The sequence below is a fragment of the Haliotis rubra genome, unplaced genomic scaffold (assembly GCF_003918875.1).
Source record: "Haliotis rubra isolate DU_JTF1 unplaced genomic scaffold, ASM391887v1 Scf404, whole genome shotgun sequence".
In the NCBI taxonomy this organism is placed as follows: domain Eukaryota; kingdom Metazoa; phylum Mollusca; class Gastropoda; order Lepetellida; family Haliotidae; genus Haliotis; species Haliotis rubra.
The window spans coordinates 234,923-349,390 of NW_025767085.1; the positions used below are offsets into that span (position 1 = coordinate 234,923).

A 114,468-nucleotide genomic window follows, 5' to 3' on the forward strand; every position below is an offset into this window, starting at 1 on the left:
TACTAGGATCTTCTTTTTGCTGGTCATCTATAACAACCCATAGATTATGATAAGATCTTTTTCATAAATGAGTTGCAACCCCTTTACGTTCAGGTAAGATCTTAACCGTACAGAGTCTTAATCACTCATGCTAGCCTAGTCTAGCTTAGACTGTGCGCATGGACTTTCAAATTAGAACCTTTTCCATAGTAAAAGTTATCAACAAGTCAACGTGATAAAGGGTGAAATTTCAACTCAGCACCTTTGAGGAACTGTTAGTTGTTGTGCTACAAGAGGCCCAAACTGGTGAATGCCGGAGACGTCTTCGGTGGCGATGTCTCTGAGGTAGTGGTTGGCAAACACCGTATCTGACTTCCAGAAGCAGCCCTCCATAATTGATGATATAGAGCAATTTCCATGCAGAGCAAGTGTTGACGCCAGTGCTCTGACTTCGTGTGGGTTGGAAGCTCTTTGTGGTTCTAATCCTGCTGCTTTGTAGGCTCTTAGTATAACGGCTCTCACCCAAAACGCTATTGTCGTTCTTGAGACCTCCACTGATGTCTCCGTCAACAAGGTGATGAATAGGCGCATGAATTTTCTTCTCCTTGTTTTAAATCCCCACATGGGCACAATGTGTGAAGCCCATTTCTGGTGTCCCCTGCCGCGATGTTGCTGGAATATTGCTAAAAGCGGCGTAAAACCAAACTCAGTCAGTCAGTCAGTCTCCTTGTTTCAGTCTTTTGAAGATATATCTTCAAGGCTCTGACAGGACACAGGGATAAGTTCTGGGTGTCCTCTGGTCCGAGGATCGTAGATAGCGCTGGCACATGGAACTGTCTATCTGGTTGACCAAGTAGTTGATTCTTTGCAATAAAGTCCCATCTAAGTCCTAGATGTACTGCAGCACGGTGCCCCGTGTCGAATCTAGTTTGGCCAAAGTCCAGCGCATGTATCTCAGACATACGAACTGCCACGGCTAGGGCAAGTAGGAACAGAGTATTCTGTGTGAGTAGCTCGAAGGTAGTCTGTTCTAGAGGTTCGTAGGCATTGCTCATGAGATGACGTAGGATTACATTCAGATCCCAGGCTGGTGCTCTGAATTTTTTTTGCTGGTCCTCCAGTTTAAAAGATCGCAGCAGAGCCAGTAATTCTGGTACTTTCGTCAATTTGATGCCTGACTTCATAGTGACGACTGTGCTGATGGCTGCCAGATATGTGGATAATGTCGAACCTTTCAGATGTCTTGTATATCTAAGGTGACATAGATATTCCGCCACTTGAGGATGAGACGCTTTCATAGCTGTGAAGCCCTTCCGCCTTGCATATTGTTCAAATTTCTGCCAGTTGTCGTCTTACAAATTGCGAGTAGATCCGTGTAACGCTAAGATTACTGCTTTTGATGCTGTGGCGGAGTATCCTCTTTTCTTCAGACAAGTTTTGATACGGTCCACACGTGTAGCTGGAACAATGTTGGGTTCCTGTGGATGTCTGAGTAGGTTCGGCCATTCTGGTAGTTTGAGGGTTGGACTTCCGAGATCTTCTATTAGGTCTAGGAACCAGACCCTCGCTGGCCAATAGGGCACGACCAAAGTCAGTTGTACCGCTTGTGTCTGTTTGATCTTCAACAGTACTTTCAGTAGTAAGATCGGAGGTGGAAATGTGTAAGCGTTTACTCCTTCTATTGATATGCTCAGTGCATCTGTTGCCCAGGCTTGGGGGTCTGGTACTGATGAAACCAACGTCTGTAGTTGTTTGTTGAACCTCGTGGCGAACAGGTCTATGCATGGGGATCCTATTTACCTTATAATGAGCCGGAACGCTTCTGGGTGGAGCATCCATTCCATGGGTGACGGATGAAGTGGTCGGGAAAGAGCGTCTGCTAGTACGTTCTTGGCTCCCGGTATGTGACACGCCTTTATCCACATGTTTGCCTCCTCTGTGATGTTGAACAACTGGAATGTGAGCTGCAGTAGGCTAGGGCGATCTTGTTGATCCTTGCCAATTTATGGAGAAAGCCACTGTAGAGTTGTCCGTGTGGATCATCAGCATTCTGTTGCTCAGCGAATTCGACCATAGTTGTACGGCGTTGATCACAGCTTTCATTTCCAGCAGATTGATGTGAAGATGCTGTTCTGCTTTTGACCACTTCCCTGATGCAACTTGGTCGTTGAGATGAGCACCCCATCCCTGTAGCGATTCATCTGCGTAAAGATGTGTGTCGAAGGCCGGCCTTGGAAATAGGTCCCTCCACAGACATTCGACCTGTGAGTCCACCAAAGTAGGCACACTTTGAGATTTTCTGGTAGCGAGATAGGGTCGACGCTGTCCAGATGTTTTGCCAGGAATCGTTGCAATGGACGTAGTTGTAACCTACCTGTGCGAGTCAAGTCTTGCGCTGAGGTGAGTAGACCGAGTAGACATTGCCATGTCCGTAGTGTTAACAGAGAGATGACTGCTTGAGGAATCATGGCTTGTATCTTGACCCAACGATCTTCTGGGGTCACAATACGATTCTGTGTTGTGATGAATCTTATCCCCAGGAATTGCAGATCTTGTTTTGGTTCCAACTCCAACTTCATCAGGTTCACTAGCCATTCCAGTTGCATGAGCAATTTCATTGTGAAGTTCAGCTGATGTCCGAGTTGGTTGGCACTTTGATGAACCTGTATGCTGTCGTCCAGGTAAAAGGCATTGCGTAGACCTCGATGATGTAGGTAGGCGACTATGGGCTTGGTTTTTCGTGTGAATAACCATGGAGCCGACAATATTCCAAACGGTAGGACGTTCCATTGGAAGTGCTGACCTCTAAATAAAAATCTTAGATATTTTCTTGATTCCGGATGTATGGGGATGTAAAGATATGCATCCTGGAGGTCTATGCTGGCCATATAATCTGCTGGACGAATTAGTAGTCTGAGTTGAGGTAGGTGGATCATTCTGAACCTTTCCGGTTTGAGTAGATAGTCTTGGTTGAATTTCTGCATGTTGTAAATCAACCTGAATTTCTCTTTGGAATTCTTCTTGGGTACTAGGAAAATTGGGGAGTAGAAGCCTGGCGTGAGATGATGTTGATCTATTCTCACTACCGCATTCTTGGTTTGAAGCGAGTTGATGGCTTCTTGTAGCTTGTCTGCTTGCTCGTCTGCATAGTTGAAGACCATCGGTCTGAGGGTTAACGGTGGTGTGGCCTTGAGCTGCACTCTGCACCCTTCTCGCAGTACTTGTGAGACGTAGTCGTCCTCCAGTATTCCCCAATTTTCCCAGTACCTTTGTAGACGTCCACCCACTCGATGGTTGTACAGAAACGGCTGGGGCTTGAAGCATCCAGTCGTTGCGAACCCCAATTTCAACGTCTAGCCCCTCTGAAACCTCTGGGAGTACGTTCTCTCCCTGAGTTTCCTCTGTAGTTTCCGGATGGGCAACGAAAAGAGCTTTTCGCCTCGGAAGCTGGAGTATTTCTTCTCCTTAGCCTTCTGGATACTGGAATATTTCGACTTGCTGTTGTACTTCTGTGAAGTATGACGAATGACGTCGGCTAGAGTATCTATAGACTTGATCATCATGACTTCCCATGAGTCGTGAGTAGCTTCCTTAGCTGCTTCATCTACCTCACCTCCGAAGATGGTAGGCGCCGCCCAAGGACCTCTAAGTAGCGGTTGGGTAAATCTGTCACTCCAGGAACACAATGCCGGTAGACCCTGTCTCCGTAACAAGGTGAGACCCGCTGACGTTGAGGCCAAATGATCCGATATGAAGTATTGGTCCTTCTTCTGAGTGAGCAGAGCAGATAATATCATCCTATCTTCTTCCGAACTGGGGTTCTGGAACTTGTTAACCAATGCCTCATTGATTGCTCTGGATCTCGCTAATCCGAAGAAGGATCTCCTCGTCGCGGTATCAAGTAGGGCCAACTTTTTATCCTCCACCTTGTAAACCTTGTTCCGAGAGTCGTTGACCAGTTTTATATTCTCATCTAAGTCCGGCGCTCATATAAAGGGGTCCATGTGATGTAAGGGGAATTTCCACGCTTTAAATGCTGGCAGATGTTGATTCTGGAATCTAGTAGCTTTGTCAAAAGATATGCATAGCTTCGAAGGCACCTTGGATATTGGCTCAATAGGAGGAATAGTCACCGTGTCGAAGTCGTCCTTGCACATCTTATATGTGTAAGCTTCATCCAATTCCTTGGAGGGAGACTCAATCCATTAGGTATCCAAGCTGTAACCTCCGTATCTGAGAAGACGTAGTCGGTATGGTCATCAGATAGTTCTTGTTTTGTAGAACTATGCCTTTCACGAATCCTCTGTGTGCGAACCTTCCTTTTGCGAATGTCGTTATTAATCCCTTCGCGAACTTCCTTCTCGTGAACCTTGCCTTCGTGAACCTTCTCTTCACGTGTGAGAGATGTGGGATCTAGATGTGGAACGGCTGGCTCTTGGGGATGGATTCATAGGCGTTCTCGAAAGTTGAGGGTTCGCAGACGAAGTTCTCGTAGAGTTAGTAGCCTTCGCGAACCTTCCATCTTGTTCTATGATGACAGTGTCGTCCGATTGTGATGACCTTCTCGAACGTACACGTTCACCAACGTTGTCTGCAGATGTAGATCTGTGAGGCGTATTAGGTTCGCGTAGGTCTGAGGGTTTGCGAACGTTGTCAGTTGATGAGAGGTTCTGTCATGCCTTGGCTTCCTCATCAAAACGTCGTTCCATCATGGCCATCATTTGTGTAGTAAATTGCCTCATGAAGTCTCCTGGATCAAAGTTCTGTTTGACTGGAACTGATTCGGCGTTGATGAAGCGTTCACGAATGCTGATGTGTTGTGTGTGCTTCAACTTCACTGCGTTGAGAAGTTGGTGGTTGGTCGTCAAAGGGCTGGCCCGCTGTTGTAGTTGCAGGAGACGATCTAGTAGTCGTGGAGGTCGACTGAGTCGCTGATCTAGTAGGTACTTCAGGCAGAAGTAACGCTGGTTCGTCAAACACGTCTGCCTCGTGCGGTAGGATGATCTCCTCTTTAAACGACATCTGATGAGGTGACTTGCTAGGTCGTGTTAATTTCAATGTTGACCTAGTTATAGATGCCCTTTACTGCGTTGTGGATGAAGCAGTAGTCTTTTTCTTACTCTGAGAGGGCATCAACTCCATCGTAGCAGACCTCTTTTTCGACCCCGTAACAGACGACTGCCCCTGCAGCGTACTCATTATGTATTTCTGCAGTAGCAAACAACCTACGGTTACCGGCTTGATCTCCAGGTTTATCAGCCGTGACTTGTGATGACTTCCTCACCCGATCCGGCACGTCTATAGCTATAAGACAAATATTGATTAAATTGCAAATTTGATAAACCATGGCAATATATACAACGTGAGGTGGAAGAACATGGCTTAATGCACGATGGGCATTGGGGGTGAGGATCAGCCGCTAATAGCCGGTGCCTGCAACAAGTTACATTACGATGAAAATGTGTCACAAATAACAATAATTTCTTCAAATTTTATACAATTAATACATGATAGTTATAGCCGAATACCACACACAGCGTAATTTTGATAAATAGGATCTAAATATAAAAGATATCTGCCATATACGGGACTCCAGTGCTCGCCCAACCATCCGCTTGGGCGAAAAGGGAGAGAGTGACAAGTAAGGCTGGTCACATGACTGTTTGCGCGGAAAAAGGGAGGTAACTCGTTGGTGAGTGTATTTTCACGTCCGCTTCAGGGAACTACAAAGGATTCAAGTGTTCCACTACCATTCGCAAGGGAAAGGGAGATAAGCAAAGATGATGAGTCAGGATAAGGAAAAATATGTATATCAATTCGCAATGTCGCGTTACATTACGCCTTTATGAGAGAGCAGTGAGTGAGTATGGCTTAACGCCGTTTTTAGCAATATTCCAGCAATATCACGGCGGGGGAGACCAGAAATGGGCTTCACACATTGAACCCATGTGGGGAATCGAACCCAGGTCTTCGGAGTGACAAGCCAACGCTTTGTGAGAGAGCAGAATGCTCACAAGTGATAACCTTCTGTGTTCGTTTACTCTATTGATCAGATCATCATAAAAAGATAGATGATGCTGGGAAAGTCAGTGACTGAGGATGGTTTTAAGCCGTTTCACCAATATCCAATCAACATTCCAATTTCAAGGCAGGTGGCAGGACAAATGGGCTTCACACATTTTAGCCATGCTGTGACTCAAACCCGAGGCTTCGGTATGACGAGTAAGCGCTTTAACCACCAGGGTAGCCCTCCGGCCCCTGCTGGTTTGACAACCAAGAGAAAAAAAACAAGTGCAAGAGCAGAAGCGTACATAAAAGGAAAAAAGAAGTCATGGAATATTATGGACTCACTTGTGTAAATATAGCCACTTACTTCAGTCAACTGATCTAAACTAGATTTTGCAAAATATTCTAATCTGTTTACACATGAACTGATGTATTGTAAAACAAATTCGTAATGTTGAAAAGATTATTGTCATGAGTTCAATAAATGATGAAACTCAGTGAAAATTGGGGAATTCTTAACACCAAAACGCAGCTGTTCATATGCACGATATTTGCACATGCTTTTCAGCTTTTTCATGCATGATCCTCGTGCAATTCATCTGCATAAGGTTTGCAGTTGGTTCCCCCAAGTTAGGGGAGAAATTCATCTTCGACGTAACCATACATATATACACATAACATATAGCGAGTGCTTTAAGTGAGTCTAAACTTTTGATGGGTAGTATATATACGGTGGTATTAACACTGACAGTACACTTACATCTACACACCGGTTTAAACAATGCATCAGAATGTATTACAAATTTATGTACACAATCAGGCACGAAAATATTACAGCCTTTCGTCGTCGGTTTTATTTCTATCACAGGAATCAAACGGCAGATAGTATAACCCAGTTGCAAAAGACGCGGAGACATGATTGACAAAACACCTCGGCTTCGTCTGGAATCACGCCATTTTTCAGGATTCTTATCTGGCTTTATGCACCTTGTCAGACGAACGGAAACTGGCAATAACGTCGGCAGTTACTGACAGTAGTAACCAGCCTCGATGAGTTAAGGTGCAAATATGCAGAGAAAGATACATTTCAATTGGTGTAACTTTGTAGTTACAATAGTGAGCAGATGTATTCTGACTGTTTGTGTTCAATAATATTCCTTGGCTTCTTTGTTTCTTCTTACATTGTTACAACCGCCTTGAAATTTGAATATTGCTAAAACGGCATTAGCAATCTTCACTCACTCACTCATCCATCAGCACTATCTCGTTCACATACCTGGGCTGTGACCTGGATACTTTCATCTGTTTATGACAGACGAGAAGAAACTTCTTGCTCATCGCGGATAACTGAAGCCATCTATATCTTTGACAAGAGTACCTTATTTTTCATATGGATATGAAAAACATTGCTCCTGTGACATATACAGTGAGCCCTGTTTACTCAAATTCCAAGGAATGGTTTGGTTTGGTTATTCAAACCTGACCTGACATCAGAGGAGGCATGTACCTCGTTCAATGAGAATTTCATCAATATTTAGAGTCAGCATTACCAGAAACCTGTTCAGTGATGAACCCATGACATCTGATCTTCTCAAGACACGTGGGAATAAACAATTCCCCAAGGACTTTTGCAAGAAGTCCACCGAAGAATAATTTGTAATGTCAAGAAGTTTTGTGTAGAAGTCAGAAAAATTAATTAAACTGAGGCCAGTTTCAGGAGCCTGATAATAAGCAGAGGTGTAAGCTTACGGTGAAGCTGTGATACAATACTTATCCTCATAATAACATACAGGGACAGATACAGCTTTTTGAGAAGGGGGGGGCACACTCTTGAAAAAGTGGGAATGCACAATTCATTTTCACACACACACACCCCACCACCCCCTCTGGATCAGCCTATGATTTGTGTGCAATATGATTAATACCCAGAACAGTACTTTCATTTCACAAGTTGATATTCTCTCACTTCTTGTGAGATTCATTTTCTTGAATCATTTGTTTTTAAAATTCAGATAGTAAAGACAGGGTATTGTAGGAGAGAAACATATAGGCTTGGGACACTGTGCAGATTCCGCTATTTATAAGCAACAAGACAATACAAGAAAATCTGCACAAACTGGTTTTTGAACAATTTCCATTTATTATTCATATATGTTTATGTCAAAATGTGTGAGTATGTTTTTATGCTGCTTTTCAGCAATATCATGTCAGGGGACACCCCAATGTACCCATGTATGGTATAGAACGCGGGTCCTTGGCGTGACGAGCGAACGCTTTAACCACCCCAATATAAAGTGTAATGGAATGAATCATATTTACTGCAATATGCATGATACAGGAGTTGTAATTCAATTTATTGAATCGCGAACCTCGTATTAGGATGCAGTACTGTACTGTAGTGGTGGTCCGATTAATTGAAATAATCGAAGATTGGTCGCAATGACTAAATGACCAAGCAATAAATCATGTTTTCTCATAATGGAAAACAAACAATTTTGGAACACTTGTTTGCATTAACAATATTTTTCACAATGTTGGTTTTGTCTGTTACATTTCATTAGCACTACAAGCTCGTTCCAAGTCATAACTGAATTTATCTTAAAGACTCCAGGAAATTTATGCTCATAACATACTAGTCATCCTTTAGATATGTGAAATTTGAAAAGAGCCCGAAAGTGCTACATGTTTTTCTTCATTTTTTTGTGCATTAACAAACATAACCAGGAAAATTTGATAAATGAGGCTAACAAATTATTTTCGATGATTGATCAGTTGTAATGAACCAATCATCAGATTTTAACTAATTCCCAACACTACTGTACTGCCATACCGTTACTCCACTAATATTCAGTCATCACATGACGAGAATGTCATTCCAAATAAATAAGTTCCATGGATCTACAAATATATCTATTAAAATCTGAAACACCACTATGTGTGTCTGTTCTTGTTTAATTCAGGTTACAATTGTCAAAATATATACTGAGGGAAAAAAATAAGGGATCACATGAAAGCACAAGTGTTCCTTATTTTTTTCCAGGTTTATCACAAGCTTTGTATCGGATAGCTTGTGAAGAAACCTGGAAAATATTAAAGGAACACTTGTGCTTTCATGTGATCCCTTATTGTTTTTCCCTCAGTATATTTTGTAGAACACCCATGACTACACACATCATGAAATACAAGCCCATTACAACACACACACTCTAAATTGCCCCGTATAAAATCCACAATGTTGACCTAATTTCACCAATTCAGTTCTCTAATGAAACTGTTCCACAAGAGAGTCAGTGTAGTCTGCATGGACATCTGATATTTATTCACATGGTCATTTTTAATCATATCTCAAACACAAATAGTTCAAGAACATCTCACTCCTGAAAGTCTCTATTCAAAGTACATAGCACACAAAGAAAGGGTGTCATCCCTGAAGACTTGTTGTCTCTATTCAGTAGGTGATTCCCCTTCCACACTTCCTGTTCTGATGCTGGGTTATCAGATGTTCTATAAATATAATCACTCTTCCTGCACTGTTTCCACCTAAGACAACATTCATAGCACCAGCTCTCTGTCTGGAGGAAGAGGTGAGAAGTACCAGTCCACTTTCTCCTGACTCACTTCCTGGATGCTGGCAGGGTTCCACACCGGACTGTTGTCCTTGTCAACCAAAACTGAGCAAGGAAGAGAAAAAAAGAGGATCATGAGGAAAGGGACATTGGGACTGCATTAGAGCGAGTGATTTTGGTTTCACACTACTTTCAACGTACAGTCGAGCACCGTTGTCTCGATATTCATGAGACAAGAAAAATATCGAGTTATCCAAACTTCGAGACATCTGACCAGGGCATATCATCACATATCACTATGAAAGAAAACAAAACGCTTCTCAGTATGTTTTGATTCGAACTATAATCCGTTATCAGTAGTGTTTAGTCGTAACAGTGAGAACTTCCTAATTAATTCCTTCTTAATTAATCCTAGTTAAATAACAAACAAGTGACACCTTCAACTCAATTAGCCCTAATTAGTTTACACTACCGCATCCCTTTGATTCATGCCGCACCTCGTGCAAACGTTGAGGAAACAACCTCACTTCAGAGGGATACGTGCCCATGAAAGGTAGGTGAATATTGAGTTTCTTTGCAAATATCGAGTTAAAAGTGTAATTTTGCTTGTTGGGACGATGAAATTGTATCGAGATATCGGAAATATCGAGACATTCGTATCGAGTTAAAAGAGCTTGAATAATGATAAATTGTGAAGGATTTTGCCTGGACCGAGTCGTTATATTGAAACAACTGAGATATCGAGTTATCAGAGTTCGACACAACGGTGCTCGACTGTACTTCAGTCATATCTGGGTGTCGTCTTCATGTGAGAGTGAATGAATGAGTATGATTATACACCGCTTTAAGCAACGCTCCATCAATATCACGTCTGAGTATACCAGAAATGGGCGTCACACATGGTACCCATATGGGGAATCGAACCCAGTTCTTCAACATGACAAGAGAACACATTAACCACAAGGCCCGTAGAAGTCTGTGTTCTTTATACAAAAGGAGTTCTTAACAACATGTATGCAAGACAAGTAATGTGAACAACACTACCTGCTTAGATTCAATCGTAGAAGTCTGTACCATCAAGACAATACCAGTTCTTAACCATGTCTGCATGACATGTAAGACTATGAGCAACAGGTACTCTACCTGCTCGGACTCCCTCGTAGAAGTCCTTGTCCTCCAGACAGCGCTGTGACAACCTATATTCCATGTTCAGCACCTGCTGCAGCGTCATCGCCGCCCCTTCCCGCAGCTGACGTAAAGTTATCTTCATCGACGTTGGAGACTGAAAACAGGTAGAAGCATCATCCAGTTTAATCAGTAGCTGCGAACTACTTGCAGACTGGTTGGTGCTACGCCACACTCCGGCACAGCGATGACTAACATAACATCACTGCCACAGGCTAATTTGCAAGAGACTTTTCTCTTGTTTGTAAACATACGCGCATATTCATAATAAGAAGAGACTGGACTCACGAAAGCTTTTCGGTGCTCTCTTCATATTGTTTTACATTGTTACATATATATTCTTCCACAACTGCGACAGTAAGGTATGACAGTACATATTTAGATATCAAACTGGCTGTATCGTTTGCTCTTCATCAGAATCGCTATGCAAATCGAAATAGTGTTACATGTTTTGGGATATTTTCTCAGTGAAACTAAACCATTCTATTAAAGATGTTTAGTTAGATGTGTAGACTCGTCAAAAATAAAAGAGTAACAGAAATCTGTACATTATATTGAATGGACATTGCAAGATGTGACGAATCGTCACATTTTTCTGGCCTGTGGCAGAGGTACTATGCTGGCTTGCCGCATGGAACTCTGGGAAGGAGAGTGGGTGCTACGCCAGATTAATTCATTTCTTCATCTTCCTTATCCAACATGCTGAATGATGTGACTAATAGTTACAGTGGGGTTGTGAGATACTTTGGTCAAACTGTCTCAACGTCTGATCACCTTGACGGCTTGCCTCACACTTATTATTTTATGCTACACTGATCCCCACAATAAAAGTGAGAGAGTGAGTTTAGTTTTACGCCGCACTCAGCAATATTCCAGCTATATGGCGGCTGTCTGTAAATAATCAAGTCTGGACCAGACAATCCAGGGATCAACAGCATGAACATCGATCTACGCAATTGGGATACGAAGACATGTGTCAGCCCAGTCAGCGCGCCTGACCAACTGATCCCGTTTGTCGCCTCTTACAACAAGCATGCGTTACTGAAGATCAATTCTAAGCCGGACCTTCACGGGTACAATAAAAGTGAGCCCATATTCGTTGCCAGGACAGGTACCTAGCAGCCTTGGACTGTTGGGATATCTGGTCAAAATAGGTACCTAGCAGCCTTGGACTGTTGGGATATCTGGTCAGAATAGGTACCTAGCAGCCTTGGACTGTTGGGATATCTGGTCAGAATACGTACCTAGCAACCTTGGACTGTTGGGATATCTGGTCAGAATAGGTACCTAGCAACCTTGGACTGTTGGGATATCTGGTCAGAATACGTACCTAGCAACCTTGGACTGTTGGGATATCTGGTCAGAATAGGTACCTAGCAACCTTGGACTGTTGGGATATCTGGTCAGAATACGTACCTAGCAACCTTGGACTGTTGGGATATCTGGTCAGAATACGTACGTCTAGCAACCTTGGACTGTTGGGATATCTGGTCAGAATAGGTACCTAGCAGCCTTGGACTGTTGGGATATCTGGTCAGAATAGGTACCTAGCAGCCTTGGACTGTTAGGATATCTGGTCAGAATACGTACCTAGCAACCTTGGACTGTTGGGATATCTGGTCAGAATACGTACCTAGCAACCTTGGACTGTTGGGATATCTGGTCAGAATACTTACCTAGCAACCTTGGACTGTTGGGATATCTGGTCAGAACAGGTACCTAGCAGCCTTGGACTGTTGGGATATCTCGTCAGAATAGGCACTTAGAAAGCTTGGACTGTTGGGATATCTGGTCAGAACAGGTACCTAGCAGCCGTGGACTGTTGGGATATCTGGTCAGAACAGGTACCTAGAAGCCTTGGACTGATGGGATATCTGATCAGAACAGGTACCTAGCAACCTTGGACTGTTGATAGATCTGGTCAGAACAGGAAGCCAGCCTCAAGGGGCAGATGCTAGAGGCAATATACTAGATAGAGTGGTTTGGCTTAGATTTGGTTGATAAGTCTATCATCATAAGGTGATAGTGTGGATTATCACTCACAATACCAGTCACTGGATTGTCTGCTCTAGACATGACTATTGACATGCTGTCCTTGTACAGCTTGAAGTCTTCTCTAGTGCTGAACAACTAACACAGACATCATCATACCATCTTCTTGAGAAGACTGAGCTGCTTCACAGCCCATTCAGATCCATCCTTCTCAAGGTTAAGGAACATGTTTTCTAAGGTGTTGGCTCCAAACAGTGTGTCGATGCTGTTCAGGTGGGGCTTCAATACAAAGGACCTCTGTGGATCAGAGCTCTGCAAGGAGACAAATGTGACAATTTGATGATGTACGCAAAATATCGGAACTTCTGACATAAAGCATGATCAAAAAGATGCATCACACAAACAATTAATTCAGCATTGCAGGAATCGAACCTGACATGTCAGTTAAAACTTGAGTCACTTGACTATGCAACTATAACTTGCCAGTATTTGTATAAGAGTGAGTGAGTGAGTTTAGTTTTACGCAGCTTTTAGCACTATTCCAGCAATATCACGGCGGGGACACCAAAAATGGGCTTCACACATTGTACCCGTGTGGGGAATCGAACCCGGGTCTTCGGCGTGACGAGCAAACGCTTTAACCACTAGGCTACCCCACCGTCCTATTTGTATTAGAGTATGCATCAACCAATCTCAGGAAGTCATATTAGTACCAACCTGTTTATGAAACTGGTCAAGAACCTGTGCAATGTCTGATTTCTGGGGTTTCTGCAGTTCCATCAGGGCATTTTCTAAATCAGGGAGCTGAACACAAAAGTACACATTATATTGACAGAGTCAAAGTCATGGTCACAATACATATCTATAGCTCAACTCATATGTCCTCACTAAATACACTGCAACTGATTCCATGGTATTTGATTGGTTAACAGAGCAATTAATTTTCATTCATGTTTCCATTTGAGCATTCTCTTTAGGACATGTATATCGTGAGTGAGTGAGTTTAGTTTTACGCCCCACTCAGCAATATTCCAGCTATGTTGCGGCAGTCTGTAAATAATCGAGTCTGGACCAGACAATCCAGTGATCAACAGCATGAACATCGATCTGCGCAATTGGGAAATGAAGACATGTGTCAAGCAAGACAGCGAGCCTGACCACCCGATCCCGAACACGTCTATCAATGAACTACTATATTGTGATTGGCTTATCATAAACCAGGACAAAAGTGGAAAACGTCACTTATTTTTGTCCACAGATCGTATTGAATCTATGATTTAAATAAGCAGTCTGTGAAGTTGTTATTGTGATGTAGAGTCCGATGTGTACAACTTCCACTGTTGTTTTGGTGTCTCTCACGTTTACTTAAGTCTTAATTAAGTGAGTGAGAGAGTGAGTGAGTTTAGTTTTACCTTGCTATTAGCAATATTCCAGCAATATCATGGCGGGGGACACTAAAATGGACTTCATACATTGTACCCATGTGGGGAATCAGACCCGGGTCTTCGGCGTGACGAGCAAACGGTTTAAGCTCTTGACTACCCTACTGCCCCCTCTTGATTAAGTACCAGAATCCATCATTCCTATGATACTGCATTACATGTGTTCGGTTTGAAGATCAAAGGCTTTTCACATATCTTACCAATCCCAAAATGAAACAGATACTAGATCTAACAATGCAGCTCAAGTGTCTTGTTGGTGTTGCTATTGGATTTTCTGTGAGCAACTTACCAGATCTGTGTACAACACATGTTTCACTACGGAAGCTTAGTGCAGACTGGTTACAATCACAGCCGGATACAATGTATCACACACATCATTGATTCACAACACTCACTCCGACTGGGATTTAAATTTCATTAGTGTATTTGACACTTCTTGGGATTATCGCATATTTCTTCAAAATGTCTTAATGGAATTTCAAAAGCAAAGGGTTACCCCACACTGTACCTGAGACAGCTGTACACCATGTAGCGTAGTTTCAAGGACTCACTGTATTCATGTTACCTGACTTGAGTATCGGGCTAAATGCCTTCAAACTGGTATACACACTTTGAGTGCTTCCCAAAATATACATGGCAATGCTTATACATGTACCTCCATAAACAATTACTGAAATCAATTCTTACATAAACATCATCTTGAGTATATGACTTCAACAAAAGAGAGTAAGAGAGTTTGTCAGCCCAGAATACCTGCTGTGAGTTGACGAAGTGTGTGGCTATTCCAGCAGCCTCGACATCCTGGCCCTTTAGCCGGAAACCTGTCAGTGCCAGAAATGTACCAATCTCTCCTCGGAGACGCGGCAGGAAGTGGCCTCCACCCACGTCAGGGAATAATCCTGGAGGCAGAAGAAAGAAGTCAGATGACATCACAGAACATCACAGAACTTCACAGACAGTAAGAGCAAGATAGTGAGCGAAATGTCTGTCATCGCTTCAGTCTTGATATTGCATTAACTTCGTCTGAAAAGATTTGGTGAAACCGCATTCACGGTTTTGGTGTTGACAAGTCAAACATCACAATCAGATTAGATCGGGGGTCCGAACCACAGTTGGCTTTAAGACTGCAAGGCGGAGGAACACTAACTATGGTATGTCCAAATTTACACTAGAAACTGATTTTTTACATGTATGAATGGGTTCCATGGATATCAATGGGTTTCTTTAGAACATGGTTTAATGTGAGGTTCGTATTCTGCAGCTAATCTCACCTATAGCAGTCTCTGGCATGGCAAACAATGTCCTCTCAGTGGCCACTCGGAACATCCCATGGACAGACAGACCAACGCCCTGCAACAGGGCACACAAGTCATGACACCAACAGCAGGGTTTCCAACTCATTTTATCAATCTTAACTGAAATAATTTACATAAGTAACACTTATACCGTGATTTACATCATGTTGGAATTAAAAAAACTCACTCCCTCTAGCTCCCTCCCTCCCACCTGCCGCCTGCCCACGTGCATGGACGCAGAGTATATGGGCAGGCAGCATACCAACACATACCATTCTCTGAAGATATGCTCTGTACACTAAGCCACAGATATCACTATTAAATCACATGATAAAAACCATAAAATGATTGAACAACCTTACCCCAAAGTCCGCAAATTCCAATCCATCTAAGTAAGTGCACCCTGTTGATCCTAGGTCAAACAAACTAATGGTTGACGGAAAGAGCAACTATCTATCGTATTAGAAAAAGCTAAATCAGACGTGTTATCATACCCCAACTGCGTAGATTAATGCTCATGATGTGAATCACTGTATTGTCTGGTCCAGACTATTATTTACAGACCGTCATCCTATAATACTGGAATATTGCTGAATGCGACTTTACTAACAAACAAACAAGCGAACAAACACTAAATCAGACCCACTACTCAGACTATACAAGCATGTGCTGTTGGGATATTTGGCCCTGGTTTCAGCTCAAGAGGAAGATTCAATTGTACACTTGCTATATCACAATTGTACAGCTCACACATGGAACTACATAGCTAATGAAGGGTACTCACCCCTCCCATAGTGATACCATCAATCATTGCGATGTATGGCAGCTTGTAGTTACCTGAAAAGACATAATGTCAGCATCTCAGTATGTTCACTGAGATGTCTCATGGCATCTAGCACAGGCCTGAGACGGCCCACTGCACCTGACTTAGACCTGAGACATCTCATTGCACCTGACACAGACATGAGACGTCTCACTGCACCTGACACAGACCTGAGACATTTCACTGCACCTGGTACAAGACTGAGATGTCTCACTGTACCTGACACAGACATGAGACGTCTCACTGCACCTGACACAGACATGAGACATATCACTGTACCGGACATACCATGGAGACGTCTCACTGCACCTGACACAGACATGAGACGTCTCACTGCACCTTGCACACATCGTAGCTGCCACATTGACACAAAAACAGATACTGAACAAGACATACATAGTCTTGTCCTGATGCCCTATTCTAGATATACTAGAGCCTGCTGCTTAATGTTAGCAGACAAGCCCCCAGTGATACAGGTCTCAGTCTACACCCACTATGATGAGCTCTGGACACCAAGAATCAGTAATCAATATGATGTGCAGATTTCAAAGTAATCATAAAAGTAGTTTCTTACGGATCTACCAAACAGACAATAACAAAAAGCAAATATTCCATACCCAGATTAAATTATCTGTAACTAAACCAAGGCACATACTGATTGCAAACAACACTTGCCAATTTTATTGTTCAATATGTATTCTTCAAAGAAGAACTCCCTCGAGAGAAGATCGCCACTCCTCCCTGCTTCAGTGACAGCTGAAATCAGAAACACATGTACATGAGACGTGGTCAGCACCTGGTCAGGAAATCACTTGCTAACCTGCCAGGGATGAATTGTTAACCAAAAACGATTACTAGTCTGATTAATGGTGACCAATATATAGCTGACACAATTCACATTAGACAACTTTGATTCAGATCTAAACAAGAGTTATCAGAAGATGACATATTCCCCCGGCCCCACATATGTGAAAGAACAAATCATCTGACAGTTACATCCGGGAAAATTAAAAATGCCAAAAATCTGCAATTAGCAAAAGGCAACACTTCAAGATCTGCCTCATATATCAGTCAAGTTTTGCTGAAAGATATTGAACGGTTTTCAAGTTGTGCTCCGGAAACGAAGCCCACCCTTCCCTTTTGAGACTAAGTCTGAATTGTTTCCATGGAAACCGAGAAATGATAAATGCCAAACATCTGTAAATAGCAAAAGGCACCTTTTTAGGTTCTGCTTTTGCTCCGGAAATGAAGCCCACCCCTCCCTTTAAGACTAAGTCCAAAACGTTTCCATGGAAACCGAGAAAAATAAAAATGACAAAAATCTGTAAATAGCAAAAGGCACCACCTTAGGTTCTGTTTGATATATCTTCCACTTTCTGTTGAAATATTAAACGGTTTTTAAGTTATGCTCCGGAATCAAAATGTTTACGGACAGACGGACAGACGGAAGAGGCATTGACTACATCCCCCAACCCCCATTACATGCAGGGGGGGAGGAGGAGAGGGAGAGAGAGAGAGAGTAAAATTGCTTATGCATAGCATCCCCTGACTGTATGTAGGCATCCCTCACTATTTTCATTCCTCACACACTAGACCTCCACAAACCAACTCACCTACCCAGCGCACCATCCCTGAACAGAAGGTTGTCTCCTGTTCCTTTCATGATCTCCATAAAGAGAGCAAGATATGATCCCCAGATGAATGTAGACACCCCTCACTGTATCCCCCTGCACCCAGCTAGTATGTCATCCTGTTTGTATGTAGACATTCCATCTCCCCTACTCCTCACGTCACCCCCTGAACGTATATAGAACCCCTTACTCTCCCCATGCACACCTTGATCCTCCACACTCCATCGCACCTACTCCTCATGTCACCCCCTGCATGTATGTAGGAACCCCTTACTCTCCCAACACGCTGATCCTCCACAATCCATCTCACCTACCCCTCACGTCACCCCCTGCATGTAAGTAGGAACCCCTTACTCTCACCATACACACCTTGATCCTCCACACTCCATCTCCCCTACTCCTCACGTTATCCCCTGCATGTATGTATAAACCCCTTACTCTCCCAACACTCAACTTGATCCTTCACACTCCATCTCCCCTACTCCTCATGTCACCCTCTGCATGTATGTAGGAACCCCTTACTCTCCCTACCCACACCTTGATCCTCCACCTCACCTACCCCTCATGTCACCCCCTGCATGTATGTAGGAACCCCTTACTCTCCACACGAACAACTCGATCCTCCACGCTCCATTTCACCTACCCCTCACGTCACCACCTGCATGTATGTAGGAACCCCTTACGCTCCCCAAGCACACCTTGATCCTCCACGCTCCATCTCCCCTACTCCTCAGGACACCCCCTGCATGTATGTAGGAACCCCTTATTCTCCCCACGCACACCTTGATCCGCCACCTCACCTACCCCTCATGTCACCCTCTGCATGTATGTAGGAACCCCTAACTCTCCCCACGCACAACTCGATCCTCCACGCTCCATCTCACCTACCCCTCACGTCACCCCCTGCATGTATGTAGGAGCCCCTTACCCTCCCCAAGCACACCTCGATCCTCCACGCTCCATCTCCCCTACTCCTCACGTCACCCCCTGCATGTATGTAGGAACCCTTACTCTCCCCACGCACACCTTGATCCTCCACACTCCATCTCCCCTACTTCCCTCACGTCACCCCCTGCATGTATGTAGGAACCCCTTACTCTCCCCACGCACACCTTGATCCTCCACACTCCATCTCTTACTCCTCATGTCAACCTCTGCATGTATGTAGGAGCCCCTTACTCTCCCCACGCACACCTTAATCCTCCACACTCCATCTCCCCTACTCCTCACGTCACCCTCTGCATGTATGTAGGAACCACTTACTCTCCCCACGCACACCTTGATCCTCCACACTCCATCTCCCCTACTCCTCAGGACACCCCCTGCATGTATGTATAAACCCCTTACTTTCCCAACGCACACCTTGATCCTCCACACTCCATCTCCCCTACTCCTCAGGACACCCCCTGCATGTATGTAGGAACCCCTTACATTCTCCCCACGCACACCTTGATCCTCCACACTCCATCTCCCCCTACTCCTCACGCCACCCCTCTGCATGTATGTAGGAACCCCCTTACTCTCCCCACGTACACCTTGATCCTCCACGCTCCATCTCCCTACTCCTCATCTCACCCCCTGCATGTATGTAGGACCCCTTTACTCTCCCCACACACACCTTGATCCTCCACACTCCATCTCCCCTACTCCTCATGTCACCCCCTGCATGTATGTAGGAACCCCTTACTCTCCCCACGCACACCTTGATCCTCCACACTCCATCTCCCCTACTCCTCAGGACACCCCCAGCATGTATGTATAAAGCCCTTACTCTCCCCACGCACACCTTGATCCTCCACAATCCATCTTCCCAACTCCTCAGGACACCCCCTGCATGTATGTAGGAACCCCTCATTCTCCCCACGAACACCTTGATCCTCCACACTCCATCTCCCCTAACCCTCACGTCACTCTCTGCATGTATGTAGGAACCCCTTACGCACCCCACGCACACCTTTATCCTCCACACTCCATCGCACCTACCCCTCACGTCACCCTTTGCATGTAATGTAGGGAACCCCTTTACTCTCCCCCCACGCACACCTTTGATCCTCCACAATCCATCTCCCCTAACTCCTCAGGATACCTTTGCATGTAATGTAGGGAACCCCTTACTCTCCCCACGCACACCTTTGATCCTCCACACTCCATCTCCCCTACTCCTCACGCCACCCTCTGCATGTATGTAGGAACCCCTTACTCTCCCCTTAACGCACACCTTTGATCCTCCACGCCTCCATCTCCCTACTCCTCATTCACTCCCCTGCATGTATGTAGGACCCCTTTACTCTCCCCACACACACCTTTGATCCTCCACACTCCATCTCCCCCTACTCCTCATGTCACCCCTGCATGTATGTAGGAACCCCTTACTCTCCCCACGCACACCTTGATCCTCCACACTCCATCTCCCCTACTCCTCAGGACACCCCCAGCATGTATGTATAAAGCCCTTACTCTCCCCACACCTTTGATCCTCCACAATCCATCTTCCCAACTCCTCAGGACACCCCTGCATGTATGTAGGAACCCCTCATTCTCCCTATTTAACACCTTTGATCCTCCACACTCCATCTCCCCTAACCTCACTGCCACACTCTCTGCATGTATGTAGGAACCCCTTTACGCACTTCTACTCCACACCTTTTATCCTCCACACTCCATCGCAGACCTACCTCTCACTGCCACTTTTGCATGTAATGTAGGAACCCCTTTACTCTCCCCACACACCTTGATCCTCCACAATCCATCTCCCCAACTCCTCAGGACACCCCCTGCATGTATGTAGGAACCCCATACTCTCCCCACGAACACCTTGATCCTCCACACTCCATCTGCCCTACTCCTCACGTCACCCTCTGCATGTATGTAGGAACCCCTTACTCTCCCCACGCACACCTTGATCCTCCACACTCCATCTCCCCAACTCCTCAGGACACCCCCAACATGTATGTATAAACCCCTTACTCTCCCCACGCACACCTTGATCCTCCACACTTCATCTCACCTACTCCTCACGTAACTCCCTGCATGTATGTAGGAACCCTTTACTCTCCCCACGCACACCTTGACTCTCCACACTCCATCTCCCCTACTCCTCAGGAAACCCCCAGCATGTATGTATAAACCCCTTACTCTCCTCTACGCACACCTTAATCCTCCACACACCTTGATCCTCCACACTCCATCTCCCGAAATCCTCAGGTCACCCCCAACATGTATGTATAAACCCCTTACTCTCCCCACGCACACCTTGATCCTCCACACTTCATCTCCCCAACTCCTCAGGACACCCCCAACATGTATGTATAAACCCCTTACTCTCCCCACGCACACCTTGATCCTCCACACTTCATCTCACCTACTCCTCACGTAACTCCCTGCATGTATGTAGGAACCCTTTACTCTCCCCACGCACACCTTGACTCTCCACACTCCATCTCCCCTACTCCTCAGGAAACCCCCAGCATGTATGTATAAACCCCTTACTCTCCCCACGCACACCTTAATCCTCCACACACCTTGATCCTCCACACTCCATCTCCCGAAATCCTCAGGTCACCCCCAACATGTATGTATAAACCCCTTACTCTCCCCACGCACACCTTGATCCTCCACACTTCATCTCACCTACTCCTCACGTAACTCCCTGCATGTATGTAGGAACCCTTTACTCTCCCCACGCACACCTTGACCCTCCACACTCCATCTCCCCTACTCCTCAGGAAACCCCCAGCATGTATGTATAAACCCCTTACTCTCCCCACGCACACCTTAATCCTCCACACACCTTGATCCTCCACACTCCATCTCCCCTACTCCTCACGTAACTTCCTGCATGTATGTAGGAACCCTTTACTCTCCCCACGCACACCTTGATCCTCCACACTCCATCTCCCCTACTCCTCAGGAAACCCCCAGCATGTATGTATAAACCCCTTACTTTCCCCACGCACACCTTGATCCTCCACACACCTTGATCCTCCACATTCCATCTCCCCTACTCCTCATGTCACCCTCTGCATGTATGTAGGAACCCTTCACTCTCCCCACACACACCTTGATCCTCCACACTCCATCTCCCCTACTCCTCACATCACCCTCTGCATGTATGTAGGAACCCTTTACTCTCCCCACGCACACCTTGATCCTCCACACTCCATCTCCCCTACTCCTCACGTCACCCCCTGCATGTATGTAGGAACCCCTTACTCTCTCCATGCACACCTTGATCCTCAACACTAAATCTCACCTACCCCTCACGTCACCCCCTGCACAGAAGGCTTTGTCTCCTGTTCCTTTCATGATCACCATAGAAACAGCAGGATCTGATTCCCAGCTCTAAATGGAAGACAGTTAAGAAATCAGAGACAGCAGCACAAGGACATCGTCTTAATATTCAAAATCCAGCCTTCCACTAATTGCATCATATAAATTCTTCATTTTGACCTTCGCTCCTAGAGATGAAACATATACCATGAAGACATGTCTTCTCAAGTTCCCAGGAACGGTTAAATTCAGGATAAATGTTAAATTCAAACATTTCATTTATAACATTGTATTATTGGCAAAGATATATATTTTGTAAAAATGTTCTAAATGTAATATATTGTACATGTGAACTAGAAAGTACCACAACGAGCTGATTCCAGAATCATCAGAGAGTATTGTAGAACTTTCTGGTATCATATGCTTGTATATATAAAGGGAGCTAACTCTTGCCCCAAATCTCACATTACATCTCCATTTTCAATGATGTGTTTAGTTTCAGTTTAGCAATATTGCACCAATATCACGGCGGGGGTGGGGGGTGGGGGGACCAGAATGGGCTTCACACATTGTACTCATGCGGGGAATCGAACACAGGTCTTCGGCGTGACGAGTCAATGCTTTAACCACTAGGCTACCCCACCACTCACTCAAGGTTCATGAATACAGCATTGTGTGTAATGATCATAATACACTCGATTCTCTGCTCAGTTGGATTACTGTTGCGAAGAGGTGAATATTACCATAACTGTCATCCCTTTTTTGCAATAATCACTGCTCATGTAATATATTACCTCTAAATTTGTACTAACATTCTATTTTATACTGCCATAATGATACCCTTGAAATGATTTGTATTGATTTGTGAACTTTCTCAATATTTACATACAATCATTCATTATATCACATTTATTGGTTGGTTGTTTGGTTTCACTACCAGCTCTATTATGGACTGATTTCAGTGTTATTTTTTTAGTTTCAACTAGGGAATCAACACATAAATGTATAAGAGGACCCATAAATTACAAGAAGTTTTAATGCATAACTTTATATTCTTCCACTGAATAAAATAACAACATTAGGAAGCTTATAGGGGTAAACGGTAAGCTCTTTCCACGGTATGGTACGTATTGCGGTACAAGACCTTCAGTTCGGTCCATTTCGGTTCGGTATATGAGATATGATCATAATACAGAAAAGAAAAGAAAAGCATAGATTTTGACAAATTGATTCAGTTTCTAGACATTTTGAAAAAGGTTTAACAGATTTAAAAAGATTAATAAAATGATGGTACAAAACTGAAAATACTGATTGTTTGGATTGCATTACGGTAGACCGAACCTAAGCAAAATACTGCGGTTCTAATAATAATGCGGTATACCGTTTCACCCCTAGAAGCTTAAGCCATGAAAACTGTGACGTTTTTCTAAACTTTGTTCACCAGCATACACTGCATTCCATGGCTACTGACAGACACTCACCTTCATCTGGGAGTAGATCTTCCTCACCATAGACAAGTTCAGTGAGTTGAGGGCCTTTGGCCGATTTAAAACAACCACCCGCTTATCTCCAACACTCTCAAATAGCACCTCATCTGTAGCGCTTGAAAACATTTTCTGTAAGAAAATAGCAAATGTATTTACTTGCTCTTTATATTGCTTCAAATTCCTTTCCTTTTGAGTAACACGTTTCTTCAATATATTGAAGAATGAATAGGCCTGTACATATATATAACTGGCAGTTCAGTCAAATGTTACAAAAATACCATTGTACACTTTCAGTTACTAAAACTACTTTACTGAAAGAAATTAAGTATGAAATATTGATCATTATTAGGATTATAAGAATCACATCATATCATAACCACAGCATTTCTCTTTTGTGTTTCTGTCTCATAAATTCCATTTATCATCAACAAAGATTTGTTCTAATTTGTATTTCTATTTGACAGAATAACAACATTGCATATGGGATGACACTTTCTGAGTAAAATACAGATTCTACTTTTGTTGTGTTGACACTCGGACCCACACTCCCAGTGAGTGTGTGAGTGAGAGAGTATGGTTTTACGCAGCTATCAGGAATATTCCAGCAATACCACTGCTGGGGAAACCAGAAATGGGCTTCACCATTGTACATTGTACCAATGTGGGGAATCAAACTCAGGTCTTCAGCGTGACGAGCGGACGCTTTAACCATTAGACTACCCCACTGCCCACCCCCACACTCTAAGAGTCTTGCACCTAATCGCCAGCACATAAAGTGAACCATCTAACCCCCTCAGCCACTGCACCTTCGACAATACCAACCATACAGAAACACACTCACCTACATAATCTCTCATATTTTTGGATGAGATTGCAGGCAAAGAGTTGGCTGTAAGTGGTACCAAATACAAAATGGCTGTCAGTAGTACCAAATACAAAAAGAAGGAAAATATCTGAGATATCTTTCTTCTGAACTAAAAGTATTAATCAAATACTTACCACGTGATTTAAAATCACACGCAGTCGCCGTACAGATCTGAAAAAGTAAAAGACATGATCATGATTTTCAGGATTAACACAGAGAGAAATATCACAATATTGAATTTCACTTACAACATGTACAATCAGGATTGTAGTGTGTTGCTGTGTGAGTGTGTGTGTTTCTTCATGCATTTATGTGTGTGCATGCACACATGTGTACGAGCATGTTGAAACCAGGCGAATAATGTTCGACAGTGACTTGAAAATATTATACCCTGGTATATACAATCAAGTGATTGATAAAATGAGCAATAATTCATAGATTATGCTGACACTCTTTCAGCCAAGTCTCCTGCTATGACCCTCACTAGGGGATCAAATACAACCTGGAATCCCTTTCATGCATTACCTGTGACAGTGTTTTTCTATTAAGGACATATCAATATTGTGGGATATACATATATCAATAGCATTTGCTTTACTGTTTGAATGTCAAGATGAAAAAAGATATGTAAGTTTACACTAAAGCCAGGGGTGGAAATAACCCATTGCCCGACGCCCAAGTCCAGTGTTTTTTTCTGTTGGGCAAGCAAATTTGTATATCACACTGTACCGGTGTCCAGTTGACTTTCCAATATTAATTATGTTGTTTATTTAAAAAATCAACAAGAAAACGGCCGGTATAGTGGAAAAATTATCAGGTCAAGTGATTTTACATGTGCCACTGTACCGGAGTACACTAGCAATTTTAAAGTAATTTCCACCCCTGAAAGCACCTACCCTCTGAACATGACTGGTGTTTCTGAAACAGATGAAAATCAAAGAATAAACGACCGTTCATAATTTATGGCTGGGGGGTGATGATGATTTTAAGGGGTGGTCACCCATTTTGTTCTGGGGAGCTAGGGGGATCAGCAATTTTGTACACATGTACTAGGGTGGGTCAGCAATTTTGTACATAAAACTATGTTTAAAATTATGCTTAGGAATTATGGGAAGGGGAGGGGGGGTCATTGATTTTGTACATGACATGCAGTGGGGGTCATTTATTTTGTACATAAATTTTACGGGGGGTCTTTCACATTGTACATGCTTCTCCATAAAAATCAACATCATCATCCCCCCCATCATAAACTATGAATGGTCCCCAATCACCCTTTCACCAAGACTGTTGGGGTGTAATGATACAGCTATACAGTTATTGTCTCTCGATATGAGGCTCATTTTGTTTCATCGCTCTACAACCCAAATATTTAAACACAGTTTAAGTCATAGAATTGAAGCAAATACATGTTAATAATTATGGAAACTGTTCAACATGTTCAATAGCCCACTCACAGATTTCCGGTTTTCCCTTTAGGGAAACGGTTTCTTCATGTCTTCCTTACACTATCCAATCTTTGATTTTTAAGAGCAAATGATTCGGGGTTGCTTCAGTCCTAAACGAATGCTGAGTAATATAGTTTACTATTTTTATGATGATACCTGCTATTAGTTAAGCCAGTTTAACGTCGTGTTCCTACCAATGTAAAGGTAAAGTGTATACCTTGGTAGGAACACGACGTTTAGCTGGCTGAACTAACCTGCTATATGATTAGCCTATTTGTGCCCTTCAACCAGAGACCATATAATCTATTATATGGTCTCTGCTTCAACATAGTAATGGCAGTTTGATCCTAAGGATAAAACAAATCGAATTCGCAAACGGAACACCCGGTAAATTTCAGTATTCGTGAAAAATTGACGTTTACCTTGTGCGTTCGTCTGCGACGAAAACAGGTGACGTACTTAAAATCTAAGCCTGACAATACTCTTTATATTGAATGCTCCATTGTTCGTAACCAGGGTTACTCTAACTATTCAGTTTGTCTTTAATTGAAACATTACACTCAGCTTTTAAAGATGATGATTCACTGATGCCAGTTGGAATATTTTGCTAGTCATCTGCGAATTACTTGCACAGCTTGATGGCGATGCAGACAGCTTGTGTGATTGGTAGATATTTCTTAAAGTTATTGTCTACAGTAAATGACAACATCATATTTCCTAACCGAGAAAGTAATGTAACCATTATAAGAACATATTTAGTATCAAAGATGTTGTATTTAAACGGTAGCGTGCAAATAACCCATATTTCTCACCTCAACGTCCCTCGCCGGCAAAGAGAACTCTTCTCTGTTGGAGGAGAGTTTAACTGCAGAAACTCGGTTATCCATACCGTTCAAACCTGGTTATCAAAACATTCTCATATCAACTGCATGTATTGATGTACAGTACAACCAGAAATTATTGAGAATTTAAGATTGTAATTTTTTTTATTTTGTTCACTCATTACTCACGTATTAAATGTGAATATTAGCAGAACATTACTCCAGATTCAAAGACAGGTGAACAGTTAGTATTTTGTCAAGTCACCATGGGCAGCAATGCAGGCTTCAATGCGGCGGGGCATACTACTGATCAAAGAAGTTAGAAAGTCGTGGTCCATACTGTCCCAATATCGGACCACCTCTTCTTTCATTTCAGCAATATTTGTCAGATTTGTCTTATTGACACTTTCCTTCATAAGTCCCCAAACATTTTCTATTGGATTTAGGTCAGGGCTATAGCTTGGCCAATCTAATAATGTCATATTTTGGGTCCGAAACCAGGCCTGTGAATGCTTTGAACGATGTTTTGGGTCGTTGTCCTGCTGGAAAATAAAAAAAATTCATAGAACACGTGGGCAGATGGAAGTAAATGTCCCTCGAGAATATATGCGTACCGCTCACTGTTCATATTCCCTTCAAATACACAGAGGGGCTTGCCCCTAACACAGATATGCCACCCCACACGTTAAATTTCGGACTGTACTTTGGGCGCTGATACAATGGTTTTCTCAGTTTGTTTGGTCAAGAATTTCAGTGTATTAGGAAACAGCCACACAGAACTTTCATCTGAGAAAATCACATTGTCCCAGTTAAAATTTCTATGCTGTAAGCCCCAGTTCAACCTTCGCTCCTTTTGTTCAGGTTTCATGATCGGTGATTAAATTCCTCGACTTTTCTGCCAACCCATTGCATGCAGCTCAGTTCTAATTGTCTCCTTACAGACAGACACATTTCCTCTATCAATCATATCCAGCCTTAAGTTTTCTAAACTCCTTCGTTTGTTTTTAGAAACATGAATACCAAGCCGCATCCTGTCACCTACAGTCAATTTTCTGGGCCTACCTGCGCCTCCCTGGTGCTCAATGCCATATCCATTTGCAATAGTTTTCAAAACACCATAAACAGTGGACAAAGGGATGCCTGTTCTACTTGAAATCACTTTAGCTGATCTGATGTCCTTGTCATAACACTCTAAAATCAACTTCCTCTTCTCTAAATCATCCATACTGAGGATCACTGAAAATGTCGTCTGCTAGCACGTAAACAAAGGGGATAACTCTTCACAAACTAATGAAAAAGGATTAACGGAGTTGTCTCTCTTGAATGAAACCAAGTACTTGATAGCTGGTTAAGGTTGTTTATACTAGAAATCCGAATAAACATATTCCTAAAATTCTCAATAATAATTTCTGGTCATACAATATCAACTGCATGTGTTTACAATAAATCTTCTGTGAACAGGTTAAACTCAAGTCTGTTAATATATTGAAGCGACCCTAAAAGCACTGCGTGATATCATCATACAATAAAAATACAGATTGTATATCCGAAACCGGCAAGTACTTTAAATCGTTTATTCACTAGAACAAATCAATGATCACATTGTCCGTTTTGTAAAGTCAGTAATAGTATAACACACAAAACATATTCCAAACGCAACCTATCCCTATCGCTACTGTATTCCCTACAAAATATACAAAATCTCTTGCCTATGTTGTCTCCATATTTAATTTGTTAACACGTTTGGAAGACTCAACCCCTTTCGTCAAAATCCCACTCTGACATATAGAAACAATAATCATATTATTAAATTAGGATAAAATAATACTAGTATACACACGTTTTCATATTCTAGTGTGTGTGTGTTCTCGCGTATCTGTGAATGCTTACTGTTATACGAAATAGGAGTGTACTTTTTTGTGTGTTTTACATTTACAGAGATCTAATTTTCATTCCTAAATACACTTTAGTTTTACAGAGATCTCAACAATATTTTTATTCCTAACTATATGGTAGTTTTACAGAGATCTAAGCAACATTTTCATTCCTAAATATACTTTAGTTTTACAGATATCTAAGCAACATTTTCATTCCTAACTATACTTTAGTTTTACAGAGATCTAAGCAATTTCTTCATTCCTAAATATTAAGAGAACGTATCACACATACGTTATTGCACTGGGGATCTCGTATTCTTTTGACAGGGTTCCAGATTTTTCAACATCAGGAGTACGTACTCCTTATTTTTGCAATATAGGAGTACTGGAAAAACTTAAGAGTACATTTAGAGTACTGAATGGAATTTTGCGAATCGATAATCTTGTGTTTCGTTTCATATATGCACCACAACATTGCTACTCTTGTGTAAACAGGTCAATAAACAATAAAACAATACTTTTCCAGATAAATACGTCTGTAAATGATTCTAAAACAGTGCAGCAATGCAGTGGTGCGTATGTGCTACGTTTTCTAAATTATTTCCCACGGTATCGTGCATATTTTTTATCCGTACATACGCCGATACGGCCTTTATCTGCACCCCTGTTTTGAATAGTTCATGATTAATTTTGGAAGGTCAGTTTCGTCATTTTAGTGAGAGAGTAGGATATTTAGTAATGCTAGAATCGTCTAGACGCCCGAAGACCCTTCCACAGTCATTAGAGCTGAACTGGCACATCTGGTCATTTGGAATTCATCTGTGAACAACATACTGTGTCAGTCGTGTCGTCTGGACCTCAAGTACTGCCATGATGGGCCCATGGATTATTGTTGTCTTGTTGGAAGTTGGAAGTCGTTGGTGTCGGCCCGTGGGAAGTCGTTGGTGTTGCCCCGTTGCAGATGCCGTCCACAAACAGATGATACAGAAAATTGAGGAACATTCAAATGTCTAGCAAGTTCGTTTTGTGCCATTCCAGTTTGCTGTATACTCGCTGTGTACATTTTGCTATCCAGCAAGCCTATTCACTGGGTAAGCGTTTTCCGTCTTGTTCCCATTCTTGCTGATCCGTTTCTTATGTACATGATCATGATTTTTCCCCTTGGATCGGCCAAGTCAGGAGAACTTAAACTGGCCAAATTTAACTTAGGCTTGAGGCATTTCAGTGATCTCATATCATCGAAAAGCATCGAACAGCCAATACCCTTGCATTGACTCACGTGCCTGAACCCGTAATAAAGGAGACATGTGAGACGGCCTCGTCTGTTCCATGTTTGGGTGTGTTGACACATACGTCTCGACAAGACTTCAACAAGAGGAATAACTTCGTCTATTTATCAGCCTACATTTCCTTACTGTTGACCAATATTCCATCAACTCCAGCCTCACCAAATTTTCGAGGTAAAACTCATTTTGCTCTTCCTTCGACTCTTACCGGAAGGAAAAGTTATTTGAGCAAGGTAACAACGTCCACAGCTTGAGTAAAGGTTCAAACGTTTCCTAGTAGGCATGATGATAACATTTTCAACTTTGATGCATCAGTGACCAAACTATTGTCGGTGATAAATCCCTGTCTGAATTTCTACTTATATGTTTAGATGAACAATCGACATGATCTAGTACCCGTGAAGATCTGGGTTAGAACTGATCTTCAGTAACCCATGCTTGTTGTAAGAGGAGACTAACGGGATCGGGTGGTCAGGCTCGCTGACTTGGTTCACACATGTCATCGTATCTCATTTATGTAGAACGATGTTCGTGATGTTGATCACTGGGTTGTCTGGTCCAGGCTCGATTATTTACAGACCGCCGCCATATAGCTGGAATATTGCTGAGTGGGGCGTTAAACAACCACCAACCAACCAACATGCTCTTGAGTGTCTGTCACGGGTGCCATCGGTGGTCCAGGATACGCTGACCTTTTGGCGAATACCCGGTGTCATTAGTATCATTTGTTTGTGATTCATACATGTAACTTCAAGATTCACTCAGCCTTTATAGGTCATTTCTAATGATCCACGGAAAGGGCTTTGTCGCTATGACATATTTTATCTTTATGTCATTTAACTACACAACATAGATTCTTTGCAAACAATCTAATGGCAAGAAACTGAATTTATATATATTAAGAAGAAGAAATTGTTCAAAAACCTGTCAGTTATTACAATTGTCTCCTGTAATTGGATCTCCGCCTGCCTCTATACAGTCCCACCTCTTGACTAGCATTTCGTCCCTGAGATAAAGTTGCCTCATGAAAACGTATATCTACAAATAAGATACATACATTTCAAATGCTAGCCCTGAGACAATATATAGACTTGCACAAATATTCTAGACGTTAGTTAGGCTCCCTTCATAAGTTATGCTTTGGGGTTTGGGAGACTGCATCTGTTGTCATCGGTAGCTCCAGTAACCGAAATATTCCAGCAATATAACGATGCGGGGGACACCAGAAATGGGTTCACACATATTGTACCCCTTTGGGGAATCGAACCCGGATCTTCGCCGTGACGAGCGAACGCTTTAACCACTAGGCTACCAAACCGCCCCGAGAGAAAAAGGGGGGGCAGAATGAGAGAGAAAGAGTAAGAGGGAGAGAGGCGTGGATCCAGATGGTTGTTAGATGTACAGTCATTGCTTTGCTTGTTTCTAACTGTTTATTAATGCAGTTACCCGACCTGTATTTGTGGTAGGAAGGGCCTGATATCGATGTTGCGCACTTTGATAATGTAAGCGTACCAGTCTCGGACAACAATCTACAAACATGTTCAGTTCGGATCTAAGATAGCAAGATATAAAGTCAGTTGAACGTTGTAAACCAATCATCAAAAGACATCCAACAAGAAGTTGAACTTCGTAATACATTATTCTGATAACACACCCCTTCCAGCTCCTTCTCGGGATGTGATCCTCGACAGCTCCTTACAGCGGAGTTAAACAATACAGCGTTATCGCTACTCTATCTGCGGTGTCGAAGCGGACTTTGAGAACTTCTGAACCCTGCTTGAGAGTTGAGCGACACTTACACGAAAGCTTAAGAACCGTCATTTTACACTACCTTCCGCTTCGGGCGTTCTCCTGGATCAATACTCAACCAGAAGAAATGTGCAATATTTTTACATTATTTGGTTTATTGTGCATCTCATCGATTCATATAGGTAAGTATTTTTACAAACGTTTATTGCCTATCTCAAGATAATATCGTGATGTCTGTGAGGTCGAGACCTGCGATATCCACCCCCTACTTCAACGCAGTAGGCACAGATAACCGCCTCCATCGGTCATATACGTGAATTTGTCTACTAAATTTAATATAATTTAAAGTGATTTACTTCGTCACCATGGTCGTTGTAGATTAATCTTTGATATTTCTCAGCATGTTTGCTGGTAAAATCTGTATACTATAGATGCAAGACTCTTGCTTTTGCAGTGTATAATGTTAAAATAAGCCCCCTTTAAATGTTAAAATATAATATCATGAGAATGTGTTTGCGATCGTTATTGATGCTGAAATGAACGCGATTTGCCCACTGACTTCAGTAGTACTGACCTCGATATCGCATATGAACGAACCAAACTAACGACCGAAAAGAAACACTTGGAAAGAAAAATGATACGTGATTTTGTATTCCTCTATGTTTCAGCGTAATCAAAATAATGAACTTGTACCTAACGAAATGTAATTCTGGCATGTTTTATATAATGTCACAAAAGTATGACATAAATTTCTTACCATTGGCGACATTATGCAGAAAATGTACCCTTGAACCACGTATGAGTAAAGAAAACCAAACGTCTTCTCCACAAAAGAGATTATCAAGTGAACCTTCGTGATCGTAGGATGTTATTCCTCATGGATATTTATTTTAAAACGTCAACACCAGGGGATAACCAGTCTTGATAATCGGATTCGACTGTGCGTGAAAGACAAAACAGCGGCGAAAATAATACGAATGGCTTACTGAAAATCAGTGATAACACCGCATTTTCTCGATAAGTGTGCGCATATCCTATCCGATAACATACCATTCGCATCATTAGAAGCGGTGGGGAACCAGAGTGAGTAAAGCGTTCCCTTGTCATGCGAGAATCCGGGTTCGATTCTCCACATGGGTAGATCGTACAGAGCCCGTGTCTGGTGTCCCTCACCGCAATATTGCTGAGATTTTGCTAAACGCGGCGTAAAACCATATTCACTCACTCGTATCATCAGTTGGAAGCATGCGTTATAATCTCCGTGTTATTAAACGTTATTAGGACGCTCGTGTTTAATTTCAAGGAATAAAGTGTCAGGCGTTTTCATCACGATTATCACTATGGCAAAACAATTACTGGAGAATATATTTAATAAATACAGAAGGTCATCGGCAAGCCTGGCCATTAGGCCACGTCAGTTGAAAGACCACTTACATTTCTTGTAACTTGAGAAGCTGCCACTTTATAGCTGCCACTGCGTAACTATTTAAGTAGGGTCCATACAAATTTCGTCAAGTCAGTTTCCATTGTTTAGCTACATGATCAGCAATACATACTGGTGACCTTGTAGCTATTTTAGAAGTGAAATAAGGCAATGTAGTGGTTTCTAATAATTATTTGTAGAATATCAGCTTAAAATAGTGTGTATAGGAATTTAACAGTGCCATGTGGAGTGTGGTTTTGGAGTGACAGATTACATTTTCTGATCCAAATATGTGTTGTGACACTTTGCATTAACTGCGTACTGGCGTTGGGGAACGATGTGCCCTTAAAGTACCGCTATGACGCACAGCATCGCCATTTCTAAATTAACTGCCCTCACACAACATATGCATTACTGATCACATGCACAAAACACAAAATACTTGGAAAACGAAGGTCACATAACATCTACAGATCCACACTTTACACTCATCATATAATGAGTGAGTACTGTTTTACGGCGCTTTTAGCAAAGCTCCAGCAATACCACGGCGAGGAACACCAGAAACAAGACTCACACATTGTACCCATGTGGGGAGTCGAACCCGCGTCTGTAGTATGATCAAGAATAAAGGAACACTTGTACTTTCAGGTGTTCCCTTATTCGCTTCCATGAGTATAAGTATAGGCACGCTTATACTGATAGCATTGTATGTGTATTTAATAACAGAACTTTGTAAAGTCGAACCCGCGTCTGTAGTATGATAAAGGGAACGTCTTAGGCGCTACTCTCACCACAGCCGCCACCATGTGCAGAGAACACACAAGGCATAGTTCACATAACGGATACACAGAATAAACACATACTACATATACAACAAAAGGTACCAAACGTATGCATAACACAGGAAAACAACACAAATTCCAGATCAACCATAGAATAAGGCATAACCAAAGCACAAAGTACACAACACGTGCACAACACAAAACATACATATCGCATATAGCATAACACAACATACACAACACACTTAGCATCATGTAAAACGTCAGTGCAGAACACAAGTGAAAATGTGTTAAATATTTCCTGTTATTTCAAATCTCTTTTCTTGCTTTATAAACAACTAAACTTATTTTAAATTCCACTTCTTTCATGTGTTAATTTTTCCTTTTATTTCAAATCTCTTTTGTTGCTTTATAAACAACTGAACTTGTTTTTAATTCCACTTCTTTCAGTGTTTTGTTTTACAATGATTTTGTTAATCATTTCTCCAAACTGAGCTATGATATACTGTACTATAGTAGCACCGTTTAAAGGCATGCACATTCCTGGTAACGGCGAATATAGGGCATTCTATACATAGAACATCCGTCAGTGCAGTCGGCGGAAGTGCTGGTACGTGAGGTTCCCTGGACGGCCTGTTGCCTGGTGATCACTACTGGACGCTGTCATACTTCCGGTGATTCAAAGTGCATGCAACATGGCACTACATTCAGAATGTCACCACAAAATCCGTTACCCGTTCAATGAATTATAATAATCATAATAATTGGCAACTTATGTACCGCTGAACTCCACGCCGCACAACTTAGCGCATACAATATGATGGATATTATTACCCCGGATAACCCAAGCTGCCTGTGAGGCGCTAGGAGGTTAAAAGTCATATGAGTTATACCACCGGGTACCCATCTTCTGCTGGGTGCACAGGCAATTTTGAACAAACTTACTTGCATAAGGAATTACTCTATCGGTTCCTTTTAATGATTTAATTGGTTAGACAAATTGTCCTTTGTGTCTTGTACTGATTCAGGTATCACGGTCCATTAATATACTCATGGAAACGAATAAGGGAACACCTGAAAGTACAAGTGTTCCATTATTCTTTCCCAGGTTTCTTCACAAGCTTTGTATTGCAATGTGGGTGAAATTCTGGTAAAGAATAAAGGAACACTTGTACTTTCAGGTGTTCCCTTATTCGCTTCCATGAGTATAAGTATAGGCACGCTTATACTGATAGCATTGTATGTGTATTTAATAACAGAACTTTGTAAAGTCATTAAGAGTATATAAAGGGTCACAATAATAAAAGTTGTAGAATACCTGTACCCGAGACTTAGACCGGTTACCATGGGTATTGTTACATGTATTTTATCAGCATGCTCATGAATGTTACCACAGTAGTAAACATTTGGCACCAGCGTCACTTTGGGCCTTTCCCCCCACATTACGCTGGCACCAGTGTTACAACAATCATGACATCGGTGAAGCTTTCAACGTTTCATGGCAGACATATTGAGGACATTTCAAAATGTGACGCGTCAATGCCAAAACGATGTCTTTCTCCATTTTGACTTGTGCAATATGTTCCGGTGTTCCTTGTCATTGCATTGTGATTGTGACAGGATACGCTCACCTTTTCCCCGAGTACCTGTTACCATCACTATATGTTTGTTTGTTGTTTAACGCCGCACCAAGCACATGGCGGCGGTCTGTAACAGTGTTTGCAATACCTTAATTTGCCAGTTGGCCATCGGGGCCTGCTTCCGCCTGCATGCTTTAAAATCTACGGGCCCTGAATGAAATCTGCAGGCCCATTTTGTTAACGTCAAACCAATAAAAACAAAATAGACTACACTGTACACAGCTTCACAGTGTTTCTTCAAAACCAATTTGCCTACTGCGCACAGAGAAGTTTTTATTTGTTAAAGACTGGTGGTCACATTCCTACACGCAAAGCGCTGAAATACCAGGAAGTGAAACTATAAGTTATCGTATCGTGATGGATCATGAATGATTCCCGAACGTTGATAAAGAAAAGAATTATGGGAAAGATTCCAGTTGAAAAAAAGAAAATTTACTGAAGGCCACAAGGGCCTGCACATATTTGAAACTGCCGGCCCGATACAATAACAACCGGCGCTGGGCCTCTGGGCCAGCGCTTTTTTCGAACGCTGGTCTATAAATAATCGAGTCTGAACCAGGCAATCCAGTGATCAACAACATGAGCGTCGATCAAATGCAATAGGGATACGATGGCGTGTGTGAACCAAGGCAGCGAGCCTGACTACCCAATCCCGTTAGTCGCCTCTTACTTGAGCATGGGTTACTGAAGATCAGTTCTAACCCGGATCTTCATGGTGGTAATTCATAAACACATGGTCGTGAAACTGCTGGAGACGTAACAGTAGAGATCTGTTTTATGATTATGTAAATAGATATTTTATTTACAAGCTACCTTGATGGGCCATTGCTGTTATTAACTAATTGCACGTAAGTCAAGTACATGTGCTTCACTGACCTTACGCTGTAGTGTAATCTTCTGGCGCCAAGACACAAGCATTCATAGACCGGGATATCTCTGTGACGTAACATACATACAACGCATGAATGTACTTAGGTCAAGGCCAAGATCCCACACGGAGGAAGACCTTCGCCACGAGTGGGATAAGTGACTTATCGCCTGCTAGTGGTCATGTGACTGTCAAGGTCACTGTTGATAAATTACCGTCATCATATGATGTTGGTAATGAATGACTGTCATGATAACCAAACTCAAACATTTCAGTGTTTATTAATGACTGAGTGAGTATGATTTTACGCCGCTTTTAGCCATATTCCAGCAACATGACAGCGGGAAAACCATCACTTCTTAATGAATCAGCTAACAGTGAACCTGCGTTCATAGATAACACTTACTTAGATACTTATAACGCCCACACCAATGTAATATGTTGAACTGAGAATCCGACACATGAATCCATATTATACTAAAGCATTATGCTGGATGTTGCCAAGAGATGGGGTCACCTCAACGCTTATGCCTTTCTTTCGGTAACTGTAACACAACAAGAGATCTGTGACAATTCTTGACTCTTTTGTCACACCTGTAATCAAGAGTGGTCAGTAGTTTTAAAATCCATTTTTAGATCCACTCACTCACTCACTCACTCACCACGCACGCACGTACGCACACACTCACTCACTCACTCACGCATGCAATTCAGAGTGTGAATGGAATTAAGATCCTCAAGATGTCAGCTTCATTTCAAGTCCAACATATGCAAATGTGCCCTACTTAAATCGCTCATGTTTCATTACTCTGCCCATTGCCATGCCCACAAGTGAATTGTTCCTTCTGCTGAAGGCGACCTTAATTAACAACCTCGTTATTCCGTGTTCAGCGTATGTACGTAATACAGGACATCCGCCGCTCACAGCATATGGCCACTTTATTCAACGATATGGTTGTTGAGCATTGTGACGTTCACCAAACATCTAATTAGGAAGCAACGAACACAATAAAATCCTTTGAAACTTTGCATTCGGCTTTGATGTCAAAGTCATATGACCGTTCCCTTCACAGCCACCTTCTTGTACACGGTGTTGTTTATATGATTTAGAAAATATACATGGCAAGTTTGTATTTAATATACCTGTCAGGAAAAGAAACGCAAACGCCCATAGTTGATGGTGACTATAATAAAATAAACAAGAAATGGCTATCCTGATGGTGATGTAATAGATAAGGGGATGGCCGTTGTGTCTTGGACCTTTAAGTTTGACCCGTGAAGATCCATGTTAGAATTGGTCTTCAGCAACCCATGCGTGTCGCAAGAGGCGACTAACGGGATCGGGTTGTCAGGCTCAGTGACTTTGAAACATATCATCGTATCTCAATTGCGTAGATCGATGCTCATGCTTTGATCACTGGATTGCCTGGTCCAGACTCGATTATTTACAGACCGCCGCCATGTATCTGGGACAGTGCTGGTGCGGCGTTAAACAATAAACAAACATACAGGTACTCGGGAAAAGGTGAGCGTATCCTGTGACAAACACAATACCATGAAAAGGAACACGGGGACATATTGCACAAGTCTAAATAGAGAATGACATCGTTTTGTCATTGACGAGTCACACTTGGAAATGTCTCGATTCTTTACAGACCACCGAGATGTAAACGGGTAAATTTAGTTGGAACATTGCTGCTGTTTGAAGCATTTTCGTGAGTGTTATCCCCCAGTAGGCCTAAAGTATTTACAAAGTTTATAATTGCTCGGTCAAATGCAAGGTCAAAGTGTATATTTTCTACAGTACCTCTATTACACCCTTACTTAGAGACGCTGACTGCTGGGACTATCAATGTATTGTTAAAGCGACATTACACATGATTCGTTGACCCTCATTACACATGATTCGTTGACCCTCATTACACATGATTCGTTGACCCTCATTACACAAAGTTTGCCTATGCAATATGATTCGTAGAAATTCCTAACAAACCTATATATCATTTCGATAGTTATAAGGAAGAACGACTATACTTTAAGGATGTGTTTTTGAAAGCAAAACCAATTGTTGGTATTACCAAGTGTTCTCAAAATGAGTGAGCGCATCCTGTCCCACGGGTCTTACTTGTGGTTTGGGGGCCGGTAAGAATAAACATTACCGAAATACTATAATATAAATACTTATTCGTGTAATATAGAGGATCATGGAGTAGTCTTTTGCCCAGGTTTAGTGAGTGAGTGAGTTTAGTTTTACGCCGGCGTAAGCAATATTCCAGCAATATCACTGCCGGGGACACCAGAAATGGGTTACACACATTGTTCCCATGTGTGGAATCGAACACGGGTCTTCGGCGTGATGAATGAATGCTTTTATCACTAGGCCTACCCACCGCCCTATCCTAGGTTGAATTTCTAAGGAGATGTAAACGACATATGTCATGAAAGGTCATATGGTTACGATTTTCCCGAACACTCGACCCTTTAGATTCGAATTAGCAATATCTATGCATATGATCATATTAGTGAGTGAGTGAATGGGTAAGTGAGTGAGTATGGTTTTACGCCACTTTTAGCAATATTCCAGCAATATCACGGCGGGTGACATCAAAAATGGGCTAAACACATTGTACCCATGTGGGGAATCGAACCCGGGTATTCGGGTGCTACCCCACGCCCCGATCATGCTAGTGTCCTAAAGTGTATGACAGAAATAATGGCGTCTACAGTCATTTGATCGTGTCTGATAATTTTCCTACCAATGTTTGTTCAACCTGAAAATTCGACATTTCTAGTGGACCAAAAGAACTTGCATCCCTCCACCTCTATAATTCGAACTATCCCATGTGGCCTCTGCCGGACGACACGATTTAACCATCAGACTGAGAAACTAAGATACAATCTAGGTATGAGCGTACAACCTTATCGTCATAACTTTACTATCTCGTAACCCATTTTATGTAATCTATTTGAAACAGAAAGAGGTCAACGAAACGCGCGATGACTATTATGCCCGTATTTTAGTTAATAAGACATAACTGTTATCGGGATGTGTTCTTAGTTTTGTTCGAAATCCTGGAAGTTCTGAAAGTACAATACATGCTAGTTAGTTTTAGTTTCTGAAACCTTTAAAATGTGTTCCATGTATTGCTGTTAATTGTAATAAACATGACTGATTTTTTTCCCTTGCTCTATTGACCGTTTTCTGCGTCCTACCTTTTTCCGACTTCCTCTGATCTCATTGGCTGCTTTCTGGAACACCGTTTCAGTGTTTGTATTTTGTTCAAATGTCATTGGTAGCTTTCTGTACCACAGACCGCTTCATTCAGGAAACGTTTAATCAGCATACTTGATCCAGTTTGCATTAACTTCTTTGACATTCACTGTTCCTCGTCAGGAACTCCTGACAATTTTAAATGACTAAATCTCGTTTTCGTCCGGCTGTTCATTTAGCAGGTCTTTGTGTTCTCACTTGAGTCGGTTGAGTTGATCTTTCTCCAGGTGTTCAGGATATTGTTGGTGTGAAATCTTCATTGAAAGGTCTGAATTATTGTAATGAATAAGTTGTATATCCACAGCAGCTCCCTCGTTCATCATAAAAGACCTCGTTCAATATCAATATCACGGCGGGGACAAAAGCTTAACAATGCCCATGTATCGAACGGGTCTTTATCACTAGGCTACCCCACCGTTGGTGTATACGATAAACAGTTGGTTGATAAACATGATAGTATTAACCCTTTAATCTCCTAGCAAGCTGATTCCAACTACAATTCTTGCGGACGTCTAATACTCTATATCAACATACGCTTAAAGCTGTTAAGTGTCAGTCTCCTCTCCAAGAGAGACATACATCCCTGTCTTAAGCTCCACTTCCTACTTGTTAGGAGTGCGCAGCACTCAGTAATATTCTAGCTTCATGACGGCGGTCTGCAAATATGTGAATTTAAACCAGGCGTTCCGGTGATTGACATAATGAGCATCGATCTTCACAAGGGCTGCATTCTTACCTGAAAATATCCACATCTATCGTGTGTCCTTAGCTATATGCAAACACCGTTGTGTCAATGTTGAAGAGACCTACTTAAATACTTCGAGATATTCGAGGTTCGACACAACCGTGACTAAACACGAAATACGCTGGAATCAAGCTTTTGATTAGAGACAACCGTGCGTTCGACACAGTGGTATTTGACTTGTTGGAATCGTACAAGTAAATACTTTTCAAGGTTGTTGATTGGTTTTTGGTGGTTTTATTTGGTTGGGATATATTTTTGTCCCTTTTTGTCACTTGTGTTCTGTAATTTACGCCAGCCTCATAATAAAGTAAGCTGTATGCTTTGTGAATTTACAACTGACAGCTTTGATTCTGTCAAATATGGCGGAATAATCATAAACATAAACGTTATGTGGTGTGAAGAAACTAGAAGTGCAGCACGGAGAGAGAGGGAGAGAGAGAGAGAGAGAGAGAGAGAGAGAGAGAGAGAGAGAGAGAGAGAGAGAGAGAGAGAGAGAGAGAGATGGCGAGAGAGAGCGAAAGTTGGAGAGAGGGAGAGAGGTAAGTCATCTATCATGGTATTACAAGTGAATGTTCTGTATAATACAAAATACCTACCTTTACCTACTTAAGGCAACCCTTGGTGAGTACTCATAAAATCGGATCAAGAGTAAAGTGTCCACAGAATCTAACCATGATTTTAATCGACATTGATACGACGATGTTTGGTATTTGGTTCTGTAACTGTCATTCATTCATTCATTGTTTCATTCATCCATATATCCATCCATCCATTCATACAAATTCGGTTACATTATCAGTATGTGTTGATATTACGGCAAAAAAATGGTTATGTTTGATTATCAAACTTGAAGCATTGTCCCATCGAGATAAAACCAGCGAGTGATTAGGTTGGACAACCATGTTAAGGTCGTATCCAGAAGTACAATCGAGACTTCAGAGAACAGTTGGGGTTCACCGAGTGTGTTCTATATTGCGGACTATCTTACTGATAATATTCATCTTACCGGACTGTATTATATAGATATAACTGTAATCAGAGGAACCAGGTAGCGACAACACCTGTTATCAACATATTCAGACAGTCTCCCTTACAGTTTACCTGTTTGTTCTTTAACGCCGTACTCAGCTATAATCCTATTTTATGACGGTTGTCTGTAAAAAATCGAGCCTGGACCAGAAAATACACTGATTGATATATTGTACGGTGATATGTAATGGCCAACCTGATCAATAGATCAATTTAATAGCCTTTAAACGACTAGTATACACATAGGTTGCTGAGGACTTGTTCACCTACCAGAAAATCAATGCAGGTCGAATGATCTTAAGCAGAACAATCAATATTCGTGTGTGCGTGTGTGTACGTGTGCTCATAGTCCAGTCAAGCATGTCAATAAAAAGCTTGTTGGTGTAGACCAGTCACGTATGTCAATATAGGCTTGTTGGCATAGTCCAGTCAAGCATGTCAATATAAAGCTTGTTGGCATAGTCCAGTCAAGCATCTCAATATAAAGCTTGTTGGCATAGTCCAGTCAAGCATGTCAATATAAAGCTTGTTGGCATAGTCCAGTCAAGTATGTCAATATAAAGCTTGTTGGCATAGTCCAGACAAGTATGTCAATATAAAGCTTGTTGGCGTAGTCCAGACAAGTATGTCAATATAAAGGTTGTTAGCGTAGTCCAGACAAGTATGTCAATATAAAGGTTGTTGCTATGGTCCATATAAATATGTAAATATAAAGCCAGTTGGCGTAGTCTAGTCTAGTATGTCGATATAAAGCTTGTTGGGGTCCAGTCACGTATGTCACTATAAAGCTTGTTGGCGTAGTCCAGTCTAGCATGTCGATATAAGGCTTGTTGCCGTAGTCCAGTCAAGTATGTCAATATAATGCTTGTTGGCGTAGTCCACTCAAGTATGTCAATATAAAGGTTGTTGGCGTAGTCCAGTCAAGTATTTCAATATAAAGCTTGTTGGCATAGTCCAGTCAAGTATGTCGATACCATGCTTTGTTGACAGTGTCGAGTCAAGTATGTCGATGCCATGTTTTGTTGACAGTGTCGAGTCAAGTATGTCGATATCATGCTTTGTTGACAGTGCCGAGTCAAGTATGTCAATACCATGCTTTGTTGACAGTGTCGAGTCAAGTATGTCAATACCATGCTTTGTTGACAGTGTCGAGTCAAGTATGTCGATGCCATGCTTTGTTGACAGTGTCGAGTCAAGTATGTCAATACCATGCTTTGTTGACAGTGTCGAGTCAAGTATGTCGATGCCATGTTTTGTTGACAGTGTCGAGTCAAGTATGTCGATGCCATGTTTTGTTGACAGTGTCGAGTCAAGTATGTCGATATCATGCTTTGTTCACAGTGCCGAGTCAAGTATGTCAATATCATGCTTTGTTGACAGTGTCGAGTCAAGTATGTCAATACCATGCTTTGTTGACAGTGTCGAGTCAAGTATGTCCATATGATGCTTTGTTGACTGTGTCAAGTGTCTCGATATAATACCTTGCTGTATAGTCCAGTCAAGAATGTCAATATATACTTTGTTGGCATAGTCCAGTCAAGTATGCCAATATAAAGCTTGTTGGCATAGTCCAGTCAAGTATGTCAATATAAAGCTTGTTGGCATAGTCCAGTCAGGTATGTCAATATAAAGCTTGTTGGCGTAGTCTAGTCAAGTATGTCAATACCATGCTTTGTTGACAGTGTCGAGTCAAGTATGTCCATATCATACTTTGTTGACAGAGTTAAGTTTGTCGATATAATACCTTGCTGGCATAGTCCAGTCAAGTATATGTCAATATGCAGGTTGTTGGCATAGTCCAGTCAAGCATGTCAATATATAGCTTGTTGCCGTAGTCCAGTCAAGCATGTCAATATAAAGCTTGTTGGCATAGTCCAGTCAAGCATGTCAATATAAAGCTTGTTGGCATAGTCCAGTCAAGCATGTCAATATAAAGCTTGTTGGCATAGTCCAGTCAAGCATGTCAATATAAAGCCAGTTGGCGTAGTCCAGTCAAGCATGTCAATACAAAGCTTGTTGGCATAGTCCAGTCAAGCATGTCAATATAAAGCTTGTTGGCATAGTCCAGTCAAGCATGTCAATATAAAGCTTGTTGGAATAGTCCAGTCAAGCATGTCAATATAAAGCTTGTTGCCGTAGTCCAGTCAAGTATGTCAATATATAGCTTGTTGCCGTAGTCCAGTCAAGTATGTCAATATAAAGCTTGTTGGCATAGTCCAGTCGAGCATGTTAATATAAAGCTTGTTGGCATAGTCCAGTCAAGTAAGTCAATATAAAGCTTGTTGACATAGTCCAGTCAAGTAAGTCAATATAAAGGTTGTTGCCATGGTCCAGTCAAATATGTCAATATAAAGCCAGTTGGCGTACTCCAGTCTAGTATGTCGATATAAAGCTTGTTGGGGTCCAGTCACGTATGTCACTATAAAGCTTGTTGGCGTAGTCCAGTCTAGCATGTCGATATAAGGCTTGTTGCCGTAGTCCAGTCAAGTAAGTCAATATAAAGCTTGTTTGCATAGTCCAGTCAAGTAAGTCAATATAAAGGTTGTTGCCATGGTCCAGTCAAATATGTCAATATAAAGCCAGTTGGCGTAGTCTAGTCTAGTATGTCGATATAAAGCTTGTTGGGGTCCAGTCACGTATGTCAATATAAAGCTTGTTGGCATAGTCCAGTCAAGCATGTCAATATAAAGCTTGTTGGCATAGTCCAGTCAAGCATGTCAATATAAAGCTTGTTGCCGTAGTCCAGTCAAGCATGTCAATATAAAGCTTGTTGCCGTAGTCCAGTCAAGCATGTCAATATAAAGCTTGTTGGCGTAGTCCAGTCAAGCATGTCAATATAAAGCTTGTTGGCATAGTCCAGTCAAGCATGTCAATATAAAGCTTGTTGGCATAGTCCAGACAAGTATGTCAATATAAAGCTTGTTGGCGTAGTCCAGACAAGTATGTCAATATAAAGGTTGTTAGCGTAGTCCAGACAAGTATGTCAATATAAAGGTTGTTGCTATGGTCCAGTCAAATATGTAAATATAAAGCCAGTATGCGTAGTCCAGTGAAGTAAGTCAATATAAAGCTTGTTGGCATAGTCCAGTCAAGTAAGTCAATATAAAGCTTGTTGGCATAGTCCAGTCAAGTAAGTCAATATAAAGGTTGTTGCCATGGTCCAGTCAAATATGTCAATATAAAGCCAGTTGGCGTAGTCCAGTCTAGTATGTCGATATAAAGCTTGTTGGGGTCCAGTCACGTATGTCACTATAAAGCTTGTTGGCATAGTCCAGTCTAGCATGTCGATATAAGGCTTGTTGCCGTAGTCCAGTCAAGTATGTCGATATAATGCTTGTTGCCGTAGTCCACTCAAGTATGTCAATATAAAGCTTGTTGGCGTAGTCCAGTCAAGTATTTCAATATTAAGCTTGTTGGCATAGTCCAGTCAAGTATGTCGATACCATGCTTTGTTGACAGTGTCGAGTCAAGTATGTCGATGCCATGTTTTGTTGACAGTGTCGGGTCAAGTATGTCGATGCCGTGTTTTGTTGACAGTGTCGAGTCAAGTATGTCGATATCATGCTTTGTTGACAGTGTCGAGTCAAGTATGTCAATACCATGCTTTGTTGACAGTGTCGAGTCAAGTAAGTCAATACCATGCTTTGTTGACAGTGTCGAGTCAAGTATGTCCATATGATGCTTTGTTGACAGTGTCAAGTGTCTCGATATAATACCTTGCTGGTATAGTCCAGTCAAGAATGTCAATATGTAGTTTGTTGGCATAGTCCAGTCAAGTATGCCAATATAAAGCTTGTTGGCATAGTCCAGTCAAGTATGTCAATATATAGTTTGTTGGCATAGTCCAGTCAAGTATGCCAATATAAAGCTTGTTGGCATAGTCCAGTCAAGCATGTCAATATAAAGCTTGTTGGCATAGTCCAGTCAAGTATGTCAATATAAAGCTTGTTGCCAGAGTCCAGTCAAGCATGTCAATATAAAGCTTGTTGGCATAGTCCAGTCAAGCATGTCAATATAAAGCTTGTTGGCATAGTCCAGTCAAGCATGTCAATATAAAGCTTGTTGGCATAGTCCAGTCAAGCATGTCAATATAAAGCTTGTTACCGTAGTCCAGTCAGGTATGTCAATATAAAGCTTGTTGGCGTAGTCTAGTCAAGTATGTCAATACCATGCTTTGTTGACAGTGTCGAGTCAAGTATGTCCATATCATACTTTGTTGACAGTGTTAAGTTTGTCGATATAATACTTTGCTGGCATAGTCCAGTCAAGTAAATGTCAATATAAAGCTTGTTGGCATAGTCCAGTCAAGCATGTCAATATAAAGCTTGTTGGCATAGTCCAGTCAAGCATGTCAATATAAAGCCAGTTGGCATAGTCCAGTCAAGCATGTCAATATAAAGCTTGTTGGCATAGTCCAGTCAAGCATGTCAATATAAAGCTTGTTGGCATAGTCCAGTCAACCATGTCAATATAATACCTTGCCGGCATAGTCCAGTCAATATAAAGTAAGTCCAGTCAATATATAAAGCTTGTTGGCATAGTCCAGTCAACCATGCCAATATAAAGCTTGTTGGCATAGTCCAGTCAAGTATGTCAATATAAAGCTTGTTGGCAGAGTCCAGCCAACCATGTCAATATAAAGCTTGTTGGCATAGTCCAGTCAAGCATGTCAAAATAAAGCTTGTTGGCATAGTCCAGTCAAGCATGTCAATATAAAGCTTGTTGGCATAGTCCAGTCAAGCATGTCAATATACAGCTTGTTGGCATAGTCCAGTCAAGTATGTCAATATAAAGCTTGTTGCCGTAGTCCAGTCAAGTATGTCAATATATAGCTTGTTGCCGTAGTCAAGTCAAGTATGTCAATATAAAGCTTGTTGGCATAGTTCAGTCAAGCATGTCAATATAAAGCTTGTTGCCGTAGTCCAGTCAAGTATTTCAATATAAAGGTTGATAACGTAGTCCAGTCAAGTATGTCAATACAAAGCTTGTTAGCGTAGTCCAGTCTAGTATGTCGATATGATCCCTTGCTGGCATAGTCCAGTCAAGTATGTCAATATAAAGCTTGTTGGCATAGTCCAGTCAAGTAATTCAATATAAAGCTTGTTGCCATAGTCCAGTTAAGTAAGTCAATATAAAGGTTGTTGCCATGGTCCAGTCAAATATGTCAATATAAAGCCAGTTAGCGTACTCCAGTCTAGTATGTCGATATAAAGCTTGTTGGGGTCCAGTCAGGTATATCAATATAAAGCTTGTTGGCGTAGTCCAGTCTTGCATGTCGATATAAGGCTTGTTGCCGTAGTCCAGTCAAGTATGTCAATATAATGCTTGTTGGCGTAGTCCAGTCAAGTATGTCAATACCATGGTTTGTTGACAGTGTCGAGTCAAGTATGTCAATACCATGCTTTGTTGACAATGTCGATTCAAGTATGTCGATGCCATGCTTTGTTGACAGTGTCGAGTCAAGTATGTCAATACCATGCTTTGTTGACAGTGTCGAGTCAAGTATGTCGATACCATTCTTTGTTGACAGTGTCGAGTCAAGTATGTCGATGCCATGTTTTGTTGACAGTGTCGAGTCAAGTATGTCGATGCCATGTTTTGTTTACAGTGTCGACTCAAGTATGTCGATATCATGCTTTGTTGACAGTGCCGAGTCAAGTATGTCAATACCGTGCTTTCTTGACAGTGTCCAGTCAAGTATGTCAATACCATGCTTTGTTGACAGTGTCGAGTCAAGTATGTCCATATCATACTTTGTTGACAGTGTTTAGTTTGTCGATAAAATACCTTGCTGGCATAGTCCAGTCAAGTATGTCAATATGCAGCTTGTTGGCATAGTCCAGTCAAGCATGTCAATATAAAGCTTGTTGGCATAGTCCAGTCAAGGACGTCAATATAAAGCTTGTTGGCGTAGTCCAGTCAAGCATGTCAATACAAAGCTTGTTGGCATAGTCCAGTCAAGCATGAAAATATAAAGCTTGTTGGCATAGTCCAGTCAAGCACTTCAATATATAGCTTGTTGGCATAGTCCAGTCAAGCATGTCAATATAAAACCAGATGGCGTACTCCAGTCTAGTATGTCGATATAAAGCTTGTTGGGGTCCAGTCAGACATATCAATATAAAGCTTGTTGGCATAGTCCAGTCAAGTATGCCAATATAAAGCTTGTTGGCATAGTCCAGTCAAGTATGTCAATATAAAGCTTGTTGGCATAGTCCAGTCAGGTATGTCAATATAAAGCTTGTTGGCGTAGTCTAGTCAAGTATGTCAATACCATGCTTTGTTGACAGTGTCGAGTCAAGTATGTCCATATCATGCTTTGTTGACAGTGTTAAGTTTGTTGATATAATACCTTGCTGGCATAGTCCAGTCAAGTATATGTCAATATAAAGCTTGTTGGCATAGTCCAGTCAAGCATGTCAATATAAAGCTTGTTGCCGTAGTCCAGTCAAGTATGTCAATATATAGCTTGTTGCCGTAGTCCAGTCAAGTATGTCAATATAAAGCTTGTTGGCATAGTCCAGTCAGGTATGTCAATATAAAGCTTGTTGGCGTAGTCTAGTCAAGTATGTCAATACCATGCTTTGTTGACAGTGTCGAGTCAAGTATGTCCATATCATGCTTTGTTGACAGTGTTAAGTTTGTCGATATAATACCTTGCTGGCATAGTCCAGTCAAGTATATGTCAATATAAAGCTTGTTGGCATAGTCCAGTCAAGCATGTCAATATAAAGCTTGTTGCCGTAGTCCAGTCAAGTATGTCAATATATAGCTTGTTGCCGTAGTCCAGTCAAGTATGTCAATATAAAGCTTGTTGGCATAGTCCAGTCAAGCATGTCAATATAAAGCTTGTTGCCGTAGTCCAGTCAAGTATTTCAATATAAAGGTTGTTAGCGTAGTCCAGACAAACATGTCAATACAAAGCTTGTTGGCGTAGTCCAGTCTAGTATGTCGATATGATCCCTTGCTGGCATAGTCCAGTCAAGTATGTCAATATAAAGCTTGTTGGCATAGTCCAGTCAGGTATGTCAATATAAAGCTTGTTGGCGTAGTCCAGACAAGTATGTCAATATAAAGGTTGTTAACGTAGTCCAGACAAGTATGTCAATATAAAGGTTGTTGCTATGGTCCACTCAAATATGTAAATATAAAGCCAGTATGCGTAGTCCAGTGAAGTAAGTCAATATAAAGCTTGTTGGCATAGTCCAGTCAAGTAAGTCAATATAAAGCTTGTTGGCATAGTCCAGTCAAGTAAGTCAATATAAAGGTTGTTGCCATGGTCCAGTCAAATATGTCAATATAAAGCCAGTTGGGGTACTCCAGTCTAGTATGTCGATATAAAGCTTGTTGGGGTCCAGTCACGTATGTCAATATAAAGCTTGTTGGCGTAGTCCAGTCTTGCATGTCGATATAAGGCTTGTTGCCATAGTCCAGTCAAGTATGTCAATATAATGCTTGTTGGCGCAGTCCAGTCTAGTATGTCGATACCATGCTTTATTGACAGTGTCGAGTCAAGTATGTCGATGCCATGTTTTGTTGACAATGTCGAGTCAAGTATGTCGATATCATACTTTATAGAAGCAGTTAATTTGTCGATACAATACCTTGCTGGCATAGTGCCCAGTCAAGTATGTCAATATACATTGTTGGCATAGTCCAGTCAAGTATGTCAATATAAAGCTTGTTGGCAGAGTCCAGTCAATGTCAATATGTCAATATAAAGCGGCTTGTTGGCATAGTCCAGTCAAGCATGTCAATATAAAGCTTGTTGGCAGTAGTCCAGTCATGTTGGCGTCAGTCAGTTATGTCGATGTCAGCTTGTTATGTCAATATACAGCTTGTTGGCGTAGTACAGTCAGGTATGTCGATACCATGCTTTGTTGACAGTGCCGAGTCAAGTATGTCGATATGATGCTTTGTTGACAGTGTCGAGTCAAGTATGTCGATGCCATGTTTTGTTGACAGTGTCGAGTCAAGTATGTCGATATCATGCTTTGTTGACAGTGTCGAGTCAAGTATGTCGATATCATGCTTTGTTGACAGTGTCGAGTCAAGTATGTCGATATCATGCTTTGTTGACAGTGCCGAGTCAAGTATGTCGATACCATGCTTTGTTGACAGTGTCGACTCAAGTATGTCGATGTCATGTTTTGTTGACAATTTCGACTCAAGTATGTCGATGCCATGTTTTGTTGACAGTGTCGACTCAAGTATGCCGATATCATGCTTTGTTGACAGTGTCGAGTCAAGTATGTCAATACCATGCTTTGTTGACAGTGTCGATTCAAGTATGTCGATGCCATGCTTCGTTGACAGTGCCGAGTCAAGTATGTCGATACCATGCTTTGTTGACAGTGTCGAGTCAAGTATGTCGATGTCATGTTTTGTTGACAATGTCGACTCAAGTATGTCGATGCCATGTTTTGTTGACAGTGTCGACTCAAGTATGTCGATATCATGCTTTGTTGACAGTGCCGAGTCAAGTATGTCGATACCATGCTTTGTTGACAGTGTCGAGTCAAGTATGTCGATGTCATGTTTTGTTGACAATGTCGACTCAAGTATGTCGATGCCATGTTTTGTTGACAGTGTCGACTCAAGTATGTCGATATCATGCTTTGTTGACAGTGTCGAGTCAAGTATGTCGATGCCATGTTTTGTTGACAGTGTCGACTCAAGTATGTCGATACCATGCTTTGTTGACAGTGTCGAGTCAAGTATGTCGATGTCATGTTTTGTTGACAATGTCGACTCAAGTATGTCGATGCCATGTTTTGTTGACAGTGTCGACTCAAGTATGTCGATACCATGCTTTGTTGACAGTGTCGAGTCAAGTATGTCCATATGATGCTTTGTTGACTGTGTCAAGTGTCTCGATATAAAACCTTGCTGGTATAGTCCAGTCAAGAATGTCAATATATAGCTTGTTGGTATAGTCCAGTCAAGTATGCCAATATAAAGCTTGTTGGCGTAGTCTAGTCAAGTATGTCGATACCATGCTTTGTTGACAGTGTTGAGTCAAGTATGTCGATGCCATGTTTTGTTGACAGTGTCGACTCAAGTATGTCGATATCATGCTTTGTTGACAGTGCCGAGTCAAGTATGTCAATACCGTGCTTTGTTGACAGTGTCGAGTCAAGTATGTCAATACCATGCTTTGTTGACAGTGTCGAGTCAAGTATGTCCATCTGATGCTTTGTTGACTGTGTCAAGTGTCTCGATATAAAACCTTGCTGGTATAGTCCAGTCAAGAATGTCAATATATAGCTTGTTGGCATAGTCCAGTCAAGTATGCCAATATAAAGCTTGTTGGCGTAGTCTAGTCAAGTATGTCGATACCATGCTTTGTTGACAGTGTCGAGTCAAGTTTGTCCATATCATACTTTGTTGACAGTGTGAGGTTTGTCGATATAATACCTTGCTGGCATAGTCCAGTCAAGCATGTCAATATAAAGCTTGTTACCGTAGTCCAGTCGAGCATGTCAATACAAAGCTTGTTGGCATAGTCCAGTCAAGCATGTCAATATAAAGCTTGTTGGCATAGTCCAGTCAAACATGTCAATATAAAGCTTGTTGGCATAGTCCAGTCAAGCATGTCAATATAAAGCTTGTTGCCGTAGTCCAGTCAAGTATGTCAATATATAGCTTGTTGCCGTAGTCCAGTCAAGTATGTCAATATAAAGCTTGTTGGCATAGTCCAGTCAAGCATGTCAATATAAAAGTTGTTGCCGTAGTCCAGTCAAGTATTTCAATATAAAGGTTGTTAGCGTAGTCCAGACAAGTATGTCAATACAAAGCTTGTTGGCACAGTCCAGTCAAGTATGTCAATATAAAGCTTGTTGGCATAGTCCAGTCAAGTATGCCAATATAAAGCTTGTTGGCATAGTCCAGTCAAGTATGCCAATATAAAGCTTGTTGGCATAGTCCAGTCAGGTATGCCAATATAAAGCTTGCTGGCGTAGTCTAGTCAGGTATGTCGATACCATGCTTTGTTGACAATGTCGAGTCAAGTATGTCCATATCATACTTTGTTGACAGTGTTAATTTTGTCGATATAATACCTTGCTGGCATAGTCCAGTCAAGTATGTCAATATAAAGCTTGTTGGCACAGTCCAGTCAAGCATGTCAATATAAAGCTTGTTGGCATAGTCCAGTCAAGCATGTCAATATACAGCTTGTTGACGTGGTCTAGTCAGGTATGTCGATACCATGCTTTGTTGACAGTGTCGAGTCAAGTATGTCCATATCATACTTTGTAGACAGTGTTAATTTTGTCGATACAATACCTTGCTGGCATAGTCCAGTCAAGTATGTCGATATAATACATTGCTGGCATAGTCCAGTCAAGTATGTCAATATGCAGCTTGTTGGCAGAGTCCAGTCAAGTATGTCAATATAAAGCGGGTTGGCATAGTCCAGTCAAGCATGTCAATATACAGCTTGTTGCCGTAGTCCAGTCAAGCATGTCAATACAAAGCTTGTTGGCATAGTCCAGTCAAGCATGTCAATATACAGCTTGTTGGCGTAGTACAGTCAGGTATGTCAATATAAAGCTTGTTGGCGTAGTACAGTCAGGTATGTCAATATAGTACAGCTTGTTGGCGTAGTACAGTCAGGTATGTCGATACCATGCTTTGTTGACAGTGTCGAGTCAAGTATGTCGATATCATGCTTTGTTGACAGTGTCGAGTCAAGTATGTCCATATCATGCTTTGTTGACAGTGTCGAGTCAAGTATGTCGATATGATGCTTTGTTGACAGTGTCGAGTCAAGTATGTCAATACCATGCTTTGTTGACATTGTCCAGTCAAGTATGTCGATACCATGCTTTGTTGACAGTGTCGAGTCAAGTATGTCGATACCATGCTTTGTTGACAGTGTCGAGTCAAGTATGTCAATACCATGCTTTGTTGACAGTGTCGAGTCAAGTATGTCGATACCATGCTTTGTTGACAGTGTCGAGTCAAGTATGTCGATACCATGCTTTGTTGACAGTGTCGAGTCAAGTATGTCGATACCATGCTTTGTTGACAGTGTCCAGTCAAGTATGTCGATACCATGCTTTGTTGACAGTGTAGAGTCAAGTGTGTCAATACCAGTTTTGTTGACATTGAACAGTCAAGTGTGTTCATATCATACCTTGTTGACAGTGACCAGTCAAGTTTGTTCATGTTATGCTTTGTTGACAGTTACCAGTCAAGTATGTCGATGCCATTCTTTGTTGACATTGAACAGTCAAGTGTGTTCATATCATACCTTGTTGACATTGACCAGTCAGGTATGTTCATATTATGCTTTGTTGACAGAGACCAGTCACGTATGTCAATACCATTTTTGTTGAAATTGACCAGTCAAGTTTGTCCATATCATTCCTTCCCCGACCGCGTCATACCAAAACACGTTAAAATATGGTACTTGTTGGTCCCTGCCTGGCGCTCGGCATTAATGGGTACAACAAGACTGGTCGGCTCGGAGTCAGTATAATGTGTCAGAGTGGGGTATTCATGCTTCACTGCGGCATGACATCTCTGTGGGCTAGCACTATAAAACCAGCTTCAGTCTGGGCTATTACAAGCAGCCGCACATACACATACACACGCATGCACGTCGTCATATGAGCGAAATATTCTCAAGCACGACGTTAAACCCAATTTCACCTCACATCACCTCATATCATACCTTGTTGACAGTATCGAGTCAAGTATGTCCATATCCTGCTTTGTTGACAGTGTCCGGTCAAGTATGTCCATACGGGTGGATTGACAGGCCTCGGGGAGACAGCTGCTACAAGATCGTAATCAACAACATTCGTCATACATTTACGGGTGCCCGGAGTCAATGTCAGGCTCTGCAGTCCAACATGTACAAACTGGACACTGTGCAAGAACGGGTGAGACTTCACTGCACATTGATAGGCATTGCTATGCACATTAAGTGTCAAGGATCCAAGCTAATTGATGGCGAGGTGTACGGGGACTGTCAGTCGTAGTCAGCCCAGTGTTCTCCCAGCATTCTCACATCAACCGGCATAATTGGGATTTTCGTGGCGTTAAATTAGATTGTAACTTTTGAAGAAAGAGCAAGAATAATCTTACGTCATTATTTCGGAAACCACAAGGCCATGCCAATTGAAACCCTTGAAGATGTGGAATACTAATATTCCACTTGGTTCACTCGGTTGCAAAAATTACTATTGAGCATATCATTTAGATATTTCATAATTTGTAAGGCTTTCCCACTGCAGTCATAGACGACGCTGTTGTTGGCTACACTACAATATCTGCAACAGAGAGTGCGTGAGTGAATACTTAGCGTCACATCGGCAATGGTTCAGCCATATTCAGCCCTTACATTATTACTGATAATGGATATGTGTATATTATAAAACCTGTCGTCAAAGGACACCAAATGAACTAGACTATCATAGTTAGAATTAGAACTAGCATGTCAAGTTAAACGTGATATCACTATTTGAACAACACATAATGTAAAAACAGGCTATAGATCGCCAACAAATGAAAGTAAAACACTACACTAGGGACTCTGCAACCCAGAGTACTGCTGCAGGCTACCACGTGTCATGTGTTCCAGGAGCTGAGATGTGGGCAAGCTGGGTTTACTATCGATAAGTGTTAGCACCGATAAGTGGAATCAAACTAAAATAGCAATATGTGCTTCCATGTTTGTGCTCAGCACCCAAATTGTGTTCCTAGATATTGCCATGTTCTTTTTGCCAGGACTGGTTGATGAAGACATTGCGAAACGCATCGAGTGTTTTTCCGGATGTGGCTGACTGGTGGAGCGGGGTGTACAACAGGGGAGACGGAAAGGGGTGGTTGTGGGCGGCGGACGACACCCCCATAGACAATTCACTCATGTGAGTCCTGCGTCTAAAGTCTAACTGCGTGGGGTATTTTTGGGTTTTGGTTGCGAGGAAAGGTGGGGGAGTTGACTGATTGTCGGGTGACTGTGGATTTTGACTGATGGATTGAGTCATATACATACTAGTCATATCAGTGTGAAGTTGGAGATATACATTGGATCTTTTAAACATATATTCGCCTTCACATACGACCATTGCAGATCCCTATTGAAACAGGTCTCCAGCCTTTATGGCTTGTTACAGCACCAGCTGATGTGGCGTCGCTCACGTGATCAATCACTGGTTTGTCAGGCCCAGTGTTTATTGAATAAATGATGCAGCCAGAATATTTCTGAGTGCGGCGTAAAACAACATTTGCTCACTTATGTCGATGCGATTGTTGTGCTGATTCCACGCCGGTGTTTATGATAACGCTGTAGTCTTTTGCTTGATTACTATTTTTAGACAGTGGCAGGGAGGGACGGTTCCACCTAACGACGGCAGCAAACATTGTGCCACCGTCAACATCCAGGGTTACAACTCCTCCAGCTGTTCGTCGTGGCTTCGAATAATTTGTGAGCGACAGAAGAGTAAGTATAGTCAGTATGTGTATAAGAATTGCGATGTGATGTTTGATGGGCATTTTCAGAAGATGCTATTTGATGAACATAGAGACTTTTACTGGGTTTCATCTTCTTTTTATTGTTTGGTACAACGTTTCAGGGCTTGTTCTGGCCCCATCATCAAATAGAGCTAACAGGGCTAATATGAATACTTATCTGACCTTCATGGAGATTCAGGAGCTTGTAGTCTCTGTATCGAGTAGTCTATCAGCATTATACAAAGCGCCCTGTATGTGGGAAGGATCGAATGGTAAAAGTCACAAGAGAAACTACACCCTACACTTTTCATGTACAGGTTGACATTCGTCACCATCGTATACATGACACTCTTTAGAATAACCAAACAAAGTCTTTATGATATTGAGGGTATAGGCTGACATCAGCTTGTTGTTTCAGGTCATCCCTTGGTGTGTAACTCAGATGACGGTTGGGGAATACAACAACGTCTTTATGATATTGAGGGTATAGGCTGACATCAGCTTGTTGTTTCAGGTCATCCCTTGGTGTGTAACTCAGATGACGGTTGGGGAATACAACAACGTCTTTATGATATTGAGGGTATACGCTGACATCAGCTTGTTGTTTCAGGTCATCCCTTGGTATGTAACGCAGATGACGGTTGGGAGTACAACAACGGCAGCTGCTATAAACTCATCCCCGAGAAGAGAACGTGGTCTGATGCAAGGTAAGATGTGTCAACTATTCCGTCATGAACATAGCAGTAATTGAGTGAGTGTGGATGAACGCAGATTTAAGCACAACCTCTATAATGTCCAGGGTGTACATTCCGATAAACCTCCACTAGAACGTGAACCCTGGAGATTATCAAGGATGTGTTTAAAGCTGCCTTCATCCCAACTCACTCGACTACTGCTATGTTCATGACAGAAGAGTGCTTTGAACATAAAAGAATTGTTTGCAAAAAATTGTTTACTCCCATGTCCCACGATCATACTGCATTAAATTGAAAGGGAGGTAACCCTTTTTGTATTTGGTGCTGATGTCGTAAAATATATGCGAAGCCTAATTACTTTGCAAATATGCGAAATCGAAAGTATTTGAATGTGGCTTCTTTGGTCAAATTTTTTATTCGTACTTTATGCTTAAGACATATGGTGATGAATGAATTTTCATATTGAACTTCAAACTGAAAGGACATTGCTTTAAATATTAATCATATCACTTTGTGGCTTGTTTGCAGTACCCTCTGCCAGTCATACAGCGCCCGACTGAGCAAGATTGATGGGGATAACTCCCAGGGCTTCCTGTCGGACATGGCGAAGGAGAAAGGGATGGATTTATGGATAGGCCTGAGAACAACCCCGAAGGAGGTGAGTACAATCTGTGGTGGGGTGGGGGTAGCTTAGTGGTTAAATCGTTAGCTCTTCACGCGGTAGACGCAGGTTCCCCACATTGGTACTTTTTCGGTCGTGATATTGCTAAAGGCGTAATACTAAACTCACTCACTTTTGGAATCGAAGCATCTCTACAAAGAGTGTGTGTGTGTGTGTGTGTCGGTGGGGTAGCCTAGTGGTTAAAGCGTTCGCTCGTTACGATGAAGTCCCGGGTTCGATTCCCCACATGGGTACAACGTGTGAAGCCCATTTCCGGTGTACCCCGCCGCGATATTGATGGAATATTGCTGAAAACCATACTCACTCACACTCTGGGGCTTTGCACGTCGTGATATCGCTGGAACATAGTGGCTTAAATACTCACTCATTCACACGTTATTTGTATCAGATATAATCCTAGACTGTGCATAAGAAAGTTTGTGTGCCACGTATTTTAGCTGATGGGTAGGGTAGCTACAGGTAAAACACCTTATGGCCACCTTGTATAAGGTGTGTAAATGCGTGTTGATTCATCGAATAATGGGTTGTATATAAATGCTTTGACAATTAACTCCAATGCAGTATACGACTTTGAAGTATGCTCCATTAAATGATCATGTATACTTTGCTTCTTTCCATCTTCAGAACGGGGTCACGTGGAACTGGGATGGTGGGGCCCCTCTTGCCTCCTCCCCCACCTACTGGGCAAAGGATAACCCCGGGACCATAGCAAAGTGAGCACTTGTTTTGTTTCCAAGATTATTGAACAGGGCAGGTAATACTGCTCAAAGTGAGGTGACGGTTTCCAGGCTTTGGTCTCCTGGTGGATCATTCCTGTAGGTAGTAGATAGCTGTAATTCCTTGACGTTGTGGATCGAACTGAACGCTCTCTATACTTCTTGTATTTGTAGCTTGCTGACATTCATTGCTGTGGGTATTCTAGTGGTTAAAGCGTTCGCCCGTCACGCCGAAGGCCCGGGCTCGATTGCCAACGTGTGTTAAGCCGATTTCTGGTAGCCCCCACCGTGATATTGCCGAAATATTGCTAAAGGCGTACATTTGAACTCAACCAACTCATTGTCACTAAGAGGGCGGTGGGGAAGCCTTGTGGTTAAAGCGTTGGCTCGTCACGCCGAAGACCCGGGTTCGATTCCCCACACGGGTACAATGTGTGAAGCCCATTTTTGGTGTCCCCGCCGTGATATTGCTGGAATATTGCTAAAAGCGGCGTAAAACTAAACTCACTCACTCACTCATTGTCACTAAGAAGCGCTAAATAGTGTATACTACAGTAAGATAATTATATTGAAATCTATTCAAATAATTTGCCCTTCGTTGTTCAAACCATACCGTGTCCCAGGTACACCTTGATTTACCCACACTCCTGATCACTTATTTATTTAATCACTTGATAGCATGCTCACATGAACGCACGCACACACAAACGCTCGCTCACGCACACACATCGACCTCCGACACATACGCACGCATACATGCATAAAGGCAAGCAAACACGTGCACTCACACACATTCTATTCACACGCATCCCCGCATGTACTCAGACAAGCACTCACAGGCTCACACACACGCATTCACACACATGCCTTCACACACACATGGAACGCACACACACATACGGACGTACGCTCAGCTTTAACAGCGATGTTGTAATTTACAGTAATGACCGAAACTCTACCTGTGTGGAGCTGGACAAAGTGAGACGGAGGAAACTGTCGTGGGTGGCAGTTAACTGTGACGAACTAAAGAACTATGTCTGTCAGAAGCCCCAAGGTAAATAGTCAGGACGGGTGGCTACTGTGGTATATGTGACTGTATGTATTACAGGTGTATGTCAGTAGAGATGGCTACTGTGGTATATGTGACTGTATGTATTACAGGTGTATGTCAGTACAGATGGCTACTGTGGTATATGTGACTGTATGTATTACAGATGTAAGTCAGTACAGATGGCTACTGTGGTATATGTGACTGTATGTATTACAGGTGTGAGTCAGTACAGACGGATACTGTGGTATATGTGACTGTATGTATTACAGGTGTATGTCAGTAGAGATGGCTACTGTGGTATATGTGACTGTATGTATTACAGGTGTGAGTCAGTACAGATGGCTACTGTGGTATATGTGACTGTATGTATTACAGGTGTGAATCAGTACAGATGGCTACTGTGGTATATGTGACTGTATGTATTACAGGTGTATGTCAGTACAGATGGCTACTGTGGTATATGTGACTGTATGTATTACAGGTGTGAAGTCAGTACAGATGGCTACTGTGGTATATGTGACTGTATGTATTACAGGTGTATGTCAGTACAGATGGCTACTGTGGTATATGTGACTGTATGTATTACAGGTGTGAATCAGTACAGATGGCTACTGTGGTATATGTGACTGTATGTATTACAAGTGTGAGTCAGTACAGATGGCTACTGTGGTATATGTGACTGTATGTATTACATGTGTGAGTCAGTACAGATGGCTACTGTGGTATAAGTGACTGTATGTATTACAAGTGTGAGTCAGTACAGATGGCTACTGTGGTATATGTGTCTGTATGTATTACAGGCGTGAGTCAGTTCAGATCGCGACTGTGGTATATGTGACTGTATGTATGACAAGTGTGAGTCACTACAGACGGCTACTGTGGTATAAGTGACTGTATGTATTACAAGTGTGAGTCAGTACAGATGGCTGCTGTGGTATATGTGACTGTATGTATTACAAGTGTGAGTCAGTACAGATGGCTACTGTGGTATATGTGACTGTATGTATTACAGGTGTGAATCAGTACAGATGGCTACTGTGGTATAAGTCTGTATGTATTACAGGTGTGAGTCAGTACAGATGGCTACTGTGGTATATGTGACTGTATGGATTACAGGTGTATGTCAGTACAGATGGCTACTGTGGTATATGTGACTGTATGGATTACAGGTGTATGTCAGTACAGATGGCTACTGTGGTATATGTGACTGTATGGATTACAGGTGTATGTCAGTAGAGATGGCTACTGTGGTATATGTGACTGTATGTATTACATGTGTATGTCGGTACAGATGGCTACTGTGGTATATGTGACTGTATGTATTACAAGTGTGAATCAGTACAGATGGCTACTGTGGTATATGTGACTGTATGTATTACAGGTGTGAATCAGTACAGATGGCTACTGTGGTATATGTGACTGTATGTATTACAGGTGTGAATCAGTACAGATGGCTGCTGTGGTATATGTGACTGTATGTATTACAGGTGTGAATCAGTACAGATGGCTACTGTGGTATATGTGACTGTATGTATTACAGGTGTGAATCAGTACAGATGGCTGCTGTGGTATATGTGACTGTGTGTATTACATGTGTGAATCAGTACAGATGGCTACTGTGGTATAAGTGACTGTATGTATTACAGGTGTGAATCAGTACAGATGGCTACTGTGGTATAAGTGACTGTATGTATTACAGGTGTGAATCAGTACAGATGGCTACTGTGGTGTATGTGACTGTATGGATTACAGGTGTATGTCAGTACAGATGGCTACTGTGGTATATGTGACTGTATGGATTACAGGTGTATGTCAGTACAGATGGCTACTGTGGTATATGTGACTGTATGGATTACAGGTGTATGTCAGTAGAGATGGCTACTGTGGTATATGTGACTGTATGTATTACATGTGTATGTCGGTACAGATGGCTACTGTGGTATATGTGACTGAATGTATTACAGGTGTGAATCAGTACAGATGGCTACTGTGGTATATGTGACTGTATGTATTACATGTGTATGTCAGTACAGATGGCTACTGTGGTGTATGTGACTATGTATTACAAGTGTGAATCAGTACAGATGGCTACTGTGGTATATGTGACTGTATGTATCACAGGTGTGAGTCAGTGCATGTGGCTACGTATACTCTATTTGACTGTATGTATCACAGGTGTGAGTCAGTGCATGTGGCGACGTATACTCTATATGGCCGTATGTATTACAGGTGTATGTCAGGACGGGTGGCTACAACATCAAGACTACTGTTTTGCCTTCAACCCCCTGTACAGTTTGACCTGGGCAAGTGCTAAGAAATTCTGCAGTGATCAGGGGGCATCTCTCCTCAGTCTTAAAAGGTTTGTGAGTCAGGAAAACAAGTCATTGTTCTTCAGTCGTTTAGCATAACTCCACGATGAGAGACATAAAGCATAGGTATCACATATTCGTCCTGACAAGCAACCCATACAACCAAAACCTTGATTGTGGTATGTGGCAGTTCCACCCACTGCAAACTGTAAGGAGAACCTTTACCATAAACCACTATGACAGTTGTACACGGATCTCTCAAACTAAAAAGTCAGTGAGCAAATGTAACAAATAAAGTCAGTTCTGCTTTTTGTTCATGATTAAAAGATAAAAACCAGCACTTATATGAGGCTTGGGATTGGTAAACCTTGAGGTAAAGAAGGCGTTGTTACATCATTGTTAAACCCCACAGGGGACAGGTCAGTTTTTATTCTGTGATACTTCTAGGGACTGAGTATTTCTGTCAGTAAACGGTACAAGTCATGCTTTGAAATAAGTTGTCTAAAAATTCTTTTCGATTCACATTACAATATATTTAGAACATGGGAACCATCATACTTTTTGTAAAACCTGACAATATTTTTCTATGATTTTGGCTAATAAATGTTTTCCTTCCTGGAAGCATTTTACGTTGGCGAAATATGTGATTTTGCAGTATTTTATTGAATATCCTATCCAAGAATATCACGCAGTCGGTATTTTAGCTGATATATTTACCAGGCTAAAATGTTAATAGTGCCTACGTGAGAATCATTCTCTCTTTAAGGTAGTATATACCTCCAGTGTCAGTAATACGCATGTACCTTGCGAGTTGGCACTGTTATACACAATAACCTGGTAATCTTGGCATGTATTGATTGGATCTTGTCTCTGCAAATTAGGTAGTACTAGTCTTGGTTCTTCTGTTATCCCGCCACTGTTAGAAATGAGACAATTAACGGGGTTCACTGTTCGCCATGTTGTATATTCCAGCGCTTCTGACCAAACCTTTATACAGTTGTACCTCAAAGAACAAGTCGTCGCTGGAATCGACAGTATCTGGATCGGCGCAAGCGGTAGGACGAACAATTAGAACTAAAATGTGTCCCTGTTTGCATCTGGATAAATACATAGAAACTGAAGAATAGTAATGACGTATAACACATTATAATAATGAGTGAATTTGTAACGCGTCAAACTCCACGCCAGCTGGTATTCTAATGGTAAGGTAAAGTTATTTGGGTGAGAGTCTAGACAAAGTACTTCTTAAATAAAAACGTTTTGAGGAGAGTTTTGAAGGAGAGCAGGCTTGGGGCTGTTTTGAGATCTTCAGGCAGAGAATTCCATAGAACAGCTGATTGGTAGGCAAATGATCTGAATCCAAATCGTTTCAGTCTGTATCTGGTCACTGTGCACAGAATTTGGGACTGAGATCTGAGAGTTCTGGTTGGATTATACTGGCTTACAACTTCACACAAATAGGATGGCGCGATAGCGTTAAGGTACTGGTATGCGAGTACAAGAACTCAATTCTAGCTGAGATGTGCAGCCAGTGTAGGGATCGTAGAAGTGACTTGTATGTGTGCAAACTTTGGAGCAAGACACACAATTCGGGCTGCAGTATTTTGTATTTTTTGTAGCTTTGAAACAGATGTTTGTGACACACCACTCAGTAGGCTATTGCAATAGTAGAGGCGTGATAATATCAGTGTTCGAACTAATGCAACGGCAGCTTCCTGGGATATAAGATGCCTTACTTTGCCGATGTTTCTTAAATGAAAATGGCATTTTCGACATAGCTCTTGTATCCATACTCAATGTGGACTCCACCAAGACACCCAGATTCTTAACCACAGGTACACATGGTATACTTTCGTGACACACAGACAGGTGCGTAACACCTACTTTGTGACCATTGCATCCGTACCAATGAGCATAGCTTCCGTTTTATCTTGATTCACATTTGTTTGTTGACATCCAGGATGCGATCTGGCCGGTGCATGATTCTAATTTAGCCAGTGGTTGTCTATCATCAAGATTCAAACGGTCTGGCATCTGAGTATCGTCAGCATACATGTGATGATCGACAGAATTATTATCAATCACATGGCCTAGTTGGGTAGTGTACAAAGTACACAGAACCGGTCCAAGAACCGAACCTTGTGGTACACCATAATCCATGTTGTGACATCTGGATTGTGACTGTCCGACCACAACTGATTGGCACCTGTCCGATAAATATGACACATAATGTATGTAAGCAATTATCACTTTGTTTATATAATCACTTTCTGATTATACAGTGAGATTCTTGAGGGGCATTTAGAAGTTGGTAAATATATAAGACGAGTATATGGATGGCAACTTCTTGTTTATTGTATAACACAACGTTTCTGGGCTACTTCTTGCCCCTTCTTCAGGTGATTAAAGACAGATTTAGAAAGCAAACTATATATACCAGATTTACAGGAAGCAAGACATGTACATGTATATACAATAAATCACAGAGGACCGATAAAATAGCAGTTATAAAAACAATTATAATTGGGATAAGGTAAATCGAGTTGACACAAATAATGAGGATAAAGAGATGTGGATACAGCAAAGTGATATACAGCTAGTTAAGTGACAATTAGATTTACAGGAAACCAGAGATCGTTCTTAAGCGTAAATCCTCGTTTTTGTGAGAATGAGAGGGACGACAAGGTGATTTTTTGTATCGGACGAAAGAGGGGTCTTGTGTTGGGTGACAAGGTTATCTTGATTTATTTAATGACACTAATGACACTAGTGGATGCAGTCTCTAGCATTATGTTCCTAAATTACCAGTTCCGGCCTTATTGGCCGAATAATTCATCTTGTATACATATTTGTCGTCGTGTTATCGCTTTCTCGTCTCGTGATAAGGCTTTCTCGCCCCCGAATTTTAAGGCGAGAAAGCGATGGCCCTAATCAGCCACCATACATAACTGGGTAGAAATTGTCTGTCGATATGTCATATCAAGGTTTGTTATAACGGTGTCATGTCGAGGTCTGTTTTAACAATGTCATGCTGAGGTTTGTTTAGCAATCCACATTTCTTACAGATAACGGTAAATCCGGAGCATTCCAATGGGTAGACGGGACGACTATTGCAGGGTACACACAATGGGCCCCCCAAAACCCCGTCAACAAAGCAGGCGCCCAGGACTGCGGTTACATCGACACAAGTACGGCACATTGTTTTGTTTTCTAAATTGATTCTTTCCTAGAAAAACAGGTCTGGAGCTCAAAGGGGACCTAAATGCTACAAGAAGAAAAAAGTCAATGGCACATGTGTCAGAGAAAAAAACAGATATACAGCTCAGTTTCGTAAAGGCCACGCCAGTTGATTTGTGTAGCGACGGATATAGAGACATGCCACGAAATGCATGGGTTGTTACATATATCTTCTGTTACAGTTGTTGAGTGTGTGTATATGTGTTTAATAAGACCCTTATTCATCTCTATAATATATACGGCAAGTGCCTTATCAAGCGTATACGTACGTGTTGTTAAAGCTTATTTTACTATCATTTGTATGTAGTAACACCCTTATAGCTTTCAATTATTCCCGGTAACCGCTTTAATTATCATAAATATATGGGTTATCGCAAACATCCGGTGATTTGCCATACTCAGCGTAACTATATTCACGGTAATCGCGTTATATGCGTATTAATCGCGAGAGTAATGTTTAGAATAAATACAGGTGAAGAAGCCACCTTCTCTTATATGCATAATTTGTTTTTCTCTTTGGCAGCTGCCTTCTTTTTTGGTGTATTAATATATTTCCGGTAACCGCCTTTGACCAAACATACAGGGACCCTATCCGCAACGCGATCGTAGCACTACCCCATTCGTAACCTGTACGTAAAATACGTTTCAGTTCTTAATGTTGTTTCTGGTTCAAGGAGACACAACTGGCTCATGGCAATCCTCGAGTGACTGCACACAGCTGAAGTCGTTCGTGTGTATGATTTCAGTGAACAAGCCTGTGTTACAAATCACTACTCCCAAACGTAAGTAGCTCGAGGTGGAATAAGATGTACACCCAGTTTAAAGGGTTGGGACCGCTCATATATTTTTCAATTTCATACATTAAACTACAGTTATAATGAACACGCTTATAACGAACTGTCTTATATTACGAACTGAGTGGTTTTATTCCGGCCACATGGTGTATATTATAGTTGAATTGCGTATAATGAAGTACGGTTATTACAACTAAAATCAGTTGTCACTCTGATTTCGTTATACCCGAAGCATCCTGTATATATTTCCGTGCCAATTGACAAATATAGGCATTTGGTGGGGTGTCGTCATAGTGAAGGAATGTCTTGGCCAAATACATCTACTTTCAATAACCCGTGAAGACTCTGGTTAGAATTGATCTTCAGTAGCCCATGCTTGTCGTAAGAGGTGACTAACGGGATCAGGTGGTTAGGCTTGCTGACTTAGTTGACACATGTCATCGGTTCCCAATTGCGTAGATTGATGCTCATGCTGATGATCATTGGATTGTCTGGTCCAGGCTCGATTATTTACAGACCGCCGCCATATAGCTGAAATATTGCTGAGTGCGGTGTAAAACTAAACTTACTCTAATCTCAATAAAACGGTCGTTGGTTTCTATTCCAAGTGCAAGTTAAAACTCACTGAGGGATTTTGGTATCCAACTTGTAAACCTTTGCTCAGTAATATGAAATTAAGGTTTAGGTATATTTCGTAAAGAGCGTTTTGTGTAAAATTCGACTCGGCAGGAACCTTATCAAAATATGCACGATGGATTCGTTTCTGAAAACAGCAATAGCTTTCAACATGCACAAGGCCCCTGTATCTGTTTGAATGATGCAGGTGCTTTTCTACATATCGGGTTATGACAATTTAAAAAACACAGTATCTAATAAATTAGGCAAACGTGGAAAACAGAAAACAGGAAATTCTTGCTGCTTGTTAAAACAATAGCTGTATCAGTAACTTTTGATTTTTCATAATCTATTCTATTCTCTATCCATCAGCTACGTTTGTTTGTGAAAACGGCTGGAATGAATACGGCGGTAGCTGCTTCTACTTCAACAACAGTGATTCGACGTGGATAGAGGCGAGCGACACGTGTGTGGCCGAGATGGCACACCTAGTGGTCATCCCCGACGGTGGAACTGATGCCTTTCTCAGCGGTCAGTTTAATGTGGTGTCCTTGTGAACAGTAGCACTATTACAATCACGGCGTGTCATTTTAGTGTCGGCAGAAAGCTATAATACTTCAGGGCGAGAATATAATATATTACGCTACACTACAGGTGTAGAACAAAGTTATTTCTAAAATGGACGTTTATGTGTTAAATGTTATTCACATAGATATTAAGGGGGTGTGCTCACATAGATATAATCTATAAGAAAATGTTACATATATATGGCGGAAATACTCACACACACATATATATACACGCACGCACGCATGCACGTACGCACGCACGCACACACACATAGGGTGATATACACAGATATACAGCGGATATATAGCGGGATATATTAACTCGCACTCACACAGATATACAGCGGATGTATAGCGGGATATATTCACTCGCACTCACACAGATATACAGCGGATGTACAGCGGGATATATTCACTCGCACACGCACAAATGTGTGGATATTTTCCAAATATATATTGGGGGACTTATTCACAAATAGTGAGGGTAAAATAAATATGCATCGGGGAAACTCAAATGGATATGTAGGGGAGGTGTTGACATAAGGAAATAGATACTCTGATCGATACACAAGGAGAAATGCTCACATAGATGTATAGAGACAGGATGTAGACACCTAAACAATACCTGGATGAAAGGATGCTGCTGCATATGGGGGGACATATTCACCAAAACATATAGTAGGGTTGGGGAAATGTTAAAATAAATATCCTCCGGGAAACATTCTACAGGGGGAATACTGACATGAATATGAAGGTCTTGAAGTTCGATTGTGTAAGATCTGTATCACTTTCTGGAACGTATTCCTGGCATGTTCCAAGGTCACGTTTCGGGTGCGGACTACTGGATTGGTCTTCAGGATAGAACCAAAGAAGGTGGCTGGGCATGGATTGATGGTAAAACACCAGTGAGTACCAGCAGTTTCTTACTAAGTTCTGCAAAGGCATTCAAAGTTGGACGAACATGAATACGTGACGTTTTTGTGGATAACAACTTCTTTTTATTCTTTATAAGACGTTTCAGAGCTAATTCTTGCTCCTTCGTCAGGTAAAATGGGGGTATATTCTCATAGACATGTAAAGGGGTGGAGAATATTTTGATAAATATGAAGCGGGAAATATTTGCATGGATATAAGGGGGGAGCAAGAGCTTTGAAACGTCGTATGAAGAATAAAAAGAAAGCGCTATCCATAAAAACGTTTCACGTATTCTGTTTGATCCTAACCCAACATTTAATGGGAAGATTAGGTCTCAGTCTGAGGGGCTCGACACATGACTTGCGAGGGGTTGATTGATGCTTTTATGCAGCAAAAATACAAGGAATAGTGTTACACCTCTAAGTCCTTACGCTTCAGTTTACCTACACACACTGGAACACGAATGAACCTAACAACCTTGGCAACGAGAATTGTGCTGCCATTCTTGGTAACTGGGCAAAGGACCAGAACGGCAAGTGGAATGACTATTCCTGCAGCAAGAAGTATAGCTTCATCTGCCAGAAGGCTGCTAGTAAGTAATCACTCCGATCTCTTCCTTACTGCAACTACAAGGGGTTCCAGAACTTTCCGTTGCTAGGTTACATTTGCGCCAACTGTTCTCCGTTCACTGTGTTAAGTGACTCTACTGGAAATATAAAGATTACGTTTTTGTGAAGGTTATATCACAATCTGCTGCTATATTGTGTATACTCATAGCTTGATCCAAGTACAAAAAGTACTTAATTTACATACATTGCTACATACGCACCTGCATCCATCCACCCGTCCATCCATCCATACACACACACACACACACACACACACACAAACCTACATACACACACACATGTACATACATACAGACGTACAGACGAACAGACGTACGTACGTACATACATACATACAGACGTACATACAGACGTACATACAGACGTACGTACGTACATACATACATACATACGTATAGCACCTGAGGATACGGGTTATAATTTGCCTATAGCAACCTATGCTTGTCGCGAAAGACGACTCACGGAATTGGGCGGTTGACTTGGTCGATGCATCTCATCGTATCCGAAACGCTCAGATCGGTGCTCATGATGTCAATCACTGGAATGCCTACACTGGATTGTTTACAGAGACTCTCCATTTAGAATACTGCTGAGTGGGGCTTGAACATCAAACAAACAACTCGTAGGTAAACACATGAACACATGCGTTATTTCACGCGTACAGAAGGCTCTCAACCTCATGTTTCTGTACACACAGTGAGCGCCTACTTGTTTAACTTCGTCCAAGATGAACATATTTCTGTTCTTGTACGTGGCATGGTGTGAGTATGGAGTTGAAACTGCAACGGTGACGAAAACTTCTTTTATAATTTCAGCAAGCACTGGTGAGGTTATCATACTCGTCTTGGTCTTGCTGTTTAATGATCTCTGCATGTAGACTCTCCTCGATGTAATAGAGAAGACATTCTGACTCTCACAGTTATCTCGCCATCCTGGCACCTTAGAAACTTCTTCAGTTCAGACCTTTTTGTCAGAACTCCTCTGTTCTCTATTTGTTCTAGAGATGGCATGTCCTATAACACTGAACAAAAGAGCTTTCATTTCAAACCATCCGACAACTCCAAACATAGAATCATGTTACTTCCAAATAAATTATACCAAACAGATGAAGTAATGGTCTCTGACAAAATGTAATATCCAAACCAGTCTAAAATACAACTTGAAATCAAAGGCAATTATCAGTCGTTAATTTATTGATAGGATACTATATTTGTGACGTTTGGCAATTTTAGACAAAGATGTCAATGCGTAAACGGAAAATTTGGGGGAAAAGTTGAAATGTTGAACTTTTGTCTCTTTGTTTTAAACCTTTACTGTTTTGTCTCTGTTTCTGACTATCAAAAGTGCTCCTTGTCTAGAATTATTTATGACCTACCATTTCTAAATGTATTTTAAGTCATCATAGTATAGTACTTTCACTACTGACAGCCATGTATGTGGGTATGCCGAGTTACATTGTTAATTCCATATTAATCTATATACATTATCAAGTCATGTCATATAACATCATGTCTATAGCAGCCTATGGTCGTGTTAAGGGTACATACCTCACCAAAGTGGTCACCCATGGTGCCTGAAATGATTGTGTGTCATACTAACGGTGGGGATTGTTGATCATACTATCACTCACTGGATTGTGTAGTCCAGACTGTATTTACATACAACCGCTGCCATGGAGCGAGAATAATGCTGAATGCGACTTAAACAAGTAAATGTGTCTTTTATGAAATGTAAAGTTTTGTGTCTATTGAAAGCTAAATGGTAGTACTATCTCTTGTTCGTATAACTTAAGCCAAGGGTGTTTAAAAGTATCACTGAGGAAAATGGCATTCCCCTGCATTTAGGAGATAGTTTAAAATGTATTCATAACATTTACTTACAGTAAATGATCCCAATCGGTCCACTCCGGCACCAACGCCTAAACGTGAGTATGGATGACACACTTCCAAAGAAGTTTCAGAACATAATATTTTTGATATGATACAGATAATCCATATTGTCACGAAAAATGGGTGTTTTAACATTTGTTTTGAGCAGTATATACCAAAACAGTGATGATCAAACAATCGTTTCTCTTCATGTGGGGGTGGTGGTAAAAGCTTTTTGAGGTCATTACTGATGCTGGTGTTACGTCATACGTGTAGTGTACAAAGAGGCATTGGTCTCCGCTGCAAACATCCTCTTTCTACAGTTACAAGCCTGTTTAAAACATGATTGTTATCCACATGTCCACATACTCGAGCATATTTTCACTACTCTTGTGAAGACCCGGGTAGGGAGTGATCTTCGCCCAACCGTGCGGCTAAGGGGGTCACGGTGTTGGACGTTGAGGAGGCATGATCCTAGTTTAGAAGATCAGTCACTGGATTATCTGGTCCCACTTTAGAAGATCAGTCATTGGATTGTCTTGTCCAGAATCAATTATTTACACGCCAGAATGCACGATATTGCTGAGTGTGGTGTTAAAAAAAGTTGTAAAAGCAGTAAAAAAATTATCATTAAACTCCTCGTATTGGTAATGAATATCGACAATGATTTTTAAAAATATGTGTTTTCCCTCAGACAAAAGTACTAGTATATGTGCTCGTTTTCAAGAGTGAAAACTTTATTTTTAGCGGTATTCAGCAAGAAGTGCGGTGCATACTGGGAAGAGTCCTCGGTCTCTGACTATTGTTATCAGTTCAACACCCAACTGCTGTCGTGGATGGACGCCCGAGATATGTGCATGCATCGTGGTGGTCAGCTAGCAAGCATCACCAGCATAACGGAACAATTCTACATAGCAGGTGATCATAGGGAGTAGCCGAGATGCTGAAGTGTTTTGGTTGACCTGACAATTCTGAGTTCGGGTCCCCAAATGTGTACAATGGGTACAGCTACCATCTATGTTTTCGTTAGTATGGCGTGGTTCATTTTCCAGCAATATTCCAAACCATATGAAAGAGCAAGTCTACACAGCTCTAATAACAGGGAGTGGCCACGCATATAGGTAATTGAAGAGACAGAACTTGTGAACCGCGTCAATTCCCAAATGTGTACAATGTGTATAGCTCAGATTCACTGTTCTCCTTAGTCTTTGAAAATTGCTGGAAAATTGCCCACTAAAGAGTTGATTCCATTTTCGTTATTCCTCTCTCTATTGGTTTTGATTTTTGCTAATTATACATGGTTGATATAATTACTATTGAGTTAGTGAACTCAGCCTCTGTCCTTATGATATCGTATTGAACTCTCTTGAGATTGGTCTCCTACCCTGCTGAAATATGATGATGATGATGGTGATGATGATTGTATGGGTGTCCTCTGTGACATAACCATTCAAGCACCTTTGTGTTGGGCAATATATTCAAGAACAAGGACCAGCTGTATAAATGAGATCCGAGGACCACCAAGCATGTACCGTGTGGCAACAGTAATCTGGGATGTCGCATATTCTGCATTGCAACTACGAGGATGACCTGTTGAGATTGGTCGCATGAACCTCGTACAATGTATCCCAGCTATCAACTACGATGAATAGCTATGGAACCCTAGAAGGGACATTGTAGCTGTGTCTCATAAATCCCCTTTGCTTGAATGAAAACATAGTATTCAAAGCGCGACAATGCAATGCATGGCCGATATGTCCCTTCGTCGCAATTTGGTTATATTTTGTCACTTTTTGCTTCTTTTTGTAATGGCGACATTGTGCTTATGTCCCTTCTAGTATTCCATACAGAGCAGCGTGGCTTAAAATTAACTGTATGTTTATGCACGGTCGTATTTGTGCAATATTTGAGCTTCGAAATATTGCAAAATCTCTCAAGCCCACGTCGTTATCAACTCTAGTAAATTCCCTTTTTCCCTTTCATTTTTCTTTCCGTTCACCTTTTACGCTTCTTTGTAATGGCTGTTTTCCCCTCCTTTTCACTCATTGTCACTTTGAAGTGACATCTAATCCACAATAACAGTGTAATTTATAGACTGGCCACAATGCACACATTACCCTTGGACAATAGTCATTGGGAATCCTGTTTACTGATATTGGACGAATTGCAGGTCGCATCAAACGCATGTCCATAATAGGACTGTGGATCGGCGCTAACGACCGTGACAGCGAAGGAGGTTGGAACTGGGATGATGGAGCCCCTTTCGCCTACATGAACTGGGTGCCAGGTCAGTCCGTTGTTTAGTCAACAGCTGGAGGGACCACTTCAAAAGTATGATATCGGATAAAAGGTTTAATTCTTTAAGTTTAGGGTATGTGGGATGGGGGCAACTTGGATTGGGTGTAAGTTCCTTTAAGCGTTGTATCCGGCAAATTCATCTTATCTGATTTCTATTTTGTTTATAGAAAGTAAACATTCTAATAATACATTGATCATATAACAACAACCCTACATTTATGAATTTATTGTTCAAAGGTGTCATTGAATATATACAGTCTTGTCATGAGGTAGGATTTTGCCGGTCCTCATAGTTCAGGAAGTCATTGAAGATTGCTTGACAACGGTACAAGAATCTGTATCGAAACGTCGCACTAACGAAATAAAGAAGTTGATATCCATAAAGTTTGTCTATATTATACAGTCCAACTCCTAAAATACCACTCAAATTATTATTGTTATTATAGGCTACTTATATAATTCACATATCCAGGCAACTAGTGCTTGCTCAATGCGCTGATATTTGTTCCCTCGATCATTGGATGTCAATCTCAATGGCACATCGTATTATCAATCTCAACTCCCTGGGGAGTATACAGCTCTTGCAGCCACTGGGCGCACCGAGATATTGTGGCTTTCTCATCCTAACGAGGTACCCATTCACAGCTGGGTGGACTGAAGATTGAAGATTTCATCTATAAACATCCGACAATTGTTGAATAAACTTCTGACTTGCTAACAGTTATGACTTAAACACCAGAATGAGTTGCAAAACAGGCCACTGAATTTGGGAATTCACTTTTTCTGAAATAGATTTGTTTTAGGGTTGGGATGGGATGTGTCTCAAAACTTGAGCTTTCTATCCCACATGGAACTATTAAACTGGAGCCTTACTGTGCTTCATATACGGCTAATAAAATTCTAATGATGGACATTTACAAAACGTTTACAAAGACATACGTGTATATATTGGACACATATATGGGTCTTTAGTCCTCTTTATAAAATGAACACAGGCAGTAGGTTTTGAGTATTCAAGTTTACATTTTCACAACATTCCCAAACATCATTGTTTACAGGCGAGCCTAATGATTACGGCAACAGCGAAGACTGTGGATTCGTGGTTGTCTCCAATGCCAGATGGAACGACTATGACTGTCAAAGAAGAAATGGCTACATTTGTAAGAAATTAGGTACGTACTTCCTATTGATGCTCAGATCACCAATGGCATGACAATACATTTATTACAGACTATATCCCGATCACACACTGTGACACTTTCAGGGACATCCGATTCTTGTCCACGTAGAGGTGCAGGAAAGAGTGGGTTTGACATCTGATACTTTTACATGTTGGATTGCACTAAATAGTAGGCGTGGCATCCGATACTTGTCAATGTAGTACTTGAAGTAAGAGTAGGTCTGGCATCTGAAACTTGCCAATGCAGTACTGGAAGTAAGAGTAGGTCTGGCATCTGATGCTTGTCAATGTAAAATTATCAGAAAGATGTGATCTGGCATCCGATCTGTGTCCATTTATAAATGCCACAAAGAGTAGTCCTGGCATCCTATGCTTATATATATATCATACAATTGCCAGAAAGGTAAGGTTTGGCATACGGTGCATGTCTATGTTCAATTTGCATGGTAGAGCAGGTCTGGGATCCGATACTGGTTCATGCAGAATTGAAAGAAATCTAATGGCATCTAATGCTTGTCAATGAAGAATCGAAAACAGCCGGTTCCCAATATGGGTACAATAGGTGAAGCCCATTTCTGGTGTCCCCCACTGTGATGTTGCTGGAATATTGCTAAACGCGGTGTAAAGCAAAACTCACTCACTAACTCACACAAAACTCACTCACTAACTCACACCTGCGAAATGGAGTTCAACGTTTAAGCAATATGCTAACATCCGTATAGAACAGTGCCTATAATGTTGCATTTGTGTTTCAGGAAATGTTCAGGCCACCACTGTACAGCCTACGACCTCACCGATGACTCTGCCAGGTAGGGATCAATGGGAAATCGTTCCCATATCGACACAAGCATCACCCGATGAACACACCGGTGATGTAAAGTTGTTGTGTTTTTGTTACAACTGAGTTTCCATCTGATTATTCATCATGGTGTTGCAGCATCCCAGAAATGCTCCCCCTTTGACTCCCACACAGATCCAGCACAACACGTTCATTTATAAGATTTCAAAGAGCATCATCCGACTCAAAGGGATGGTTTATAAGGGTTGCAACATGCATCACCTCAGAAAGGCTATTCATTTATGTATGTTTTATGTCGAACAACAGAGAGTGTCCGTGGTTGTGGAAAGGGTTTTGTTGCTTGTTCAGCCATTATTCATTCAAACATGTAAACAAATATTTCAGCAGCCTACCTCATATTAATATCCCCTGAATGTTGCAATACTAGTCTCTCCTCCTTAGCTGGCAAGTATTACGGGTGTCAGCCGGGGTGGAAGCCCTACCTCAACTCGTGTTACCTTGTGGTCAAGGCGGAAGTGACGTGGCAGGCATCACGGACCGCCTGTCGAGCAGCTGGAGGAGATTTGACCAGTGTAGCAAGTAAAACAGAAAACCAGTTCATCAACAGCCAGATTCAGAAAGGTAACACTTTCGGACCAACTAAGCATGCCGTTTCTTCCTGATCACGATTCTCGTCAGTATCGAATCCATTTACTTTCTCAACGACTTTAACGTGATTCTCTAATGCAACAAAAACATAACCATCATTATGACAATCTTCAGTAGCATGTTTGTGTTGCTATTAGTAACCAGCAGATAATGTTTGTTTTGTTAAGGTCAGGAATTCAAAAAATATCAATAAGAGCGAAATCGTGATGGATGTCACCAAGTTATTTCTTTAATGTTCAGCCAACATATAATGATAAACGCTCTTTGAGTAATCGCATGTTAATATGTGAATAAGATATAAGACTGTACCTTGTCGGTATCAGTATTGTGTGTTCCCACGTAGTCTGCTACATCTCCCCGTTACTCCTTCCCTCCATCCACCGCTGCTTCGGCTATACAACCCTAGAGCCCTTTCCAACAGGCTAAAGCATGACTGAATGTTACATTCTAAGTAAGGATAATTCTGCATGTGTGTGCAAACATGTCTTGCAGCCCTCGTTGAAAGTATATCACATGAACGCGAATGCGCATGGTTACTTATAATCATACGAGAGATATGAAACATTGAAGCCATGTTGTGCCCCCAGAGAAATGCGTGAATGCGTATTCCAACAACACCAAGTGCGAGGTATGGGCTGAGAGTGGGGAGTGTCAGAAAAATCCAATATGGATGGCGGCCAACTGCAAAGACGCATGCGCACTGTGTGAGTTTGTGTGCGCTGATCGACACACTCTTGCTGAGTGCGCAGCATGGGCGGACATGGGCGAGTGCAGGAAGAACCCTGACTGGATGCACGTGCACTGCGCATTGTCGTGTGGCCGCTGTGACCTGGGTGAGTGGCGGAAGTCGTCTTCGCGAAGTGCATGCTGGGTGTTGGCCATACAAAAGTAAGACTATTTCGGTAATGCGTTCTCCAAACGTACTATTTCTTACATATATGTTGAATTAATATTATTGACTTAAAACCCATACAAGGAACCAGGTATGTGTAGTTTCTCTCCAAAGCCCTTCCCGCCTCGCTTAAAGTCCGCTTGTACCACACTTACCTCCCTTTATATATAAGTATCCTCACGTGTCACACCGTTGTCTCCCCTTAGCGAAAACAGTGTTCATAGTGTGAATTCACGTTAAAGATAATAGTCCATGTTCTTCGAACCTCTTAAGGCTGCATTCGGATAAAGGTGTCATAAGTACGTGTCGTACACGGATATATTATATATGCGCTGTCTAAAATACTGTTCATCAGTGGAATATGTCTGTTTCTAAACAGACATAATTCACGATGAAGATTATATGCCGATGAATGGTTTGGGTTTTGTTCTAGGTTTCAATGATGGAGTGTGGATTGGGTTCAACGCCCTCAAGAACGCAAACTCTTTTGTATGGACCAACGGTGACCCAAACAAATACACCAACTGGGCCCGGAACGAGCCCAACAATTACCAGGGACATCAAGAAAACTGTGTTCTCCTGTATAGTAATGTGAGTGTTCTCGCACCATGCAATGGCAAACAACTCGCTGCGTCTTCATGGAATCAGTTTGTGAATGGTTTAGTTACTCTGCAGCCAGCCATTTTAAAATTTTGCCAGTAAATATTCGATGCCAATACTTATATACTGAAAATGAGTGAGTGAGTGAGTTTAGTTTTACACCCCTTTTAGCAATATTCCCACAATATCAAGTACACCGCAAATGTGCTTCACACATTGTGCCAATGTGGGGAATCGAACCCGGGTCTTCGGTGTGACGAACGAACGCCTTAACCACTAGGCTACCCCACCGCCCAATGATCCACTCCATCTTGAAACAATGCAATCAGCCAAACGAGTATATGGGTGGCATTCGCATTTTTTCACTGAAGTAAAATCATTTTGGAAATGTCCAGTTGTTGAACAATCTTAAATTAAATATTTGGAAAAAGCCCCGTGACTCCCTTCATTTTGAGACACTGCAGTAATTTAATCTGTTATCGACTTACACTGGGTGTTTTGAGTATATTTGTTTCCCTTCCTGTATGACAAACCAGCAGAGCTGTTATTCTATATGTTTGATCTGTTTAGTTGATCTTCCTGTAACATATATGTACCACGACTTCATCACCTCGAAAGTTTATGTTGCATGCTTTGATGCATGACCTTGAGGATGCTGTTAACTGACGTTAAAATGCCTCAAGGGACAGGCAGGTATTGTCACGTATGCGCTCGCAATATTCTAATAGTTTCAATTGCCAAACAACTAGCCTAATAAGATTATCTGTTGATTGGATACAGGGTGCTCAGTGGAACGACGATGCCTGTGACGCGAACCATGGCTATGTGTGTAAAGCTCCGAAACAGGTGACGGCCGTCACCCAGCAGTCGCCATTTACTGTGGGCTGTACAAATGTCAAGGTTAGCGTCACTTTGATCCTAAACATACCATACTGTTGAGTAATTACTAGGGCTGCGCAATATAACCGGTTTACCGGTATTTACTTGTTCAGACATGAAAACGATACGTATTGCGATACGCTGACATGCATTCGGAAAACTTCGTAACACTCGGGAATCTTCGGATATTTCCGTTTTTTTAATTGTTCTTTTCCCTGTTTCATTACTGCCAAATGTTACTTACATATTTATTTTGTCATGTTTAAAAGATTTTATAAAAGGTTAATCAATCATAGTGATTTTGTTGTGTTTTTGCTTTATAATCAAGCATTAACTCAATTATAAGTAGTTTTTGTTTTTTTAAATAATCCTTGCAATATATTGCAATACATATCGGAATATATGCTTCCGCATCGCAATATATCGCAATATGAAAATTCTCTGCAATACCCACCCCTAGTAATAACCTTCTAGCCAGCTACCAGTCCAGATGACAGTAAGTTAAAGGCAAGAACTTATGACAATCTTATTCGTCTTGAAACTGACGCACGAGTCAATATATACGTATACTTAACACCAGATCAACTATTCCTAAATATATATGAATTAGAACCCTTTCAGAACAGCGAGGGATATCAGCACTACTGCTACCAGTTCAACAATGTCCCGTTAGCGTGGCAAGCAGCAGAGAACATGTGCAAAACACGTGGAGGTCATCTAGCAACAATCAACTCCTAGTGAGTTACATCACTCGCACGTAAACGTACAGTTACAATGTGTTCAAAGGTTGTCTTCTCCAACAGCAAACAACGGCTTTCGTTACGCAATAGTGCTTCTCACATCAGAAGGAAATTATGACAGCTGGAATTCGATTTAGAATTAGATTAATATAAATTGTGACGTAGGGTCTTTTGGAATAAGGGACTCTTTTCTAACTGATGAGTTGGCTGTAATGAGTCTACACACGGCGGTCGTGTCCTACACAATCCAAGCCTTCAGTCTACTGTAACAGCTTCTAAATGTAACACGCATGATGCAAGTGGCTAGTGTTGTTCCACTGGCAAGCCTTGTTGTAATTGTCTCCTGTTACAACTCCAAATTTAAACAATTCAACAAGGTGATCTTTATTTCTAGCTGTCTTGTTTTGGTCTAATATCAAATAGCCACTATCATCTATGTTATATATAGTATACAGTCCCCGTGTTCTATGTACAGATATCCACAATGTTGTATGTTCTAGTATAAAACATCAGCCATGTTCTAGTAACTTATAGCCATCATGTTCTTATTTTCTAATACCCTACTTGAAGATATATTATAGTGGATATATAATCAAATTACAGAGAAAAGAGTCCTATTTATCCGACGAAACAGTGAATGAGAGAGTGAGTGAGTATGGTTTTACGCCGCTTTTAACAATATTCCAGCAATATCACGGCGGGGGACACCAGAAATGGGCTTCACACATTGCGCCCATGTGGGGATTCGAACCCGGGACTTGCGAACGCTTTAACCACTAGGCTACCCCACCGCCCCAGTGAATGAATGAAGGAATTTAGTTTTACGCCGCGACGAAATACAGTCTATTGAATGATTGATTGATCGATTAATTGATTGACTGATTGATTTTAACGCCATACTCAGCAATATTCCATCTATATGGCAGCGGTATGTAAATAATCGAGTCTGGACTAGACAATCCAGTGATCAACATTAAGATCATCGATTTACGCAATTGGGATTATAGTCCAGTGAGTTGGAAACACAAACTTGATTAAAAAATAATGACAAAACATGAATGGGGCACTGAAAATCAGCGATGACACCAGGTGTTTACCAACAAGAATTAGCATGGCCTACTCTGACAGTAACACCAACAGCTATGACTCTGCATAACACACGTGTAACGTATAACATGGGGATTCTGATTTGTTCAGTGACGTCCAGTCATTCGTTGCGTCCTTGCTGACCACCCGTGATGACGTGTACTGGATCGGCCTCACCGACGTCCCCCAGCCCGGCAACTACAGCTGGACCACTGGGGACAAACTGCTAAACACGCCATGGGACAAGAGTCATAACGGTGGGTTATGCTGGTGTTAATTTTTGTTTTTGTTTTGTTTTTTCTCGCTGTTTAGCATCGCACTCAGCAATACTCCAGCGCAGTCAATATCTCCAATCTGGACCAAACAATCAAGTGATCGATATTGTTAGATTGTATCCACGCAGTTTGAAGAAGAGATAATAGTATAGAGATATGATAGACATTGTACGAATACATATATCTCACCGAGGCAAGACAAACCAGTAATTGATAGTATACATATATATATTATTATATATAACATGCCAACGTCAGAAAACACCAATACTTTATTATTCAAGGACACAATTTCATTTGCTGTAGACCAAAAGTAAAATAACGGAGAAAAAAATGTGAATAAAGTCAGTGATGACACCTGGTTCCAGTAAAGGGTAAGCCTGTTCTGCCCTCCCTGTAGCACCTGTCACTCACTTATGTAAATATTTGTACATTTAAAATAAGATTATACATATTACCGCAATTATGTAATATGAACATGTCCCTGGTTAAACACACAAAATCATGTTCGATGTGTGGGAATACTTTAAACTAATCGGGTCATTAATGCTGAACCAGGTTCTGAAAGATCAACGTGTGTGGCCATGAGGACCACTCAGCCAACTGGCCTATGGCAGAACCTGAAGTGCGACATCATCAAACCCTACATCTGTCAGCTCCCACGGCAGGGGTTCACCCCACCGCCGACAACCCTTGCCCCCACGACCTCTGTCCCGCTCCCGTGCGCTTCAGGATGGAGTGGGTTTCAGTCCTACTGCTACAAGGTAATTGATAGACTAATGCTTAGTCTCTGAATAAATATAATTTTGATAGTAACAAACAAGCCCATTTAAATTGAAAAGGAGCCCCAGGGAGACCAGAAATTCAGAACCTGAGGAAATCTAGACTTGCTTTATTTAGGTCTTTACCACTGCAGAGAGAGCTTGGCAGTGGGGAAAATAATGTGGTTCAGGGACTGTGAGACATACTAGGTAATTGATTGCGCTCGGTCTCCCAGCCGGAAACCCATATGTACAAGAAATATATACTACTCAATATTTCCTAGGGACAAAAATAGTCATCTTCAGTCAAAGGTGTTGGTGGCCTCTTAGCAATGGTTGAGTCTTACAAAATGAAGGAAAACTTGACTTGGATGTATTCCTCTATATTCGTACAATGCAACGTTTCAGTACACGTGTTTGTACATTAATTTTATCAATTGAGTGATCGACAACTAGGGAACAATTATGTAATTTAGATTAAATATTCACAGATTAAGGAACACACTTACAAGGTCAACGAAGTGATGAAACCTTTACCCACTGTAAAGTGGGGCTAGGATACAGATTCGGGTTCTCTGTGTCCATCCTTCTGTCCTAATGATTTTTCTAGAACCACACCTGACACAAAGATGACATTTTTAGGGGGACAGAGGAACAAATGGATGACCTAAAGGACAAATATGTTGATCCAATGAAAGAGTCAACTTTATTTATGCCCTTGTTCCTTTAAACATGATGCAAAGTGTTTACCGCCTCCTTACTTACAACAACAGATGGCATTTTGAATACTTTAGGATTAGTGATGAATGTTTTTGTAATACATAGTTAATGTCTTTGTGAAGGTTGAAAAACAGCCATTAAAAATACTTCACATTGTTTCCGCCTTTCTTTAATATTTTATTCGTTTGTTCAGATGAGAGTAGGGATCTTTTCAAGAATGTGAAACATATGCACGTTTCAGTTAAGTCCTTAACAGATGCATTTGACATCATATAATTTCAAAGTTTATGTGTTTGGATTTTCAAGGCAACACAATCAATGAAGATTTGGGTGTTTCCACAACTAGTTAGGATATGTGCTTATAGTTATAACGTTTTTCGCTTACAACGGCAGTTGTTACTCGTTTCAAGTATGGGGACGGCACTGATGATTCTGTTACCTTGTTAGTTCTGGTCCTGCCTCTATATGTATCTGTGGCCTACTCTGTCACGGACTACAGCAAAGATTGTAATCAAACCACCACAGCGGTATAAGAGCATATATTACATATATCAACATATCTACTACACCAAGTGATTACGGCAGACATTGTCATCAAACCACCACAGCGGTATAAGAGCATATATTACATATATCAACATATCTACTACACCAAGTGATTACGGCAGACATTGTCATCAAACCACCACAGCGGTATAAGAGCATATATTACATATATCAACATATCTACTACACCAAGTGATTACGGCAGACATTGTCATCAAACCACCACAGCGGTATAAGAGCATAAATTACATATATCAACATATCTACTACACCAAGTGATTACGGCAGACATTGTCATCAAACCACCACAGCGGTATAAGAGCATAAATTACATATATCAACATATCTACTACACCAAGTGATTACGGCAGACATTGTCATCAAACCACTACACAGCGGTATAAGAGCATATATTACATATATCAACATATCTACTACACCAAGTGATTACGGCAGACATTGTCATCAAACCACCACAGCGGTATAAGAGCATATATTACATATATCAACATATCTACTACACCAAGTGATTACGGCAGACATTGTCATCAAACCACCACAGCGGTATAAGAGCATATATATTACATATATCAACATATCTACTACACCAAGTGATTACGGCAGACATTGTCATCAAACCACCACAGCGGTATAAGAGCATATATTACATATATCAACATATCTACTACACCAAGTGATTACGGCAGACATTGTCATCAAACCACCACAGCGGTATAAGAGCATATATTACATATATCAACATATCTACTACACCAAGTGATTACGGCAGACATTGTCATCAAACCACCACAGCGGGTATAAGAGCATATATTACATATATCAACATATCTACTACACCAAGTGATTACGGCAGACATTGTCATCAAACCACCACAGCGGTATAAGAGCATATATTACATATATCAACATATCTACTACACCAAGTATGATATATCAACATATCGGCAGACATTGTCATCAAACCACCACAGCGGTATAAGAGCATATATTACATATATCAACATATCTACTACACCAAGTATTACGGCAGACATTGTCATCAAACCACCACCAGGCATATATTATTATCAACATATCTACTACACCAAGTGATTACGGCAGACATTGTCATCAAACCACCACAGCGGTATAAGAGCATACTACACCAAGTGATTACATATCATCAACATATCTACTACACCAAGTGATTACGGCAGACATTGTCATCAAACCACCACAGCGGTATAAGAGCATATATTACATATATCAACATATCTACTACACCAAGTAATTACGGCAGACATTGTCATCAAACCACCACAGCGGTATAAGAGCATATATTACATATATCAACATATCTACTACACCATTGTCATCAAACCACCACAGCGGTAATTACGGCAGACATTGTCATCAAACCACCACAACGGTATAAGAGCATAAATTACATATATCAACATATCTACTACACCAAGTGATTACGGCAGACATTGTCATCAAACCACCACAGCGGTATAAGAGCATATATTACATATTCAACATATCTACTACACCAAGTGATTACGGCAGACATTGTCATCAAACCACCACAGCGGTATAAGAGCATATATTACATATATCAACATATCTACTACACCAAGTGATTACGGCAGACATTGTCATCAAACCACCACAGCGGTATAAGAGCATATATTACATATATCAACATATCTACTACACCAAGTGATTACGGCAGACATTGTCATCAAACCACCACAGCGGTATAAGAGCATAAATTACATATATCAACATATCTACTACACCAAGTGATTACGGCAGACATTGTCATCAAACCACCACAGCGGTATAAGAGCATATATTACATATATCAACATATCTACTACACCAAGTGATTACGGCAGACATTGTCATCAAACCACCACAGCGGTATAAGAGCATATATTACATATATCAACATATCTACTACACCAAGTGATTACGGCAGACATTGTCATCAAACCACCACAGCGGTATAAGAGCATATATTACATATATCAACATATCTACTACACCAAGTGATTACGGCAGACATTGTCATCAAACCACCACAGCGGTATAAGAGCATATATTACATATATCAACATATCTACTACACCAAGTGATTACGGCAGACATTGTCATCAAACCACCACAGCGGTATAAGAGCATATATTACATATTTCAACATATCTACTACACCAAGTGATTACGGCAGACATTGTCATCAAACCACCACAGCGGTATAAGATAAGAGCATATACATGTATTACATATATTAACATATCTACTACACCAAGTGATTGCTGTGGCAGGTACAAATGGTTTATGGCGCGAGATGTCGATACAGAATACCCTTATTCATTTTTGTTTGATGCTGCTCATCAAGCAACACGCGGCAGTGTGACTGTACATTAGTGAGTGAGTGAGTGAGTTCAGTTTTATGCCGCACTCAGCAATATTCCAGCTATATGGCTACGGCCTATGAATAATCGAGTCTGGACCAGAGAATCCAGTGATCAACAGCATGAGCATCGATCTGCGCAATTGGGAACCGATCACATGTGTCAACCAAGTCAGCGAGCCTGACCACCCGATCACGTTTGTCGCCTCTTACGACAAGCATGGGTTACTGAAGATCAATATTCTAACCCGGACCTTCACGGATCGACTGTACATTAGAGCGACGGATTCCAAAACAAGCCGACAGAATTACTCCGCTTGTAATTGTAAGAATACGATTAGGCTCCCCTCTACCCGCTCACTTCCCTATTTTAGAGAGCCGGCGAACAAGGAAAACGAGACCATTTAGAAGCCGTTCCTATAGAAGGAACTTGAGCACATTCCTTAACAAGATGGCTGAAAGTATGTGGTATGAGGAATTCGACCATAAAAAAACCTAATTATTCATTGTGTTGAAAAAGGAACTATTTTATCACAGCTGATCACCACTGAAAATGTACACCACGACGTCCTCTCAACAAGGACGGTGTGATGAAGAACTTGTCCTTGTTGACCAAACAAAATGTTAAACGCAATTCAAAGACAGAATTCAGGATTTTTTCTAAACGAGCCTTCTGAAGCCATTGGTTTGAACATGCTAGTAATAGTATACATGCGATTTTAAATCCTTTCTATCAACCGATTGTGATACGTCATACAAAATGCTAACTTTTTTAACAGATGGTACTACAACGCCAACTTTTGGGTGGGTCTTAGTGACAGATCCAAGGAAAACAGTAAGTAGATGTCAAACATGAATATTATACTAATATACTCTTAAAACAGCAGTTAGAGTTACTGTATATTTGGTTTATTCAATAATTTATTTGGTTTATTCAAACTGCAATCATTTCAAATTATTGGTGTAAGTCGCATGTTCGTTAACATATCCGTTTTATACAGCATCTTTCAAAAGACTGCACGAAAATATCATAGAAAGACAATTGAAAACAAACTGCATGTGTAGTGACTATGACTAAGGTCAAAAGAGTCGGTAAAGAGTCAACATTTTGGTCATACGCTTGTCGATTTATTGAAAGTGGGAATTCGAAAATGTCGAGACTAAATGCTGCAAATTGCAACATCGCCAAAAGAGGTTTGGCAGCAAGAGTTCCATTCAGCCGTGGCACGTTATTTCAACGTACACCAGAGCAACCCATCCTCTTAATGGGATCTGTGAAACCGCCTCAATTCAAACGGTCGCAGTAGCGTGGTGGTATAGGGAACCACATCCTTCACACGAAGATCTGTCTTTGTGGTGGTCCAGGGGAATCTGGCAGTATAATGGTACATCAGCGTAATTCTTCCACCTCACCTTCTTTCGATTATCAACAGACCGAAAGAGTTGGTTCAATATTACCACGCTACACCACACACAGCTCGTGTCACTTTTGGCTTCCTTCAAAAATTTCCAAAGTCAGTGTCTTGCCACGGTCTCCAAGACCTCCGGATCTCAACCCGATAGAGCATCTGTGGAGTGAACCCGATAGACGTGTTCGTCAGTGTCAACATGCGCCACGGACACTTGTCAACAGGCAAAGGCGTTGTACGAATGATGGAGGGGCATTCCACATGACCTATTCCATGGACATAGTCAGCCTGTGCCGAGAAGATGTAAAATTATACAGTAGTTACACCCGATGGACGATCGATGGACAGTATGCCTACAGAATATGTGCCATGCTAAATTTAAAATCGCATTAAATGAAATATGTGCATTTGATATAACACTGTACAATTTTTAAACTTAGCCCTTGCGTTTCCATTTTGGGAAGCTTGTGTATATGCAATTTCCCAGGGCATGAAAGAAATACTTAATTTAAAACATATTGTTAAATAGTATAAGCTATTTTTCTCAGATGGTGTTCATTTTCAGTTGTCATTTGAGACTGTTGTGCACTATAGTGATGATGTAGTTCGTCCACTCGTCACGACGAAATTCCGGGTTCGATGCCGACACTGGTATAGTGCTTGAAGCCCACTTCTGGTATCCACCGCTGTGCTATTGCCGAAATATTGCTATAAACGGTGTATAACACTCAGTCAGAGTCATGTTGTAATGCTATGCGTACAATAACGTATCGACGTACTGCAATCTGCAGGTTTCGTGTGGACTGACGGCACCCCCTTTGACTACGCGAACTGGTACCTCGGCGAACCCAACAACTCCGGCAACAACGAAGACTGTGTGGAGTTCAACCAGTTCACCAAGCAATGGAACGACAACAGCTGCTTTATTGCCAAAGACTTCATCTGTGAAATCCCTCGCGGTACCACCGTCCCAACAACGACGATACAGACAACCACGCCAATGGGTATCGTACTTTAAAGTCATTTCTGATTGTCTGCTGTTGTATACTGACCTGCAAAAGAAAGTACACATTCCTGTTTGATAGCCGCTAACAAGAAACAAACAAGTACTAGTTATAGTTTACTAAGATGTTTCGCTAAGAGATCAAAGTCGCCGACAGTACTTTAGCAGGCGATAAAGTACACGTTTTGCATGACGTCACAGTGTATGACGTCACTACGCCATTCTCGTCTGCTCCCTCGTTATACCCTTGGTATCCGACGTCACGATGCATGTCAGTTGTCATCGCCTCGTACAGTCTTCTACGGTAAACTACTCTTAACAACCCGCTTCTTGGTTTGCAGTTGCTTCACTCGGCTAACATCAATGGTGGGAACATTACGTTATGCTTCTAGAGGATAAAATGTCTTAACTCGACTTACAATTAAACAGCGACACGGCACTGCTTACAGTCCCACAATGCATCCCTGGAATGTCGCGTGACTAGACAGCATCTGGAATTAGGGTTATTTACTGACGTTGGTAGTAGAAATGCGACGTTGATATTGACCCATACCATTTACGTTAATAACAAATGCAATTAGAACAAGCATTGTCACTAAGGTGACATAATCCCTCGCCGCAAATTATCAAATCAAACTTCAAAAGTAATGAAAGTTTAAGATGAAGTTAACTGTCAACAAAAACATGACCAATCAACCTCTCTTGATATCTTCTCTTTAGTTGTTCAAACACACAAATATTTTCAAGACTGACTTTGACCATGGCATGAATGTCATAGTGCATGAAATATGCTAAAATGGTACTAAAGAAATTGCTTATTGAAAAACATTCAAGGGAAGTCTTGAAAGTCTATGAAGAAAATCCAGTTATTTCAGGTTAACATGCTGAAATCTTCAAAGTGTCGCCATGACCTTAAAAATCAAGTGAAGGTCACCAATATCGACTGGGCCTTATCCTGCGCCTTCCCTAGATAAAGCTTGGTGTTGAATATGAAGAAAATCTAGCGATATCTTGGTGACAAGAGAAAAACGTTAAAGTCCCCTTGTCACCTTGAAATGAAAGTCAAGGTCATAGTCAACGTTTCTTAAGGTATTCTAATTCGTACGTACGGACGGGCGAACGGACGGACGGACGGACGGAGCCTAATACAGTATTCCCCGCTTCGCGCTAAACGCGCGGCGGGGGATAATAAGTTAGAGAAGATATTTAACCCGAACGTAAGCCCTGCTCAAACTGTGTTTATCATTTGTTTTCACGGCAACGTGCATCTTAACGTAGGGGGACAGACAAGTCACTGGAAGAGCCCGTCAGTTAGCCCTGAACCACAATTGTTAATTTAGGTCACCGACACCGTCGTGTTTCTGTTTGTTTTCTGCTTTAAATTTATCGTCGGTAAGTATTGGCATCTTAGAAAAGAAATACAGTTTGCTCTTCCCCCATTGCATAGTGTAACAAGCGTCCTCGTACTTTAATTATAATAGTTCAGGGCAAAAGTGTATCTATTCACACTAAACATGGGTATAGAGTGAACTGTATTTCTTAAGTTCAGTGGCCCACCCATGGCCCAGTGTCTTAGTACAGGGATCTAGAAACACTGTAGTGAGGATTCGTCTATTACCAGCCTCAGGGTACTGTGTGACACATAATGTAAGATGAGTATACTCGTGTCCCACAGTTGCGTGTGCGGGTCCCGACAGCGGCTGGGAATACCACAATGGCAGCTGTTACTTCATCTCGCCGGCGTGGGGCGCAGACGCTAAAAAGACGTGGTATGAAGCCCGCAGATACTGCAACAGTAAGGGTGGAGACCTCGCCAGCATCCACGACATGGACGTCAACAACTTCCTTACCTCACTGGTAAGTTTATTTGGAGCTGTTGTGTCATGCTGTATTTCACTGAAGAACTGGCGAGGTCAATATCGAAAATAGCAGAACGGTAGATAATGTTCATACGTGGAGTGTGGAAAAAAAGAGTGAGGTATGTTACTGTTGTTTCAACGACTCACGTGTAGCTTGTTACTGTTGTTTCCAGATAACAAAGCGGTCGAACGGCATTTACTGGATTGGCCTGAACCAGCTGGGAGGAGACAACTATGCGTATGTTCTGTAGCTCACCATCGTCAGTTACTCGTTCCTTCAATAGGGGGGCGGTGGGGTAGCCTAGTGGTTAAAGCGTTGGCTCGTAACGCCGAAGACCCGGGTTCGAATCCCCACATGGGTACAATGTGTGAAGCCCGTTTCTGATGTCCCCCGCCGTGATGTTGCTGGAATATTGCTAAAAGCGGCGTAAAACCAAACTCAGTCAGTCAGTCAGTCCTTCAATAGGTGACAATATGTAACCTTCTCAGAGGCTCTTGCAAAAAAATGGAACTCTCTTCTTTTTATTCTGTTCCGTGTCAGTTGGAAGCAGTGACTCCATCTGTACTTCCCTTTCTCACTTGTTTGGAATCAGTAATTCTGTTCATTCCTTTTTTTTACTTGTTTGAAATTTTTGTTTTCATTCTTGCTGTGCCAGATGTTTTAAAGCAGTACCACTGATTATTCATTGCTTTACCAGCTTTTCGGAAGCTGTTCCGAATATTTCTCACTTTGTCAGATGTACAGGAACAGTAATGTTATTGGTTCTTCGCCTTCTGACGTGTTTGACATGAGTAATTCGGTCTATTTCTTGCGTTATTAGCTGGACGGACGGATCACCGTCCAACTTTGTGAAATGGAAGCCAGGCGAGCCGAATGATGCGTTCGGTGGTCAGCTTTGCGTGGACATATACGGAGGGGCTACCGCAGGACCAGGTAAGGGAAGGGGGATGAGCGCATGATATTTTACGCCAGTGTCAGGGCTGCATTCAAATGATTAAAAGAAACACAGGTCGACTACCTGCTGATGAATTATCCACACAGTGTAGTTCCTAAAACGGCAAAGACACTGGTTAAACATTGCGATTTGCTCATACTATGTATCAGTAATTGGGGCGGTGGGGTAGCCTAGTGGTTAAAGCGTTGGTTCGCCATGCCGAAGACCCGGGTTCGAATCCCCATATGGGTACCATGTGTGAAGCCCATTTCTAGTGTCCCCCGCCGTGATGTTGCTGGAATATTGCTAAAAGCGGAGTAAAACAAACTCAGTCAGTCAGTCAGTATCAGGAAGTCATTGACACGTACGTTGAAATGTATTACTGTATGTCAACATTCACATTTGGTATATATACTAGTGAGTAAGTGAGTTGAGTTTTACGCCGCACTCAGCAATATTCCAGCTATATGGTTGCGGTCTGTAAATAAACGAGTCTGAATCAGACAATCCAGTGATCCCGTTAGTCGCCTCTTACGACTGAAGATCAATATTCTAACCCGGACCTTCCCGGGTGGTATATGTACTAGTACTTGCACCAACACTATATGTATATATCTACACTATACGTGCATCTAAATGTACATAGACAATATGTACATGTACCTTCACTATATCCACATATACTCTAACTATGTCCACATATAATACGCAATAGCCCCAATGTTAATTGACAGTCTTCATGGTGTAGTGGAATGAGCTTCCAGATTGATTGGAATGTGAGTGATTCGATTTAGAAATAGAGTCAATTTAATGGGTCTGATTTGTTTGGGTTTGTTAACCTACTGGCTGTATCTCAGTAGGTATGCAACAGAAGGTTCCAAGAGGGGACCAAACCACACATGCGTATGTTCGTATGAGTTATGTATGTACAAACGCTATGCATACCTGTACAGATTGTATCTATACTAAGAGAAACAATTTAAGGATGAAAGGAAACTTCAGGTGTTCCTTTAATATTCTCCAGTTTTCATCACCAGCTTTGAATAGCGCTGTGGTGATGAAAACTGGAAATATTAAAAGAACACTTGAATTTTCCTGTGACCCTTTATTTGTTTCTCTCAGTATATATACCGTATATCTACATATCCATACATGATATCTACATATGCTAACACTACAGAGATAAATACCTACTTAAAGCTCTTTATACCTTCCGTATAGTTACATATGCCTACATTATATCTCCATACAGGGTTGTGGAACGACGACAACTGCATGGACAGCAACGGCTACATCTGCAAGAAATTCAACGGCACCACATCCACGGCAACACCGTCCCCAACCCCGACTCTAGTGGGAGGATGTCCAGCTGGGTTCTCACCTGTCGGTAAGAAAGGGTTCATGCGGACCATACAGCATCTCTCACATGCACCCGACTCCCTCTTCTCCAAACATTTGTATATTGAGACTACAGTGTTTTCATTGCAATCACCCGCTTCCTATTTTCCAAAATGAATACATTGTCTGATTTGTAAAAACATTGCTTTATGTAAGAATCCGAACGGAGACCTACGAAGGTTCCCTTTACGGTACGTCATAAAACGGTAGTCCCTTTCTTCGTTTCTTATTATTGGACTGACTGACTGACTGAGTTTGGTTTTACGCCGCTTTTAGCAATATTCCAGCAACATCACGGCGGGGGACACCAGAAATGGGCTTCACACATTGTGCCCATGTGGGGATTCGAACCCGGGTCTTCGGCGTTACGAGCCAACGCTTTAACCATTAGGCTACCCCACCGCCCTCTTATTATTGGAGAAATTGTTATGCTGGATATCATACTTGTTGGTAACCTTGAGTGTTGTTAATTCATATGGATTAATGTAAATCTCCACATTTGCCTTATATTGCAGACAACAAGTGCTTCAGTATTGGTGGACGTACTACCGTTGACCAGAAAAATTGGACCGAGGCACGTGACCAGTGTCGTAAAGTTGGAAAAAATTTCGACATTGCCAGTATTAACAGTTATATCGAACAAGGTGAGTCAGGCTTGGTGCAATAAGGGTTTCACCCGTTTACATACCATTAAAGGGAGTAACTTAAAATTGCAATAAGAGACCAAATGTGATAAAAGACGTGATAGCTGTATAACCTAGCTTCAGTTTGTAGCATTTTAAATATGTTCTAAATTATGATTGATTGGTAAGTTTGTTTGTTGTCTAACACTGCTCTCAGCAATATTCCAGCTATGATCTGTAGACTGTAAATGATCGAGTCTGGACCAGACAATCCAGTGATCAGCGGGATGAGCATCGATCTACGCAACTGGGATGCCATGACATGTGTCTCCTCTTACGACAAGAATGGGTTGCTGAAGACAAATTCTAACCCGAATCTTCACGGGTCGTAAAATATATAAAATATTAGTTATTAAAATATGCTCATGTTTTTCAGCATTCCTATTGATGCTGATAAAACAAACTGGAATATCCGATTCCATATGGATTGGGCTGAACGACCAAAGCACCAACGGCCATTATGTTTGGCAGGACAACTCGGAAGTGACGTATACCAACTGGAACAAAGGGGAACCCAGCGACCGCTACACATACAGTCATTACAACAGGGTGAGTGGGGGACACAGCATCCGCTACACGTACAGACATTACAACAGGGTGAGTGGGGGGACACAGCGTCCGCTACACGTACAGACATTACAACAGGGTGGGTGGGGGGACACAGCGACTGCTACACGTACAGACATTACAACAGGGTGAGTGGGGGGACACAGCGACTGCTACACGTACAGACATTACAACAGGTTGAGTAGGGGGGACACAGCGTCCGCTACACGTACAGTCATTACAACAGGGTGAGTGGGGGACACAGCGTCCGCTACACGTACAGACATTACAACAGGGTGAGTAGGGGGACACAGCGTCCGCTACACGTACAGACATTACAACAGGGTGAGTAGGGGACACAGCGACTGCTACACGTACAGACATTACAACAGGGTGAGTGGGGGGACACAGCGACTGCTACACGTACAGACATTACAACAGGTTGAGTGGGGGGACGCAGCCTCCGCTACACGTACAGACATTACAACAGGGTGAGTGGGGGGACGCAGCCTCCGCTACACGTACAGACATTACAACAGGGTGAGTGGGGGGACGCAGCCTCCGCTACACGTACAGGCATTACAACAGGGTGAGTGGGGACGCAGCCTCCGCTACACGTACAGGCATTACAACAGGGTGAGTGGGGGGACGCAGCCTCCGCTACACGTACAGGCATTACAACAGGGTGAGTGGGGGGACGCAGCCTCCGCTACACGTACAGGCATTACAACAGGGTGAGTGGGGGGACGCAGCGTCCGCTACACGTACAGGCATTACAACAGGGTGAGTGGGGGGACGCACCGTCCGCTACACGTACAGGCATTACAACAGGGTGAGTGAGGGACACAGCGTCCGCTACACGTACAGATATTACAACAGGGTGAGTGGAGGTACACAGCGTCCGCTACACGTACAGGCATTACAACAGGTTGAGTGGGGGGACGCAGCGTCCGCTACACGTACAGGCATTACAACAGGGTGAGTGGGGGGACGCAGAGTCCGCTACACGTACAGACATTACAACAGGGTAAGTGGGGGGACGCAGCGTCCGCTACACATACAGACATTACAACAGGTTGAGTGGGGGGACGCAGCGTCCGCTTCACGTACAGGCATTACAACAGGGTGAGTGGGGGACGCAGCGTCCGCTACACGTACAGGCATTACAACAGGGTGAGTGGGGGACACAGCGTCCGCTACACGTACAGACATTACAACAGGGTGAGTGGGGGGACACAGCGACCGCTACACGTACAGACATTACAACAGGGTGAGTGGGGGACACAGCGTCCGCAACACGTACAGACATTACAACAGGGTAAGAAGGGGGGACACAGCGTCCGCTACACGTACAGAAATTACAACAGGGTGATTGGGGGACACAGCGTCTGCTACACGTACAGGCATTACAACAGGGTGAGTAGGGGGGACACAGCGTCCGCTACACGTACAGACATTACAACAGGATGAACGGGGGGACACAGCGTCCGCTACACGTACAGGCATTACAACAGGGTGAGCGGGGGACACAGCTTCCGCTACACGTACATACATTACAACAGGGTGAGTGGGGGACACAGCGTCCGCTACACGTACAGACATTACAACAGGGTGAGTGGGGGGACACAGCGTCCGCTACACGTACAGACATTACAACAGGGTGAGTAGGGGGGACACAGCGTCCGCTACACGTACAGAAATTACAACAGAGTGACTGGGGGACACAGCGTCCGCTACACGTACAGGCATTACAACAGGTTGAGTGGGGGACACAGCGACCGCTACACGTACAGGCATTACAACAATGTGGGTGGGGGACACAGCGACCGCTACACATACAGACATTACAACAGGGTGAGTGGGGGGACGCAGCGTCCGCTACACGTACAGGCATTACAACAGGGTGAGTGGGGGGACGCAGCGTCCGCTACACGTACAGGCATTACAACAGGGTGAGTGGGGGGACGCGGCGTCCGCTACACGTACAGGCATTACAACAGGGTGAGTGAGGGACACAGCGTCCGCTACACGTACAGACATTACAACAGGGTGAGTGGGGGGACGCAGCGTCCGCTACACGTACAGACATTACAACAGGGTGAGCGGGGGACACAGCGTCCGCTACACGTACAGACATTACAACAGGGTGAGTGGAGGTACACACCCTCCGCTACACGTACAGACATTACAACAGGGTGAGTGGGGGCACGCAGCCTCCGCTACACGTACAGACATTACAACAGGGTGAGTGGGGGGACGCAGCGTCCGCTACACGTACAGGCATTAGAACAGGGTGAGTGCGGGGACGCAGCGACCGCTACACGTAGAGGCATTACAACAGGGTGAGTGGGGGGACGCAGCGTCCGCTACACGTACAGGCATTACAACAGGGTGAGTGGGGGAACGCAGCGTCCGCTACACGTACAGGCATTACAACAGGGTGAGTGGGGGACACAGCGTCCGCTACACGTACAGATATTACAACAGGGTGAGTGGAGGTACACAGCGTCCGCTGCACGTACAGGCATTACAACAGGTTGAGTGGGGGGACACAGCGTCCGCTACACGTACAGGCATTACAACAGGGTGAGTGGGGGACGCAGCGTCCGCTACACGTACAGGCATTACAACAGGGTGAGTGGGGGACGCAGCGTCCGCTACACGTACAGACATTACAACAGGGTGAGTGGGGGGACGCAGCGTCCGCTACACGTACAGACATTACAACAGGGTGAGCGGGGGACACAGCGTCCGCTACACGTACAGACATTACAACAGGGTGAGTGGAGGTACACAGCCTCCGCTACACGTACAGACATTACAACAGGGTGAGTGGGGGGACGCAGCGTCCGCTACACGTACAGGCATTACAACAGGGTGAGTGTGGGGACGCAGCGTCCGCTACACGTACAGACATTACAACAGGGTGAGCGGGGGACACAGCGTCCGCTACACGTACAGACATTACAACAGGGTGAGTGGGGACACAGCGTCCGCTACACGTACAGACATTACAACAGGGTGAGTGGGGGACGCAGCGTCCGCTACACGTACAGGCATTACAACAACAGGGTGAGTGGGGGGACGCAGCGTCCGCTACACGTACAGACATTACAACAGGGTGAGCGGGGGACACAGCGTCCGCTACACGTACAGACATTACATCAGGGTGAGTGGAGGTACACAGCCTCCGCTACACGTACAGACATAACAACAGGGTGAGTGGGGGGACGCAGCGTCCGCTACACGTACAGGCATTACAACGGGGTGAGTGGGGGGACGCAGCGTCCGCTACACGTACGGACATTACAACATGGTGAGTGGAGGTACACAACCTCCGCTACACTTATAGGCATTACAACAATGTGGGTGTTGGACACAGCGACCGCTACACATACAGACATTACAACAGGGTGAGTGGGGGGACGCAGCGTCCGCTACACGTATAGACATTACAACAGGGTGAGTGGAGGTTCACAGCCTCCGCTACACGTACAGACATTACAACAGGGTGAGTGGGGGGACGCAGCGTCCGCTACACGTACAGGCATTACAACAGGGTGAGTGGGGGGACGCAGCGTCCGCTACACGTACGGACATTACAACATGGTGAGTGGAGGTACACAGCCTCCGCTACACGTATAGGCATTACAACAATGTGGGTGTTGGACACAGCGACCGCTCCGCACATACAGACATTACAACAGGGTGAGTGGGGGACGCAGCGTCCGCTACACGTATAGACATTACAACAGGGTGAGTGGAGGGTACACAGCCTCCGCTACACGTACAGACATTACAACAGGGTGAGTGGGGGGACGCAGCGTCCGCTACACGTACAGACATTACAACAGGGTGAGTGGGGGGACGCAGCGTCCGCTACACGTACAGGCATTACAACAGGGTGAGTGGGGGGACGCAGCGTCCGCTACACGTACAGGCATTACAACAGGGTGAGTGGGGACGCAGCGTCCGCTACACGTACAGACATTACAACAGGGTGAGTGGGGGGACGCAGCGTCCGCTACACGTACAGGCATTACAACAGGGTGAGTGGGGGGACGGAGCGTCCGCTACACGTACAGGCTTTACAACAGGGTGAGCGGGGGACACAGCGTCCGCTACACGTACAGACATTACAACAGGGTGAGTGGGGGACGGAGCGTCCGCTACACGTACAGACATTACAACAGGGTGAGTGGGGGACGCAGCGTCCGCTACACGTACAGACATTACAACAGGGTGAGTGTGGGGACGCAGCGTCCGCTACACGTACAGACATTACAACAGGGTGAGCGGGGGACACAGCGTCCGCTACACGTACAGACATTACAACAGGGTGAGTAGGGGGACACAGCGTCCGCTACACGTACAGACATTACAACAGGTTGAGTGGGGGGACACAGCGTCCGCTACACGTACATACATTACAACAGGGTGAGTGGGGGACGCAGCGTCCGCTACACGTACAGACATAACAACAGGGTGAGTAGGGGGGACACAGCGTCCGCTACACGTACAGGCATTACAACAGGGTGAGCGGGGGACACAGCGTCCGCTACACGTACAGACATTACAACAGGGTGAGTGGGGGGACGCAGCGCCCGCTACACGTACAGGCATTACAACAGGTTGAGTGGGGGGACGCAGCGTCCGCTACACGTACAGACATTACAACAGGGTGAGCGGGGGACACAGCGTCCGCTACACGTACAGACATTACAACAGGGTGAGTAGGGGGACACAGCCTCCGCTACACGTACAGACATTACAACAGGGTGAGTAGGGGGACACAGCCTCCGCTACACGTACAGACATAAACACAGGGTGAGTGGGGGGACGCACCGTCCACTACACGTACAGACATTACAACAGGGTGAGTGGGGGGACGCAGCGTCCGCTACACGTACAGACATAACAACAGGGTGAGTAGGGGGACACAGCGTCCGCTACACGTACAGGCATTACAACAGGGTGAGTGGGGGGACGCAGCGTCCGCTACACGTACAGACATTACAACAGGGTGGTGAGCGGGGGACACAGCGTCCGCTACACGTACAGACATAACAACAGGGTGAGTAGGGTGGACACAGCGTCCGCTACACGTACAGACATTACAACAGGGTGAGTGGGGGGACGCAGCGTCCGCTACACGTACAGACATTACAACAGGGTGAGTGGGGGGACGCAGCGTCCGCTACACGTACGGGGACACAACATTACAACAACAGGGTGAGTGGGGGACACAGCGTCCGCTACACGAACATTACAACAGGGTGAGTGGGGGGACAGCGTCGCTACAACAGGGTGAGTGGGGGACACAGCGTCCGCTACACGTACAGACATTACAACAGGGTGAGTGGGGGACGCAGCGTCCGCTACACGTACAGGCATTACAACAGGGTGAGTGAGGGGGGACGCAGCGTCCGCTACACGTACAGACATAACAACAGGGTGAGTGGGGGGACACAGCGTCCGCTACACGTACAGACATTACAACAGGGTGAGTGGGGGACACAGCGTCCGCTACACGTACAGACATTACAACAGGGTGAGTGGGGGGACACAGCGTCCAGGGTGAGCGGGGGACACAGCGTCCGCTACACGTACAGACATTACAACAGGTTGAGTGGAGGTACACAGCGACCGCTACACGTACAGACATTACAACAGGGTGAGTGGAGGACACAGCGTCCGCTACACGTACAGGCATTACAACAGGGTGAGTGGGGGAACGCAATGTTAACGCCGGGGTAAGTGGTTGTACAGGTGCGGGTGTACAACTTGGGGGATTCCTGAGAACAGGTTTGGTCACGGAGAAACTGGGTTTCAACCTCACGATCTTAGATTTCTTAACTGCGGAAGCAACTCTGCACTACTACAGTCGAACCCGTTGTGTCGAAATTACAGTTGTCTCGAAGTAAGAGCCTCGTCCTTGGGTATTCTATACATGAAGTCCAACATTAAAACCTATTACACGCTTTACTTAAGCAACAGTTTGACATGTGAAATGTATAATCTATGTTTCTTAGGATAGATTAGACTTGAAAACACTTCAGCAAATTCAGTTTCGAGTCTGTTAACAAAATGTTTACTGTTTAATGTAGTAGTCAATTTGCGTCACCACGTGTCTTTCAATATTTAGAGAGGATATGGTTATGGTGGACCAAAGATCGTTAAGTGTTACTGCTGACGCCCCACAAGAGAGTGATGACAATAGTTGAGACAGCATGTCATACGGCTGTGTTTAACAATCATGTTTGTAGACACATTTAGTAACCTGAATGATAAGTGGATTCCTTTCTCACCTTGCAGGAGGACTGTGTGGTTGTGTTGACCGATTCTGCAGCAGTACTTGGCCGCTGGAATGACGAAAAGTGTAGCGAGAAGAAGGGATTCGTCTGTCAAACTTACAAAAGTGAGTATCATAGTTTTTGTCTTGTATTCTTCTTGTAACACTCGTTATGACATTACCTCGCGAAATTTTAACACAAGACCTCAGCAGGTAAAGTGACACAAAGCAGATCGTTACACATGTAGAAAACTGTTGTGCAGATAGGAAGAGTCAAATAGGCTTCTATTCGTCTACATTTTGCTTCTGTGTGCTTAAATATTGGTCATATCATTGGTGAGGCTGCTTACATTCTACTAAGAATTAGTTAGTGGGATACATATGACATCACACAAAATCCAATACGATGTAACCCGTACTGAAATGTGTGCGTGTACAGTTTTCGTCACCGTTTTTGCCAGCAAATCACTTTCCCTAGTCTTGTATGACATGGGGCGGTGGGGTAGTCTAGTGGTTAAAGTGTTCGATGCCGTAACATTGCAGGAAAATGGCTAAAGGCGGCGTACAATTAAATTCACTCACTCACCCTTAATGACAAACCTCAGACTGAAAATTCTTATCAGTTCCCTTCAAAGACTGTCGTCATATCCAATACACTAGCTATAAAATCACAATGGACAGCGATATGACTAGTCAATTGTTTGTATTTAGATTAGCGAGCCACGGATCACTCCGAACTTCATACTGACAGGTTTCTTTGGTCTGCCGCCACATTAGTTAGAATGCCTCCTCGTTAGAATGAGAAAGCCACAATAACTCGGTGCGCCTAGTGGCTGCAGGAGTTGTATACTCCCCAGGGAGTTGAGACTGATAATACGATGTGCCGTTGAGATTGACATCCAATGATCGAGGGGAAAATACCAGCGCCATGAGCATGTATTAGTTGCCTGGATATGTGCGCTATATAAATATCCTATAATAATAATAATAATTAGTTGATGAAATCAAAACTGATCAAGTGTATATGTATGACAACGTATATAATTTACTTACATGCATGCTCTGGGCCTTGGGGTAACCATGTGGTTACAGCGTTCTCACGTCACTCCGAAGGGCCAGTTCGATGCCCAACATGGGTGCAATGAATGAACCTCACTGTTAGTGGTTCCCCTGTGATATTGCTGGAACATTGCTAAAGTCGTACTAACGCATGCATCCTCAGTTCGTCACGGGCGAGAATACACGTTTTACCGACATCCACGAATCCCATACTCGTTGTCAGTATGGAGTAACTAAAGGAACGTCACATGATCCGTCTTCTGTGTGTGACCTGAACCCAACCACTGTCTGATCTGTGAATCAGATGATCTCAAGGTCGCACTGCACATTTCACACACTGTCAAGCAAGAGACAGTTTAGATTAACAACTAGTCTCTGAAATGAACATATTTTACTGAAAAAAAATTCATAGTAAAAAGAAATAAAATATAATGAAAAGGATCCCTGAGACTTTCTTAATTTTCAGACCTTAAGCTGAGAAAATCTAGACTTGCCACATTTTCTAGACTTGCGTGGACTTTCTTGGATTTATTTGTTTCAGGGTCTGTATGACAGACTAGAGACATTTCACCATCAATCCCGTCTCTAAAATGAAAATACTAAAGAAAATGGAGTTGTTAGATTATCTCAATAAAAAGTAATACAAAAGAGGCGACTAAAGGGATCTTGAGGATCAGGCTTGCTGCCTTGGTTGATGCATTTCATGGTAACTGCCATCAGCAAATCACATGACGTCTATCACTGGATTGTCTGGTCCAGACTCGATCACCAACAAATCGCCGCCATGTTGCTGAAGTATCGCTGTGTGTAGTATAGTTGAACAACAGACATACATTAGCAATCTTAACCAGAGGCCATGTTCAGGTAGTGTTATGCCGGGGAGCTTTCTTTTGACAGTGTCGAGACCATTGTTTCTGGGGGTAATTTGGTGATTGTATATAAATGTCCATCTTCATCGTGAAACTAAATCGCAACAAAATTAAAGTTTAGAGGAAATTCCGATAAGGATACAACTATCAGAATCATGATGTATATGTCCTCCCTAGGTACCGCCTATACCACCTCTGCGCCCTCACAGACAACCTGCAAACCTGGATACCAGCACTTCGGCACGAGCTGTTACCGTGTTGTGACGTCAGCCGCAGCGTGGCAGGCAGCGCAGACGACATGTCAGACCGATCAAGGAAACCTCGTGTCCATCACCGACTTGTACGAACAGTCCTTTGTTGACACCATCGCTCACGTCAACAATGTCGCGGGTGGCTTCTGGATTGGTCTTTCTGATAAAAAGGTATTTTAGTTAAGGAGCCAAATGTTCAACTTGTAGAATGTATGGCAGTTTCGTCGCTTTTTCAGTTTTTGCTCATTTCGGTCTCTTGCTAATTTAGTATTTGTCACTTTATAGGTGAGAATATCGCTTTGGCATTTGCAGTCAAGGTCAAGACATTGTTTGCTACTTTGCAGGGTCAGGCAATAAATATTTACTTTTTAAACTGTGTGATTCTTAGTTCCCCATTTTTGATAATTTCCATAGTTTTTTTACCCTTTGCTCCTTATCAATTGATATATGTATTGTTGGATAATCGAGTCTCGATATTTTCTGAAGGTGTTTCTGGGGGTTATATTTTACTGGAAATGCACATAACGAACGACGGTTATTACGAACTAATATTTCTGGTCCCTTTGAGTTAACCGTAGGTCACAGCACATCATATCATTAGAGGGGTACAAGTGTGCCATCTAAGGCCCCGTATATTTGCTGTGTAGAGTAAGGTCTTTTGCTTACAGTCCAAACTGATACATTTCCATATTGTTTTATCCTTCTGCACCTCCCAACAATGTTTGACCTTAAACCTGAAAAGCTGCAGGCCCTAAGTACCCAGAACCATAGATAGTCGTGGGTCCTGATCAGAATGTGTAGGGCCTATATTTCAATATGCAAATAATACTCTTAGTAACTGAAAACTGTCGGCCTTAAGGACCTGCAGAAAACAAAAGCTTTTCGTCCGAGTGGTTTTCAGTCGGCTTCGGGCCTAAGGACTAGTGGTGTTCCGATTAATTGAAATAATCGAAGATTGGTCGTAGTGACCAAACGACCAAGCAATCGATCACATTTACTCATAATCGAACACAAACGATTTTGGAACTACTGTTTTACTCTTTGAAACACTTGACGATGGAACATATCTTCGAAGTTGTCAGGGCCTGAAAACTTGTTTACTTCTTAGAAAACTCACTTCACTAACTGAAAAGTCATGACTGAATATTTCTTGAAGACTCCAGGAAGTTCATGTTCATGATATATTAGTCATCACTTTAAGAAGCGAGTTGCATCATGTTATACTTATCTGCATTAACAACCTGCATAGGAAAATCTGAAAAATGATGCTAACCATTTTTTTTCGATGATAGTTCGTTGGTAATGAAGCAATCATCAATTGTGAGATTTTTTTTCAGCCAATTCCCAACACTACTAAGGACCCACGTTTATTTCGAACGCTGCCTCCCAGTCTCTCTAAAATCAAAACAGTGTAAATCAAAACATACTAACTCGTACTGTTTATGTCAAAGAGAATTAATGGTGTTGAATGACTTTGCTTTCTAAAAAAGCCAATTGTCTATATCATAGTTGCCTTCCTTAGCATTTGTCCGTTATGTGTCCCTCAATGCCCTCCCATCTGTATGTGTCTTCATCCGCAGACCCCAGGCATCTACGGGTGGTATGACGGTTGGCCTGTCCTGTTTACCAGATGGGGTAAGGATGAGCCGACTCGGAACACCAACGAGGGGTGTGTGGCTCAACAAGGCCTGACGTGGAATGACACTCTGTGTGCCCGAAGTCTCCCTTTCATCTGCGAAATAAGTTCAAGTAAGAGTGAATTATCACATATTTCCTGAATCTATCCAAAATCAGGAAGAGAGTTTTATGGACTTCTTCATTACGAGGAACGCAACGGTTCGGAGTATATACATACTCCTTTATCAGGCAGAGAGCTACATACAACCCTCTTCCTTATGTGTCACTTCTAAATGCTTTTCAAAGACCCACCCAAAACTATCTTAAATATATCCATTCTATAAAGTTAAATGTTTTATTATCATTATGCATTATCATATCGCAGTATATATGCCAGTGGGTGTTCTGATAACATATGTTAAGTATTTACCGTCATTCAAGATCTCCTGTGAACGGTATACAAGTTTTAGAATAGAATATTACGTATATAAAATGAATAATATGTGCTTTTCCTTCGTACAGATTTCATACAACTTCATTTCATTTTCTGTCATTTGTCTTTATTCTTGTCAAAGGACTAATAATTGTATAATACATCTCCTGAACCCGTGAAGGTTAGAATCGATCCTCAGTAACCCATGCTTGTCGTAATAGGCGACTAACTGGATCGGCTGGTCAGGCTCGCTGGCTTGGTTGACACATGTCAGCGGTTCCCAAATGCGCAGATCGATGCTCATGCTGTTGATTAATGGATTGTCTGGTCCAGACTCGATTGCTTACAGACAGTCGCCATATAGTTGGAATATTGCTGAGTGCGGCGTAAAGCACTCTCTCACTCACTCACTCACTATTTACTTCCTTACTTACTTACTTCCTTCCTGGCACTTCCATGTTTAATTTAGTGGCTAAAACCGATACAAACAGACCCGGTTATTTGACGTATTTTATAGAGATATCAGAGATATTTTGTGGACCGTACATTTGCACTGTTTTGTGGACCATTTTCAGTCTAATAACGTTTGTAATTTGTTTGTCAAATCCAATTTTCGAGTACATTGTTTTGCCTATGTCCGGTGTAACCAGCCATGATATTACTTGGTTATTGTTAACATTTTCAATAATGTTCAATGATTTGAAATATCCTTGATCAACGTTCTGTCTTATGTATACTTCATGCAGTACTGGACTATTGTCATTATATATATCCGTTGTCAACCTCTCTGTCACCTGCAGCGACACCACCACCGACCTCACCCGTTCCCCCAGGCTTCTGTCCAGACAAAACGTGGACTGCGCATGGCGACTTCTGCTACTTTGCTGCCCCTACCGAGCGGAAGTCGTGGCCGGAGGCCAACTATCTCTGTCACGAGATGGGGATGGAGCTTATCAGTGTACACAGCCAGGAGGAACTGGACTTTGTCAAAACCCTGCTTGAAGCAAGCCAGTCGACGTCCTCAAAATTCTCCTTCAGCCTCTTCAATAGACCCAATGTTTGGATTGGCCTTCAAAAATCACGAAACGGTAAGCAAATGGATGAGGAAGCGCTTCCCAGTAGGGGATGAGTTGCTGGAGATGTGCGAGTGTGTTTAGTTTTACTCCTCCTTTAGCAATATTCAGGCAATATCACGGCGGGGGGCATCAGAAATAGGCTTCACACATTGTATCCTAGACTAAGGCTTAGTCTCTGAATATATATAATTTTGATAGTAACAAACAAGCCCATTCGTATTGAAAAGGAGCCCTAGGGAGACCAGAGATTCAGAACCTGAGGAAATCTAGACTTGCTTTATTTAGGGCTTTAGCACAGCAGAGAGGGCTTGGCAGTAGGGAAATTAATGTGGTTCAGGGACTGTGAGACAGACTAATTGTATCCATGTGGAGAATCGAAATCGGTTCTAACCTAATTGCTATAGATCTTTGTATATTGAGGCAGCGGGAGCTGGAGCTAGGTTTACAAACTGGGCCCCGTTCCTCAAAGCGATCGTAGCGCTAAGGTGATCGTAGCTCCTATACTTTAACATAGACTTCGACTGTCGTAGCGCCACGATCTCTCTGAGTAACGGGGCCATGGCATGCTTGTCGCAAGTATTGCTGTACTGGGTAGTTATGAAGCCTAGTGATTAGAGCATCATGTCAAAGACCCGGTTTCAAGGCATGAAACCAAATTTGGGGTTTCCGCTTTTGCGTCTGTGTGTGCTTTTATGTTTATGTGTTTGAGGGACTGAGTGAGTGAGAGAAAGAGTACATTTGACGACCCGACAAGAATTTGCACCACACGTCGTTTAAAACCATGTGAGTCAGATTGTTTTCTCTGAAAAGGCTAAACAATATGTGCCGATTTTGTATCATGTATTGTAATCTACAAACCATGTCCGCATCATACCTACAAACTGTAGGTTACACTAACGTGAATTGTGTTTCAAACTAGCAAAACACGTCCATGAATGGATGACAAATGAAAATATTTATTTATAGTGACACAGTATTGACGACTAATGTTTACACACTCGAGAGGAAAATATTGATTGGGTTCATTCAAGAGCAGATGTTTTGATCATCACAAGAGAATGAGTGAGTTAGTTTAGTTTTACGCCGCACTCAGCAATATCCCAGTTATATGGTGGCGGTCTGTAAATACTCGAGTCTGGACCAGACAATCCAGTTATCAACATTATTAGCATCGATCTACGCCTGACTGCCCGATCCCATTGTGGCCTCTTACGACAAGCATGGGTTACTGAAGATCAACTGTAGCCTGGATCTTCATGGGTTCATCACTTGGGGGCAATCCTTTATGCTCTGATGTTGGTCTTCTTTCACCCATTAACTATTTCCAGGAGGGTTTGGGTGGAGCGACGGGACGCCAGTCAATTTCTTCAAGTGGGCGTCCGGGGAACCCTCCGACGTGAACGGGACGAACAAGGAGAACTGCGTGGAATACTACCGCACCACCTACGCCTGGAACGACGTCACCTGCTTCACCGACAGGTCGTATATTTGCAAAACCAAGAAAAGTAAGACATTTCTCAATGTTGAACCTTTACACAATCAAATGCTTTCAGTGCGATTTTCAAACCTGGAAATACTTTCTTCTGAATGATTACTTTAAGGAATGTCTATACCTATTTAAGCTGGCTTGTTAGGTACTTACAGAAGAATTCAACGAAATCTACAGCGTCAGATTAACGAGATTTCGTATACAATATTTTCTCAAATGACTTATTCTAACCTTTCTATTGACGTTGTTTTTATCAGAGTCGAATTCGCCTCGATTTCTCAAGAAAATCAGCTAAACCCTATATAAAATTAGTTGTTTGTCATGCGTAATAGGTTAATCTACTACCTATTGTCAGTGTCTTGTTTGACAATTCAGCTATCTTACAGAGCATTACTATGGAAAAATAAAAAATTCAGTTTTGGTGTTCGATTATATCTATTTCACGAACGTTGGTGGGTAAGTTCTCACACTTATGAATTACATTCGCCTTAAGGGCTCAGTTTGAAGACCCTCGCCTCATCTGATTCCACTGGTATGATGACATAGAAACGTATGGTATGGACAGACAACTTTTATATTATTTAAAGAATAATGTAAATCCACACCATACGTTCTTATGTTACCATCCAACTTCCAAATGTCCATCAAGCAACTGGTATGATCCATACTTATTTACAAACGTTTGACAATTTTATGAATGACAGGTGTTCCGAAAAAGGGCAAGCACATCCTGCTCTATCAGTAGAAGCTACCGCTTCCACTCGCACTCATTTCTATCTGAGCTGTTATGGTACACTCGCTGCTAAGACTTAACATTATGCCGTAATGAAGGAAAGGTCACGATGCGATGTCATCTGTTCATGTCTTGAAACCATACGCGGAATGCTGAATGAGCGAGTTTCAAGTCTTAAGAGCTTTCCTATTTCCAAACAAAGAGTTGAATACGAGAGCTTTGCCTTTTCTATCGATGTAATAGAAAATGATATACATGGTGTCATATTCTCAGGTTTCCGAATTTCTGACAAATACAATACAGGGCCCCGTTCCTCAAAGCGATCGTAGCGCTACAACAGTCGTAAGTCTATGTTAAAGTATGGGAGTTACGATCAACTTTGCGCTACGATCGCTTTGAGGAACGGAGCCCTGGAGCCTTGGTGGTCGTGCAAATTTACACTTGTCAGAGAGTAACAAAAATACGTGGTCTGGACTTCCAGTTGCCAAACGTCCACGTTTAGTTCAAAGCCCGGTAACAGATCGCTGACATTGTGTACTGGCGATTTGGTGCCTTCCTGTAAGAGTTCGGGTTTGAATCCCCCATGGAACTCAACCCCAAAACGTACTAGAATCTGTACTTTACTGAAAAAGTGTAATCCCATTTATAACATACATTTCTATTATATGTAACAGGTAATTATAACTTTGGTTTTGCTTTTTTTCAACAGCTGTTCCTTCAACAACTACACTTTCAACCACTACGACAACAACTACTACGACCACACCATCAACTACAAAGCAAGTTACATACAGACCCAAATTTAACCCTAGTACTTCAACAACCCGGACCATACCTCCCAGGGTACCCCAACATGAGAAGCTCCACTCAGGTATTGCCAAACAGAGATCTTCAACATATGATTCAGTTGATTTATTTCTGTGATTGTTGTTTAACGCACCTAGCAATATTCCAGCTATATGGTGGCGGTCTGTAAATAATCGAGTCTGGACCAGACAATCCAGTGATCAACAGCATGACATCGATCTACGCAATTGGGATACGATGACATGTCATGTGTCAACCAAGTCAGCGAGCCTGACCACCCGATCCCATTGTGGCCTCTTACGACAAGCATGGGTTACTGCAGATCAATTCTAACCCGAATCTTCATGGGTTTCTGTGATGTGATGTCCTCATACAATGGAAGATAACCAGCAAAGATACACCAAGAAAACTCGTGTTATTACCTGGGCTATGCATATTGTCTTAACCAATTTCTCCGTTTGTCCACGAAAAACCTTTGTCCACGCGAACAGTAAGCTCCTTGCGTTTATATTCCGTGAAACAGTTCTCATGTTCTTACCTTTCACCACCCATTACTTCCTATTCTAGGCGCTGACCAGGGGCTCTCGGCCGGTCAGATAGCTGGCATATTGATCGGAGTGAGCAGTTTCCTCATCATCATCATAGTCATCATAGTTGTCTGGCGGCGTCGACATGCTCCCCCGCCCTCCTCACCGCCGTCTGGTTTTGACAACGCCCTATTCAGCAAGGATACAGAAAATGTGTCTATGTCTAACGGCACCAACAAGAACAGTGTGTATGTGAGTGGGGTACCGTCGGAAGAATGCTGACAGGGACGGCGGACACTTCGTTGTTTAAAGTATACGACATCGAGGTGGTTGGAAAATATTTCAGTAAGCAGGGATAGGTAGGTTCGAAAGGTTTGACAAGAGACATTTAATCGTCATTACGTCCATTCCTCTTTATGTTGCCACGGAGATGTATTATCTACCAACCACCGCATCTCTACAGTTAATTCTGTATTTTGTTTGAGACCCACGAGGTACAAGGTTAGATAGGACGGGTTTGTTGGTGATCATTTTACGAACGCTTCCGATGGACACGATGTCGGACAAGGGCGTTCATTTTCCAAAACCAAACGTACTAGCATGTGAGTGTATGACTGATTACTTCTCTACGCTGTTTTAGCAATATTACGGTAATATCACGGCGTGGGAAATATCGGCAATATTACGGTAATATCACGGCGTGGGAAATATCGGCAATATTACGGTAATATCACGGCGTGGGAAATATCGGGATTTACACATCGTACTGAATATTGAATTAAACCCGGTGTGATGGGAGAGCGTTTTAATCACTTGACTACACACCTGCCTGAAATATGAACTTGACAGACATTATACTGAAGGCAAGAGTAAAGTTATCTGGACCTATTATGAAGGATGTTTTTTAGAAAACTAGTTTTAAAATAATACATGCTGCAAAGGCGCCATGATACCTTTTAGGATGAGATGAAGTTAAATAAGGGGAAGGGGATTGAAAAAACGGTAAAAATAAGAAAGATCGCCTTCCCCTTGTCAGTATAAATTAACAGGGTCATTGCTGTTTACATTTATTTGTCTATTTACAGACAACTTACCTGGCACAACTGACTGCCTTTGTGCAGTTATCAGTCATATCGTCATAGCTTCATAGCGTCATACCATGCTATCTTCTCATGCATTTTGAACTAGATATGACTGTCAATCAGCAAACAGGAAAATTGTGAAAACGATTAAGTGAGAATTGTATAACATCGCGTGTTTGCGGAAAGGAGACTGCGTTTTGAAAATATTTATCACTATGGAACAAATTTCTCAAAACCTAAAGGTGTACCTTGAGGGAAGTCACCACCTTCCTTTTGTATTTCAGTCATATCTTCATGAAATCGTCACAATCTCTTTAAATGTCAGTTGTACTCACAAACTCATGGGGTTCTCCTTGCATAGATCATTTAGTAGTGATAGAGTAAGAGTGAGTTGATCCAAATTCTTCATCCTAAACCAAGAATATATGTGTTTGTCACAGAGAAGCGTGCCACCCAGGCGCTCAGCTTGTTACACTCTGATGCTTATACGATTCCCAATCGTGTAGTACCGATCAGTTGGTATTGGTTGGGATTTGGTCTATTGCTAGGTGTGCAGGTACTGTTCCTCCTTTCAATAACATATTATATATATATATGGAAATAAAGTGTATGTCTTAAAGCTGTAGCCGAATTACTCGCAGACAACCAATCAATACGTTTTATATATTTAATGGAACTGTTTGCAATCGCTCACATTTTGAATAAAAAATAGTTTCAATAGAGATGTGTAACATGCTGCTAAAAATCCTTACGGACCATCCGGTTCTTTCGTGTAAGTAAAGTTAACCTGATATGACTGTCTCGAACTTCGAATGTTGTTATAGTGTATACACGAAGGGTCGGACTGGGAAGCATGCGTTTTCATATTACTCTTCGTACAAAATTTAGTGAGAGAAATAATCATAGACCCTAATTAATATATCATTTTACATCAGCACCAATCGCATGTGTCATACACTGTGCATATATCTAAAACGTTTTGTTAGATTTGGGTGAATGAAAGATCATGGTAAAAGCGAAAGTGTAAATACCGAATGAATGTGAACATCTCCCGATGCCTTCCCAGAAGCACCACATGAAAATACCCGTCTGCATTTGTGTATGAAGTGACGTGCACAATTGAATTTTTAAGGAATAAGATTTGGAGTTCTAGCAGAATTTGTATGAAACGAGTAACACGAATTTGAGTTTGCACATGTATGGGAAGCCTCGCGTAAGGGGGATAACTCTTGCTAACCACAAGATTCATTGTCCAATAATTCCACTGTAGATACAGAAAGGTGACTATTTTTAGCATTATGGATGTTTAGTTCGGAGCTTTAGTATTTCTTCACATTGTACATAGCATTCAGTTTACTATCTGCATTCTTCTTCATGTACATTTATTTCCTGGAGCATTTGTATGTTACCCTCTTATTAAAGACATGGATTTTTTTGTATTGTTTCTTCGTTTGTTTGTTTCCTAATTACGCCGCAGTTACCATTATTCCAGCTATACTACATCCTCGATAATCTCCAGGGTATACGTCACGATCACTCTCCACTATACCCTGGATGCATCCACGGCTTGGGGCGATGATATCAGGTGCCTACTCTGGAGAAGTTGAGCGTACCAATCACTACTCACTTTCGCGTCTTAAATTATCTAACGTTTAAACTTGGCAACACAATTGATGCAGAGGTACTCTGAAAGAAGTAGAAGGAGTTCTTTCATATATTCTTTTTAAAGTTTCAGATCTGTCAATTTGTCTTTATTATTTCCCAAAAATCAGAGTGGCACAGCGAACAAACCTTTGCAACTGCGACCGCAATCTTTGTTGACACTGGCAAGCTCGGTTGTAACGGCGGCTTAGCTGATTGGCTACTGTGAGAATGCGGAGCCAGCCAAGGGAGGTAATAAAATCATCGCCCCAAGCCGTGGATGCATCCAGGGTATAGTGGAGAGTGATCGTAACGTATACCCTGGTGATTTTCGAGGATGGCTATACTACAGAGGTCTGTAAATATTCGAGTCTAGTCCAGAAAATTCCAAGATGGACATCTTGAGCATTATTCGTTGCAGTTGGTATGGGATGTAACCTAGTAACAGAACCCAACCACCCGATGCCGTTAGTCGCCGCTGACAACTACAGGTTGCTGAAGATCAGGTCTAACGGGGCGAGGAAATCTTAGTCATTGAATGTTAGTGAGTTATATACTCTTCACACAAAAAAAACTTGACATAGGACAAATTTGAATTTTAGGAAAATATTTGGCACAAACCAATCCATGTTGAATGCCAGCATGTGGGGTAATGGAAAGAAGAAACGTTTAACAAAACGTAACGTTACACTCACGTCTGTAGTGAATCGCTAAAACGCACCCTACATGAAATGCACGAGCATCATTAAATTGTGTATCACCCTGTGCTGAAGCCTATGACTGTAGGCATTAAAAAGCCACATCAATGGTACTCCACATGTATTGCTTTAAGCCACTATAGACGACAAGAGAATGAAAAGACTGACAGAAGCTCAACGACACAACGCCATCGGTGATGTGGCAAGGCATTACAGCGTGTCCAGACAGATCATCTCAAACCCGATACAAAAATACTGGGAGTGTTAATGACAGACCCAGGTCAGGTGACCTGGAGTTACCACCGCCGTCCAGGATCGCTACATCCGGATGAGACATTTTCGTTCAAACAACACGGCCGCATCATCCACAACAATCCAAATCCCTGGACTGCTCCGAATCTCCGACCAGACAGTGCGCAATTGGCTATGGAAAACCAAACTTTTTGCCAGAAGACCAGTTCAACGTCACGTCGTTCCCTACATCAATGTGATCCTTGGAGCATGACGATGCTCGACCTCACGTTGCACTGTTTGACAGGTCTTCCTCCAGCAAAACAATGTTCAGTTGTGACCTTGGCCTTCTCGATCACCCGATTTATCCCCCATTGAACATCTATGGGATACTCTTGATCGACGCTATCGCCAGCATAATCCGCCAGACACCTCAGACACTACAAGAATTGCACACAGGACTTCCGCAAGTGTATCAAAACATTCCTGAAGACAACATTCGGCGTCTCCTTTCTTCTCTGGGTCACCGCTGCCAAGCTGTTATCAATGCTAATGGTGGTCACACCAGATACTGACATTTTACTCTGACCAAGTGGCTTTAATAGCCCTCTATGGTTTTACCAAACACTTTCTGGATAATCATGTTTTGGAAATTTGTCAAGTGATGAATTTACTGTAACTGATCAAGGATGTCATGTTTGAATCAGTCATTTGCAGTCAGTAGGTGAACTCTAAAACAGCATGTCAAGTTGTTGTTTTTTAAAGAGTATATATTGTCTTTGTATTGCTTCAGTGTAATAGTATTTGAACAGATTTATTGTATATATTTGAACTAAATTTGTATAGTGTGTCGTGATGAAATAGAATCGGGAGTTGGACAAATATGTCATTTAAAAAATGAAATAGTCTGATTTCACATCTAGCGTACTTCCGGCATTGTAACATTCCACAGCCTTCAGTCAGAACACTTGGATTACAATTCTCTAATTGCAAGTGACAATCGAGTGACTTCGTCACAAGAATTGATCTACCCAGTTGTGCTATGATGACATACATGATGCTAGTCAGTGCACCCAGTCACCCATAACTATACTTGAATGAATGACGTTTCCGCGCTGAAGTTGGTTTCCGGAGCCTGAATTGATTATTTATAGGTCACATATTTACATACTACAGAGTCAACAAATACCAAACCGTGACACACAACCAGCCAGGTCACACAGTGACACCGCCTGATCCTTATAAACCTCGGACACTGATGACAAGCATTGGGCAATCGGGGTCCATTCTGCCTCGATAGGTTCTTACTCCATGAAAATTAACTACCGGGCAATAGAAAGTTGTCACTTTTAAGGTAATTGTATAAAAAACAAAAACGCTGGTGCAGTTTGAACCCAACCAAACAAATTCTCCAAAACGCAAAATGGTCCCGATAACAACGCTTCTGTACGAAAACTTCGTCCGATACGTGAATTTTTACAAACGTGAAAAACATATGTAGGACACTGGTCCAAATGCATGTTTGTGGCTTAAATACCGATGTTGGACAGAGCAAGCATACAATAACCAAAAGAACACTACGAATATGCCAAGACTTCCGAAAGCGCAACCAGACAGGGCGATCGGTATGACCAATGTGGAGGCTTCACAACGTCAGTTGGAAAGAACCTTCAACTGCAGCCAGCCCACCATCAGCAAAATGATAAACCGCTACCAACACATAGGCCAGACCCAATACCGCCCAAGATCGATAAGACCAAGAGTCACGGCACCGACCGAAGACTGCTACATCCGGTAGATCCACCGCCGGAAGAGATTCGTGAAAGTGTCAACGGCGACGACAGCTCTAGCTAGGACACGCCATTAGGAGCCGAACAGTCCAAGTTGGTATAGTATGGCTGGTATACGAGCCTATCGCCCCTTCTGTGAAATGGCCTTGACCCGTCTACACCGTCAACGCAGACTGCAATGGGCGCAACTGGGTGTCGATGGCAGCGAGGTGACTGGGAGAGAGTGCTCTTTACAGATGAAAGTCGGTTCAGAAACGATGGCAGAGCTCGAAGTTTTCGGCGTAGAGGAGAGTGACTCGTCACGCGGTTTGTTTGTCGAAATATGTATGGTAACCACTAGTCATTCCAACCCGCTTTTCACGCGCATGAATAATAACGCAAATACTACTACTGCTACTACTACAACAACTACTACTACTACTGCTACTACTACAACAACTACTACTACTGCTGCTACTACTCCAACAACTACTGCTGCTGCTGCTACTACTACTAGTGCTGCTGCTGCTAGTACGACCCGTGAAGATCCTGGTTAGAATTTATTCTTGTCTTCAAAGGCGACTAACGGGATGTCATCGTATCCCATTGCGTAGATCGATGCTCATGCTGTTGACCACTGAATTGTCTGGTCCAGATTCTATTGTTTACAGACTGCCACCACAACAAAGCAACAAAACGCATGAACAAAAACGCAATTATTCACAACAAAAATTGATTTGGAAATGTCAGCATTTTTAAATGTCTATCGATCGGTTTGAGAGATTTACGATTTCCAGCGCACGTATTGTGCTTCACATGTTTCATGTTCCCATCACCTGTGCATATAGTCGACCACAGTGTTGTATATTTTTAAGTCAACTAATGAAAGTAAGACAATCACGGATGTGCGACACGTCCATTGCATGAACCCAATGTGTAGTGAAGTTGGTACCGATGTTTTACAGTAATGTGAGCTCTCATTATTCCAGTCACATACTGATTCCCCTCTCCCTTTAGCAGGACCGTGTCTTGAATAAAAACTTCACTGGTCCCATCTGTGACGAGAGACCGCTGATAGTTCTCCTAGCACCTGGTGTCATCACCATTTCATAGAAATTCATATACACATGCGGGTGCTGTGGGAAGCCCATTTCTGGTGTCCATCGCCATGACATTGCCGGTATTGAACGGAATATTCACTCACTCAATCATGGTCGACAATGGACTCCGGGTTTAGTAGAAATTTCCAATGATTGCGAAATGCGTTTTATGTGCATATGACGACTATGGGTGGTAGTGCGTGAAGTTTTGACTTGGGGTTTCAATTGAAATAATCTTTAGCGATACTGATGTCATCAACCTTCCTATCCCCTAAGCTGCATTCGGTATCGCTGGTCCACCAACCAGTTCCTTTATCGTTCGAATTATGCACTGCGAGCTGTGTTGCATTTTGTTTTATAGGGATTCTTTTATCGCGTTCCTTGCCAAAGATTAAGATATTCTTAAAGAATCCATTTTCTCAAGCTTGGGATGAGCATGACAGGCAGATGTCATCCACTATCGCTGTGCATTTCAAACATTGCTTGTTGTTTTTCCAAAGACTAATTCCAGTTTTGGAAAACGTTGGATTGTATAGCAAGATTGTATGACAAGAGGAAGGCTTGAACGTTACAGCTGTCCCATATTACTGCAGCTCCAGACTTTTGATGCCCACATTACACTTTTAAGGTACATTCGAATTATTGTCCGAAGATTTCAAAGAGCGTTATACGATTTATGCTCGTAAGTTGTTTGATCGAGGTTCACAACATCGAGGTTAAATGCTTTTAAAATGGTTGCGGGTGAAATTTGTAAATTTGACACATTACCGAAAAAGATCATGTCCGATGTAATTACTAATTTGGACTTAGTTTGATCGTCGGTTCGAATCCCGGTTGGTACTGATTGTGTTTCTAGGTTTGTAGCACCATCCTCGTGCTTGTCGGTTCTTGGTTCCACATACGAGGTCAGCCTTGTGCCGAAAGTCTCAGACTTGCATCACTTACAGCAACATTTTGCTAACACACTGTGGCATAACTGGAAACTGTTCATACAGGGGTTAACCAAACATACTCGCTTGGTACCCGTGAAGATCCCGATTAGAATTAGTCTTCAGCAACCCATGCTTGTCGCAAGAGGCGACTGACGGGATCGGGTGGTCAGGCTCGCTGACTTGGTTGACACGTATCATCGTTTCCCAATTGCGTAGATCGATGCTTATGCTGTTGATCACTGGATTCTCTGGTCCAGGCTCGATTATTTACAGACCACCGACTGATAGCTGGAATTTTGCTGAGTGAAAATACTCATTTTGTCATATTGTATTCCATAGAACCAGCTAGCAATATTTACTCCACCATCTTAACAAGGAACGCTATATATCCAATGACTATATTTTATTCAACAAGCGTAGAGAACAATACTATTTGTACAAACATATATCTCATTTGAATTCACAACCGTGGAAATCTACAATGTTAGAAACAGTAACAGTATCAACTGTCAGACACAAATACCACCCACGTGACTATCTACACGTCACGTGTAACATGTCTACCTGAATGACGTCACGATCTGAGAGCACACGGTAGCAGCGAGGTGAGACTTTGACGGCGGGGTACAATAAGGCAACGGAGCTCATGGTACACTGCTACTGACACCCCGGGGACTTGAACCAATGTGGGGTGGTGAGGTTGGTAGAGGTTTTACGTTGCGTGTGATTGTTGCAATTATATAGCGTACGTGCGTGCGCGTGAACACTGAGTTACCATTCCACAATGGATACGACTCCTACACAGTATAGTGATCCAGTCGTTGTGCTCTCCCCTTTATGCCGTTCGCAGGCAGGGTAACAACAAGGACTATATGTTCACGGGGTTGGTCTGAGGCGGGCTGGAACAACCGATCTTCCGCTATGGAAAATGGAAAATTGATGTGGTCTGAACTAAGGGAGACAACCCTGTGGTACTGGTAAGTGTTTATAGACTGAAAAGATCAATTGTTTATATTAAGTACATTACTTTAAGGACGAGTGGTCTCGTTACAGGCCAAACTACAATGGAGGATAGTTTAAATCAATGTGGGAATTATTATGAAAATGAGTGGTTATATGCATGTGTACTTAACTCATGATCATATCACATGTTTTCACAATGT

At 42.4% G+C, this 114,468-nt stretch overlaps 2 protein-coding genes and 1 long non-coding RNA gene across 3 annotated transcripts; 1 reads left to right on the forward strand and 2 right to left on the reverse strand.

The window, feature by feature from the left end:
• Nucleotides 1–9,276: 9,276 nt before the first annotated feature.
• LOC124287677 (3-hydroxyisobutyryl-CoA hydrolase, mitochondrial-like) lies at nt 9,277–26,865 on the reverse strand. Its single transcript, XM_046724185.1, has 13 exons — nt 26,798–26,865; nt 25,437–25,458; nt 24,675–24,711; nt 23,670–23,804; nt 22,176–22,260; nt 16,964–17,044; nt 16,250–16,302; nt 15,442–15,520; nt 14,924–15,069; nt 13,446–13,532; nt 12,888–13,040; nt 10,695–10,833; nt 9,277–9,656 (listed from the first exon to the last, which is right to left on the reverse strand). Exons 2-13 carry the CDS (start codon nt 25,445–25,447, stop codon nt 9,538–9,540), a joined length of 1,125 nt encoding a protein of 374 aa, XP_046580141.1. The 5' UTR covers nt 25,448–25,458; nt 26,798–26,865; the 3' UTR covers nt 9,277–9,537.
• On the reverse strand, nt 12,304–12,878 carry LOC124287678. The gene is made up of 3 exons (XR_006901314.1): nt 12,514–12,878; nt 12,385–12,463; nt 12,304–12,334 (listed from the first exon to the last, which is right to left on the reverse strand). It is a non-coding gene; the product is annotated as an uncharacterized LOC124287678 (long non-coding RNA).
• Nucleotides 26,866–31,672: 4,807 nt separating the features above from the next.
• On the forward strand, nt 31,673–108,370 carry LOC124287665 (macrophage mannose receptor 1-like). Its single transcript, XM_046724167.1, has 43 exons — nt 31,673–31,900; nt 53,210–53,370; nt 54,218–54,357; nt 54,808–54,932; nt 55,554–55,650; nt 56,167–56,296; nt 56,945–57,033; nt 57,978–58,090; nt 60,317–60,446; nt 61,369–61,451; nt 63,462–63,584; nt 64,308–64,415; nt 65,415–65,573; nt 66,431–66,516; nt 66,965–67,118; nt 67,971–67,979; nt 69,038–69,079; nt 69,771–69,941; nt 71,194–71,310; nt 72,380–72,493; nt 73,257–73,310; nt 73,742–73,921; nt 74,536–74,781; nt 75,274–75,431; nt 76,221–76,340; nt 76,941–77,056; nt 78,257–78,402; nt 78,979–79,184; nt 83,638–83,701; nt 85,067–85,279; nt 86,954–87,135; nt 87,311–87,375; nt 87,959–88,071; nt 89,325–89,459; nt 89,986–90,114; nt 90,530–90,702; nt 97,015–97,117; nt 99,097–99,341; nt 100,751–100,919; nt 102,021–102,308; nt 103,625–103,801; nt 105,228–105,389; nt 105,893–108,370. Exons 1-43 carry the CDS (start codon nt 31,846–31,848, stop codon nt 106,132–106,134), a joined length of 5,892 nt encoding a protein of 1,963 aa, XP_046580123.1. The 5' UTR covers nt 31,673–31,845; the 3' UTR covers nt 106,135–108,370.
• Nucleotides 108,371–114,468: the final 6,098 nt, after the last annotated feature.

What these genes read in the sequence shown, in the direction of transcription:
- LOC124287677 (XM_046724185.1), bottom strand. An exon ending in TGCAGGGGGTGACGTGAGGG is followed by an intron (nt 17,045 to 22,175) that starts GTAGGTGAGATT and finishes TTCTGATTTCAG; the next exon opens with CTGTCACTGAAGCAGGGAGG. An exon ending in CTACGAGGGAGTCCGAGCAG is followed by an intron (nt 9,657 to 10,694) that starts GTAGAGTACCTG and finishes TTCCTTGCTCAG; the next exon opens with TTTTGGTTGACAAGGACAAC.
- LOC124287665 (XM_046724167.1), top strand. Translation starts at nt 31,846, where the DNA reads ATGTGCAATATTTTTACATTATTTGGTTTATTGTGCATCTCATCGATT. An exon ending in AACCCCGGGACCATAGCAAA is followed by an intron (nt 57,034 to 57,977) that starts GTGAGCACTTGT and finishes TGTAATTTACAG; the next exon opens with TAATGACCGAAACTCTACCT. An exon ending in ACAACTTCCTTACCTCACTG is followed by an intron (nt 87,136 to 87,310) that starts GTAAGTTTATTT and finishes TGTTGTTTCCAG; the next exon opens with ATAACAAAGCGGTCGAACGG.